The sequence below is a fragment of the Oxyura jamaicensis genome, chromosome 14, assembly GCF_011077185.1.
Source record: "Oxyura jamaicensis isolate SHBP4307 breed ruddy duck chromosome 14, BPBGC_Ojam_1.0, whole genome shotgun sequence".
NCBI classification, from domain to species: Eukaryota; Metazoa; Chordata; class Aves; order Anseriformes; family Anatidae; genus Oxyura; species Oxyura jamaicensis.
In genome coordinates this window covers 7,018,446-7,162,624 of record NC_048906.1, presented here as the reverse complement: position 1 = coordinate 7,162,624, position 144,179 = coordinate 7,018,446, and the positions used below count along the sequence as shown (strand labels likewise).

Below are 144,179 nucleotides of genomic sequence, written 5' to 3'. Positions count from 1 at the left end.
TCTTACTCCAGGGAAGCAAATGACAGTTCTGCTGTGCCATAACTGTTAGTTAAGTCTTTTCTTACTGAGCCATCACCGGGGCTCGCTGGTCAAATTCGGGTAGTGAAGCACTTGCTATGTGTGTTCCTCGAGCTGTTAACACCTAATGCAAATCAGGACTTGAAAAGCAAATGAAATGCAGTTCTGCTGTTGTGCATGTTTTTCATTTTTATGTCCTAACCCTTATAAGAACAGCAAAGTTGGGTCACATTTTCTTTCTGTGCCGTTGGTACTGCCACTGTGGTGGCCCAGCAGTGCCTGGCACTCTCGTCTTCGCTGCCCTCACCATGTTAGCGGAGGAGGTGAATGTAAAGAAATTTCAGAAGCCTTCTTGGTAAAATGTCAGCTGCTGATCTTGCTTTTCCCTCAAAATGCAGCGTTTGGGTTATTTAACATACTTGGAAATATTTTTTGTCAGAACAAAAATGGGCAAAAAAGTCTAAATGTTTCCTTTAGCTATTTCAGAATGCTGCTCTTCTTTCCTTCTGGGTGAACAAGTGATTAGAGGTGTAAGGAGTTAGCTGGAAAAGAAATGTCTCCACCGAAACGTGTGAGAGCTGTGGAACAGCTGAGCAGATACAGATTTCTGTAACTGAAGACCAAACATCTGTCTCTCTATCTTGGCTTTGCTCTGACTAGGCAGGGAGCGATGTTTAGATGGAGGTGTTATGGGGGGAGGATGTCTGTCACCATTCAGGTGGCACCCCCTATAGGTGTAGTTAGTTCTCAGGGTGACTGAAGTTTCTGAGCGCACTGAGTATGAACAACCTCGATCTCAGCTGGGTCATGCCAAAAATATTTAGAGATTTATTTATTTATTTTTATGAGAACTGTGTGGTAAAAAAAAAAAAAAAAAAAAAAAATCCCACCAGACTCTGAGCCTGATTACATTGATAAGTAAATGGCTACTCTCCGGGTCCTGTGCTTTTTGTGCTTTTCTTACTTTCTAACAATTAAATTTTCCAGATTCAAGTCAGATTTCATGCTGTATGTTTTCTGGGAGATGAGGAAGTGTAAACATGTCCCACTTACAAAACCTTCCTAAAATCCTCAGTGTTAGTGAGATGCATATTTGAACTTCAGACTATGACCCGCAACTCCTTTTTGCTGGATTTCTTAACTTTTACTGACATTTAGTTCCTTTTTTTTTTTTTTTTTTTTTTTTTGGGAAAATAAGCAGAGACAGGGCCCTTCCTGCTTTCTTGCAAATACTTGCATGCGTGATTGATGTTGCCTGTCCTAGAAGGCCCATGGCCTCTTCAGCATAAGGATGCTTGGAAATTTGCTCTTGGAGCTCCCATTTGGAGATAAGTTACACGATACCCACCCACAAATCAGTAGAAATTTCTTATAACATTTCCGATGTGGAGATTTCATTATTCTTGTGAAATGTAACGTGATACTTCATGTTATGCAAACCAATGTATTAGCACACTGTAAATAATTGAAGAAACCATAAACTACGGCTGACAACCTAAATGAAGCAAGAACTACTTGTGTGTGTGTGCGATTGTTTCCTTGCTGAATTTTGCAAATTAGCAAGTAATTTGTAATGGGTATCCTGAACATTATGTGAATTAGTGAGGGCTCATTGTAATTAGATTTTTAAAAACCAATTAGCAAGTGAGAATGATCTCATCATTTACTTAGAAGTACTCGGAAAAACAGAGAGCATAATTTTATTTGTACTGTATTTTAAAATATTTTAATGCTTTAATTTCCTCCTAATGAAGGGAGTTGCACCAGGGCAAAGAGAAGAGGAATGGTGAAATCCAAGGCTGTATTCTTTCCAGGTAGCAATGCAGCCCCCTTCTATTCTCAAAGGTTTCTGGATCAGATCTGGCATGATTTATGTCGTATTTTACTGGGCAGGGAATGAATTTTGCTTTCTGCAGATGCAGTCTAGTGCCTTCACCATAAGATCATTCCTCTTCTGTATGTCTCTGCACACATCACACTAGAATGTTTTTCATTTCCAATTTAGTAGAAACTGAACTTTTTTTGTTGTTTCTTTCTCATTTAGTAGAAACTAAATTGTAATACACATGAAATTTCATGGACTTTTCAACCCCGTGCAAGGACATCTCTAGCTTTGTTCTATTTTTTTTTCTGTGAGGAGCATTATGATAAGAGCAAAGCCTTGTTTTCCTTTGCTATCGCCTCATAATGTCAAAGGGAAAAGAGATTTGGCTGCTGCATATTCATTAACTGCTATAGGAGATTGGATGAAGTACTTGGCAGAGATTCATGTAACAGCTGAGATGTTGAGTTCTTGGCTAGTACAAGAATAATATGGACGTTACACCCCTTTGCACAGCAGGCCTGCAGTCATCAGCACTGCAAATAAGTATTTTCTGCCACTTCAAAATAGAGGGGTCAGTCATTTCCTTGTGTCATATTGCTGTGTGCCAGAACGCGAGGTGATAATTGGAAATTCTGGGTGCCGAAGGACTGGTGATCTTGTATGTGAAAGATGTGACCTGTGCTTGAGGTACACCATGGTGGAGATTTTCAAGCTGCAATGCCTCTGTTTGCATGGGAAGACCAAGACCAGCGGATGTTTCCCGTTACTCATGCACAAGCTCCTCTGCAGGTGCAAGTCTGTGCTGTGCTGCAGTGCAAAGTCTTTTTTTTATTTTCTGTCAGATCTTATTTCCAGAGATCCATAAGAGGAAGTCCTATGGATTTTATGTGCATTATTCAGTTGCAGAAGGATTCTCCTTTGTGCATGGTATTCTCTCCCTCTTTGAGTTCCCATTGTTTTCACGTTTTGCAGTTTTCTTGTGGTTGCAGGGTCTTTGTGCGTCCTCCTGCCTGCATTGCTGTTACCTGGCTCTTCTCTTGCATTTTCAGCCATCACGGATCATTCAGTGGAAGAGCTCAGATCAGAGAGGTTTTGTAATTTGCAAGCATTTTAGCATGATGAGGGGCCTCAGCTTAGAAAAACCCAATTAATAACCAAAGTGAGCATTGCTTGGAGTGGACATCAGCAGGAGTGGAAAGACCCTGGCTGCTTGCAGGCAGCACCTGGAGCTGCCCCAGATCAAGCTCAGCCCCCGCCTGGGAGCTCTGTGGTGTTGATACACAGCTGCTGAGAGCAAGGCTTCAGCAGTGTGAGTTGGGCAGTGTAACTAGCCTGCTACTTCTGGGAGAAAAATCCAGAAACAAGAGCTGGAAAGCTGTGGTGGGTCTGTTCTGCCCCAGTCAGAGCACCTGTAAGAATGGGCATTAATTAGCAACATAGAAAATCACCGGAGGCTGCATGAAATTGTAAAATAGAGCAGGTGCCTATAAAAAATCCTCATGCCAGGCTAGAGCAAATCTGAACCACAACTGCTGTAGCACATTTAACGCCTAAGTACAAGATGACTGACTGGCATCATTTCTTTGCTTGAGATTCCTTCAGTAATGAGACTTCAGCATCTGAACATCTGAACATCCTCTACTCTCTGAATGTGGTGGGGTGGGTTTTTCATTTTTGTTTGTTTGTTTACAGCTTACCTTATTTTTTCTGGGTAGTACAAACAATACTACTTTTTTTTCAAGTATTCTTTGAAACACTTACCGGGAGTTCTAAGTGGTTTGGGGAGGTAGAAAAGAAGTTCACTGAGTACATCAATAATAGTAACATCTATAACCTTCCTCAGGTTTGGGAGGGAAGAAAAGGGGGCTTAAAAACAGCTAATTGTATGACATATGTAGTATCTAGCTGAAAATCCCAATAATTTCCTACTCTGCTATATGCTTGTGAATATAGGTATGATCTAGTTCACCAGCCCTGGACCACTTCTTGTTCTGTAAGAACATTGGTAAGATCTGGTTTAAATAAGAAGAGGAAATAAAAAGAATAAATTAAACATAAAATAGGCAAAAAAAACTTCAGATATTTATGTTAATATAATATTTATGTTCTCCCTCAATTTTCTTAAATAGAAGTTTTTTCCAACTTGAATAGGAAGCTTAAACTGAGTGACAAGTGTTTAAAGCGCTCCTGTCTGAAACACGAGCTTTTAAAATCTGATCAATGCATGAAAATTTTGAAGACAGCAAGAAGTGTTTGAGTCCTGACTCTGAGCTCCAAATTCCTCCTGCGCTTGTCCTGATTCCTAGCAGACAAAAGAGCACAACCCAGGAACTTCAGCAGGATGTGTGTCCCCTGGTGCAAGCAAACCAAGAGATTCCCTATCATATTAATTTGCATGGTTTGCAAATGTTTCTAAAGTAGCCTGTTGATTACAACTCCTATTACTGAATAACTGGTTTGTTGCAGGGCCCTTAAGCAACCAATGGAAGGTATTATTTTCAGTAATACATTTCTGATGTAGAAGGAAAAAAACTATTGACAGAATACGGGCACAGCCGAAGTATTAACTGGGGATATAAGGGTAGGAATTTGTGGCTGAGAACAAGGCTTCCCTATGCCTACTGTTCTTTTTTAAAAAGAGATTTTTGCTTCTCATGTCACATTGGTAATAGTGGCAGCCCCTTCTTTCTTCTCAGCAGGAGTAGCTATCAAAGATGAAAGTACCTTTGTAGGCTGGCATGAACTGATTTCCTTAGTCTGGTGCATGATAATATTTTAATTAGGCAATTCATTGTGGTGGTAACTAGCCCTTCAATTAACCATTAAAAAAAAAAATAAAAATCTCACTTTCTCTAATTACTTTAATTTCGTAGGGAAATAATAAATCTCAACAGACAGGAATTCATTCACCTGAATTTTTCATGTTAAAAATCTGTAGAAAATCCAGAAAGCATCACGCAGTGGTTGAAATATTAATGACCGTTCTGCTTCTTATGCAAGTAATTTGTGATTAGGAAAATGGGTGCTGCACAAACTGATGTGCAGGATGCCTAGATGATTTTGCTCTCTAGCAGACTGAAATATGAAATATTTCTTATAATTGAAAATAATGTGATGTGTATTCCTCAGAACACCATCAAGTAACTTGCCAGTTTAGACCTTAAATACCCAAATTAATCCCTGATCAGTAGAATGGAATGTTATATGAAAGTATTCAAAGTTTACCTGAAGATCCCTTCAAGATGTTTCTATTAGCATTTTGTAGATGTTATGTAGGATTTAATAAACCACTAAGAGATGCCACAGGTTTTACTACATGACACATATGTATTCAAGTGCTTGGAGCATCTATAGATGTTGCTGAGGACTCTTAAGTATTGGTAAATGAAACTCCTTAGACTCTATAGCAACTATTTCATCAAAAATCCATTAAACACATGTAAATGTTTTATACGTTGCTTAAGTGACTCTCTTAATATTTACCTGTCAGGGTAAATACTTCCATTGTTTCAGCTTTCAGGTGTGCGTAGCAGCCTAATTACCGTTACAAAACCAAGGAGATGAAATTAAAACCAGGTATTCTTAGCCCAACGGCCATTGAACCTTTCCGTGTTGAAGAAACCACCCATTAATGAGAAAAATCTCATCAAGCAGATTTATAAGCAATTGGCTGTGGTTCAGCCGTGCCTTAAAAAAGACAAATCTCTGGAGATGTTCAGATAATTGTTATTTCATGGTTGTCCAAAGAGGCAGGGTCTTTCTCATATTGGCCGTAACTAGAATCAAATTTCATGGATTTTATCCCAGTTCATATTTTAAATAATATGTAAAGATTGAAAGCACATATTATAATAGTAATGTTGTTTTATAAAGTTTTAGCACTTTTGAAACAAAATATTTCCAGTGGTAGCAAATCTATTTTATCAGCATTCTGCAGGTAAATAAAAATGCAGACTTTATGTTCCAATTGAAAAGAAAACAGATTTTTGAAATGGCAGCTTTTCCTGTGGAAAGAAAATCCGTCTTTGTAAACAGATGTACATATGTCTTAATATAGTTTCAATACCACAAAGATTTTCACTGCAATTGACACTAATTGGAGGGGACAGGTGGCGATGGCGGTGGCAGTGGGGAGGAAATCTCTCCACTATTGTGCACGATTGATAACAGGATACACAAAATAGAGGTGGTTGAAAAATGCATAAATATCAGTTATGTAAAAAATTGATTAGCTAATGTAAAAACAAAACCAAAACTACCACAGGGAAAGAAAACAAAACAAAATAAACAAAAAAACTGCAATATTATTAACAGGGATTTTTTCTTCTGTCTTCATGAAGAATCCCTAGAAGTGTAAAGCTAAAATAACACCTAATGGCCTCAGTGACTGTTACCAAACCCCTTCCAACTAAGGAAATTTAACGCAAGAAATGGAGAGGTATTTGTGGTGGAGATTTATCACCATGTTGGTTATGGATATATGTGTTTGTGCTTTCCTAGAAAAGGCTGAATCTCTGTCCGTCTCAGAATATGAATCTTTAGGTGGAATAAATTCAGAATTTGTGGTTATAATAAGTGCAGCTGGTCAGCAATTCTTTTTTAAAATTCTCAGTAGGTTTCCAAGAGCACAAAGTTGTGTGCTCAGTGAGGAAGAAAGCAGGAAGTCCTTTCCCCTGCAAGGTAAGAGCCTGCCAAGTCCAAACTACTGCAGCATACATTAACACGAGAGGGAGTCTGAGATATCTCTGTGCCACGTGCACGGTGGCAAGCTCTATACTGCCTCTGAGGAAATGAGGATTTTTCCCAATAAGAAATAGACTGAGAGAAAATAGTGAGAATAAACTTAGGGTGACTGGAACAATTCCATCTATTTTGAGGATCCCCTGACTTAGCCAAAGGAGGAAGTGAATTACTGAATTCTCAGGCTTGTGAACCAACGGACTGACTCAACTGGAATAAAGTAGACACTGATAAAAAGCCCTGTTAATTAACTCTCCAAAGTTAATGTCTATTACCAGAATTCAAACGAAATATTATTGTTTGCATTTAATAATCATAGAACAAGGTGCAATTGAAAATTATCCCAAGGCTGAGATTTTTTTCATGTTATAAATACTTGGCTCTAGAGAGCTTAAAAACAAATCAGGTAAGAGAAGTATGTAAAGTCATACAAGGAATTGAAACAGAAGTAGTGGCCCAGAAAGCACAAAGAGCCAATGGTTGTCTGATGCCCCATAAGAACAGCTGCTTTCTGAACACAAACTCAGCTGTCATTCCCACAGCCACTGCCTTTCCTCCAGGAACTTGCTCCAAGTGAATCAGCTCATGGATTAATATTTTGCACAATGTTTGACAAACTGGTGCCAGACTGTATGAGCTCGAGCAACTCTGAGAAAGGCATTTTGCAAAGGAGCAATGTAGGACCTTAGAGCTTTGATGTTATCCGTGGAAGAACTTCAGACCCTTTCAGCTCTGAAACAGAAGTGGCATCTCTGTTTGAAATGTTGTAGAGGAAAGCACAGAGAAAGGAAGAAAACATTTTCCAGCAGTAGGCCCTCAGCGTTCCAGGTTTCTCTGTTTCAGTGATGCTGCTGACATTGGCCTCGGTGTAGCTGGGGCTTCCAGCAAGAACAGCCACTTGCTGGTGGCAATCTGGAGTGGTTTGGGTTTGCTAGGGCCAGCTTCAGTTGTGATACAGGGAGATGGTGCAACTGCGTGGATCTGAAAGACCCTTTGAGCCTACTTCTGGTCCCTGTCAGCTCTTTTGGGATGAGTGGTGGCTGAACTCCACAGGGAAAGCAGTCTGCAGGAGCTGTGCCTTGAAGGGCTGCCCTGCAGCTAACCCATGGTCAGAGCCCCTGATTTCTGTGACTTTTGTTGTGCAGCTGGATCGGGAGAGGGGCTCAGCTGGAGGTAAGGCGGATGCAGCACAGCACTGCACCAAGCTCCAGTTATTTATCACCACTGGATCTAACCTGCAGCACTGAAATAACATTATCCCTGACTTGTACAGCGATTGTGCTCTTATAAAACTGCTTTTTACATACAGCAAATGAGAAGTTGAGAGGAAAAAGAGAATTGTGCTCTCAGCTTTCCAAAGCTGAACTGACAGGTCGATGTTCCTCCAGGGGTACAGCTCCCTGCAGCAGCTTCCTCTTGCATATGGAAGAGCCGATGATCTATCAGTGACTCACTGAACGCTTTTCACTTTATCAAACGATCAAAAAAAAAGGGGGGGGGGAACACAATTTCAATGGCCTTATAAATGTGATAGGAGCCTGTGATTAAAAATAAGGAGCTTAGTATGTGAAGGGTAAGAGCACAGCAGCAGGAGCAGCAGGTTAGGTGTTATTGCTGTTATTGAAATGGAGCACAGGGGTGACCACACTTTACAAGAGCTTTATTGCTTCACTGTAGTAAAAATGAATCACATTTTTCTCTCTCAGCTCCTCATTTTTTCCCCTCAAAAAAGTGATTGGGAAAAAAAAAAAAAAGATAATACAAAGCTCCAACATGAAAAGAAGTTTGGCTTTACACGTCAGTGCTGTGTACAGATGGATGATTCACCAGACTCCATTTCTGTGTTTTTAAGCTCGCTTTCTGTTTGAACTATAAACATGTCAGACTTTGTAGAGATTCCAGGTATGGGACCTAGGCTAATACTTGCTTTTATCAGCTAAAGGGTTATGCGATAGCATAGAAGGGGCTGCTGCAGAAAGTGCTCCCCTTTGCTGGTTTGATGGGAAAATAAAGAGAAATCTGTTAAGTTCCTGTTCCTGTGTTCTGAGAGATTATTTCCATAAAGGTTTGCACTGGGCACTTAACTGGCATCTAGAAATACTTTTCAATATTTGGGGATGTCATTTGCAGTATTGGAGAGGATGAACTATCTGCTTTCCCAACTCTGAATCGTTTTTGTGTGTGCCCAGTCTCTGTTAAGTGCCTTTCAACTTTTGTTGCAGTTATGGTCCCATCCGGGGCAGCAGAAGGCCCCGGCCAGACACCACTCAGCAGGCTCGAGGCTTTACAGCAAGTGGGGCAGGGCAGAAAGGCCATCTTCATGAAGCCGTATCGCAGAAGTACTTGCAGAATTAAGTACATAGGACAGGGCTCCCGCCTGCCTGCTGCAAAGAATTGACATTAGGGTCCTGTTGTGTGTGTCTGCATCTCGTTGTTCCCAACTGCAACAAAATGGTGCTAGAGCGCAGCCTGCCAAGGCAAAGCTGTGCTGTCTGCAACAGGAGCGCTCTGCACACCTTGCTGCATGTCCTGAAGCATTCTGCAGTACAAATATTAATTCAGCTTTGTAACAGCTTTGTGAGGCAGGTGAATGCTATTAACAGATGTTTCAGCTCAGGCATAGGAGTCAGAGTGCAGACAGGGATCTGGCAGGAGCATGGCCCTGTGTCTGGGACCGGCTTTATGCTCGGGAGAGCCAGTCTTCAATCACTGCGTGGCCTTTCGTGCTAGCAGACTGGGCCCTACATCACAGCTGGGGCCTCCGGTATCACCACAGCAGGGAAGCTATCTATGGCTATATACCTGGAGACTGGAAGAGTGCAATGGCCTCTCTGCCAAGGAATTACTTTGGATTTCCCCCTGAAATGCGACTAGACTCTGGTTGTCATATGCATAATAGCTTCTCTTGTTCCCACTTAACACAAAGCTTTTACTGGTGTCAAAAGCATGACCTTGCACTGTGGCAGCACCATGGTTGGTGCATGGGCTCGCTCCCTGCAGAGCTCGCAGCAGCGGCGTGCAGCCTGCCCTCTGCTCTGGCGTGAGCCTTGGGCTCGTTCACACGTTGGCAAAGCACTCGCAGCCTGTCAGCCCTTCGTATTCTCCCTTCAGTGCTCTTTGTTTGCTAGCAGGAGGAGAAAACGCTCCTGGCTTGTAGCTGAAATCCTTTGCTGCTGTGTGACCTTGTACAGAGCATCACCTCCAAAGGGCGAATGTGCTGCCCGGCTGCCCAGCTCTAAGCTCCGACCTTACCCCTGATGGCTGTGCCGGGCATTATTTGGACTCATCTAATTCTGAAGATTAAATATTGCAGGATCTCTTTGCAAAAGGGTGGGAGGGAGGAGGAGGAGGCAGACAAAATGCCCAGTGCCCTACTTAGTGAAAGCCTAAAACCTGGCCCAGTGCGCTGCTTTGTCAGACACTGTACACTGCAAAACTGATTAAGTCAGAATGTAACACGCTGGGGCCAGAAATTGCCCAGTGCAGTGTTAGCTTTGTGTAAACACTCTCCAACTGACTCAATTTTAGCAGCTCCGAAAAGTTGCCAGAAGCATTTTAATGCTTTCCCCTTCTGCCAAAGCTGCGATGGCAACTGCAGCTCCATGGCTGTCTCGCTGGGACTCATTAGCATGGCGCCGCCGTCACTTCTGCTCACGGTGCTCAGCCGCAAGGGACGGTGTCACACGTGCAACTAATGGCAACCTTCACGCGGGAACAAAACCATGGAGCAAAACTGTGGAGGAGAGGAAGGATCATGCTTAATGATATGCAAATCAATGTAGCATCTTACAAGGATGTGATCTGAGTTTTGAGGCAGCTGCTAAAAATGTTGTTTTAACCCCTCTTGGGAGCGTAAATATATCTAGCAGACGCAGCCTAGATAGAGGGTGATTACATTTTCGAAGAACTTTTATCTTACTAGGTAGAACACTTTGAAAGCTGCTGTGCCTTTCATCCTTGGACCGAGTTTGTTGGGGAGATGGCCGTGTAGAGGTAATTGTAACAATGGTAGCATGGCAGAACCCTGCCAGCTCATGCAAAAACTTGCACTTAGGAATGCCCTGCAGGTTTGTCAGGATGTGAGAAAGTTTTGCTATAAATAATGGAACATGAAGTATACTTCTCAATGCACAAAGGGTGCGCTTTCTCCTTGCTTTATTATTGTTTCATCGCAGGCATCCCAGTGCTGCCTGGCCTCCGTCATTGTGCCATCAGACTTCGTAGCCTCTTCACTGAATCAAGTGCTTACGTGCTACCTTCAGAAACTCAGCCGTGCCTGCTTCTTTTCCCATTTGTAAGAGCAAATGGTAGGTCCTTTGCCTTCCTGGAAGCAATTCCACGTGTTGTTAAGCTTGTGTAGCTCAGGTGGCTTTTTATTGTTGATGTGATTTTTTTTTTCATAATACTGGGGTGCCAAGGGATTATGCTGCAAATTGAAGTAAATTTACCATGCTACATTTTTTTTTTTCTTGTTTATACATCTAAGGATCACTTCTTAGTTATTAGTGCCTTATTCTGTAGCTGTGCCTAGGAACACTTCTTATTCCTAGATATATAGCTACAAATTTGGCTTTAAATGAACTTGGTGAAAATGAATTAATTTCTCTGAGATATCAAGGTTTATTAAAAATTAAAAAGGTCTCATCTAACTCTGCTCCAGTTCCTCTGTGCAGGCTTTCCATAACTGCCTTTAAATGTTTATTCCTAGGTCTTTAACATCCTCCTTAGTTACTCAAGGATCGGAAGGCATTTAATTTTCCTCGCTGCCCTTTTCATATATGCAATAGAAATATGTATTGAACAATTTTGCCTTTTCTGCATCATTATTGAAAACTTTGCCAGCTGTATAGCTGCAGTGTCGCTGAGGTTCTGCTCTGTTAAAACTCTTTGTCCTTAGCCAGGCCTGTGATAGCCTTTTTTTTTTTTTTTTTTTTTTTGTCTTTAGCTTTTCTAATAAATATTTCATCTTTCCTAACTTTGTTTACAGTAATTTCTATTGATTTCCTCTTTTCAGTCATTTTATATTGGCTTTTTGTTCCTAATTGCCTCCTTCACTTCACACCAAACGAGAATGTGCTTTTAGCCAAACTTGTTCTTTTTCTTAATTGTGGAATTGTGGCTTTTGGCTGTCTCATAATTTTTTCCCAAAGAGCTCCCAGTTCTCACCCTACTTTTTCTTTCCAGACAGTTTTTGTGCATTTTATGTTCTTCAGTTTTGGGGCAACAGTCTTTTTGAAGTCTCAGGCATAGTTTTTTCCTCTCCTTTCTGTTCTGTCCTCATTTTTAAAATATCCTTTCCATCATGTTTTGCATATTATGATGTTAGAGTGCAAGATCTGGATCAGCAGCAGCTTTAGTGACATGTTTGAACAGTACCTGGAAAGTTGTGTCCTGCATCGTTGGGGTCCTGAGCCTTTGCAGAGACTGTTCTGTTCCATAGAGACTGCCATCCTCTCAATTAATGCAGTGATGTTGATTGTGATTTCTTCTCAGTTTATTGCTTCCATTTCAGTCCTGAAGAAGTATGTATGCTCTTCAGAACAGATCTGTTGTTTTTTTTTTTTCCTTTTTTTTTTTTTTGTCTAACCCACACTTATTAATTGACATACTAAAGGCTATTCTTTCTTCCACAGACCTTGCTTACATCCTTAGATTCTTGCAGCTACACTGTTGGAAAACAGGATTGGGTTACGATCCTGTTTAGGAGATGGCTACGCCAAGCAAGGTCTCCTGACAGTAGGCATATACTTCTGTAATCATGATTTGTACGTGGAAGGAACTGTCACACAGAGAGCTCCTGAACTTCTTGTTTGGGGTGCTGAGTTACAAGACCTGTTGCTGAGAGGTGCTAGGAGAACTGGCATAGAAGCAGCATATGCTCCTAGATCTGCATCCAAAGCCGCTGCTGCACCAATAGCTATGAAGCAATTTGTTCCTGCTGCGGCAGCGATTGTAGGTAGTGGTTGGCTGCTAAGGCTGCCAGAACGATCTTGTTCCTATCGCATGGGTGTCCAGTGAGCTACACAACAAGCTGTAAAGCTAAAAATTGACTGTTTTGCAAGAATGTGGCAGTTGGAATTTGCGTTCCTAATCAATCCCTGACTGAGTCACTTTGCCTTACCACAGCTCTGAATCACTGCTGCTTAATTGATAGAAACGCAGTTTTACGCAGCAGATTCCAGGCCTTGTGCAGGGGCCCAGCGAGTGGTCCCGAACTCCACGTGCCAGCCTGGAAGGTTCCTCAGGTCAAACTGATCTATGGAGAGACAACCCCACTTCATCAGTGCTGTACTTGGCCACACGCCATGAAGGATGCTTTAGTGATTCAGCGTGGTCTGATCAAACACCATGGTCATAATTTCCTGCAACAGCCTCCCAGAAGCATCTCTCTTGAGCATCTTCTCTGGGATTTGAGAGGTCACCATGACAGAGGACATCTGGTAGGCTTTAGATGTGAGCAAAGCCATCGTGCTGTGTTGTGGGAAGTGTAAACCTGCCCACAGGGGATCCTGAGGCATGGTCTGTATCTGCGAGGCTCACAGCAGCCAGCTCAGCCCTACATAGCATTTGCAATGTGTTTTTGTAATGCCTAGGAGATCTCACCCCTCCACAGAAAATTTCTTGGAGCCCCAGAATCGCTGAGTGTCCCTAACCAAGGTCTGCTGGAAAGGCAGGAGCTGGCGCTCCTGGTCTGTGCTGATATCGTCTTCTCCTTGCCATTTCTGCAGTCTCTCTCTCTGCATTCTTCCTTCTCTGAAAACACGTGTCCCTAGATAGCTAAAGACATCCTACTAAGAGCGCTCAGCAAGCGTGGAGCAGATTGACTGCGAGCCCTTCTGATGCTGAATTCAGCTGACAATCAGCTCCTAACGCCAGCAGCTAGTCCTTTTTTTTTTTTTTTTTTTTTTTTTTTCTTCTTCTTCTTCTTCCTTCAATCTGATGTCGACAAGGTCAAGTCTAGAAACTTCTAACAAATGTTACTTTCTCATTAACAGGCAGCCTGTTGGGTGGTAACTCCTGTTTTGTGTATACCAGTTGCTGTTTTAATCAGCTCTCTTTGTAAGCTTTGTGTCTGAATAGCTAGTAATGCTGGAGTGGTGAATGGCATTACAGCCCTCAGGGCTCTCTGCACGTTTTTTAGTCCTCTGTATCTTTTTAAAGCAATTAGGATTTGAATCCCACTTCCAAGTAATCCTGACTGCTCTCTGAGGAGGAAGGGCTGAGGTGGCAGAGCAGGGGAAATCAGGGGATGGATGGACGGAGAGAACCATGAGCAGGTTGCAGCTGGTCCACAGGGGTGTGATGTGGAAGGGAAACTTCTTCAGCAGGGAGGAGTCCTGGTTCCTGGTCCCGTTCCTGCAGTTTTCCCATCCTGCACCTTCAGCATCCTCTGCTGGCTGAGGGCCACTCAGGTGTGCTGGGATGCCAACTCGGTCATGTCGTAAAGCCGCGTATCCCGCACGGCAAGGGCAATGAACTCCCCGGGTGCTGGCTTTGGATAATAGGCTGAAGTGGTAGGAGCCCTGTTTTACCCTGACTTCAGTGTTGGCTCTTTCCTAATTATCGCTGTGATCTCAAACCTAGCGCTGCGAGCATGGAGCCAAATACGCACTCAGAGCAATGATGCGAGTGATATCGAATATAGAAGATACATAAATACGGTGATTTAAACTTGCAGCATTAACATGTATGTGGAGACTCACAGTTTGACTCAAATGCCTTTAAATTGTTGGGAATCTCTCCACTGCTATCAGTAGCCTTTGGTTTAGCTTCCTAATGATTTGTCTTCGGTACTGGCAGTCACTGAGCGCGTCTGCCTGTGACCAGGTCAGGGCTGTCGAGTCCTGGTGGATGCTGTGGCTGCACTGATGGCACCGAAAGTTAATTCCTGCTAGTGATGCAGTAAGGTACCTGACATTGTTCCTTGAGTCTTGCTAAGTGGCAGCATTAGGGCTCTTTAAGGACGGATGAGCGTGGGATGATTTTCCCCTGCTTGGAAAGGCGATCTCCAGAGGAGTGCTCTTGTCCAGCATGCTTTGGGATTGATAGCTGGCATCACGTGCAATGAAATGGTCTCTCGTTAACACTAATCATGCATAGCTTTCTTTTCATATTAGATAATGAACGCAGTTAAGTCCTGGAAAGCCTGCCCTCTCTCTTTCTGCTGACAGCATTGGATTACCGTGATTTATATTCTTCATATAGGAAGTAATATGATTATTCAGTTAATCTATTATTCATTTCACTCATGATCTATTCTTTTCGCATTTGTATTCTGTGAGTCAATTTCTTTCTCTGCTGTTTTAATAGAGTAGCATTCTAAATTGTGAGAACACCGCATTAAACATGTATAAGATTTAATCTAATTTAAAATGCCTTCTTCTAGCAGGATATGCCTAATAAGCATAAAAACAATAATGTTCAAAATGCTACGGCATATTAACGGGATGCATTGTGAAGGATGCATTTTTCAAATACAGCTAAGCACTGATTAATGAATGTGTTTATAAAAAACAAAAACAAAACCCCACCCTTCTCCTGAAGCTGTGATTGACATGGAAGAAGATCTTTTGACAGAACAGCCTTGCATACAAGCTGCCTTGAAGTTTACAAATACTATTTCTTGCTGTATACTGTGATAGCTCCAGAGTAACACATAAAATCAGTGATATCTCACAGTATTAATGTTACACAGGCACTGAAGTGTTTGTGAATAATTAATCTGCACTTGATTTAGTGCTGGATGTGTGTGTGACCCACTGGTTCAAATGGATTTTAGGTTTCCTCTCTGCATTTTCTGCAGAGAACGTGAGCCTGCTCCAGCGGCACAGCCAGGTGCTGCTACACCTGTACTTCAGGTCACCAGGACAATAATTATTTTTGCCAATTATTTGCTTGACAGAAAAATGGAGCTTTGGCTTGACTGAAAGCTTGTCTGAGTGCAGTTCAGCCCTCTCCCTGCCCCCTGAGAAGTGTGTAATTTTGATGGATTTTTATGGGAAATGCTTTTGTTGCCTGCTTTGAAATGCTGATTCCCTTCAGAAAATTTGGTCAATGCGCTCCTGCAAAAATTCAAAACCTGCCCCATGCAAAAAGAGTATTTTGCCATCAACTGAATAGACAGTCTAGTTAAAACTAAACTGTTTAGCTGTTTTCTGTTTCACTGACTGCTTTCCTGAGCCTTCTGATGGGACAGTTTTGACTGTGCAAGCAGCCGCACTCTGAGGACATGGAAAACAAGAAAGCCCCCAGCAAGTTACGCAGAGACATCTCCCAGTAAGTTACATACAGGCTTTGGGTCTGGTAGGGCTGTGCCTGCCCCGTGCAGCCCCCAGGAGCCTGCTTTTCCTTGCCGCACAGAGCAAACCAGAGGGCAGGAGACAGCAGAACCTGCTCCCGTGCCACCAAGCTGGGCTGTGGCCAGGAGGAGCCCCCGCCGTGCGCGTTGGGAAGCACGCTCAGCTCTGTCAGTTTGGACAAAAAGCCAGTGGAAGCTGATTTTGTAAAACCCAGTGGGAGAACTCACGTAATTAAGCACGTCCCTATGTCTCTGCAGTCCCCGAGTCTGCTTTTTAAACCTCCTGTTCATTACCATTGTATCAGTTTAATTACAGATTTTCAGCAGAGGCTGACATGCAACAGGAGGGCTAATTGTGTGCTCACTTTCCGGGATTGCTCACTCCCAGCAGGTAACTCTGGGTGCATATGGTGGAATTAGCCGCGTGCTCCTGCTGCTGACCTGCTCCGCGTGCCTGCTCTCAGTGACCGTGAGCCTCTGCCCTCCTACACATCGGGAAGGGTGAGTCTGAAGTGATGCAAAAAGAGACGTGGATGGTCAGATGAAGATCACTGAGACAGCTTGCTAGAAGCTGTGCCTCAAATGATGTAGAAAAATGACTAATGCTGCAAGTTCCAGAATACAAACTTGTGATATCAGGAGAGTTTAGAGAAAAGCATACTTTCTGACAGCAGGTCAGAAGGATGTTGGTTCTGATTGTGGTTTGGATTCGGCAGTGTTTCTCCTTGAGCATGTTTTGGTTCTTGATAAGGTCAGAGCTTTGCTAAATATTTCTATTTAGTATTTGTATTTTGCTAGTTGCTAGGTACTCCACTTGCAGTCCAGGATACGTTGTGCTGCTGGTGTTTGAACATAAGAGAAACACGAGAGTGCTTTGTGTTTGAGGAATGTAAGAGGAGCATACTTAACTCGACATCTCTCTGCCCTGGAACTCGCATGAAGTAAATAGTTACAGGAGAACAACTTCTCAGAATGTTACAAAACCAATATTTGAGAACGAGTGTGCATGTATGGCATTTTGTTTAAACTGAGGAGGTCAAAGCCCACTTTGATGTTCTCCGTCCGAGGAGGAGCTTACAGAGACTGTATTTCAGGTATTCAGGAGACCCAGGCTGAGATGCTGGGACTTCAGCCACACTTCTGGGTGCTGGGAATTGGTAAGCTACGGCCATTCTTGCAGTCAGATACCAAGTGCTGTGGGTCCTCCTGCCGCCAGTCCCCTAACTCCCCACTCCCAGTGCATTAGGAAGAAAGCCGTGGGGTAGATGATTCAGCTTTCTGTGGCGGCGGTGGGTGGCATCTGCACCTCTGCAGCACTATAAAGCATGGCAAGCGGCAGCTCTCTTACCTGCTCCATGTCAGAATGTGCCCCAGAACCTACCCAGAATCTTCCAGCAGTGAAAAATCCTCTTACTTGGTCACATTGCTCGGTTTTACAAATTGCTGGCCTGTAGGTGACTCCCATCAGACAATTAAAGGGCTTTGATGGGTAAAGCTTTTCCTGGTTAGGATCCTGAATGCCTCAGCAGTGACATATCTCAAGCTGACAGTCGGCGTCATGGGCTGTTTGGGCAGCTTAGGCCCTGGGCACACACAGCTGCAGCATGTTTTTTTTTCTTGTCTACCTCTCTTCACATCCATCCATCTTAATAGAATCGTTATTTCTAGCCCTCACTGTTTTGTTTCTGCTTTCGGCAAATAATGGAAGAAAAAGGTCTGTGACAATTTTGAAGGCTTTACACATATAAATATTTTTTTTAAAAAAAGTTTATTGATGGCTGCTACTTTTTCTGTGGGAAAAATCCTTGAAATGATGTTTGGTGGCTTGGTGAAACAAATTATTACTATGGAAACAGTTGCTGAAATGTTACAGAAAAGTTTCTCTAGTTTTCCTTTTTTGTTGTTGTTTCTATGCTGTCATGAAATCATGTGGCCTTATTGCCGAGATGCTGGGATACACCTGTCAGTGCTATTCGTTATGCAGCTTAAAAAAAAGAGAGGAACCAGCATGTCAAAATCTCCAGATTTGGGATCTGAGCACAGCAGCAGAAATAAACACCCAGTTACTGAAGGAAATTAAGAAACTAGGAAGAAAAATTGTCAACACTTCCACTGGAAGTTGAAGTTCCCACATCAACTGGAGGAACCTTACTTTAAATGCTGGTGATTTTTTATAGACCCAGTAAGAAATAATAGTTTAAATATACCAATTCCACAGTTACAAGCTGCTATTTAGGTACAAAACCCCTACCTTTACAATAGAAATTTCCTTTTTTGACCAGCATGCCCAAATCTGTCTCATGGTGGTAGGCTGGGAGAAGGAAGAGCTGAGCTCTGCCTGCCCTGAGGTGGTTTGGCACAAAGGCATCGTATTTGTCCTGGAATAAACGGCCCTAAATGATCAGAAGTGTTGATGTCTGCCTGGCTGTGCATAAGAGGCATTAGGAAAGCAAGCTCTGGGCCTCAGAACATGGAAATCCTGGTTTAGGTATCACAGTGGATGCTAAAGGATGCAGAAGTGTGGAAATTCAAAGGGAAAGTTAATGGGAGTTCATTGAAACCTTTTTTTATGGGGGAAGAAAGTTTTGTTTGATTTCTAGGGTGTGAACGATCAGGACACTGGGGATTTATGACACAGGTGGGCACAAGCTTTAGGCGTCAGCCCAGGTTTGAATACCAATATAGAGTGTCCCTGGGGAGAGAAGCACACTGGGGTCTGCTCCCTGGGGCTCTCCTGAAACTGGGGGTGAAATGGTGCATGTTTACAAGTCATGTGTGAGATTCCTGCTCAAGCCTTGGCCTCAATGGCCTGATTCTGATGCGCTGACAAGCCATCGAGGTGTTTTGTCCTTTAACTCATTGTGAAACTCCACCCAGATTCACTGTACAGACAAGGTAGAGAGCTTGAGCTCAAGGAATGACTTCCGCTGTCTTTTTTCAAAAACCTGCCTTTGGCATGCTTTTAAACATTAATCCTTAAAGGCGATGGGCTTCATTTGAAACCACCAGAAGTAATATTTGTTTTGGAATAACCCCTCGCAAACCTGGGGATGTTGCTGTCCGGTTTGTCCCAGCATTGGGGATCTTAGCCCTTCTGCAGCAGCGCAGTGCTTGGGGTGGTTTTGTGTAGTCGTGGCTGGCTGAGGCTGTCTGGCTACTGCTAATTTCAGAACTGGATTGAAGAGTCTTCTGCATGGAAAATGAAAAGCTACTTGTGGATCAGCCTGTGGGAGGAAAAGTGGGTTCGCATTTGCAAAAACCCACTCAGCTCCAAAGCACTGACACCAGAGATGTTTTTGTCAAATCCTGGTCCTTATCCCGCACACACCACTGGAAGAGAGGAACTGCTCCACTGAAGTGAGTGGGGCTATCTGTGTAAAAAGAGGTGAGACTGGATTTATGCTTCTGTGTGACCCCTCTGAGCAGGGAGCAGATCCTGAGCAAGACAAAAGACTTGGGTTTGAGTGCATTTCCAACTTCTGTATTTTTTTTTTTTTTAAAAAAAAAAAACTATCCTTCTCCTCACTCCTGCCCCTTTAAATACAAAATAAAATATTGCATGGAGTGCTTTCATAAATAATTTACTTTCTGCCTGACACTAGTCAAGGAGGCATAAAGCTTCCTGTGTGTACATGCTGCTTCTGGAGCTCAGCAGTAACCAGATCTGAATTTAAAACAAAAATCTGAAGATTTTTGTTTTTCTATGAGGATGGAAGAAGCTCGGGGGCTCTGAAAGAGCCGGTTCAGGCCCCACCACATCAAACCCTCTGTGTGGGGTTTGGAAAGGCGCCGGTCATTCATCCTGACCCCTCCAGGTTGACCAGGGGTGACATGGGCAGGACTGCCCTTGTGGTTAAGGAACTGGGTGGAACTCGGGGGATTTTGGCTCAAGCCTCGGCCCTGCTCGAGGTGACGTCAGCCGGGCACAATGCAGCCCTGTGCTGAGGCTTCCAGCCTGCCTCGGAACAAGGTGGGAAGCAGAATGAGTGCATTGATGTGTTGTGTCCAGGCAGAGATACTCGCTGCCCAGCGGGGTTAGCTGACACAATAGGTGTGTCTTGTTTTCCCAAATGACCTTGCGAAATTGCCAATTTGCCATCCCGCAGGTCCACAGAGAGAGGAATTATTGAGCAAGCTGTGGGGTTTGGAGCTGTTTTTTCCAAATGTCCTTTGTGACCTTGGGCAAACCACTTAGGCAGAAATTTAGCGAAGTATTAAAGCATTTCAGTCCTATTCTGGGGCTTATCTCTGGTTCATCTCAGTGGGATTTAGGTTTCCACTTTCTATTTAAGTACCTAAATCTCATTGTGATCCATACAAATCTTAAAGTTTCTCTTTGAAAAAAGCGGTTCACTAAATGTCTTGTCTCACAGGGATGCTCTGACGAGAAACTGAAGATTGTGAAAGAATTAAAGATTTGATGATGGTGCCGCGTAGGTGTGATGGAACAATCACGCGTTCCCTAAAGTGAAAATCCCGAGCACGTGCTTGGCATGAGCATTGCACAAGCATTTCCAAGCTGGCAGGAGCACCCAGTCTCCATCTTGCACAAAGTTCATTCTGTGATTTACTGCAAACCTCTGGAAAATAATTCTTTCACAACAAAAATACAACAAAAATAAAATAAAATTCTGCCTGTGGCCGGGCATCTGTAACATGCTTAGCAAGCAGCGTGAGCTCTTCATAATTCATCAAAAAGGCCACACAGATAATGAGAAGAGGCTTCCTTCTGTAGCTGAGCATTTCTTTCCAGTGCTGCTGCAGAATGAAAATCGGAGGTGGCTGGCGAGGGAAGGACCGGCTTCAGTGCTGGGGCTGGCGTGTCCTGGCAGCGCTGTGCCCGTGGCTGGGGGCACCGCTAATTGCCCGTCCCAGGGGGCTCCCACCCAAAGCCGAAACCACTGACCTCTCCTGCCTGTCTCTGGCACAGAATTTGGGCTGACATGGCCAAGATGTGGTTAAATGAACTTCAGAAAGCTGCCAGAGCTGCCTTGGTCGTGTGTTTTCTTTCTAGGTGACATTGCGAGTGGGATGGAGCTGAGCCATCCCAACGTGTCCATGGGAAATGACTCTTTGGCTTGGCACCGTTTCCAGCAGGAATCAGGGAGGATTTCAGAGATGTTCCCCATGATGTGCTAGAGCTTAGCTTAAAAAAACCCTCAGAGATGAAAGGACAGCCTGCTCCGGAGCCCAACAAAACGTGACAGGGCGAGCAGCTGCTGTGGCAGCGAGCTGGAGGGGGTTCATGTAAGGGAAGTTGCAAGTGCTGGAAGGTCATAAGAGCAGAATGGGACATGTAGAGGGATTTCAGCCATGTCTCTATGTGTGTGCTGTCAGCTCTGCTCCCTTTTAGGGCTGTGTAATTCCTTTGGACTTTGGGGGAACCTGCGGGATGTCCAGAAGGGGAGAGTTGCTGCCCGGTATGGGCTTGTTCTCCATGCAGGCACCTCCTCTGCTTGCTGTTTGGGTTTTGTTCCTTCTTTGCAATGTGAACTGTAGAGACTTTGAAGAAGAGGAGAGTTAGGTGAGCGTACTCTGCTGAAAAACTGTTGGGTTACAACCTAGTCCTAGTGCAGCCCTTCCCAGCTTGCTGCAGCTGGCTGAAGCTGTAACGTTTGAAGATGGGATTTTCCATCACACTGCACGAACCTGTGGGGACTGCCAGGCTCTGTGCTGCCAAAGTTCACTGAGCTGCAATCTCTTCTCGGAGGTCTGTGATCTGCTGTGTGTATTACAGCAAATCTGCAGGTGCAGTGTGACTGTTCATATCAATGATTCCATGGTTTCCTTCTCCCTTTCCTCATTTCTAGTTTCACAATTCAGTCAGAAATTGGTAAGGCTAGGACGTGATGCCCCTTCCCTCTGGCTGTGGGATACAAAGTCAAGGAGAGGGCACTGAAGGAGAAAACACTGCAGTGAAGAGTGGGCCAGACTGGAGGTTACTCTGCTTGCTCTACCTTCACTGCATCATCTCTGCATTTTTCAATTGCAAATTAAAGAATGAGAGAAGCAACGTTAGGTAAAAATGAATGAAGGGTTTGCTAACAGGAACAAGCAGAGCTCTGCTCTCCTCTCCCTGGGCAGTTTGGGATATGCCCTATGGTCTCAATAACGTGCTGAGCGAGGCATGCTGCTGGCTAGGGGCTGATGAATGGTGCGCGGTGCCTAGGAATGGGGCTGCCTGAGTGGGGTGAGCAACCCAGCTAACTCCATATGCAGTGGAGATGTAGGAGTTATTGTGGCAATAACCTGTTGAGTCACTGTTTTTTATTGTACAATTATTTGTGTTCAGATCTGATGGCTAAATAATGTGCAATACTGAAATACTGCAGAAAAGGAAATGAATGCAGAGAGCGTTGCTCCACACGGCAGAATGTCCCTGCTGAATAAAATCTATAGCTATTTCCCTCAAGCTCTAGTTAATAAGGTTCTAAAAATGCTGGGTGAAGTCCTTGGGGGCTGGTGCCCGAGTGCAGTTCAGAAGAGTAGCCTGAAGTTCAGACACTTCTCTAAAGCTTCTCTCATCCCTTTGAATGTCACGAGTCTTCAAGAATGGGCTGAAACCCCTGCCGGGACGCTCTTCTCGACAGTATTTCAACTCCCTAGGTTCCCACTGGAGGATGGAACTGCAAAGGCACACAAAACTTGTGTCATTTCATGCTTAACACCAGAGGTTAGTGGTGTACTGGGGACCTGCAGAGATTTGGGGTGGCAGGAGCACCGTGGTGACTGGTTTCAGAGAATGGGAATGTTTGTCTGGTGCAACGTGTGGAGTGGAGGAAGCCTCTGGAGAACAACTGGAGGAGCACTTTGCAACCTGTCCATATTTACTCTATGGCCATCTGACTTGTGAAATACCCTATTTAGCGTAACGCAGGCCAACACAGAACAGCCTGCTGCTGTCGTCCTAACACACAGGCAAAACATGCTTCTGTGTTTGAGCTGCTGGGATTTCTCTTCTAGCCTAGTTGGGTCCTTTTATCCACAGAGCTGCAGGGCTCAGCCCTTTTACATGGGCTGGCAAACGGGCAGGTCCCTCTTCTTGGGGAGCATCTGTAGCCAGCTCCCACCCCACCGCTTGGAGGTGGTGCGCATATCCCTGCGTGATGGGACCTAGCCTGCCAGGTCCACAAGGCAGAAACCCTAGGAGAGATGACAGTTTTCCATAACAGACAAGATTTCAGTATGAAATGTCTATTCTTAAGAGAAATAACATTTTATTTTATTTTATTTTAGATACAGTGAGCCATGCAGAGCAGAGCCTAGCAACTCTGGATTTCTGGAACACATCCCTCACTACTAGAGCTGGCAACCTGTCCAGGACACTCTTACAGAACATATAGATATACTTAATTTTTTTTTCAAACTGGATGTTAAGTGTGCTAGTGGAAATCTGGCATAAAAGGGAGTCTATGGCATCAGCAGTACGGTGATGATGCAGTTCATCACAGTATTTTGCCACAGGGCTGGGACTGCTGCTGCTTGTTGGTGTGTGTGCCTCTGAGGACAATGATGCTCCTTTCTGTGGCCCGGCCCTGGTCCATCAGTTTGCTTTGCAAGGTGCAGCTTTATCTTCTTTGCCACCTCTGCCTTACTTCGCTGACCACCAGCCTCCCCTCTTTTGAGTCCTTTGGCATCAGTGTCAGCTTTGAAAAAAACTAATTTTGTCTGAACCACACAAAACTATTTAGAAATTGTGTGGCTACAGTGCTGTGTCAGATCTGTGAATGTAGTCTGGTTTGGGCTTTGAAGGGAAGTACACATGAGGAGAGAGGAGGAAGTGTATGAAAATCCCCCACTTGGCCTTAAAACAATGATGACTAAGGGCTGTCTACACAGGAGTTTCCTCTGTGAAATTATGAGGTAATTCTCTGAATTAGGTAATTCCTGAAGTGAAGTGCTTTACTCAGCTCCCATTTCCGTCTGCAGTGTCTGGATCTATCACAAACCTCCTACAGGTTTCTGAGGCAGTAACATCGCTGCGTTACCAGCGGCCAAGACGGAGGGGCCCAAGGTGACTGCTTTAATGGAGACCTTGCACGGAACGTGTAGAAAGCTCAAAATGCAGATTCGGTGTGTGCTGTTACCATACATCTGCAGAGCTTCGTGATCTAAGAGTGTCTGTGCTACTTCGCCTGGCAGACCCCCAGTGCTGCCAAATGCCTGAAAAGATGCAGCTAAGGCAACCTTTATTTGTAACAGAGCTGCTATAAAAGTCTCAACAAAGACCAAAACCAGTAAAGGTGGATTAAAGGTGGGTGAAATTCTGGCAGCAATGCAGCCCTGGGTTACTTTCTTCATAAAAGCCATCTCGATAAGCAGGAATCCAGCAGGGCAGCTTCCAGAAGCAGAGCGAGGATTGTTCCTACAAGACCCTGTGTGCCAGTGCTCGTTTAGGCTGTGGCAGTTGGGGTGGCATTAACTGCTGTACTAAGGTGTTAGATAAAGGAGAACGATGGATAATAACTATGAACACTTTTAGCTTTTAGAGCATTTTGCAGGTTTGCAGGCCAACAGGATTTGTTTAAGCTTTTGAGATGCAAGGACTGTTTTCCTCCCACCCTTCGTGGTGCCCCTGGCTCCTGCGGCACGCTGAAGCTCGTCCCCCTTGAACATGTGGAGGAAGCTGAGGAGCGGTCTCAGTGCAGCTCGCTGGATCCTTGATGCGCTCTTGAAGGCTTTTGGATTGCAGTGTCATTTCCTCTCAGAGCCAACGTGATTCCCTTTGTGCCGTCATAAAACCACTTAATCTTTCCTCTGTTTCAGGAGAAATGAAGCCGTTTAAAAGAATACATAGCCACATATATTCCAGAATTTCTAGGCTAAAAATTGCAGCACATTTAAGATGTGACTGTGGCACTGTAGGCTCTCACACTTCCGAACAGTGCAATGTCACGCTCCAGAACTTCATGGCTTGTAAGATTCAGTGCTGGGCTTCTAACACACACAATGCATTTATTTATTTTAAAAGTTGTAATGCTGCACATCACTGGAAAAAGGAAATACTTATTTACCCTCCGGGTCGAGCATGATTGGTAGCTGTGTCAAATCTGAATTAGAAATATTTCAAATAGTGGCATTCACCAACAAATAAAAGGCATATTAGATTATTTGAGAATGTTTTTATGGCTCCATGTGAGTAATTCAACAGATGGTACTAAGGCACTTTGTTACAGTGTGAAAGGAATATCAAAAATGCTCTTACTTAAAATGTGAAAGTCAGCTCTCAAAAATTTCTACAATGGTTTTCCAGAAGAGTGTGGCATGTGCAGAACAGGTATAGAAGTAAACGTGAATCCTTAATGGCATAGCCTGCCTAAAACCTCGAGTAAAATCAGGTAGTGATCGTGTCCACATGCACACTGGTGAAAACATTTGCATTCCGTGGGTCTCTGTCCCTCTTGGACCTAGATGGGTGTTTGTAGATACAGGCTATGCTCGTGGAGCCTGCGAGTTAGGGAAACAGATCCAGCTGCTGTGAAATCATGCTACCTTTGAGGCATAAATTAGGTGGAAATTTTCCAGATTTGTATTAGAAATTGAGATACTCGAGAGCCTTGGAACTAAACAGGCCCCATCTGTTTTAAAAATTGTACAGCATGAAGAATGCGCCCCAGTATGCATCAAAGTTTGGGATGTTGTATGAGAAATAGCAACTTCCAGGGTAACAGATCTCCAAACAATGATTTTGTATATCTCTTCTTGAAGCAGTCTGTTAAATATGCTCATTGCATAACCTACGGCTTTTAGTGCTGATAACGAACTACTTTAAAGTCTGATTTTCTGACAAAGTGTTTCATCTCATCTCACGACTGGGCCCTATGACCTGGTAGGTCCTGCTCGCCTTGGAGGGAGCTCAGTGGCCTGTCCAACCCATGGCCCATGTGCTGCGCTGTGTCTCTTTGAAACAAAGATGCTCTGACTGCTTGTACTTCTCAACTTCGCTTGTGTTTGGTGCTGCTGAATGGGATGTGTGGCGATGTCTGAACGCTCTGTGGCCTTTGCATCAAATAACTGTTCTTGTTTTCTTTCAAATTTCTCTGCTGAATGTCGGGCACTGCGCTGCGTTACTGTAGGAAACAGCAGAGCACAGCCCCACACCTGGGGTCTGCAAGGGGCTCTGTGTGCTCGTGATACCTAGGAGATGTTCCACTGCCTGCGTTACTGAGCGAGGGTGCTGCTTTAGGGAAAGGGCAAGAAAACAGAAAGCTTGGCTCAAAGCTCGTGTGAACACTTGATAGCAAGTAAATCAGGGTGTGAAAGGACAGCACATGAGCTAACGCCCTGAATGCCTTCGCATGAAGCAGCTCGCTTTAGGCGGGAGCGCGATGAGGCCCCGGACAGCTGCCCTTCTGCAGGCCCAGCTGAGCCACCAGCAGATGCTGTTGATCCAAGTGAGTCTCAGTGCTTCTCTGCCAGAGGCTGCTGCCGTCTGTTACAGGGGTTTGCACGAGCACGTACACCTTTAGCTCAGGCAGCAGCAGTGAGGTTAGTGCAAACTGACCAAGTGGGCTGGGGATTTGGTGGATGGGAATTAGGAACCGCTCCTGTGGGTTGCTCGACAGGGCCAGAGCAGGGGCAGGGACAAGCACTGGGGAGTGCACGGCTGGAGAGGGCAGAGGGCAGCCCTGAGGCTGAGGACACCTAGCGTGGAAGAGCACCACCTGAAAGGTGAGTGCAGAGGGGGTAATGAGCCATGAATTCACACCCATCTCTGTGTGGTAGCTGCCTCTCATTAGGAGGATGGTGAGCTTGCTGTGTGTCACTGTCAGGGAATGGTACACACCTTTTCTGAAAGCTCACTGTGATGTTGTACACAGGTCTTCATTACCCTTGTCCTTCTCCTTGGCTCTCAGGAGTAAGTTCTACACAAGCCCAAATGTTACTGAGAAAATTCCCAAAGTATGGAATTGCTTCCTACTTTTTTATGTTTTTTGCTTCACTTTGAAATTTCCCTGAAGGAAGCTTATGCCTCCTTCTGGACAGAAAGTCCCTTTGTACCATCCTGATTTTGCTGCTGTCTTTTTCTTTTTTAATTGAAAAGTTTGTTTTGGAATTGTTTCTCCTTCCCTGGCAGTTGTTCCCCTGCAATTGTTGGTTTTCATGTGATTTGCCTGCCTGCATTCTGTCTGCATGGTGAACACCAGCAGAGCGCTGGTTGCTGATAACCATACATGCCAATTACCATTCACCTGTCACTTGCCTTGTGCCACTGCAACCCTCCCAAACCCATCGACAATTCATCGCCAAAGCTCAAAATGTGACGTGTATAAGTGGGTGAAGGGTTGCTGTTTTGGTGCAGCTGCTCAGCATCCTTGTGTTTGACATCCTGCTGAGTTTGGACACCTGGAGGGTGCTTTAAGTTCGCCTGTCTCTGATCTGCGCCTGCTGCTGGAATGGGCACGGGGGGTTTTGCACAGCTCCATCTGACCCGGATGAAGCTCTCTGGGACAGGGCTGGCTCCATTGCTGGTTATTTGCTTGTTTGCTTGTCCTGTAACAATGTGGGAAGCTCCTGAACAGAGAAGTGCTCTTTAAATCACAGGACTATCAGTGGCCACAAACATCTGCTGATACAAGACGTGTAATCTCTCCTCTCAGACCTTGACATTGCTGTCTAATCTCTGCTATTTCTGACTACATTTTTTTTTTTCCAGGAGTTATGTAAAATCCGCCACGGGAAGGAATTGCTGTGCGTTTCTCATTTGAATGGCAGGGGATATTGAACAAACGCATGTATGCATACGTCAGACCACAGGTTGAGCTAGTGGAAAGGTTACTGCAAGCTCTGGGAAGGCCAAATGGACCCATCCGTTAGTGCATAGGATGGAGCTGCTGAGCTTTCAGGTGGTATGATAATGAAAAGTAGATGTGCTTGGAGTCTGGGCAGCCCAGGTGCTGACACCCACGAGCACCCTGTGTGTGCCTCAAGGACTATACACACAGAGCCGTAATTGCTCTCTATTACCGTGCTCGTTGTTTTGGAACAGAGAACTTTTCTGTACTGGATCAAAGAGCTGCCTTTGATTAATCAGTCTGGAAATGAAAGAATTTCAAGTTCTCATTCCCCCCCCCCCCCCTTTTTTTTTTAAGGGGCCATATTTCAAAAGCCTTTTGATCTTTGGTGCTAGGTATTTAGTACAAGGCAGGTACAATTTTACAAAAACAACCACAGCAGTCTTGTTGTAAAGGTTGACGTATTTAAAGCCCTGATCAGAAAACTCTGAAAACACATGTTCAGCAGGTCCTTCGATTTCAGCAGGTCTGTGCACACTTAGGGGGTTGCTCTTGTTCTCATTCTTTAGCAGGATCATCAGTTTGAAAAAGTAAAATCAGGCCACTAGTCTGTGGAAAACAAAAAAGGTAACATCTACTGTAAAGGTCAGAAAATATTTACGTGGCATCTTACACTAACAGAATGCAGGCAGCACAAATCTTTACAAATAGGCATCCTGCTGGTACTGATTGAAATGTAGGAGGCAGTTATTCTCTCTCAATTGTAAGTGCCATTTGATCCCCAGGGAGGCATTTAATGGATGATATTTCCCTACTGAGAGTCCTGTCTTTTCTTTCTGTACCTCGTCAGTAATAGGTGAGGGTCCTCCTGTTCATCAAAAATGTATGTGCTGCTTACCTGATTTCTCACAGACTGCCTTATGAAAAAGGATGTCACTCCTACAGAACTAAATGGAATTCTTTACCTTTAATTACACTCTGCCTTCCTGTCTGCAAGAAGGTTTTCCCCACTACTTATCACCAAGCCCAAAGAAAGGAAAGAACAGAACAGAGAGAAGAGAATAAAAGCAGAATAAAATAATAGCTATTTGCAAAGCCACTTGCCTCTGAAAGTTTCCCCTCCCGATCCAAGCTGTGTGGCCTGGATCAGTCTCAAGGATACTTCAGAAAGCAACTTCTATCTGTGATGAGACATGGATGGGAAATGGATGCCTCACTCCTTCTGTGGGGGTGGACCTGTGATATGAAACACTTGTGTTACTGAGTATGAATAATTTTATCCACAAGTGAAATCTTGCAGTTGTTTGACAGGGTTCAGCAACACTATTCTACTGCTGTTAAGGAGAGAAAAGAAAGAACTCAAAATATCACAGGTAGAACTACCTGGAATAATTTAGACTTGAAACTCAAGCCGGAACAAAAACTCAAGTCTTTCCCTGGCAGCTCAGGGGCTGACACTCACTTTCTAATACTGTTTTAGCCATCAGCTCTCCTATTTTCCCTTTCATTTTCCACTCAGATTTACTCTGTTATAACCTTGATCAACTCCACAAATGCATAAATTATTTAGTAACAAAAAAGCCTTACTTTAAATACGATAAGACACTTCACCGTGCAGATACAGAGCCTCCCAGGAGCTGCCCGGGTACTGCTGGGGAGCAGAGAAGCACAGCCCTGCCTTTATGACCACAGCAGCACTGCACGTGGCACCCTCCCTGGGCAGTGGGGAACCCTCTGTGCCCTCCAGCCTCAACCTCCTCAGGCTTTGGGGAACCTGCTGCACCCTCCATCCTAAAACAGAACCCTCCTTGTCTGCCATGACCTGTGCAAACGCGCTGGATTCATCACAAGTGTGATTGCAAGTGAGTTCCTTGCATGTGGAAGAAATTCAGTATTGCCTAGGAAAATTCAAAATTGCCTAGGAAATGCTTTTTGCGTTGAACACCAGCTCCCCAGACCTGGGTGCTCACCCCATTTGGGGGGGTCACTGAGGCTCAGCTGCTGGCCTTTCCTTCTGGCCTTTCTACCAGCCCCAGGAGCCTGCTTCTACATCTGCACGGGAGTGCTGGGGCGCTGTGCTGAAGAAGAATCAAACATGCCCGGTTTCAGTATTAGCTTGTTCTTATTAAGCTGAGTGTTTTGTTAGGTAGCTTGGGGTGGTGAGAGAAATGCATTAAACTAGAAGTTAATTAGTAAGGGAAGACCGTGATTTATCAAGATTGAATGAAAGTAAGTATATTGCTATTTAATTAGGCAATGTGTTTGGATTTTTGGATTTATTTTCCTTTTGATTTAATACAAAATATTACAGTAAATAATTTGTATATAATGAAAGAAGAATAGATTAAGGATAGGAAGCTAAAAAGACAATCAAAAAGCTCTATAACTTCATTTTGCTGTTAAACACGTGCTATTGATCCAATAAGAGAGATTTTGTTGCTGTTGTCAGTTCTCATTTTGTACCTAAACTGTAGCTGAAAAGGGACTTTAACTGACAGAGTCCTCATTTGTGTTACCAGGAAGGCCTGAGCTCATGGAGCTGTTGAACCAGAACATGCCTGTTTGCTGCTGCTTCTGCTTCCTGGTTCTGAGACCTTCCCCAGCAAGCAAGAGGGGCTCCAGGTGCTTTCAGGAGCTGTTTGTGTCAGCTCTGTGCACACAGGGCTTCTGTGTTCCACTGTGGGCAGCTTTCTTCTTCATTTTCCTTAATTTAAGGTAAGTCCTTATGGACTGACACTTCAGTTGCTCTCCTTTATGGAAAACTGTATTGTTTTCCATCAGGGATGGGCCTAGCCCCACCGATGTCTGCTCATGCAGCTGGCGGGGGACTCGGACACTGACGTTGGGTCCCGCAGAGTGGGGTGTTGTCCTGCCAAGTGCATTGAGTAAGCTACAGAAAGCCCTGGCCCAGGAGTGTTACCGCCTGCATAGCTTGCTCAATCCATCCATCCACCTGCTTCCAGCCAGAGCCACGGAGCTCACCCCGTGTGGGGCAAGAGTATGTCTGCATAGGGGCCAACACCGAGTTATTTTGCATAGCTGCTCAGGGTGGCACACAAACCTGCGGTATTTGTATTGAGAACAACTCGAGCTGTTTTATCGAACCTGGTTGTGCATTCAGCTTACATGCACCAGTGAGGAGCTCATAAAAATCGCTGGGAGCCTCCGGCAGCAGCTCCCGCTGCCCTGGCAGAGCAGGATTGCTGTGCGTGGGGAGCCCCCTGCTGCGCAGTGCGCCCTCAGGCTGCACAAGAAGCAGGGCTGGAAAGGTGGGCTCTGTGGATCCACAGCTTTTTAATCACGGATGGCTACAGCTGCCTTGCTTGGCACTGTACAGCAAGCTCTGTATCTCTGTACAGCTCCCTTTTGCCTCCTGTAAACGGTGGTAATGTCACTTCCTTGCCTCCCAGGACCGCTGCGAGTAAATGCATTTGGCTGGGGTAGCCCTGGGACCACAGAAGCTTTTTGCTGGTGGTCCAGCATAATTTGCTCATGGAGTTGTCAGTTGTGCAGCTATGGCATTTTCTACCCCCAAAAACTATATATTGCAACTGCTCTGCTTGTGCACGCTGCCGTAGGAATTGCACACGCTGGCAATGAGCATACTCAGAAATAAGTTTCTGGAGCTTCTGTGTTCCCCGTGTTGGTGTCTTCAATGTAAAAATCCCCGTTTGTAGTGCTTAGTGAGCTGTCAGAGTTGAGGTCTGCAGGATTGAACAGTTTTGTGACAGCTGCAGGATAGCACTTCAGTTTCCACGGAAACTGGCACTGGCTCTCCAAAATCAAGGTGAAGTGTTGGCTGATTATCTAATAATAATGCTGAGCATTTAAATATGATTTTTTTCACCCTCCTCTTGCTGAAACAATTGCTGTTCCTACAGCATCCAGCAAATGCTATAGAGGTCTTGTGAATTCAAAATGTTGCCATGGCTTGGGCTGCATAATCTGCCTTCCAGAAAGACAGATTTCAGCCTTGACCTGGTTGGCCACTGAACCTTATGCTCTGCTGTTAAGATGAAGGGCTAATTTGGCCCCAGATCTACTGCACTAGTGTTTATAAGACAAATTAGAGAAGTACAGCATTTTTTTTTATTATTATTATTATTATTTTTTTTACTTTTATCAAGCATATTCATACTATGCCTTTCTGGGACATTTTTGTCCTCAGATGCATTTCCTTGAAAATAGTTCTCAGTTGCATAAACTTCTTATCTGCTTCCACTCTTGCTTATCACCTGAATTTAATTGCTCCTTGGCTTTGTACTCACTGGACTCTCATTTTGTATCAGTGAGTTTCATCGTTTTGCTGAACATTCCTTCTTCCAGGTCATTGATTTCTAAGGTTAACAAAATGAATCCTCCTGCTGATCCTCGTTACGTTCCACTAATCTCCTTGCTATATCCTGAACCGCTCAATTACCTTTTGTCTTCAGTTTCAGAGGCATTTATTGAACCCACAGATCAGTCTTTTGTGCAGGAAACAGTTTAACTTTAGATTCAGGAACATGTTCATGAGAATATTTCTTATACCTCAATTTGTTAAGGTTGTTTAAATTTTCTTGGCTAATTTGCTTCTTGACATGTACTTTTAAGTGCACTTTTTCCACTGCTTCTTTTTTTGCAAGAGGTGTCTTTCTTTCTAACCTCTATTCTTTTCTGTCTGCTCTTCAGTAATACCTTCTTCAGTGTCGACTTTCTGCCTTGCAGCCCTTTATCTTTTCTGCTCTTCTGAATAGTTTGACTCCTTTGCCATCCTTTGGTCATTTTAGGAAGCCTGTGTTCTTCTGAAGGGCATTTGCTCTATTTTCCTCAATAAGAAATAGAGTATTTTCTTAGGCCTGTATTTTACCTGCCACATCACTAACTCATGTCCATTGTTTTTTGACTGGGGTGGGATGATGGGAGGTCTGGCACAATCAGCCATAACTGAGACGTAGTGGGGAGAGCACAGAGAAAAAAACCAACAAAGTGATGCATGTAGCCTAACACCACATGAGACCCTTTGAATAAGTTAGGTATAAATGGTAAATTGGGCAGAGCGTGTACCTTTGGATATCCTCATCCTCCATCCAAAGTTACCTCAATTTCAGGTACCTACAACTGGCAGTCTTTGCTGTCTCATAGTTAGTGCCTTTCTGGGAGTGAAATATGGAGAAGGAAGGACTTTTTATAGATTCTTTAGGGTGCCAAGGGGTTGTTTTCCAGGTGTATTATCCCTAGGAAGGGTCACACATCTGTTACAAACTTAATTAAAAAAACAAACAAACCCCAAACTAGTGCAGAGAGTCACTGTGCAGTCTGTCTAGGGTCACTGTCACTCCGAGCTGTGTTTTTCATATTGGAAATCTGGTATTTCCAGTGTCCAATGACTGTGAAGCCATTTACAGAAGACACTGATGTCCCGGAACAAGTCACGTACCTTTGGCAGTGGCTCAGGGGGCTGGTATCTCAGGAATAAGCAATAAAACTGAAGCTCCTGAGAACAATAGCTTCTTTGCTAGCCTAAGGAGAGGCACATTCTTAACAGAGACTGAATATGACTGAAGATAAGAGCTTGACACTGGGGCACTGAGAAGGAACACAAAGGACACCACTCTAATCAACAAGTTCACTTATAAATACATCTTTTATAAAACCAAAGCCAAAACGAGCTCTGCCCTGGAAAGAACTTTTTTTGACAAAACCTTGGATTTACTGGATCACTTATTTTAGATAATCTTAATCCATTTTGCATGTATTAATTAGCAAAGCCCTTCAGAGGTTATATAATTCTATTCACAGACGAACTGAGACTCTGGCCTTCTCTAAGGAAATGTAGAAGTTGGATGTGTGAAATAAGAACCCTGAAATCTAATGGTAAATCCTCTCCCATTCAGTGCACCCGAGAAATTATGACATATGTGAAAAACTCCAAGCCCACAATACCCAGAGGCTTTAACTAAGAGGTGGGGAAAATGTCATGTTTAAGAAAAGAAATGGCCCCAAATGCAGTTCTGCGTGAAAGCCTCCAGGGTACTGTGAAATACTTCATGGCAGGAGGCAAAAGCTGGCTGAGGAGGAAGCTGATCATGGAAGATAGTCTTTATCAGAAGAAGTTTATACAGCCTTGAACGTTGATTACAAATTGACTTTGTTTTGCTGAGCAGCTTTGAGCTACTGGTTACTGCATTTTTGAAAGTGGAGCTTTGGTGACTAGCTGGATAGTAATGTAAGAAAGAAAGAAGAATGAATGTTCTGAAAAGAAAAAAAAAAAGCTACTTAGATTGGAGTGGAGCACTACTGAATGGAAGTGCTGGAGATGGGGAGGCTTTCACAGGAGGTGCTGCCATCCCCCAGGAGCCCTGTGAGCAGCTAGCTCTCCATGAGCGTGTCAGCAGCCACTGCAGTCCCACAGCATCTCGTTAACTTAGAAAAGGACTCCTTTAAGATGGAGGAAATAACACAACATAATTAGATAGCCTGCTTCATTGGAAGCACCTAGGCTAAACCCTTTCCCAACCTGGACAAGTCAGTTCCCTTTTAGAACAAATGTATATTCAGCAGCCTTTTGGATAACTTGCATTTCCAGTAATATTTTTATGGCATAAGAAAGAGAGGTATGTATGTTTTAAGCATTCTCCTTTGAAATAGACAGCAAAAGGAACAGAGAAATTATAAGAGGTAGTGAGTTTAGCAAATCTGCACATAAAATATTTTTTCGTAAGAATAAAATGCTTTTACAGCTGTAAATGTATACACCCGTATAATTTTAAAATACAAAGCTATTTTTACTGTGTTTCAGGCTCTTTCTTTTTTGGATCACACAATTAAACACTCAAGTGCTGGACTTAGCAAAGTGGTTAACCTCATCACATTGGCAAAAATAAATCATTCATGCAGCACTGGGCTTGTAACTCACCGTAAGTGAGAAAGTTAAACTTGGAGTTAGTGCAACCAAAGTGCAATTGTGTTCTTCACACTGTGTACATTTTGACTGGCTTGTAAAAGGAAAGTAGAAGTTCATGACTCTCCCTGGCAGTTTCTTGAGATGACTGAAGAAAACATGATCTGCAACATATTTGGCCACAGCCTGGCTCCGAATGAGAAGACAGGTTTTTATCAGACAGTGGAGAAAAGTCAAAGTCAGCTACCTGGAAAAGGAACATTGAAGAGAGCACTTTTAATTCCAGTCTTACCTGCTCAACTAAGACAAGCAAGAATAGTTTGGGCCAGAAATAGTACCTGGTCCTCAACCAGTTTCATTTGGCAACCAACTTTAAATAGATTTCTGACATACCAGCTGGACACATGGCTCGCAGCAGTCCCCCTAGAGGTGTATCATGCATACTGTCGCATAATGTAAAATGTATTAAGTATTTTCCAAAGGGCCAGGAATGCTATCTTTATTTTAAGAGCTCATGTTTATTATAAATATGATAATGTAACAAGCTATACCAGGGAGATGGAAGGGCACTGGGGAGATGAAGGTCACACACTAATGTTGGGTCCCCATTTAGTGCCACTTTAAGGTAATGTACCCAGCCTTTCTTATTATCCCCTCTCTGCTTTCTTCCATGTAACCGCTCGATAGATCCTCTGGAAGGCATACTTCAGTGCAGTCAGGTGCCGGGGATCATTAACTACCCATAACAGCCCTGGTAGCTTGAATTATGTTTTTATTTCTCCCCAAGACAGAAGCATGCCTGTTGCTTAAAATATTGGCCACGTCAGACAGATACCAGAGAAATGCTCCCTCCCTGCTCTGTTTGCTTGGGGATGAAAGAAGGGGCATGGCTGAGAGGTATCTAATTACTATCTCAGCTCAAAGTAGGAGTAACTGAGTACCTCCACGAGGTCTTTCTGTTGTGTGTTACTTCGAAAGGTCATGTACAGCACCAGTCCTACCATCACTGAAACCAGAGCGACGCAGAGCAGGACAAAGAAAGCTGGCTGGATCCCTGGGAAAGAGCACAAGGGGACATTCCTGGAGTGATACAATACACTGAGAAGAGGTAACAGTGAGAAGAAAAAGATGTTTTAGAAGAACTTTTCACGTTCTTAGAACAAAGGCCACGGGTGCATCAGGGAACAGATTTTTCAGCCTAGCTCACTTCAGGTCTTTCTGAAGTCACAGAATTAGGAATACAGGATTGTAAGGGTCATTCTTTTTATTCTTCCCTGCTTTCTTTTTGTTTAAACAGCTTAAAAAAACAAACAAACACCTGAGCTAGATATGTTAACCCTAACCATCAAGGATGTCTGAACCTCTGCGATACCCCAAGTGGAAGGAACCTTGATCAGCATCATTTTCACAGCAGCTAGCAGCCTCCAGCAAAGAGGATTTTTGCCTCCTAGCCCTGAGTGCACACCAGTGCCTTCTGGCATTAGCTGCCCTGTATGTACAGAAACGCTGGCCCATGGTAGGATGGTTTAACTGTTACATTATCACAGTCCAGCTGCCACCTTTTCAGGTCCTCTTTATTTGGCTACCTAACCACTTTCTCAGCTGACTCAGAGACCCCAGAAACATAAAATGAAATGGAGATATAGAAAAATCTACCCTTAACAACAACAAAATACTAAAAGAAGAATTGAGACTGCTTAATTAAAGCAGTGGTACAGACGCATGTTTTCCCAGTTGTCCTAACTACAAGAGAAAGAGACTATTTAAACTGAAAAATATGTAATTTAAGTAACTCAGTCTTCCCAGGGAACTCGTTAGCTTCAAGATGCTCTTGAGACTTAGGGTTCAGCAGGATACAAGAAGCTCAGAGCTTCACATTATAGGGTTTCCTTTCTCTTCGTGTTTCCAATGCTTTTGGGGACCCATACTAGTTTCCAGAAACCTCATCTGCAGGCCAGTTAATCTCTGATGTGTTAGAGACTGTCAGATTCCCAGCAAATTGGGAATCTTTGCTGCTCAGACTGGCTGCAGCTCACCTGTTGGCCACACTTTTATTTCATGGTAGGTCTGCAGCATCGTCACGCCATTCTCCACTCGGACGCTGAGGCAGTACTGCCCAGCATCGCTGAAGGTATGGCTGAGATTGTAGCAGGAGCCATCAATCACCACCAGATGGCATTTTTCACCTTCCAGTGGAATGCACTCAGACTTTATAAGCCAGCATAATGACAGCGGTGGGCTGAAATGACATAAAAATAAATTAAAAGCTGCAAAATTTCCAGTTAGGAGCCGATGAATCACTTGGATAAAATAGATTAACTTCATTATTTTCAAAGTTGTTACACTAACTACAAATAGAGAAGTAATTAACAACATAATTGCTTGGTTCATAGCATTTGTCAATTGAAAAGGTCTTTGTGATACTTCTGCAAATAACAAGCCTTTCAGCTGAGAGCTAGATACCTGTGAGGGTCAGAGGCAGGCCACTGTGTAGAAAAAACCACAGTCCTGCTCTAATAGAGACAAAAGCAATCTTCCTCCTACCCCTTCCAAGGGAGTATAGGTTGGTTTTCTTTGTTCTTTTCACAGTGGGGATCACTGTTTGTGCTACTGAAGTACACCCAAGACTTCTGCTTTAACAAAACAAAACCAAGAAGTGTAAGCTGAGTACAACAGACTAACAGTTAGGAAAGTTCAATAAATTACAAGGACCACGTTATTCCCTTACAATAACAAAAAGCTTTTTAGTTGCTATCAAATGATCTAGGTGCAATCCACTTTATGGCTGTATGTCTTCTCATTGTGTCTAGCTGATGCCATTTATTTACATTTTCAGATCCTTGCTCCAACTGCTTCTGCCTGGACTCTCCTTACACACTATGGACTTTGATTCTGACAACAGAGCTTTTCTTTATCCCATGAGCATTTTGTTCCTTATCTGCTCAGGATATTCTCTGCTAAAGAAAGCAGCATATTTCTATGTTTAGCTCATTTTCTAGCTTTGTTTCTGATCACGTCTCTCAAACCTTTGTTACTGGTTTTCAGTCACCAACCCCTATCACAGCAGTCCCACCTCAGTGCTAGAGGTTAGGTCTGGCAAGCACTGCCCATCCTAGAGCCAAGCCCACTTTTAGGGATCTCAGGTTTGCCTGTAATGGTTTTTAGTTGTTCATATTTACTTGTATGCCATCTCCAGTTTCCAGTCCCATCAGCGTGCAGTTCACTTTCTGAATGCAAACTGTGCTGCTTTGTGTATCAATACTATTTATTTCTTTGACAAATGACTGCACTGGGTGCTGCTCCCTCTGTCCTACATCCCTCCTAACAGCCCTGCACTTTTTTGGTTTGTTTTTGAAGATCTCCACCATTAGGGCAAAAAGCTCCCTAAAGCAGAACAAATAAGGGTCACCCTTCCACTCTTCTGGAGAAGAAGTGACTTCTGCAATCATGGTTTTTCTTTTTTTTTTTCTTTTTTTTTCTTTTTTTTTTTTTTTCCGCAAAGGAGCTTTCCTGAGTGCTTCAATGGTATTTGAAATGCTTCTGCTATATGTTACACTCCCTCACATTTTAAATATTGCAGCTTGAGAGAGCTCTTGCTAGAATTAGGGTGCTCATGGCTCTCCTGCCTTCCTACAGAAGTAAATGATTAGTTCCACAAGTTCGCCTTTTCCCACTGCATCACATTCACACTGACATTTCTCTTTTCCTTATACAGGATAAGTTTTGTTGTTAGTTGTTTGTTTGTTTTAAAAAAACTTCCCTCACTGCTTCGAGCCTCTCTGTCTCATTCATCTTGTGGCAACCTTTACTTTGCCAAACTTATTCCCCAGACCCATCACTCCCACATGCCTGAAACTGCTACTATTCAACAGGACTCTGAATACAGTTTAATTTAGCGATGGGGAAATTGGTCAAGGAATAAATTCAAAAGGGACTTTTAAAATGTCATTTTTTTTCCCACTATCTTTTTCTGTCTCATTCTCTTTTAACATCCTGTTTACAACGATGTAAAGATCCTCATTTACCTATGAGGATTTGCTGAGGAGGTGTACATTTTAACATTCTACTTCTCTGTAAAGCTATGGGCTCTGTCAGGCTCTTAGAGTTCACAGTGCTTTAAGTCAAGGAAAAGCAATATTCAACAGTATTTTTTTCAAAGGAAACTTTTTTTTTAAATAGTTCTGTGGGGTGCAACTGACTTTTAAGGAAACAGTAGAGGAAAAAAACACTTAGATAATGTGTTCTGCGGAAATAAGTGTTTGTTACTTACGTGCCATTGATATGAAGAGATAAACTCAAGTTTTCCATTACATGAGTCTCTCTGGAGCCCAGTACATTAATGCTTTTAACAGCATCTGAGAGGAAGAAAGAAAGCATATCACACTTGATATGTAAACTTGAAATTCACTGGATTTCCATGGATGGTTTGATTTCATAGGCTATGCAGATTTTAGCTGCATCATGCACACAAATAATAATACCTCCATCGCACCCAAAAAAAGAAACCTGTCAGTAGAGTTGCTGTAAGTTTTCTGAATGTTTTGTGATATTTTTATTCTTTTAGGATATAATCAGATACTTCATTAATCCTTTAATTTTTTTTTAATATGAGTTCATTTACTCCTGAAGCTGATCAAATTAATGAAACTTTCCTAATGCCCATTTTAGCTAATTTATTTTTCAGGGATAGTCAGCATAAATTAAACTAATCTTCCATAAATTACTATAAACAAATTATTTTAAGTTCTAGCTGCATGCAAGACATTAACAGAAGACAGTGAAACTTTTGACAAATTAAAAAGAAACAGATTTTATATTTTTTTGTGAACTAGAACAGCACAAAGTCTATTTTGCAATGAAAAGTCTTCACACTGAAAAACAACGCTCAAGTTGTATCACATTACAAACCTACCAGCTAGATTGTATCATTACATATACAGTAAAGCCCATTTTGAATAAAATGTTTTATTGTTACCTAACAGCTCCAGAGCAGTGGTAAAATCACCAGTTTTCTGCATGGTTTCTTTTTCATGTATGATGCTTCCAATTTGCTCCCATTCAGCTATGACTTTCAGATGTACTGTGCGATTCCCCATGGTGGAGTAGTTGCAGTAGACAAAGGGTTCCTTAGTAATCTGATAAACTCTGCGTACAGTGTGAAAAGATATAGAATCAAAATGTTTTTTTATCAAGTACTTGCACATTTCTGATTTAAAGTTTAAATGTGCTAACGGTTAAATTATTTTCTTTAATAGCCAATGCTACATTCAGCTGTGATTCTCATTCTCCTTTACGAGGATTAACACCTGTGGCATTGCGTTGGTGTAAAACCAATAAAACTACAATAAGTATCAGACCCAGAGTGTATTTATACACTCCTAATGAATGAAATTAAGGATAGTGCTACACGAATTCACAAAATGGAATACAAATAGCCAGTGAAAGATGAAAGCTACCTTTATAAGAGGTGGACTACAAGCTAACTGAAACACTAAAATGAAAAGATAAAGATTTTTAAAAATAAGAAAGAAAGTAAAAAATGTAGTATTAAAAAACTAAATCTTACATTTTTATTTGCATACACTTGTTTACATTGGATGTACATTTGTACTCAAAAGAAGGAAAACAACTCAACACTCTTCTTCTTCCCTACTGCAGGGTGGCTTAAGGGTGCACCAATGGGTAAAGGCACGTGCTTTGTCCTATGATTTAATCAGGATTTCTCTCTAGATGAGCAGCTGAATCAGAAGCATCTTGAATAGTCATTAAAGCAAACAAAGTAACCACACCTACCCATCTCCAAAATCCCAGTTGTAGACAAATGATGCTGACTTGAAGTAGTCACTTGGATCATGAAGACAGAAAGAAATCCGGGTCACAACACCCGTGGAGGGGCTAGAACCATGTCTGATAAATCTACTGTCTTCTATCTGTGCAATGGTAAGATTCCCTGTGATAAATTCTGTAGAAAAATAAGGTAGAGAAAGAATGACAGCGTATATAATTTTCATAGTACGTGGTACTTCAGTGTTAAAATGGTATTTGAAATACATCACATAGGTTTTTCTGTGCCCCAGTCCAGACAAGTAAGTGTATTTTGAATGTGTTAGTCAGTCTGGCTACATGTGCTAGCAATGCTGGGAGATTAACTGACTGTATCAAGGTTATACAAAGGGTCAATGTGAAGCTTCTAACAGGACTGACAGGAAGAATCCTGGACTGATTGAGATCAATAACAATGTTTACTATTGATTTTAAAAGAACTGGGATTAACGTCAAGTGTTTAGAAAAAGGGATTCAGAATCAAACTGTTTTGTGTATGCACTTCCTTCATGTTCATTTTGTGTACACGTACCCTTCATTGATTTTGTTTGTTCTTAAAGTTTTTGTTACTTCCCCAGGAATTAAATTTTTATTACTATGAACAACAGATGCGCTACACATTGTGAATATAGAAAGGATAAAATTTAGATTTTCATGTCTGCCAGATACCCTATGCCTATGTTTGTTTCCAAGGACTAGCAAAAGTTGATAAAAAACAAAACCAAACCCTTTCTAACCTATGAATAAAGAGGTATCATGATGATATACTTAATCAGATCATTATAAAATTAATGGGATATTAATTACCAGTAACAGACTCTTACCCTGTTAAAAATTATTTCAAACTGGTTAACTGTTCTCCAGTTGATGTGCAAATAAGAATAGGGCTGATAATGCAGAACTCACTGAAGTTGTAATTTATATTAGTTATTGGCAACCTCCTTGGGCATTTGTGGGTGCTTTTGTTCGGGGAAGGCAGAAAGGTATAATGGGATCTTACCTTCTATAGTTACAGAAAGCTTCTATCCCTTTTGCTTAAGGCATGAGAATGTAAGTGTAAAGAGGGAAAGGAATAAGTAAATGTTCAGCAAGACAGCAATTCTGAAGCAAGAAAAGATGCCATGTATCCTATTTAAAAGGCTTATCCATTAATCCATTAAGGCTGGTGTTTCTCAAAGGAAAATCTCAGCAACTATTCCCCAAAACTTCAGCTGTGCCCTATGGTTAGCTCTTTTGTCCTCACACGTCCTTATCTTCAGCTGGCAACTGGGTTTATTTTGGAGGGTCTCAGTAGAGCAGTAGGACATGTGGTTGAAGGGACAAGGTTGCTAGTCCCTGAATCAAGGGGTGGTAGGAAGCATTCAGATGATATTTCACATCAATCCCTGCATCAGAGATTAGGCTAACCATGCTGCACCATTGGTCGATTTGTCAAAATCACACAAAAAAGAAATCAACGTTTTATGGTTATGAATATTCACAATATGCTGAAGTTGGGCACTGCGATATTTGGAAGTGCAGCCATGGCTTCACATCCACTTTCAATATGATTGAGTCGGAACTTTGAGAGAAAATCTAGGAAGTTTTGTTTTGGAAGTCTGGACATCACTGAACAGTGCTGATGTGTGAACTGCAGCTACTGAAGCATCTGGTTTCCTTACATATTAGAAGCACGAAAATACAGGCAGGATCGCACTTGCTGCCTGGATGTAGGTAGACAACAGCAAGGCCCAGTCGGTAAACAGCCTGTTCAAAACCACCTTTCAGTAAAGGGCTACACAAATCAAACCCTGTTGGAAGAAGCCACATTTATGTCTGGCTTTGCTTTTTTTGATGCTAGCAAAGGCAGCAGCAATGCTGATGTGTACTGAATCCCTGAAGATGTGGATGTTGTAAAGCTCTTTTACCTGTGACCTGAAGCACAGTGACATTCCTAGCAACTGGCCGACATAACCAACAGTTTCTATGAGTGACCCAGACAGACACAGGAAAAGTCCCAGGAAATTCACCAGTCACATTAATCACAGAGTTCAACTGCCGCTCGGATTTCTCTATCAGAATCAGAGGAGCATAAATCCAGTTAAAGTGATACAAGCTTGATGCAAGGCTGTTGTTCTTAATCCTTAGAGTAGCGTGAACAGTGGCTTGAGCTCCTGTTGTGATGGGACCATTGTTGGTTATTTCCAGATCATACTCCTCTGTGGAAATGAGGAGGGAAAAACAAAACAAAACTTGTTGTAAATAAATAAATAACATGCAATACACATTTTAATTAGCCAGCTGTAGGTACGTGACTTACAACGGCATTATTCTAAGACTTTACCATCTTTTTTTTTTTTTTTCCCCATTCAACAACCTGGAACAGAAACAGTTGCATGTATATATGCGTTCAAATGTTAAACAAACTTTTAGAATGGGTCCTGAAAGTGTCAGTAGCAGAAAGGAACCTCGGATTAGATCACCAAAACTTTGATGAGGTTTTTTATGGGCAGAGCTGAGCTCTGGCTGAAGGTGCAGTAATGATCGTAACAACGCAGTCACTGAACTTCCAGTTATTGAAAGAAGGCCAGGCTCAGCTCTAATCTTGGTTGTTCCAATTAATTTCTAATTAAACACAACTCACCCTGTTACAAGCACAAATGCAAGTGAAGGTGAAAGAAGAACTTTTCAATAATATCCCTTTCACGTCTTTTTGATTTCTGCAGTGTTAGTGAGGAACAGAGTAAGGAAGTCAAAGGTGAGGACACAGGAGTCCTCTGCAGCTATGGAAAACAAAAGTTACCAGCTAGCCTTAAGAAATCTCTCACTCAGCAAAACTTTGAAAAACATGAACTTTCAAACCCAGATAAGATTTCATCCCACAGTTTCCTTCTGCCTGCTGTATTGACCCACAGGTCTCCCCCCACCTTACTCCTAACTAATGGAAAAACCTCGGGACCAGTTGCTTCTCTATGATCCACCACTGATTTCCCCATCTAGGAAAGGGCCAAAAATCCCAATGTAAACAAAACTTGAGTATTGAAAGCTCTAAGTGCTAAAAAATAATTTTTCTCACTTCTCAGTTTCCCAGACTGGAAGCAGCAAGGCACAGGACCTGTGATACTGGCCCACCCCGCTGCTCTGGATTGCTCCCCCTCACCTTCCCTGCTGTTACACAAGCTACTGCAGCTCTTACAGCTACTGCAGCGGGCAGAGGCAGATGAACTTTGGCACTGTGGAAAGGATACATTCAGTTTTCACACCTATCCCCTGGTTTCAGCACTGAGAAAGCATTTTTGTACTTCTGTGGGTTAAAAAGTAGCAGTGCAACAAGATTAAATGATCTGCATGTGTTAAAGCAAAATAGAACGCTGCAAGCTGTGAGTTAGGGCTGAGCTGGGGACAGGATGCGGTGGTTTGCCCGTTCCCACCCTGTGCCCCTTCTCTGCCTGCTGCTATTGTGGCAAGCAAGGGGGCAATGCTGGGCAGAGCAGTGCAGCTTTGGGGCTGGGGTTCCTATCCCTCACCTTCAGCAGCTACCAGATTGCTCACAGGGGACTGAATCTTCGAGCTTCATTAGTTGCACTTATTCACCCATTGCCTGTAATGCATTTTTGTTTGTTTTTTCTTCTTTTTAGGCAGGGGGGAGCACTGAGGTCAGCTAACTTTTGCATGGCCTTTCCTGCACCAGTCAGATTGGGGTGGTATGAAAAGAAACCTAAAGCATCCCATTAGCATCCTCATTTCATTCCACAGATCGCAGGTGCTGGACAAATCTGGAAAAGAACTGTGGAAAGTAATTTTAACATTCGTGTCCAAACGGGAAGTTCCTCATAATACAAGGAACAGCCCTGAGTTCAGGGTTTTTTGAGTTCGTAGAGAAACACGTGCGATTTGATGAAATCCAGTGCTGAGACATTTCAGGTCTTTTGAAGGTTCAGGCTACCTTCCACTTCATTTCAGCAATACTTGGGAAAAAAAGTCAGCTGCCTCATGCTTATCTGGCACTTCTCCTTGGAGGTTGCTATCACGGTGCTTCACCGGCCAGGGCCACCCTGAAGCCCAGTGACTGCAGCAGCCGGAGATTAAGCAGCTAACCCAAGGTCACTCAGCGAGCCACCGGCGGAGCGAGGCATCACCTCGTCCTCTGCTGGGCTTCCTTCTACCTTCCCCCCTCTGGCAGGAGGCTGCTGGGCTGCCAGCGTGAGAAGCAGAAATAATTTCAGAGCTTTTAGCTCGGGCAGCGGACCCCTCAGCCCCCCTCAGCCCGGGCTGCCCCAGCCTCTCCACAGGCACCAGGGTGGCAGCGCCTGAGGCGGCGCCAACCCCGGCCGGTCGCTGCCGCCGTCCGCACAGCCTCACGCCCCCAGATCCCTCCCGGCTCCTCTCGGTGGCGGCCCCTTACCTGCCGCCGGGACGGCACGGCCCAGCACCACCACCCCCAGCACCAGCAGGATGGGGCCGCTCAGCCGCAGCATGCTCGGGGCGGAGGTGGCCGGGGGCTCGCCGCGCTGTGGGGCCGAGGCTGCCGGCGGTACTGCGGCACCTCCGCCTGTCTGTCCGTCCTTCTGTCCGCTCCCCCCGCAGCCTCCCCCGGGGGCAGTTCCTGCGGCGGGGCGGGATGTTAACGAGCAGGGGTGGGAGGCATCAAACGCCCCCCGTCTGAGAAGGAGGTGGGCTGGGAGGGGGGAAGAGCGTGTGTTTAGCTTAGGGGCTGAGAGTGGATTAATTAATAATTAACGGTAAATCGCTCCTCGGAGCCGCAGGAGAGAGCCAGGAGAGCCTCCGAAGCTCTGACACCTGGCTCAAATTTTTTAATGTGACTCTTCCCCCCCTGGGCTGCTTCACCGCCAGAGCCCCCTCAGGCCCCCGGGGGGGCAGCTCCTCGCCCTGACGGCCGAGGGGCAGCGACATCCCCCCCCTCAGGCTGGGGGGTCGGGCCCGGAGGCCCGGCCTCCCCACGGGGCCTCCCCGCTCCGCCCCAGGCCGGGGGAAGCTGCGAGGGAGGCGGGCAGCGGGAGGAGGCGGCCGGAACTGGGCCCCGAGCTTCCGCTGCGCCCGTGCTCTGCCGCCGGCCTCCGGCAGCAACAAAGAAGGCGGCCGGGGACGGGGTGAGGAGCGCCGGGGGTGGCAGGGCCGCGGCGGGGCCCCGGGGCCGGCGGGGGGTTGGAGGGGAGCGGCGGGAGGCGAGCCCCGGAGCGGCGCGGCCGGTGGGGCGGGCCCCGAGCACCGCGGGGAGGAGGAGGAGAAGGAAGGGGCCGGATCCCCGGCAGCACCGCGCTCGGAGGCCTCGTGAGGGTTTGGGGCCGGGGGAATGCGGCCTTGCGGGCATCCCTCTTCGTAGGGTGCCCGCGGTGGGGATGGGGCGGCCGGCCCTGAGGCGGGGAAGGTGAAGGGGGGGCTCCAGGGGGCGGTGGAGGGGATGGGGGCGCCCTGAGGTGCTGCGGAGGGGGTTCGGCTGCCGTGGGGTGGGTAGGGGAGCTGCCAGGGGATGCTGAAGTGGGCAGCGGGGTGTCCGGTCTCTCAAGTGAAATTTGCTTTCAGGTTCCCTCACCAGCGAGAAAGGCAGCTGGAGATGGCGGGGCGACTTTTGGCGCCTCTGGAAGCGAGTCCTGCTGAGGTGCGTCCCAACGGTGGCTGCGGGTTTGGGATGTGGCCGGGTCAGGAGGTGAGGTGACAGGTGTGCTGGGAGCACCCAGGGGTCTGCTGCTGCTCTCGGGAACAGCAAAATGCATTGGTGTTTCAGCAGATACTAAGAACCAAGTAACCTTGGCTCCTCAAAAGTACCTTCCTGTGATCTCAAGTGCTGTAAATGGTATGCATTGCGTTTATGAACCTGAAGAGATGTCTGCTGGGGCTTTTGGAAAAAGATGCGTCCACTTTGATGCATCAAAAGAAGGGGTTTAGGTAACACAATAGCTGCTATTAAACAGCCATATAAACTAACAAATATATGTATTTGTAGGTGTGTTGATCTTGATTTTATGTGCTGGAAGCTGCTCCCCCCTCCTCCAAGATGGCATTTGTTTCAGCACAAGGGCCTACAGTGGTGGACCAAACCACTTTGATGAAAAAATACCTTCAGTTTGTGGCTGCTCTCACAGATGTCAATACACGTAAGATACTTTTTTGTATTGTAAGTTACAGTTCTTTGGTAGTTTGTTTTATAAGCATCACGGCATTGTTTACACAGCTGATAAAAGTGTGCTGAATTCCGTTTAAGTTTTGTTAAAACTTTGATTTTTGAAGAAGCAAAATGATGAGCAATATTTGCTTGAGCCAATGAGCGAGTGAGTTGTGTGTATGGACAGGTGTATGAGAAGGGTGTTTGTGAGAATTGTGTGCTTTATAATTTGGTGGTGATAGCTAAACTGATAAGATCTGACTGCTTCTTTCATCAACAAACCTGGTATTTTATTTCATTATTTACCTTGTGCTTAACTTTTTTGTCTGAATTTCCATTTTCAGCGGATGAAACCAAATTGAAAATGATGCAAGAAGTCAGCGAAAATTTTGAGGTAATTAAGAACAAAAAACCCTTCCAGAATGTCACTGCTTCTTGTCAGTATGTCACTTTGATTTCTGATGTTATATGGTTACAAGATCATGTATCTTGAGGCTTAAGATTTGTATTATACGTTGCGTGTGTTACAGTTGTATTTAGCAACTATCCAGCTTATTGGAGAGCTACAACATTTGAATTTAGAGAGCTTTTATTCTATAATCTTTATTCAATAACCATTTAAATAAAGGTGACTTTTTTTTTCCCTGTTCTGTTGTATGATCAGAAATCTTTGTATTTGAAATCTTCTTTCTTTTATTTTGAACATATATTTTATCCTTCCGAAGCAGAAGGTCCTCCGTGACTCCTCTGAATAATTCCATAGTATAGAAGGGGGGTTTATCAGATGCAGAGTCCAACATCTGGAGGGGAGGTGATGCTAGTGACGTCTTTTACTTGGTGATAGACCATCAAGTTCAGATGAGAAACAGAAAAGCATCCAGAAACAAGTTAAACCAACCATGTGTTAGTAAAATTATACTTCCATTGAATACTTAGTTACTACTTGCCTGAAGTTATAAAGAACTTGTTTTGTAGAACAAATAAATGCAAGATCTTAGAATAATTGTAATTCTCCTTGTATCTAGGCTTTTAGTTACGTTGCTGCTTAAAAAAAAAGTTATTTCTATAATATACCCTGTCCTTACCTGCTTTATTTGACGTGATCTTGCTCCGTCTGCGATAAGAACACAGAAGTACCCATTCCAGTGCTGTGTAATGTCTTCAGATCTTTTAAAGTGAGCTTTATGCAAGGTTAAACCATGCCCGTGCTGGATGTGCCAAGCTGCGCAAATTTCAGTTGTTTATGAGTTATCAATGGAATTTCCTGTCCAGTGAATTGTTTTGTTCAGGTTAATGTAGTGGAATACAATTAAAGCTAGTGTGACTGTATTATTAAAGCTAAAAATAAAATTAAAAGGCTTAATCCTTAGTGTTTATAAGTGAATAAGTAGATGTCTGTGACAGTTTTACTTCTGTATGTACACAGGTTGAGCAGAGCTTAACACTGACTGAAGTGACTAAAAATATCCTTGTGGATTTTTTGTGTGTGTTTGTTTCATAGTTGGCAGGTTGGTGTAATTAGATGCCTGAGTAAAATAATAGTTTTCAACAGCTTAGTTCAGTGATGTGTTTAGAATCTGAAAGCTTAGTTGATTCTCCCTGCTCTTGTATTTGTTAAGGAAGAACTTGTTCAATACTTGTTTTGATAATGTTCAAAATAGAGTAGCTTTCTTCTCTTGGAACTTGCTTGATTTTGTAGTGGGATCCTATTTAAAAAGATGGTGAATTGACTTCTGCTGAAGTACGGTTCATGGAATCAAAGAATGGTTTGGGTTGGAAGGGACCTTAATGACCATCTGGTTCCAACCTGCTGCCATGGGCAGGGACACCTCCCACCAGGTCAGGTTGCCCAAAGCCCATCCAGCCTGGCCTTGAACACCTCCAGGGGTGGAGCATCCACAGCTTCTCTGGGTAGCCTGTGCAGTGCCTCGCCACTTTCTGAGTGAAGAATTTTTTCTTCATGTCTAATCTAAATCTACCCTTTTTTTAGTTTAAAGCCATTCCCCCTTGTCCCGTCACTACGCTCCCTGACAGAGCCCCTCACCAGCTTTCCTGCAGGCTGACTTTAGGTGTTGGAGTCACTCTGAGGTCTCCCCAGAGCCTTCTGTTCTCCAGGCTGAACAGCTTTTCTGTTTATTGGAAAATACTTAACAGTGCAAGAGGAACCACTAACATTGGTTTTGTTTTTTTTCTCTCCTCCCCATTTTTTAAATTTGAAGGGTATGGACGTTATTGTTGCACGTTACATTAGATGGTTTCCTTTAATCTTCTATGTCCATAGTCTCCATGTCAACTCTTCTGTATTGTCTTGTTCAGCTTCCAATAGCTATAAGTTTAAGCAGGTTTTATTTTTCACTCCTTAGCTCTATGCTGAATGTCACAGCGTTCAAGTCCTATTGGCTGTGTTATGAATTGGGATGTCTCTCTAGCTGGGGTAGAACTGAATGTGAATTGATGGGTAGGGAGGACTTCCTGAAGTGAGATTTTAAACTGAAGTGCTTCACTGTAGTGTTAACTGCTTGGCACTGGCAACCATCGGGCTAGTTGTTAGGGTGTTGCTCTGGGATAACAGGATATTGCTCTTCTGAACCAGTTTCTGGATGGAAACATCTGATAATTTTGAACCTTGTTTGTCAGAAATTATTTGTTTGAGGGGAACTTCTCCACTTCTTCTCAGAGCTTCTGGATCCCAAATGGGGAAAGAAGAGTGTAATCACTGTCTTTCCAGGCTGTTCTGGAGGAAAAAAACCTTTCAGAATCAGCCTCCCTTGCTGCTGCTGTTGTTTTGTGCCAGCAGTAGAACTTGATTAGAATAGTGGGACTTCTAAGCTTCTTGTGTGGTTTAGAGCAGAAATTCAGAGGTATCAAGAATGCTGCTAATTTTCTTCTTTCTGATGTTCAGCGAAGGTATTGGGAAGATGTTTTCAGAAATACAAGCTGGTTTTGTGAGTTTATGCTTTTCCTTGAATGGTTTGTGAGCCACTCACTGGCTTGTGGCAAGACTTGCATTATTTCTTGTTCCTCCAAAGTAGGAACGTTCTTATGGCATAAAGCTGGGGAGGGTAGGAGGGAGCTGTCAGAACTGGGGAGACTGTAGGGGAAATGGAGGAGGAAAAGATGCAGCCAGACTTTCTTGGGAAGACCTTTGAGGTGAAGAGAAGATAAGGGCTGATCTGCTATTGACAATATACTGTCTTGCGTTTAAAATGTTTTTGTGCCATTCTTAGGATATCTTTCTACTTTCTTGAAAACACTTGAGTTGAAAAAAAAAAACAAGAATTTCTTTGCACAGCACCTGGTGTAATACAATTTACATTTGTGCGTTTTGAAATCTTACAGTAAGCAGCGAATAATAATGGAAACCTATAAAAGCAGAAGGTCTTGTATAGCGTTTACATTATACAAAAAATGATTGAATAAAACCCTGAAATAACTGTACAGATTTTGAAAAGAAAGCTGTGTTCTTATCTGTACCTTTATTAAACATACCAGTATGCTTCTGTATCTTAGATACTTCAGAGTTGCCTTACAGCACATATGTAAACTGCAGATGAGTTTGCAAATAAACCTCAAGATGTCCAAGTTAGATTTCAGGCAGCATTGCAGATGAAGGAAGCTTGTTCATCCAGTATTTCTTCTGACTTTCCAGCAAGTAAACAGTAGCGTAAGATCATTTTCACAACGGAAAGTGATGCTTAGTTTGGATGGTGTGTGTGTGTACACGTTGTCAGAAATGAGTAAAATCTCAGTTTAATAGTGTCTGAGAAGTCTTGGGAATCCTAGGGTAATGCAATGTGAGTGTGTGTGAGTCCTTGTTGTATAAGCATGGTTGTTGGTTTTATTTCATTTACAGTAGCTGCACATTATGCAATTTTTATTGTTCTATTGAGATGCCTTAAAATAGAGAAACTCAGAGTACGGTGTTGGGATTGGAGAAGAGATTAATTTGTGTTTGCTTCTGTTTGCTTCAGTAATAGTGCTAACTGTAGTGGGTCAGCAGAGGCTTAAACCCTAAATCTGTTAAAAAGTCACAGATAATGTTTACTAGTGGCTTTGAATGTAACTTGATACAGTCTGTGAATACGTAGTATTCCCATTTTGTCATCTTCCTGTTTTTATTTTGGTTTTGATTAGAATGTGACGTCATCCCCTCAATATTCTACATTCCTGGAACACATCATCCCCAGGTTTCTCACCTTCCTGCAAGATGGAGAAGTTCAATTTCTGCAGGAGAAGCCAGCACAGGTAAACTGTGCAGAGCATCTGTTAGCTTTTTGCAATGTGTGCACTAGACTACTTGTTCAGTGAAGTGCTTGATTAATATAATGAACTGATCTCTGTATACACTTTATTCTTGAAAACACATCTGTCATTAGGAGTGAAATTGAAAAAGTCCAATTTCTGAATAATTTATAAATTACTTATAAACTTTGTAAACAGGCTTCTAAGAGCAATGAGATAAAACAGATGCGATAGAATTGGCTTTCTCACTGAAAAACTGTTGTTACAAATTACTGACTTCACTGCGGAATGAAAGGCAATAGTTGAATCTGTCATTAAATACTTATAACTGAGTACCTTAAAGTCTGGCAGCTTGCATTTTCAGTGGTAAATTTGTTAAATTTGACTTACGTATGTTGATAATAGGAAGCATTATGGGTTTGTATATAAGTGTATGTCTGTGTGAAGTAAAATGTCTTTTTTTTCTTTTTAAGCACACTGAAGTATTAAAGTTGAAAGGATGTGACAACAGATTGTCATTTTTTATGGTCTTTTATCTTTATTTTTTACAGCAACTCCGAAAGTTAGTCCTTGAAATAATTCACAGAATACCAACAAATGAACACCTTCGTCTTCACACCAAAAATATACTGTCTGTGATGTTTAGATTTCTAGAGGTATTTATTCTTACTTGTGTGTGTATACATATATTCTTTTAAAACCGTTCCAGTTTTCTAGAAAGTTGTTCCTCTTTCTTCATCTCCAAAAATTGTGGGTTTTTCAATAGGTGTGTTGGCTGTGCTTCTGCAGCAAGAGTGGAAAAGCATTCTAGATAGGCTTCACCAGTGTGATGTCTTACTAGCTACAGGATTTCTTCATGCTCCTTTTTTTTCTTTTTTTCGTATTTCAGTTTTATTCTTACCTGTCTCTTATTGATGCAGGGGACTGTTCTTTATCACTTCAGACAGTATTTCATTCAGAAGCACTTTTCTTGCTTAGTTTATATAAATCGAAGTACCTTTTTCTAGAGATTTTGTTCAGCTTCTTGCTTGAAATTGAAAACATTGTCATTTGCAGCCCACAGCAAATAATGTGGAGGTGTCTCTGTGCATAAACAGCCCCATTCACGTTTTTCTGTCTGTGGGGCGTGTAGTCAGCTCTGACAGTATAGAGTGCTTGAAACTTTTTTTTTTGTGGGGTAGGGATCAGTTTAATTTACTTATATCCATACCTAGAGGGTGCAAGGTAAAGCTATATCAGATGAAAGGTATCTTGCTCATGTAAATTCATATCAACGGAGCACTTACAAGTTGTGTAGCTAACTAAAAGTTTCATTTTTTTTTTTTCAGACAGAGAATGAAGAAAATGTATTGATTTGCCTAAGAATAATTATTGAATTGCACAAACAGTTCAGACCAGCAATCACTCAAGAAGTAAGTTGTAAATCTTATGTGATACAGAGCTTACTCTCATGTTCTTTTCAGAATGGTGTGTAGGTTTATTTATTTCTGCTGTCATTTTATATTGGCTGACCTCTTGTAATCATATTAGGAAAAGGAAATTACTTTAAAGTAATTCTTAGAAGACGATTGCACAGTTCTAGCACCCCTGAGAAAAAAGCAAACTGTTAAAGCCTAGTTCTTCTTGCTTCAGGTGTTTATGGGCAATATGGTTAGACTTAGGAGGACCTCCAAAAAGAATAAAATACCCTCAGAAGTGAAGAGAATTGGTGCCCTTTTAGTTTGTGAAAGATGGTGAGAGGAAAAGCCTGGAAAAGGAAAACTGCCTTTTTTCTCCTTTTCCGTCCATACTTGTGTTGCTCCTGTGACTTGTAGAGAGTATTGGAAAGTTTGCATTTTTCTTCTGCTTCTTTCTGTTCTTCATTTTCTCCTAGGAAGACTTAGTTGTTTTATAGCAGTTATTGGAACAATGTTGAAGTGATAGTTAAATCAGTTTCTTTCCAAGTGCATTTCAAATTAATAATGGTGGAACAGAATAAAGACCTGGAGAACACTTTCAGATTCCCTTTTGCTGTTGTGAAAAGTGCACTCCAGTAGTGGCTAAAGACTTTCTGTATTTGTACCGCTAATACAGAGATTCAAAAATGTGAATCTGTGTCTGTATGGTAAACCAAATGTTTCCTTCCTAGATCCATCATTTTTTGGACTTTGTGAAGCAGATTTACAAGGAACTTCCGAAAGTAGTGGTGAGCTTATTTCCTAAATTGCCCTTGCTATAGTCATTAAACCAATTTTAATCTTAATTTTACCTCTGAAAAATATGAACATCATAACTTTTGGGTCTAGTGATACGGTTAGTGTAGTCTTAAGAAAAATGTTTAACAGAAATACTTCATAAAATGGAGAAATTTAGACTTTCAATTGAAAAATCTTCTGTTTGTTGCACGGTATTAATAGAGTGTGAAAACGAAGGTACGTTTATGTAAGAAAATACTCATCTGTTGGCTGCATGTATAGCCCCTTAAAGAAACCCAAATACTAATTCTAATGAGTTGAATGGCCTTTTGGCTATAACTAGCATTATTGTATTTTCTTCTGCTCTTTGTTTGCTTGTAGAATCGGTATTTTGAGAATCCTCAGGTGATTCCAGAGAACACCGTGCCGCCTCCTGAAATGGTTGGCATGATTACAACAATTGTGGTGAAAGTGAACCCAGAGAGAGAAGACAGTGAAACAAGAACGGTGAGTATTCTAACTGTATTTTAACTATGAGATTGTATGTATCACAATACCCCAAGTTGTGAGGGCAGATAAATGCAATAGGCTTGATTTTAGTTTATTTCTCTTATCAAGGTTTATTTGCAGAAGCTAATTGAAGCTCTTCAGGTATTTGCTATGCAACCATAATTAAAGGAATTTTTATTTAATGTATATACCAACTGGCTTTGTGCTTCTTAAACGTTATCTCTAAATATAACTATTTATATTTAGTGTTACTAAAATGAGCAATTCCTTAAAAATGTTTAAAACACTTTTTTGAATTAATAATTAAGTTGTTCATAAAACGTGTATTCTCTTTGCAGCATTCTATAATACCCAGAGGATCTTTATCTCTAAAGGTCTTGGCTGAGCTACCTATTATTGTTGTTCTTATGTATCAGGTTAGTATAGTACAGTATTTTGCATACAAATACTTTTTACTACTGAATTGTTCATCTAACATTTGCTGGCTAGCATATTACTAAAAATAGCTATCTTATTTTCAAGATTAAAATATGGTGTAATAATAATCCATTGAGACTTCTTCATTTTCTCTTATTAGCTCTCAGATATGTTGAATGCAATTGTGAGTTGTAAATTTCTCTAATACTTTTTTTTTAAAGCTCTACAAACTGAACATTCACAATGTGGTAGCTGAATTTGTGCCCTTGATTATGAACACTATTATAATACAAGTTTCAGCTCAAGCCAGGTAAGCATTTTAGTATTATTTTGATGATATATGGAGTAAACTTCTTAACATGCCATTCAAGATTGCCCAAAATATTTTTGTCTCAAACCTGTTATTTTTTGCTTCTAGCCTTAGCTGCTTTTGAGATCAAATGCACTATGATTATTTGATGTAAAATTGTCCTACAATAACACTTCTGTAGTTGAAATAATTGGCAAATTTGAGTATTTCCATCATATGTCACTGAAAATATACGTAGTAGTGCAGTAGATCCCAATTTCTTAATTGATAGTGAATTTTTTAATAGAGTTTCTGACAAAAGTCTGTATTACCACAGATAGTATGCAATGGTGATCATGTTAGCTAGAACTTTGCAATTGCTTATCTTTAGGAAGCCACTGCTGATACAGTTCTGTGCTTCCAAGCTTTGTGATGTTGCAGGTATCTGGTCACTGTTCTACCTACTTCATAGAGCGGTATTTCTAAGGAGCAGCAAGGGGTGCTGAGAAGTGCAGCAGGAGCAATACCAATGTCTTTCCTTATCTTCCCAGATGATCTGAATAAGTGGTTGAAACTTGAGAGACAAATAAGTCTGTGGGAGGGAATGTTGCTTGGAGAAAAAATGGCCCCAGCTAGGGGAAGGGAGCCAACTGTTTGATGCCAATGCGTTAGCTTGGTTTTCTGTAAGAAGTTGAAAGTTGTATGGTTGCCTCAGGGCTGTGCATTTCTACTTAGAGCATAAAATGTTGGGAATTTAAATGGCAGAGTTGGGCTCACCCATGCTGAATTTATTTCCTTATGAAGCAGAAACCTCTGTTTAAGATGATGTAATTTGATACTTCTGTGAATTTTCTGGATGAAGGTATTAAAGAGGAGGAAAAGAATAGTTAACTACCATTCAATTTTATTTCAGGCAACATAAACTTTATAACAAGGAATTGTATGCTGATTTTATCGCTGCTCAAATTAAAACATTGTCTTTTTTGGCTTACATCATAAGAATTTACCAGGTACGCTGTATTTTTGTTATTACTCTTACTGCAACATATCTCTAGTTACTGTATGGTGGGAAGTCTACTAGAATGGCTGCAGTGCATCAGGGGTGGGAGAGAAGAGCAAATGAGTAGCAAGTAGGATCACAAGGCTTTACTTGGCTGTCCTTTCAGAAGTATTCCAAGTGAATGCAAAGTAAAAATGTTGTGGTACCCCCCTCAAACACTTATGGAGTGGCTGCTGCATTTACTGCATTTTTTTTTTATCAGTAATCCTCCTAAAGAGAAATCAATGAATTTTAATTGAATACTGTTGTGCAAATGGAAAGCAAAACTTTAAAGTAGAATGTCATAATAATTGTATTCTCATGATTTTTTTAATAGGAATTAGTGGCTAAATACTCTCAGCAAATGGTAAAAGGAATGTTGCAGTTACTCTCCAATTGTCCAGCAGAAACAGCCCACCTCCGGAAGGAGCTTCTGATTGCTGCTAAGCACATTTTAACAACAGACTTAAGGAGCCGTACGTACTACTCTTTTTTATAAAGTATTTATAAACTGGAAGGATTTCAATTATTTCTGTGTATTAAAGAGGTACACTGCTTACTATTTGTTTTGGACTGTTTTGCCTTTTTGCTTTTTTTCTTTCTTTCATCCTTTCTGCCAAGCAACTTTTTGATCCATCTCTTTCCTTCACAATATTACTTGTCAGCTATAACTGAAATTAATCTCATGTCATGAGTGCTGTGGTGGTGATCTTGTAAAATAATGAATTGTCTTTGTATCTGAAGTCTTTCTTTATTCCCATTGCTTATTTGTGCTTTCCACTCTTAAGTCTTCCAGATCTCTTTTCCTGCGGCCCAAACAATGCTGATGCTCTCTTTTTCTCTTCCCCTATATTTTTGCAGAACGTAACATTCTCGTAAAAGCATAGACAGCCTACCATGTTATCTCTTTCATTTAAGTGGACCTCAATGATTTGTAGGCCATTTCAAGTTTCATTTAGAAAATGCTGAATTTTTATCGAGAATATCATTTGGAAATCTGACGAATAAAGGTTGCTGGGTGTCCCTCTTTCTCGAGTTTTTGCTTATTTGTTAATAAATTTTATCTTGTTGCGTTATTTGAAGGTGGGAGCAATCAACCCTTCCTTGCGTTGCCTTTAGGGTAGACTTTCCTAATTAACATTTTGAGTCCTGTATCTAGAAAGAAAAAGAAAAGGCTTCTTTGATCTTGCTTTTTCATTTGAACTTGTTACTGTTATCTCACCTTTGTTCCTTGTATCCCAATTTGCATATATTCTTTCTCATATTTGGGATAGACCTTATGTGGTGGATGCCCCACAAAACAGTGTTGTCCAAACTCATCCTTGGCAATAACTTCTTAGTTATGTTAAAAAAAAAAATCTGTAAAGTTGAAATTAATGAAAGCATTTTTTTCTTTTTCCACCTGTAACTGTTTTTGTTGTATTAGTGCTGTTGCTTTGATTGCATACTGTAAAGTTAACTCAAGGAGCCAGTAGAGTTACCAGAGGTTAATTGAAAGTTTGCTTGCAAATGAAGCTTTCTCTTGTAAGCTCCAGGGATAAATTTTATAGTGAAACTTTCTGACTTTGGTTTAAATATCTAGATAAGTGGATTAATGCTTAACTAATGTATCTTGACTTTTCTGCCAATCATTATGTATAGCCTTCATTTTTTTTTTTTTTTTTTTTTTTTTTTAATACTATAGAATTTATTCCATGCATGGACAAGCTCTTTGATGAATCTATACTAATTGGCTCTGGATATACTGCCCGAGAGACACTGAGGTATGACAGAAAGTTTGGAATATCTCCCTGAGTGCCTGCCAGGGCTGGTTTCTTTCAGGATTAACTGATACTTAGTACTATGTCTATATAGAGTTTGAAATATTTACATAACTCATTTTTATGGAATCACAGAATGGTTTAGGTTGGAAGGGACGTTAAAGACCACCTAGTGCCATGGGCAGGGCCAACTCCCACTAGATCAAGTTGCCCAAAGCCCCATCCAACCTGACCTTGAATACTTCCAGGGATGGCATCCACAGCCTCACCACCCTCATAAAGATTTTTTTTCCCAATACCAAGTCTGAATCTCTCCTCTTTTAGTTTAAAGCCATTACCCCTTGGCTTGTCACTCAAATCCCTGAATTATTCTACGTTCTGCACGGTTGTTTTCACAGCATGAGCATAGGGCAAAATGAGATGAAAGGGAAAATGAAAATTACTTGAACTGCAGAAAGCAACCAAAACAATGGTCACAGTAAATCCGTTTCAGCATCTTCCCAGTATGTGATGAAACTGCTAAGGTTGTGTCCAGTATAAAATCTGAATGAGACTTAAATTGTTTTGTCAATAAGTACCTTAAAACTTGTTCACATAACAATTGGAGGGGAAAAAAAAAAGAAAAACAAGAAGGCATACTTTCTATGTCTTAAATGGTCTACTAGTGTTTAGGTGCTTTTGCTAACCAAATTCAAGTATGGGTACCAGAAGACTTATTTCCTTTTGCTTCAGAACCAACTGTACCTTACTGAAGATGTACTAGGTTTAGGAGTGTTCTCTCTATTAGATGTTTAAACCTAGTATTTGAAAATAAATTATTTTCAGAGTTTATAATTTTTCATAACTACTTCTGAAATCAGGAGTCATCAAGGATTATTTGTGAAAGAGCTTGCCAGCTCTGCTTCATATGTGGTTTAAAGCCTCCTAATTTGTTCTGATCTGTATGTAGATGAAAATATGTGCTGAGGATGTTCAACATTGGTTGAATAAAGATGAGAGAAGTAATTCTAATGTTAGTGTTGTGAAATGGATTAATGCATCTTTGGTAGAATTATGCAATAATTTTCTTGTGTATTTAGAAAAGCTGTGAGAACTGTGTTTGCATGTAAAATAGAAAGGTTTAGTTTAGAATCTTGAAAATAGCTTCAGGCAGTAATTATTGGTTAAGTACAATTAGCAACAATTATCATTGTCCTCAAAGTGTTTTCTTCATTTCTTGTTTTTACTGATAGACCGCTTGCGTACAGTACACTGGCAGACCTGGTGCATCATGTCCGACAACATTTACCACTCAATGATCTCTCCCTTGCTGTCCAGTTATTTGCCAAGAACATTGATGATGAGTCCTTGCCTAGCAGTATTCAGACAATGTCTTGCAAGCTTCTGCTAAATTTGGTAGACTGTATCCGGTCTAAAAGTGAACAGGAAAATGGAAATGGTAGAGACATTCTTATGAGAATGCTGGAGGTATTGATTTGTTTTGTATTTTTGATAATAAGTTGAATATACTATTTTATATTGTCAATTGCACATTGGCATAGATCAATACAATCTCTAAGATGTGAAAACCCCATGTTTTCAAGACATGCTGATGGTTTTAAGGATTCTCTTTATATGGAGGAGTTTTTTTTTTTTAAAAAAAAATCATAGAATCATCAGACGTGCCCTAAAAACTCTCAACCATGGTTTAGTACAGGTGAAGCTCCACCTGCTTGATGTAGCCAAGTTGTTAACTGAAAAATGTTACCTAGTGTTTCTCCTGTCACAACCTAAAGTTGCACTCAGTTGTGAAGTTAAATGCTTCTAGTGTAAATGCTTGTTTAATAATCTTATTTTGGGATGTGAGAGCATGTTTTGAAATATAAATCAAATTGGTCTTAACATTTTAAGATGACTGACAAATCATATGGCTGTTTTTTTGGAAAGGGAGATCTAGACATTCTGGGTTTAGTGCGTCCCCTCCATCTTTGACACATCTGTGTCACAGACTGTCATCATTCTGAATGCACTAAGGAGGTCATTTTAGTCAGCTCTAGATTATTTGATATTATCCTTGAAATACTAAACATTTCCCCAGCACAGCTTATTTATTTTATTTAAAAGGTACAGAAAACTTTAAACTGAAACCTTTGCAACATGAGCCTTGTTTAGTACCAGACAAGAGGCAAAAATGTTGGGGACCACTGTTCTACTGGATTGATGGTTGCATTTTAAATCTGACGTGCTACATGCACTGTCGGTTTATATTTTAGTTTTAGGCATCTTATTAACTGACAGATTCTAGCTTTTTATGCTTAGTAGTCAATAGACTGAAATAGTAAGTCTTACTTTTAAAAACAAATTCAAGTTGCTTTTCATTTTAAATTAAGTATAACTGTAGAGAGATCATCAGTTTTCAGCAAATATTTTTTATCATTTGAACTTGTTTAAAGAAAACATTCTTTTTTGATATAAATTTTGATGTTGAATATAAATTTTACTGGTTTATATTGACATGAAGTACTAGTACTATTACATTAGAACAATCTGTGAAGAAGAAACTTACCTTCTTTTTTTCTTCCCCCTCTCCTGTCTGCTCTTCCATTGGCCTTTCCTCCTTGTGCCCCTAGGTTTTTGTTCTGAAATTTCACACTATAGCACGATACCAGCTTTCTGTAATTTTTAAAAAATGCAAGCCACAGTCTGAACTGGGGGCTGCTGAAGCCGCACTGCCTGGAGTACCAACAGCAGCAAACGCAGCACCTGTTCCTGTTCCGTCTCCTGCCCCGGCCACTCCAGTGGCCCCTGCACCAGTGCCTGTGTTTGAAAAACAAGGGGAGAAAGAAAAAGAAGACAAACAGACATTTCAGGTCACAGACTGCCGGAGCTTAGTAAAAACCTTGGTCTGTGGTGTCAAGACAATCACGTGGGGCATAACATCATGCAAAGCTCCTGGTGGTAAAGCTTCATACTATTTAATTACACTTATCTTTTGTAATTCCATGATTAAAAGTCTAGCATTAAAGCACATTGTATTTTTAATAAGTAACTACTGTTGTATTTTGTCTTCTTTCAGAAGCACAATTCATTCCCAATAAGCAATTGCAACCTAAGGAGACTCAAATTTATATAAAGCTAGTAAAATATGCAATGCAAGCTTTAGATATTTATCAGGTATGTAACCTGATTACGTGGCACTTTCATTTTATACAATTTCTCTGTGTTACATCTTTTAACAGGGATTTCTTTGTTAGGTAAAATACAAATTTTGTGTGTAGTATATTTCATGAAGTCTTTAATTTCTGGACTACATTTAGTGGCAAATTTACGAATTTCAAAGTACTTATCACTTGCAAGAAAATTATTTTTTTAGTAGTTATCATTGTTTGTCTTCATGCTGGCAGGTTAGTCTGTAAAAATCTGTCTTTTATGTGGCGGATTAAATCTATTGGTGTTCAAATAAATTTTTTTAGTTTAGTTATCAGTTGAAGTATTCACTTTGCATATGTCCATCTTCTGACATTATACAAAGCACTGCTGAAATGTAAATGTATATGATTTAGAATTTAGTAACTTTACAAATACACTGATAACCCCTTGCTGTTGTCTTTTTCCACGTCTGACTCCATGATTTTAAAGTCTGTGCTGAACACACTCCATTTTACTGGTCTTATTATCAATGCTGGCTTTTGTGATTTTTAATTGTATCAGGCATGCATGTGAATGTTGCATAATGTCTGTTTTAATTGTAAGGTACTTTAAAAATGGTGGGGAAAAAGTTGCTCCAATTCTGTAACCAATACATGTATTTTCTAAATTGCCATAGGTTCAAATAGCAGGAAATGGACAGACGTATGTTCGAGTAGCCAACTGTCAGACAGTCAGAATGAAAGAGGAAAAGGAAGTTCTGGAGCATTTTGCTGGTGTCTTCACAATGATGAACCCTTTAACTTTTAAAGAAATCTTTCAAACTACTGTTCCGTATATGGTGGAGAGAATCTCAAAAAACTATGCTCTTCAGGTATTTTGTTTTTGTTTTCCCACCCATTGATAATAACCAGCCTGTAGAAAATAGCTCATTCCTTAAAGTACATAAGGCTGAAGATGAATTATTAATGCTGAAATTAGCATGCTGGATTTGATTTGAAACAGTGTATAAAAATGCTTTGTAAAGATGGATTTTCAAAAATTTCTGGAGTAACTGATGCAATACAAATATGAGCACTTCATATAAGCAGGGAAGATATAAGTGGACTCTTATTCATGAAAGGTATTGAACATTTTGAAATTCCAGTTCTGTTTGAAAGGTTGTTGTGTTCATGTTCTGTTCTGCTATTTTACAGAGCACACTTCCAATTGTATACATCTAAAATATAAACTTTAACTTGGATATTTAAATTATATACACGGTTATTTTCCATTGAGAATAACCTGATTTGCTTGCACAGCAGTGAAGATAAGGGAAAAAGTTGGTCTTTTTTGTTTGTTTTAAATTGGTAGTGTTTTAATTTCCTGTGTTCTTTTCATTACAGCGACATTAATTCTTTTGTGGTTCCTTTTTATAGATTGTTGCCAATTCCTTCTTGGCAAACCCTACTACCTCTGCACTTTTTGCAACAATTTTGGTAGAGTATCTTCTGGATCGACTGCCAGAAATGGGCTCTAATGTGGAACTCTCCAATCTGTATCTCAAGCTGTTCAAGTTAGTCTTTGGCTCAGTTTCACTATTTGCAGCTGAAAATGAACAAATGCTTAAGGTAAAAGTCATTTGGAGTAAAAAAATATATATATATTGACTCTTTAATGCACTCTTCAGATGTTTGAAGGCACTTTGTTTTGTTCTCTCTTTCATGTGATAGTCTTTTCATGTTTGAACCACTGTTAGCACCATTATTCAAACACCAAATAAAATCCATTGCCTTACTTATAAGAGTTTATGTGAACGTTTGAAACTAAAGCGATATGCTAATTCTGAGTCTAAAGAACTGAAACATGCTTGTGGTCATAAGTCTTCATAACTCAACAGACATGAACAACAATATATACACCTATCCTATTAACTTAAGGCTTTTGATTCAATTGCTATCTCTTTTTTGTGTGTTGGTGAATCGTGTTCATTTATGTCATGTTCAGTGATGACTCGTACCTTGAGTTAAAAATATTTTTTTGTGGTGTTGAAAAGTTTGCATTGAGGAATTCTGTTTTTCTATTAACATGTTTGTTTATTCTAAAAATCTATTTTGTATGTTGGAAAGAGATCATCTCTTTCATTGAGCTTAGAAACGCTGTTCTGAGCTTGAAGCAAGAGAGTGCTTGTTCATAAAAGTAACAGCTGCTTATATACAGAAAAACTGCACAGTAGTAGTAGAACACTGCTCCTTCTCACAATGTAACCCTCCATTTCTTTTCTCCCTACCTTTAAATAAACACAATGTCAGATACAGATAACTACATAATAATGGTTTCTGTTCTTAATGATTTGCTGTAGCAGGATTAGTTCAGTAGTTGTTTTCTGTGTAGAACAGAGTAGATATAACTATTTTCCCTATTTATTTGAATGATTAAAGTAATGTGAAGTGATATTCATAACTAATATGATGCAATATTCATATAAGCTTGGTTAAATTCTTTTCTGTCATCAAAATTGAGGTCATTTGGATTTTATAAGCTGGAGATCCAATTTAAAGAATGTGATTTACTACCTTCACAGTTTCGTGCTTGTTACGTTTTTGTTTCATCAGGATTGATGATACGGGCCTTGGGTAGACAATTTAATTGGATGATGAAGGCTGTTTGCAGCATCTGCATAGCAATGTAGAATACTTCTAGATCTCAATAAAATCCAGTCACTGGATTTGTCACTGTTTCTACCTAATCTGGGAGAATTCTTGTGTTTAGCAGCTAATTTTAATGATTACTGGCTGCAAATTGTTAATGTCCACTGCTCTAAAAGGTCACTGAGTCTTAATTTTTTGGTTCTGTAACTGTTTTTTCCTTGAAAAGTTAGTTTTTAAAGGAAATTGTTAACATTCACAGATTTAAGGATTAATGATGAAGTTAGATCTGGAGTAAACTAATATTGTGAAATGTCTTCTGTTGTCATTCTGACAATTCTGCTACCATCTTTAGGTTCTCTGGAGCAAATCTGTTTTGTTACATCAGATTTGTAGAAGTTTTTTTTATTTTAATACAATTAGTGCTTAGAGTAGCAAACAGACTTGATTGGCTAATGTGAAAGCATTAACTAAATTAATGTTTTTAATTAACTAAAGAATACTATTGTTTCTTGGTGCTGCTCAAATAACAGATTTACTTTTTAACAATTCCTCGAGTGGTTATAAAATTAGGGTGGTATCACATTACTTGGAATAACTGAAGGTTTTTGACTTGAAAATCTTGTCTCATGCTAAACTCCTGCACTGCCATGATGATAAAATTGATGATTTATTAATCTTAAAGCTTTATTTTTTTTTTTATAGCCACATTTACACAAGATTGTGAACAGCTCTATGGAACTTGCACAGACTGCCAAAGAGCCCTATAACTATTTCCTGCTGCTCAGAGCACTGTTCAGATCTATTGGAGGAGGCAGTCATGATCTGTTATATCAAGAATTCTTGCCGCTGTTACCAAACTTACTGCAAGGTAGAGCAATACCTTTATTTCCCTGCCCAGTTTCTGATCTTTTTATGTGAATACTAGTAATAAAGTTATATTATGTAATTAAAAAGCAAACAAACATCAAAAACACAAAGCCCGAACTCCCATAAGTAGCTGCTGACTTTGAGCTTAGCACTTGATTAAACATCTTGGATTTACTCTCATCTGCTTCAGGCTCCATAGTTCTGGCTGCTTCACAACTGCTGCTGCTTGTTTTCTGCTTTCTCTTTTGGGACTATTGGGTGTTTGTTTATTTCATGTTTTGCAATGGATAATTATGTTAGCATGAAGAATGAGATGTAAGGATAGTAGCAGAAGCGAGGTTGCCAAGCCATCACCAATATTAAGGGAAGAATGTTACAGAGAAGCTCTGGCTCTCCTGGAGTTGAGGATGTGTGCACACCTGCCAGTGAATGATAAATATAAATGCGAGTAGTGTCAGTTTCCAAAAAGAAATGGAAATATGAATCAGTGATTAAATTAGCATATATGCTTACAAGGGCTATCGTCCAGAGATGTTAGAGATGACCAAGGAAACATGCAGAACTACTTAAACCTAAGGGCAACCTAAATCAGAGCAATTTCAGGAGTGTGAAATCCTTGCATTTACTTTGTATATGTCTATCTCCTGTCTTCTGAAGTTAACACAAAGCACTGTTGAAATGTAAAAGTACATGATTTAGAATTAAGAAACTTGCAGGGGCGATTTTTATTGTAGTTAGCAAATATGTATGTTATGTATAACTCATTGTGTAAAATGCATGGCAGTGTAGAGCTGCTAGCTACCTTTGTGGAGTATATGAAATCTTCCTGCTGTGTTCGTGTAGTGGATTGGGGAATGTGTTTAGTGTGCATGGGACGGTGAATGACCCATACACATTTCATGTTCATTTTCAAGAGTCCAGATGTTTTTTTAAACCATTTTCTCCACGTAGATTTTTTAAATTGATACAAAATTAAGGTTTGGGTCAACAATCTTTTTTTTTAATTATTATTTTTTATTTTCATATACTGTATTCAAAAGCTACTTTATTTTAACATTTATTTAATATTAAATTTCAGTGTATGCATAGATATTCTTTTAGTATATGCATGTACCTAGAAAAACATTCAAGGCATAAAATCCATAGGTGGAAGTTGTAATTATGAATATATTTTATAAATACATTCGTTAGAGATATGAACTTGACAGAATTTTAAATGCCAGATTATTCTAAGTATAGGAAATAGCAATTTTTGAACAATGAACTGTGGACTGTCATTTTCTTTTGAATGTGTAATTTATCAATGATTTTCAGGACTTAATATGTTGCAAAGTGGTCTTCATAAACAACACATGAAGGACTTGTTTGTAGAGCTCTGCCTCACAGTGCCAGTTCGTCTGAGCTCATTGCTCCCTTATCTGCCAATGCTGATGGATCCATTGGTGTCGGCTCTCAATGGATCTCAGACCCTGGTTAGCCAGGGCTTAAGAACTCTTGAATTGTGCGTGGATAATTTGCAGCCAGACTTTCTGTATGATCATATTCAACCAGTTCGAGCTGAGCTTATGCAGGTAAATGTGTTGTTTCCTGTTAAACCACAAGAGGTCGTTGATTCACTAAAAATTAGAATTTTATGTGAAACTTTGTTTATAAAAACTTGAAAAAACTGTTGTGAGAACCATGCCTGCCTGATTTGTGTGCAAAACACCATTTGGTGTTATGCTGCTAACCTGAAGATTCTGAAAAATTTAAAACCGAATTAATCTTTTCTTCTATATCCCCTGTTAAGAGGTTAAAATTAAGAATTAGGACTCAGTAGGAAGAGTGTTGCTGTGTTTAAGATGAATTAGTAGAGAAAATGTTTTAAAATTGCTAATTTCTTGAAAACAGAACAGTCAAAACGAATTGCTTTTAGCATATCATGATTGACAACTATCTACAATCTTACATAACCAGTGAAGATGGCATGGCTGAAATATGGAACAATTTTTTAGATGTGGCTATTTCCTCTGATAGTGCTAGCATATAGTCTGCATTGCCTTGTTTTATTTTTAGATGTTGAAACTAGCTCTTTTGAGGTTATTTAAATTGGCCGATGGTGGTGTTTTTTTAGTTTTCTGTTTTTAATTAAATTCATAATGTTGTCCATCTGATATTAACAATAAATACAAAATTATATTTCAGTGTTGCAAAGATTTTGTATCTGATTATATTAGTCTGAGCTGTAACTGTGCTTAGGACAATCTGTTTGCAGTTTAACTGTTGTGAACCTACTGTTTTTATTCCATCTAGATAAGTGTTTTTTTGTTTTGTTTTGTTTTGTTTTTCCTCTGGAGGTTTTGGAGTATCCAATACCTAGATAAAAGAATAAATGTTTTGCTTCATTTTTATTTATTATTTTTATACATTATAAGCTGAAAAATTGTGAAGTGAGGCTGTTCTGACCCTGTCATATTTAAAAATACTTGCAGGCTTTGTGGCGTACACTGCGCAATCCTGCAGACAGCATTTCTCATGTGGCTTATCGTGTGCTTGGTAAATTTGGTGGAAGTAACAGGAAAATGTTAAAGGAATCACAGAAACTACAGTATGTGGTCACAGAAATTCAAGGACCCAGCATTACAATAGAATTTTCAGACTGTAAAGCATCTATTCAGCTCCCTATGGAAAAGGTAAGGACTTTTTTGAGAAGTAAGGACATCTTCTGTGCTAAGAAATTACCTTGTTCAGTTTTCCTTTGTTACAGACTTTTTGAAAGTTTGTTTGCTTGTAAAGAAAAAAAAACAAAACTTGATGAAATGCGTGCTGTCTGCCATCAATTCCAGATATGAATTAATAAATATTCAATGCTATAGAAATTACATGCTTAAAAGTAGGCTTTAGGATCTCACCCATACCTGTATATGTTTTGATATCCCTCCAGTTAGACAAAGAGATTTCTAATTCATTTATTCCATAATGAAGAAAGAGAGTCTAAACCCACTTCTGTGTGTTTGTTTTTTTGTTTGTTGGTTTAGGTTTTTTGTTTGTTCTGTTTTTTGAGTTGCCAGACTGCAGGTAAAAAAGTGAAAAGTTGTTTCAGGAGTTGCTAATCATCATTCCACTGATGTCAGGCATTCTTTGTATTTCTTAATTTGGGCAGTCCAAATTGTATGTGCTTTTTAAGTGATTTTTAATATATATTAAAAATACTGTTCCCTTGATTAATCACTTTATTATAAATATTAAGAAATAGTGTTTATTACAATCTTTTTTATTTCTCTCTTGGCTGTAGGCAATTGAAACTGCTCTGGACTGCTTGAAGAGTGCTAACACAGAGCCGTATTATCGGAGGCAAGCCTGGGAAGTAATCAAGTGTTTCTTAGTAGCTATGATGAGCTTGGATGATAATAAGCATGCATTATATCAACTTCTGGCACATCCCAAGTATGACAATTCTTTAAACGTAAATGTGTATGTAAAACTTAGTGTCTTTAGAGTAACTTAACTTAGAGAGAATGGATAGTCTAAACAATATATTCTGCATGTTGTTTTTACCTTTTGGTTTATCCTGCTTCCATTTAAATTTATGCAGGACTTTTCAAATCTTCCTCTTGGTTTTGTCTGCATGTTATTTAATGCAAACAACATCTGTAAATGTTCCAAATTTTTATTTTCTTCCCCTACTCCCAGTCCAATGCAAAATTTTTAGATATGACAAGACAGCTTCTTAAAAATTTAATTGTAGTTTAATATATTTAAATAATTGGAGTGTTCTGATCCTTAATAGTGTTTCAAAGATAAGATTGTGTTGTTTTGTGTGTTACCAAAGTGAATGAGATACAAAATTTAGTTTCAATTTAGTGACCAAACTGTAGCATAGTCACATACACACAGCTGATGTTCACAGATGGATTGGTTTTGATATATGACTTTGTTTGTCTCAGGGCAATTAAGGATTTTTTATTTTGTACATATTTTAAAATTTGAGTCTTTGATACTTAATAAGTTCATTGCTTTTAGACATCTGACCCATTTTTACCTACCAAGTGTGTGCTGACTTAGAGTTGCAGTATAGTAAGTGTTGCTAAAGAGCGTAGTTGCTATTATAATTGGGACTTGTTAAACTTGACATAAATATAGGTTTGCAATGAATAGGTTGTGTTGGGGCAGTGATTTGATAAGTAATGTTTCAGTCCTGAAAGATTAAAATCAAATGTCATTTTAAAAAAGGGAAAATGTCAAAATATTGAAAATGACATTCTGTAATTGAGTTGTAGTGTGAAGCCCGTATACCTATTATTTGGAATATATGTGGCTTCTTCTGAACCACTGGCTTTAAATGTTCATGATGAAATTGAGCTATCCATCATGTTTGAGGCCAGTGGTTGACAAAATTAATACCAACTGAGTGAACCGGTCTTGCTCTATCAAAATGAGGAGAAAATGGGAGGTGGAAAAGGAGTTTGCTATCAAGAGCAAACTGTAAATCAAGTACTTGATGATGTTCATGGTTGAGCTGCCAATACTGCAGTTTAGGATTATAATGAACTTAATTTTGTCTTTCAGCTTTACTGAGAAGTCCATACCCAGTGTAATTATTTCGCATCGGTACAAAGCTCAAGATACTCCAGCTCGTAAAACGTTTGAGCAGGCTTTGACAGGGGCATTCATGTCAGCAGTCATCAAAGATCTGAGACCGAGTGCTCTGCCTTTTGTAGCCAGCTTGATCCGCCATTATACAATGGTGGCAGTAGCTCAGCAGTGTGGTAAGTGAAGTGGCCTAAAGATCTTGTGGTCATGAGAGGGGTGGAGAAGTTTTTTACTTAACACTACTGACTATTATAACAAGTATGTCATGATATTCTTGGTAGATGTGTTGGGTTTTGTTCCGTGGCTGAATTATTTTTTAATTATCTATAAATAATTGAGCAGTGAAAATTGTTAAGCAAGTTTTCAAAAACATCACCTAATAATACTCTTAAAATGCTGAAACAAATAAAATAAATAGTGTTTGGAACAGTGTGTATCTCCAGAGCATTTGGGTAACTTGATAGATGCAGTTATTTTTGCAGGTGGTTTTTAATTGGGTTGTTTTTGCTTGCAGTTTTGAGGGACTATTAGAGAACTTAGTAAATGCAAAGCACTGCAGCGTCTTCTTACCTATGAAGTAAACTTCTTGTTTGGAGTTGAACTGTATGACAAGTATTAATGTAATCTGAATTTCTTAAGATTCTTCATTTTAATTTAATCTTCTTAGCAGGCCTCTGCAGTGTGTAGTGTAGGGCATAGAAGAAAATATTGAAGTAGATGTAATCTTTTTTTCTTCTAAGAGTGAAGAACGCCTTACAATCCATTTATATGCAAATTGACACATTGCTTACTGGTTTTGCAATCCTCTAGTCAGAAAAGTAGTAAAATTTAATTGAAAGACTATTCATATTTCAATATCCATTGTTTTATCTTTTTCTTCCTCCTCTCCCTATACAAATTACAGGTCCTTTTCTGCTGCAGTGCTATCAGGTTGGAAGCCAGCCTAGCACAGCCATGTTTCACAGTGAAGAAAATGGGTCGAAAGGCATGGATCCCTTGGTGCTTATTGATGCCATAGCAATCTGCATGGCTTATGAGGAGAAAGAGCTCTGCAAAATAGGAGAGGTGGCTCTAGCAGTGATATTTGATGTTGCAAGCATCATCTTGGGGTCAAAGGAAAGGGTAATATTATGCATTATTTTCTTATTTAGAAAAAAATATATAATTAAATGATTTAGTTTCAGGCAGCTGAATTTTGTTTCTAAAATTTCAGAGGATACCATTGAGCTGAAAAAACAAACTGATAGAATTATTTGTTTCCAGGCTTGTCAGCTTCCCTTGTTTTCCTACATTGTGGAACGTTTGTGTGCTTGCTGTTATGAACAAGCTTGGTATGCTAAACTAGGAGGCGTTGTGTCGATTAAATTTCTTATGGAACGGCTTCCACTGATTTGGGTCCTCCAGAACCAGCAGACTTTCCTGAAGGCACTTCTCTTTGTTATGATGGATCTAACTGGAGAGGTAAAGAATGAATGTATTATATCAAGTACTGTGGGGGAAACTAACTTTTTTTTTTTTCTTAATTCACACAAATTGAGCTTTTTCTGATCTTAATATATTTTGAAGTTAAGTAAAATAATTTCTGTAATAATTGCATTTGCTCATTTCAGAGTAGAAATGTATGAGTCTCATTTAGATCAGTGAAAGATCTCTAGATGCACTGTAACTTGGGCTGCATTTAGTTTGAAGGTGTCCATCTTATTAAAAAGCTGTATGTAGTTACAGATGCCTAGAGAATTGGCTGCTCGATCTTTTCTCAGTTGTGAATCATATGGTGACACCACTGCTAAGGTGTTCCAGCTCTTAGATTTCACTCATTGCAACTCACAGCTTTGGAAAGATTGGTGGGAACATTAGTTGAACATGTGCCATTTCCAGAGGGTTCATCACAGACAAGTGCAAAGTTTGTTCTTGAGTAGTGTGTAGATTTGTTATTTTTGTTCCATACTTTAAAAAATATAAAAAAATAAAAATAATCCATGATACTTTAGGTTTCCAATGGAGCGGTTGCTATGGCAAAGACCACACTAGAACAGCTCTTGATTAGATGTGCAACTCCTTTAAAAGATGAAGAAAAAACGGAAGAAATCCTAGCAGCACAGGAAAAGTCTTTCCATCATGTGACTCATGATCTTGTTCGAGAAGTAACCTCTCCAAACTCTACTGTGAGAAAACAGGCAATGCATTCGTTGCAAGTACTTGCACAGGTCACTGGAAAAAGCGTCACTGTGATTATGGAGCCACACAAAGAGGTAAGCAGAAATAATTATTGGAAATCCAAGCAAGTCTAAAATTGTTTACCAGTTTGACTTTGCAAAATGTGTTTCTGAGTGCATTTTCTCACATTAGCGAATTAAGTTCTTCGTGGCTTGATAGCATATGTTTGTAATTTGCTGTGTTTCATTGTTTAAAATACTCTGTGGCTGGAGTACTGCATCATTACTTAGCCAGCATTGATAGTGATTTACTTCCTGAAATTATGGACTGTGCATCCTACTACCATTCAGATGGCAGGCCAGATAGATACTTTATTTTGAACCTGTGTTTTCTGTTTTATATCTAAATACGAGGCATATCCAGAAAGACTACGCAGATCAAAGCTGGTTGAAATTGCTTTTGGCTAGCTGATAGCATTTGTTCTCTTGAAAAGCTAGTATAAACATACATAAGCCCTGAAGGCCACCACGGCATATAAAATTATAGATGTCATTATTGCAATTTGGGAACACAGAGAGAAGCCCCCCAGCTGATACCTTATATCGTTAAAGGTGTTTATGGAGGAGAGTGAAAAGTTGCTGTAATGGGGGAAGAAAACTTACCTGAATGTCTCTATTTTCCTGATGTTTTAGGAGCTTAAAATATTCTTGTTTCCAGACTTGAATGTTTTAAACACTTAAGTCTATTAATTTCTTTTTTTAAATGTTTATAAAGTTATGTGAAGTTATAAACTAACATAGATATGTTCACAGAGGATATGTAATATTTGGAGATACTGAATTTTTTCCCTAATCGACTGAATTCAGTTAGTTCAGAGAAACATTTTTCTTCTTGCTTAGTGATTTCTAAAGAGCTGGAGCCCCAGCAGCAAATGAATAGAAACATGTGGTCATACCTAATGTTGTCTTAGTGGCTAGGTCTATGGGATCATTTGAATATGCTGTTAATTTGGTAATCTAAATTGCATTGTGTAGGTCCTCCAAGACATGGTTCCTCCTAAAAAGCATTTACTTAGGCATCAGCCTGCAAATGCCCAGATTGGACTGATGGAGGGGAATACGTTTTGCACAACCCTGCAACCTCGGTTGTTTACAATGGATTTAAATGTCGTGGAACACAAGGTTTTCTACACAGAGGTATTTGCTTTTTACGTTCTCATATTTGAATATAGCTATTTAAGTAATGATGGTGTTAGAACTCTCATTGCTGCAAATACGTCTTTCCTTATGCATTTTAAACTTTCCCTGAAAATGAAGAGTTTGCTTTTTGAAATGTGGACCAATGAAGTTGTCTGCCTTTATGACTAAGCTCTCAGCTAAGTAGAACGACTAGCTCTGAGCTAAGTAGAATGTTCTAACGTGTTAAATAAATCTTGATGTTACATTCCTAGTCCTAATAGCCCTAACTTTAATATTTAAATCTTATTTTATGCACGGCATATATATGATACCAATGGTTGTACCGCCAAAATGCATGTATTTTCTGTTAAAATATTTGAGTCCCTAACTGCTTGGATAAAATCAGATTTTAAAGCAAAACCCTAGTATGTGGATTTAATCTGGAGAAACTGTCTAGTCCCTTGGTTTCCTAGCAGTACTGTCCAAACATAAGTTAAGGGCTTTGATACCAACAGCAATTGCAGTTAGCAAGGCAAGTATAGGATACAGTTATCCACGCGAAGGACCTTTGTTTTTTTCCTTAAGGCAAAGGCAAAGTGACAAAAAATGTCTATAAGGGTGAGAGTGATGTATTGATTTTTGTGAAGATCTCAACTGTAATAATGTTCTTGGATATAGACATAGCTTGGGCATTGTTAACTTGCATCGTTTTCTTTCCAACTTGTTCAGTGTTTTCTAACAGAAACATACATGTGTTTTTAAAATACTGTCCTGCAGAAAGGGCTCTGTAGGAAAGAATTGTCCCTCAGGGCAGTGACCTCTGACTATAGGAATTACTGAAGATATTTTCAGCATATTTTTTTTTCCTCTTAATCTCCATCTGATCTCTTACCCCTGTACTCAGTATTTTCAGTATTTCACTGCCATTCAAGAGGCAAACTTTAATGTAGACATTCTTTTACAGCCTTTACCATATGTACAGCATGTTTGCAAATAGACCTGCTAGGTATTGGCAAATTGTAAAAATACTAAGTTTTGCCTGACTTTTCTTTAGTGGCAGTATTAGTGGGTTCTCTTGCCTCTGGCTAACGGTCAGTTTTCATGGAAACTTACACGCTAATTTCAAGTAGTATTTTTGCCTGTTGGTGAAGTTTGGGGATTGTAAATTGAATAAACCTGTGTCTTTAAGGAAACAAGGCTCAAAGGGTGACCGATAATACTGTTTCAACCATCATTCATAATGCTGTGCTAAAATGATTTCCTTTGTTTATTTTTTCCCTAGCTCTTGAATTTGTGTGAGGCTGAAGATGCTGCCTTAATGAAGCTACCTTGTTACAAAAGTCTTCCATCACTTGTACCTCTTCGCATTGCTGCGTTAAGTAAGTGAAAGTTCATAAACAAAATTAGATGTAGATAGGTGTCCTTGTGAGCAAAGGGCAATCTTCTTCCCAACATCAGCAGAAAACTTAAGAGCTTGAAGACTGATGACTGCTCTCTAGAGGTCACAGTTTAATGGAGAATAATGGGAAGTATCGCTGCTTTCTTAATGAGTAAGATTTAGTTTCTGAAATTAACCCAAAACATTTTTAGACTAATTATGTTATATAGGATTAGGAAAACTTTAAAACTCTGTTAATAGACTGTCCATTCTTTTCCTGTTTTACGATGCCTGTTGCTTTTGGCAAAGCATTCTGGGCTTTAGCAGTCTGTAATTTAAGATGAAGTAAAAGAAGCTTGAAAAGAATAAATGTAGAATTATTTTTTTTCCTCTCTTCCTGAAATTGAGTTAGCAAAGAGAAATTTACTTTGATATTTGCAGATGCTCTAGCTGCCTGCAATTACTTACCTCAGTCAAGAGAGAAAATTATTGCTGCACTTTTCAAGGCACTTAATTCAACAAATAATGAACTGCAGGAGGCAGGAGAAGCATGCATGAGAAAGGTTAGTGCATTAAAACAATGTTGCTTTCGAGTCTCATGGTCTCTCTGCTTTACTTCTTGATTGCAGATCTTCTTGGGAAAGTTGGGAAGATGTGTCAGCCTTTCTTAGCAGTTTCACAAATGTGTCTGGCTTTATTGTAAAAGCTTTTCTTGTGTTTCCTCTTTGTTCCTAAAAGAATTGGTAGAGACATGTGGTTGGTTTTGGAAATGGAAGCAATATGGCAGAGTTAAGCTCTGCATCACAGTATTGCAGTTACCTTAAGGGACAGCACTGTCTGTGTACTATTTAGGGCCAGAATTAGTAACGGTGATATGCTGCACCTGTTCTGTGGATGCTAGGCTATAATGTGAGAAAAGCTGGAAAGACCGGGAAAAGGATATCCTCTCATTATGACATGTGGCCTGGTAGATAGACCTAATTCTACTTCAGCAAAATTTTTTTAAGATTTAATACCTTTCCTTCAAATATAGAAAACGGTAATAAAAAGGCTTACAGCCTCTTCATAATGAGGTGTAAACTGGATGGTATGTCACAGGGAATGTCAGTATAGTAATACTGGTGGTTTACATTTTCTTATGCTGTTGACTACTTAGAGATCAGATCTCATCTTTTCATGTCACTTTGGCCTCAAAAGGGTAAGTACTGACTAGTTAGGACTTCATGACAGTACAGTTCAGTTGAGAGGTAAGAGGTGTAGCAACTAAGGGTTGTTCTGACCTGTGTGTTTGGTATGAGACTTTTCTAATCATTTTAACCACCTTTTCCTGTGATAAATCAATGCCCACAGGATGTTTAATTATAACAGGAAATATTCTGTCTGGCTGCTTGCTGACAGGTTTTTCTCTTACCTTTTATGTTTCTCACTTATGCATGTGGATTTTAACAGACATTTGCTCCGTTGCTTTCAGCCAGATTCACAGCCATTTGTTAATAAAGTAGTGCCCAGGGAGTTTGTCTATAACTGTAAATTTCATTTATAACTATGGCAATTTTTCAATCCTTGCCTGTAATTAAGGCCTCCTGTTTGATTGTTTCATGGAATATCCTGCTGTACATCAAGAATACTAAAGTGCTTCCCAAATCCATCTTTTTCATTGCATATATTTCTAGTAATAAATATCTTTTGAACTGTTGCATTCTGAACGTACAAAATTAAAGAAAAAAATGCAATCAGCAGAAATTATTTCAAGTAAGTTGCTTGCACAGAAGTCGCTAAGCTCTGTGCTGTATTTTGAACCTATACTCTCTTGCAGTTCTTGGAAGGAGCTACAATAGAAGTTGATCAAATTCATACACACATGAGGCCATTGCTTATGATGCTGGGAGACTATCGAAGCCTGACACTAAATGTTGTGAATCGTCTGACATCTGTCACTAGACTTTTTCCAAACTCTTTTAATGATAAATTCTGTGATCAAATGATGGTAAGCCCACTCAAGTATTGAGTTTTTTTTTTTTTTTTTCCCGATCTGTCGGAGGAAGTTGTCTTTTAACTCATATTAACTCATATTTTTTTTTTTAAAGCCAAAGAACAATTTGGTAGTGACTTAATCTATAACTTTCAAGTAAAATGCTTTTGTTTCACAATTAATAGGAAAAATGAGTATCTTCAAACATTTACTTGGTTAAAGTTTGTGTTAATTTCTAGAGAACTGCTAAACCAAAAAAGTTAAGAGGCGTTCTCGTCTTGTGAAGTTATACCTCATTATGTTAAGGTCTGCTTGCTGATACTTCTTTCTAAGTAAGGTGTCAGCAGCATAATATAGTAAGTAGTCCCTTGAACATGTTTTACTTCCTATCAGGCGAAGTCCATTTTAGTGGAATGAATTTCCCTTCTTACTTCATTACAATTTTTAAAGTGTGTGTGGAAAGTCTCTATTCTTTGGCCAGGGCTATTTAAATATTTATAGGTACACGTATGTTGCAAATAATTGAACAGGTATAAGCCTATAATCATTGCCTAACTGACTTCCAATTTTTGTGCCTTTTATTGTATGTACTCTTACAACCCTTGCTTTCTTGAATATGGAGAGAACTTGAGGCAACCTTTAGAAGTCAACACACTTGACTTTCAGATTCTTGAGTTTCAGATTCTAGTTTGAATTGCTAGTGGTAAAACTACATTGAGAGCTGAAGGTTTTTTTAATCGTTAAATGTCATATTTGCTTGTTCTATATAAAAATTGAATTGGTACCAACTTCAGCATTTGCTGTTCTGTAGAGTGCTTTAGATTTAAATTAGAAAAGCAAGTTCCTAGGTATATTCTAATAAAAAACTTTAGCAGTGCCCTGTTGCACTCTCCTAGCAGGAGAGTGCCATGGTCTTGATGTGAGAAAGATGCCTGTGCATTTCACACCCCAAACTCAGTCTTCTAATTGCATGTAGATTAATAACAGCTTTTTTAGGTGATATTCCTACCTTTTCAGTTTGGAAGGAGTTGAAAGTATTTGAAGTTGTAAACTGTATGGTTTCAAATAGTGAATTAACTTTTCAATCTGAGGGAACAAAAATAACTAATCATTTTCCCTTTGTTTCCCTCAAACAATCATTTCTGCCTCTCTTTCTTTTCTTGAAGTATATGCTGTCACTTGCTAAAATGGAATGGTATAATTAGAATAATAATAATTGTCTTTTTTGATAGCAACACCTGCGTAAATGGATGGAAGTTGTAGTTATTACACACAAAGGTGGACAGAGGAGTGATGGAAACGTAAGTTAATGAATGCTTTTATGTGGGAAGACAAAGAAGAAATAAATAATACTAATGTTTAGGAATTGCAGAACTCACTCACTTGTACATGCTGCCATAACTGATTGCAAACCGATGTTTTGTTACAAGCTAATGAACTTACGTATATTGAATAGTTGTTACAAATTTTAGTAAGCAGAGCTTTCTACCTGCTGGGAACAGTTAACTGTGGAGCCTATTCTGTACTGCTTGGTGTGGGAACAGCTCACTGACTTTTTTCAGCACTTTCTGCTTAGAATTTTTTTCACTGCAGTAGGTGATGAGCTCAGCAGCATTATCCCTGTCTTTTCCCTAATGTTTGATGTTCATAGCAGTCTTCTGAAAATTTTGTGGAATAATAATATCCCAGTTAATTTGACTTATAATTTGTGAAAAACAAATTCAGTGTTTACCAGTTGAGATCACATCAAAATCTCTCTTCCACCCAAGTCAGCAGTCTCAATGTTGAACTGTGAGACAGATAATTTTCCTGTAAATGGGAAACTGCATTAAGCCGTTGTCAGCTTAATGACAACACAGCGTGTTCTTCAGCAATACTGCACTTAAAGGAATTCCTGCTTCAGAGTGGTTTCATGTAGGTTACCAGAAGCCCTTTAATTATACCAAGACTTTATTAATAATTTAATATGAATGTTGAGTTGTATTATTGCAATTACTGAAAAACTGGGGGGAGTTATATTAATATCTTTGTTTCTCAAATTAGAATGAAAATAGATTGGCTTTTTATTTCCCTCAAAACACTGAACTGGCTTAGTGTTTTTTCATTACTCTTTCCTGTGATTGCAAAGAGAGCTTTTAAATCTGAATTCAGTCTTTATATGTGACCTAAAGGTCCTCTAATGGAGTAGAATTCGTTTCTTAAATTTAGAAACTGCATGTTTTTCAGTTAATCACTAATGTTTTACTTGGGTCAGAGTAGTTCTAAGGCCTTCATATTCTTCTTTTAGGATAGATTTTTACACAAACATGGTGATTACAGGTGTCTTGCAGATCTTCATGTAGCAATAATCTTTCAAACCACAATGTGGCACCTGTAAAACAGTTTTTACTTGTCACTAAATAACATTTAATGGTTAATTCTTTTGCATTTAATGTTTTCTGTTCATGTTTTCTGTGTAGTTGTGTGTATAGTCTTCTAAGCATGTGTTTATTTTTATTTTTCATTAAGTGTTGGCATAAAATGTGTGTTGAGAGGGAGGTGCACATCAGAAACTTGAGGAACACCTACCCTCAAGTCTTAAGGGAGACGTTCGTGAAAATGCTTTCAGTTAGAACTGTCTGACTGCAGAGCTGACTGAAATACTACTTTTTTCCCAGTTGTTGCTCTAAAGCTTCCTTAAAAGTAGAAACTGTAGGAAGCTGAAGGCAGTCACAGACAGTGTGACCTTCATACCAATGATCTGGCAGTCTGTGTTCAAATGTCCGTATGTATAGAGTACTGCTGCTGTAATTGTATCTTCTAAATGTGGAAAACTCGGATAGTAAAATCAGTGATTAGATAGTTGTAGCTGGCCTGTCACTTGCCATATTGAGGCCATACTGAGATTCCAAAATCTGTGATACTCACATAAAAGCTCCTGAAGTGGGTTACATCATTTGCATCGAGTGATTAGAGCTAGGAGATGGTGCACACAGAGGAGAATGGAGATCAGGAAACCTTTTTTTTGGTAGCTGAAATTACACAACACTATTACAATAATTTCTTTGACCTAAAGAATTTTCATCTCTCTTCCAGCAGCATGTAATGAAGGTGCCATTTGGTGGCAGTGCTGGTGTTGTTACAGACTTCTTCAGCATGCTGCATGTAGTGGCTAGCCAGCAAGGCCTCTTAATGAAATAAATGTCTAAGAAACAAGTCTGCATATGTAAATGACATTTCTAGATAAAAACAAAACAAAAAACCTCTAGCCATCTCAGTTAGAATGGCATAATAATTAACAACTGTTGTGAAGATTCAGTGTTGTTGCCAGAACAACGAAGTTCTTCATTCACCTAAATGATACTGTGACAGTCCTACTGTGTTCCTGAATTGTACCTTGCCTGTTCACATAAGCGAACAAATTAGGACATAACATCTTAAGTAGAGATGAGGATCTAATTTATTAGCCTATGATTGAAAAATTTCATTTAAATTTCTTCTTCCATTCTTCCCCACCTCCTCAAGGAGAAACCTTTTTTTAGGTCATGTTCAGTAATGGAAGAAATGAATTTTGAGTAGGTAGTTGCCTCAGACTCTCCCTCTCATGAACAGTGACACCACGGTGGAAATTCTGCGTTACAGCTTATTAGTAGGAGTGTAGCTTGGTAGTTCAAATATTGACAGTTGTTTCATGATCGATGCTGGATAAATTTGTCTTTGAAGATGCTAAAAGATTGTTTCCCCTAACTTAATCATCTCTAATATCTTTTTATTTGTTAAACATACTTGGGAAGCTATGTATAAACAATATACAAGTAGAAAAAAGGATGCTTTTCATCCTAATTCTTAGGAGGGCAGTTCAGAGTGTCTGAGAGGTTCATTGTCTCCATGTTTTCAGTTTGAGGTGAGAAAATAACCCTACTGAGGTCAGTTTCTGATGGCAGCCTGAAGAATAGCATATGCTGGTTTGTTTGTTTATTTGATATTTTTGTGGGCTCTTTCTTTTCATGCAGTGACTTCTGTTTTGGTTCAGCCTGCACAGAAGGGGTAGAGGTGAGAAACTCAGTGGAGGCACCAGGAAGTTCTTTGTTGTGTTTTGTTTTTGATGCTTTATTTTTGATTTACTTTTATTCTTAACTGTGATGTTAGTTTTATCGTTGTATTTTGGGCAGAGTGCATTGTGCCCTTGAGTGCAGTGCTGTGAATTGTCTTACGTTTGTCTGTGGCAGTCATTTCGATACGGCTGCAGTTCAGGATGTAAAATGTGTTTTATTAGGAAGAGCAGGATTTTCAGCTTCTATGAAGGCATACGTCTTCTATATGTGTTTATGCTTCAGTCCATGGGAGTAGTCTTGGGGGTTCGGTCTAGGCAGAACACATTAAAGTGTGGGGGCCTAATACTTTGTAAATTCAATTGAGGAAATGCAATGCATGTGGTACCTATTTTGTTGCATATTGCTCACTAGAAATGAGTTTTAGAGGGATGAAGGTGGATTTTTTTTCCTCTTGCCTTTCCTTACTGAAGAAAATACACTATCTCATTAACTGAAATGTAGGTCACATTTAAATTGCACAATGAAACAAAAGCCTAATATTATTTTGGACTTAAGAGAATTTATTATCTAGGGGGAGAATACGTAGTGGAAGAAGAGAGCTGACTCTGCTCCAGAGTGGCCAGCTGTTTGCAAGATGTATTGAGCCGTGCTGGGAGAAAGCTGTCTGTCTTGTTCTTCACGTCTAGTCTGGGGTTGTGGGTTGTACGTGAGAAATTGCTTAGAAAGGAAGGTCTGGCTTTTTGATGCATGAGCTACTTGGTGTAGTGCAGCAATGAGTGGTCTGCAACTCCCCCATCACCATTACCATGACACAAAGTTTAGTTCTTGTCTGTAAAATACCACTTTTCTGACAAAGAAAATAAAATGAAACCATGATATTGCAAGTGGGAAGGGCAAAGTTCCATAAGATAATTTTATTCCATACATTGTGGTAAGTAGATATTGTGTATGTGTTAACCCTTGCTGGCTCTGCTGATGTAGAGAGGAAAAAATGGTAGGATGTATGATACTATGGTAATCTATTTAGCTGGTAATATTAATTTAATCATGTTTCTTTTTACCTGTAGGAAATGAAGATTTGTTCAGCAATTATAAATCTATTTCATCTTATCCCAGCTGCCCCTCAGACATTGGTTAAACCTCTGCTGGAAGTTGTGATGAAAACAGAACGAGCAATGTTGATTGAGGTAAAAGTGGAAGTCAATGTTGCTGATATTTTTGCTGTGTATTATTTGTAAATATGCCATGCATTTTCCACATATTGGTGTGAGAGTGTGTGATATAAATATGTTTGAAAAAAAATGCTCTCTAGTCCTCTTAGGAGGTGTTAATGTTTGTCTTACTCTTTTAAAAGGAAGTTTTGATATTGTCAGTAAATCCTAATCGTGTAAGTTCCGAATGTTTTGTACCTGCATAAAAGCCAAAACAAGTACCTTTTTTTTAAAAAAAAAAAAAAAAAGTCTCCCTGGGTGCTAGTAAATGAGTAGACAAATAATAAGTGTCTGCATTCTGCATTTTTAATTTAAGCATTTTGAATCTTGCAGGCTGGCAGTCCATTCAGGGAACCTCTCATAAAATTTTTGACACGTCATCCGTCCCAGACTGTGGAGCTGTTCATGATGGAAGCCACTTTAAATGATCCACAGTGGAGCAGAATGTTTATGGTAAGTGGTAAGGGCAGAGGAGAGGGGGAAAAAAAACTCATCTTCAAACACTTTTGGTTCATTATGTTTGTGATATTTTACTTTTTTTTTTTTTTTTGCCTGTGTGACCTTACAGTCCTTACAGTTTATATATGTGAATAAATAAAGTGTAACCTCTATAACTTCAGTGATGAATATAAAAACGACAGGATGATGTATCCTCTTGATATTTTTGCTTTTAAAGGTCATTATAAAAATTATTTATTCTTTTTCAGAGCTTCTTAAAACACAGAGATGCCAAGCCTCTACGAGATGTACTGGCAGCTAATCCAAATCGATTTATCACTCTTCTGTTGCCTGTTGGTACCCAAGCAGCTGTTAGACCTGGTTCTCCAAGCACTACCACGTTGCGTCTTGATCTTCAGTTTCAGGCTATAAAGGTATTCATTTATTCTTGTTGGTCTTCATTGGATAGTTAAAATCTCTTTAGCGAAAGGCCTCTTCCGTACAGTCTTTCAAATGAACTAGAGATTTCTTTAATCAAGTATGATAGGAGAGAGAAACATGGCAAGGAAAACTTTATTTAAAAAAAAAAAAACAAAAAAAAAAAACACACAAAACAAAACAGTCCTTTAAAAATTGATCTAAACTGCTTTTTGTTTGACTTTGGATTGTTTTAGAACCCTTAATTGACCTGAAAAAAAGTGTTTTTTATATCATTGTTTCCACTGACAGATGTGTTGCATGCTGACTGTGCATTTGTCTTGTTTTGGTTTTGACAGATCATAAGTATTATTGTTAAGAATGATGAATGTTGGTTAGCAAATCAGCATTCCTTGGTGAATCAGCTGAAACGTGTATGGGTGAGTGAAGCTTTTCAGGAGAGACATCGTAAGGAGAACATGGCTGCAACAAATTGGAAAGAACCTAAGCTATTAGCGTATTGCTTGTTGAATTACTGCAAGTACGTAAGAACATTTATTTTCTATAGCTTGTATGTATTTATTTAATAAAATATGAAAATATTATGAATATAAACAGGGATACTAAAATTAGTTAGTTAATGAAGAGGAAGTTTAATCTATTTCATAATACTGCTTTTAGCTCTAAAACCAGACCTTGGGTACTACCTGTTCTTGGCTCTCTGCTCCTTTAAAACTGTTATTTGTTTCTTCAAGTCATCAAAATAGTAGTTTGGTAGGTTTTTTGTTTGTTTGTTTGTTTGTTTTTTTGTCTTTCCTAAAGCAGCTTTTTCTTTTCTGTTTTTACAGAAGGAATTATGGTGATATAGAGCTGCTCTTCCAGTTGCTTCGGGCTTTTACAGGTCGTTTTCTCTGCAATATGACTTTCTTAAAGGAGTACATGGAAGAAGAGATTCCTAAAAACTACAGTATTCCCCAAAAACGGGCTTTGTTCTTCCGGTTTGTGGACTTCAATGACCCAAATTTTGGAGATGAGCTCAAAGCCAAGGTAACTAAAGCAATTAAATCAAAGTAGTCTGGTATTTAGATTTAATTTTCTTCTTGGCAACTAGGGCAACAAAACTCACTCACTTAAATGTCAACGAGTTTGATAATTGGCAGAGCCATTTGCTTGAAAATATCATACCTGAAGAAGAGTGATAATAAACAGGGACAGCAATTTATCTTGCTTTCAGTGCTGACTATTTTAGTTTATGCTTTCTAAGAATCCTTGCCCTTGAAAGAGGGAAAGGAGGAAAAAATGTGTGCATCTGTTTATTAAGGTATTATTTATAGCTTCCATTTGTAACAAAATGTCTCTAACATTCTGGTTTGCATATGAATACTTGAATGGTGACTGCTGCTAGAAGAGTCCAGTATTTGAGTGTAACTGTTTTGTGCTGATGTTCTGTAGGTGCTGCAACACATCCTGAATCCTGCTTTCTTGTACAGCTTTGAAAAGGGAGAAGGTGAACAGCTGTTGGGGCCCCCAAACCCAGAAGGAGATAATCCGGAAAGCATCACTAGTGTTTTTATCACAAAGGTAATGGTGTTTACATTAGCATTTGAAAATTAAAAAAAGAAGTTATTTCTCTCATTTGGCTTTTCAATCCCAATTTGACTGTTGTGCTATATGTAAGTATTGCAGTAAGTTAAATCACATCATAACTTCAAACTGTTGCAAGGTCTTCCAACTATCAATAGGATTGGACTGCAATTTTCTTTTTTTATGATATCTTTAGAATTTAAATGTCTTTTTTTAGAAGTGGGCCTTAAGTGGCTGTAATCTCAAGTCTTTTCATAAGCAAAATTTGCTGTGATTGACCATCAGTATCTTTGTAATTTACTTTGGTTTCATTGAACCAGTACAAATCAAAGTGACTGTTAAGAAGTTCTCATCTTAGGAAGCTGTTTTCTGTTTCTTAAACTCAATTTAAAAAGTGTTTAATTATTTCTTAAGTATTTAATTATTTTCTTAAACAAAAAGCAAACATTCAAGAAGCAAAAAATAGGACTTGTCTTTTATAGTTAACGTATTTTCTCACACTTTTGTTTCTTTTTTCATTGTTCCTGGAACTAGGTACTTGATCCAGAAAAACAGGCTGATATGCTGGATTCTCTCAGGATATATCTCTTGCAGTTTGCCACGCTTCTGGTTGAGCATGCTCCACATCACATTCATGACAATAATAAAAACCGGAACAGCAAACTACGACGCCTGATGACGTTTGCTTGGCCATGTCTCCTGTCCAAAGCATGTGTGGACCCAGCATGCAAATACAGTGGACATTTGCTTTTGGCACACATCATTGCAAAATTTGCTATACATAAGAAGATAGTTCTGCAGGTATGAACTCAGTGCTAGTATTCATACCCTTAAGGTATGTTGATAAGTTCTGTAGTGTGCTTACTTTTTTAATAAAATGCAGAGTTGGGGTTGGGGGTTGCCAACTACAGTTGTCACAATAGTTTTGGATACTTAGTGTACACAAAGCAATTAATTTTCTCCTCTATTAGCAAGTATAGATGCTAAATATTAATACAAATTTATTTGGAGATGGCAAAGTATAGAAAGAAATTTGAATATAAGTGGAAAAAGAGTGGCTAAAGAGCATAATGAAAAATCCTCTTGGTTGAATTAACAAAATCAGTAATGTTTCTTCATCTGGATGAGAGAAATTTCAGCTGAGACTGTATGTGGGGATCTAAGGATAACTTCAAGTTGGACACTGGAGAGGGAGGAAAAAAAAGGGAATGCAAAGGATATAGAAGTACATGCTTCATGAAGTACCACTATATATTGAACTATGGGCTTCTAGAAAAAAAAACATTGTTTAGAAAATGTATGTTGTAGATTTTATACATTACATATTTTTTAAAAATATATATAATTAATCAGAAACCTTGACTTTTAGGTTTTTCATAGTCTCCTGAAAGCTCATGCAATGGAAGCCCGAGCTATTGTCAGGCAAGCAATGGCTATTCTGACTCCGGCTGTGCCTGCCCGCATGGAGGATGGACACCAGATGCTGACTCACTGGACAAGAAAAATCATTGTGGAAGAGGGTCACACAGTTCCCCAACTAGTACATATTTTGCACTTGATAGTACAACACTTCAAGGTACTTGTACCAGTTGTTCTGGTAGTTACTGTATCGTAGATACTAAGGAAATAAACTACAACTTGATTACAAGATAAAGTAATCCGAATTAATGTGTTAATTTCAGAAGTCACCGGCTGTCTACGTAGGTATTTATTTAAAACTGAAAACAACTATTAACATTATATAGCAAATTCAAAAGGGTTTTCACTTTTCATTCTGTTCTTTGTGCTTTCCCTTTTTGCTAAACCATCTCTCGTATCTCTGCTATTTGTAAAAGCTTTCTAGGTATGACATTATAAGCTGCCAAACACGCTCCCCATGGAGTACAAGTATTTGAAATGTTAATTTAGTTTAAGCAAAACATATACCTGACCTTAGGTCAGTAGTGAAGCTTCTAGTGTATTGTTCCAATACAGAACAGCTGATAGATGTGTGTTGTTTTTTTTTGTTTGTTTGTTTTGTCTGTGTGGCTTCTGGGTGAGGCAAATAATGTGTGTATCGTTTCTTGAAAATTGGAGTGCTTAGTTTAGTTTAGAAAGATCCTATTTTACTTGTTTAAATTTGGATGCAAGACTGTTTAGTAGTGGAAGAATAGGCTTTATTGTTATTCTGGTTGCTAAAAGTAGAATACTGTATTGTTCCAGTATCATTTCCCTAAGCTTATGTTTTCTCTGCTAATTATAATTATGACTTTGAGTCTACCATTCTGTTAAATTTCTATTTGTTTATAGTGATTGAAGTTAGGACTCAAAATGTAACTTAAAAGTTACGTTTTAGGAATTGATGGCTCAGTACTTTTGAAAAAAAAAAAATGAGCATGTTCAAATGCAAATTTTAGTTATCTAAAAGGACTGGCAAAACACTGGAATCACTTGTCCTTGGGGGTGGGAGGGGGAGGGGAACGGACACATGGAAATCATAGATCTTCAGAAGAACACCTTCATTTGGGTACCTGAAATCAGTAGGCAATGCTGAAAATTGTAGCCAAAATTTTATTTTCAAAGCACTGGTTACTTTTCCTGATAGTGAGATCTGAATGTAGTATGGATTTAGGGAAACTTTGGGATTAAAGATTGTTTTACCATTCTATTTTAACTTTATCTTAACATTGTCTTTGACTGATTATTGGCTAATATGTGTGTGAAACCATCCTTTCAGGTTTATTATCCAGTGAGACATCACTTGGTTCAACATATGGTTAGTGCCATGCAGAGACTGGGCTTCACTCCCAGCGTTACGATAGAGCAAAGAAAATTAGCTGTGGATCTTGCTGAAGTAGTTATTAAATGGGAGTTGCAACGAATTAAAGACCAGCAGGTAGGAATTCTAAATGAACTGGTAAAGATTGAACTGTTACACTGCTAAATGCTTTTTTAACATGCATATTGCTGATATTTCAGCCAGATTCAGATATGGATCCAAGTGCAGGAGGAGAAGGAGCAAGTTCTACCTCATCTGCTGTTAAAAGAGGATTGTCTGTTGATTCTGGACAAGAAGTGAAACGATTCAGGACAGCTACTGGAGCAATAAGCGCTGTAAGAAAAAAATCAGGTTTTGTTCAGAGACTCAGAAGTTGTAACCTGTACTGCCTAAGCAATTTAGTTGTCCCAGCTAATGTGAACGTCCCTGAATGAAAGGCTATACTTTTAGAAAATCTTTTAATTATATTCTGCTTGTTGTTCGCCTTCTTACGATACTGTTTTTGGTTTTTGTGTTTTTTATCCATACAGGTATTTGGACGTAGCCAGTCCTTGCCAGGAGCTGATGCGCTTCTTTCCAAGCCAATTGATAAGCAGCATACAGATACAGTTGTGAATTTCTTGATTAGAATTGCTTGCCAGGTAGTGTGTTTTATTCTGATATGCAAATACTGACGTAGCATGAGTAGCTAAAACCACAAAAACCTCTTTTCATAAGGGTACTTGTATGCTCGGATTATTCCAGTGCTTCTATACTTGCTTTCTGTTCCTGAAAGGTTAGAAATTTTAAAACAAAACTGCGCAAAATAAAATATTTTGAGGAAAGAAATTTAATTTGATAACCAGCATTTGCATATTTTTCATTTCACAAATTGCGTATATATTCATGTGAGAGGTATGCTTTAGCTTCTTTTGTGGTATTGTATATTTACAGCTTGATGTCAGTTACATACAGTTGGAAAATCAAATTTAAATGTGAACAATTGCAAGCCAGGTCTTGCAATTGAAAGAGTCTCCATTTAACTGTGCTCCTGATCAATTCTAGCATTTTGTTTGTTCTTTACTTTCTCTTTTCAAGCAAGTGCTATATTGGAAGTGACATGCTTGAAATAAACTTGAGTAGTAGAATTTGGCTGGAGCCAGCCGATGACTTCAAAAAGTTCACAGAAGTATTTCTTCTTAATTTATTTATGTACTTGCCTGATGCTACCAAGTATGCTTGTTCTGTTGACTAGTTTTAATGGCAAGATTATTTTACCCAAGATGTGAGTATATTTGAGGAGTATAATAGGGAAGGACTACGTCAATTATGTATCTAAGGATAACAATTTTGACTGTATTTTCATGTAGCATGTAAAACTTTTTTGTCAAATGTTGTTAAGTGTTATCTTTTCTAAAAGGGGAAGAACTATCTGGGTATAGCTCAAAGCTAAAAAACTGTATGGCATGGGATTTTATGAACCACAGTCCATTGCACAGAAAAGATGTGCTCTTAAGGTGCAAAGGATGATTTAGTAAAAAGCTTTGTATTTTTGTGGATACCTGGATACCCTCCAAATAGAGAAGATTAACCAATATTGAGCATGTTCACAGTTGTAGTAATAATCCATCAGATTAAACTTTTTTTTAATGTGTATACTTTTGATGGGTGATTTCAGGTAATCAGGAAGCAGTTTACACTGAGTTCTGATGTTTGCTCTTAGTTGTGAGCTTTATATAGAGTAAAATACTTTGTGACACCACTGCTAAAACTACTTGAGCTCATCCATTTCAGAAGTAAGAAATTCCATGCTTGCTTGGAATGCATAATAAATTAATGAGTTGGTTGCAGAAAGTTGCTATTGTGTTAACTCTGATTAATTGCTAGGTAAATGACAACTCAAACACTGCTGGATCTCCTGGGGAATTGCTGTCTCGTCGCTGTGTCAACCTTCTGAAAACGGCTTTACGACCAGACATGTGGCCAAAATCAGAACTGAAACTGCAATGGTTTGATAAGCTTCTAATGACAGTGGTAGGTAATATTCTAGTTCTGTAGGGCTTTAGGATTGACTAGCACGTATGCTGATTGAATACTTTTGAAACCAGATGTTTAGGGTATACACTGAAATATTTTTTGATGATTACGTATTCTGAGCACTCGTTTCTTATGATTTCAACTTTGAATTGTAAATTTATTTTTATAGCATAGTGTCATTGTGAATTGGAAATAAATCTTTATCTGTTTAATTGCTAATTTCATTCATCATTGTTTCTTGGATGATTTGGAGCTAAATTGCCATATATCTTTCTGCTGGTAATTTGTGACTTTGTATTATGGAGTAGGATAAAGTCAGTGATTGAGAATAGGCATCTGAATGTGAACATTTGGTGTTTGGGGGTTGAATGTCTGTAGTCATTTTATTATTTAATGTTAAATTCTAGTGTCCTGGATTGCTGTTGATAAAGCTAATTAAAAAAGCAGGTTCTGAAAACCTGTTTGTGTTTGTCAAGAGGGCATTTGTTATGTCCAGGGCCTATCTGTCTATGGTTGTGTGACTGAGCAATTTTTTTTGTGGCTTCTGAACCTTCAAGAATCTGAATTTGTATGTCAGAAGCTGGAATTCTTACTGTGGTCTTTGCTGAAGCCCAGGCAATAAAGAAGAGCAGGAGGCTGCATCCCTTCCAAAGAGGAATGAGGAAGCAGTGTGGAGGTACAGATCAGTTACCAGAAAGATCAAGGCCAAGAGAAGGCAGGGCCTTGACTTGGGATGGGAAGACTGAAGTCAAAGCTAGGGAGGGATGAATATATATATATATTGAATATATATGAATATATAGGGAGGGATGAACATGATAGAGATGCGGTTGTAGCCATGAGTGTGTCAGAGAAATCTGTTTTTGCTTTTTTTTGTGTGCACATGCACTGATTTCTTAGACTGCGTTTCAATGGGTTTCATGAAATGTGGCATCAGAACTGTAAAGGAATTATTTGACAAGGAGGATGTTGACAAGGAGGTAAAACATAATCCCCTGTGTCTCTAACCAGCGAGGTTTCAAACAGTTTTCAAAGCTGAGGACCACAAAAAACATTATAAGGAACATATTTGTATATGCTTAAGTAACGTTTTTATAGTTAAAGATTTTACAATGCCTTGTATTTTAGAGTTCCAGATTGGATGACGTATCCGAAAAGACTGACATGAAGCATTGCTAATCTGTTTAATATTTGTATGTTTCCCGCCCCGCTCATTGCCTCTTTGTATGTGTTCTCTTTAGGAGCAACCTAATCAAGCCAACTTTGCCAACATTTGCACTGGCTTAGAGGTCTTAAGTTTCCTGCTAACTGTACTGCAGCCCCCTGCTGTCCTTAGTAGCTTCAAGCCCCTGCAACGAGGTGTAGCAGCTTGTATGACTTGTGGAAACACCAAGGTTTTGAGAGCAGTCCACAGTTTGCTTTCTCGCTTAATGGGTATTTTCCCTACAGAACCAAGTATGTAGTATTTTCTTCCTCCTTTTATCCTTTATTGTAGCATAACTCAAATGATTCAGGGTGGAGTGGAGACACTCTGCAATATGCTAATATTGTTTTACAATTTCTGCATTTAACGGTCCAATTTAGTTTGCACTTTCAACCTCTTCTTTTTTTTAAAAAAGCTGAAAAAGTAGTCGTGGAATACGTCGTCATCCATTGACATAAAAACTTAATAACCTGTGACTGTCATAACTTTGGTTCAAGAAACGCATGCCATAAATCTAATGCATTTTTGTGATCACAATTCTTCAGCTTCAGAAGTAAAATTTTTGGTAGTTAAGTGTGGCTGTTTTGCTAAAACAATGAAGGGAGATAGAGTATATAAAAAATGAGGTAGTATGCTTTATCCTAAAACAAACTAATTTTTATAGGCTTTTTAAAGAAAAACCTCAGTGATCTAAGACTTCTCATCCAAATGAATTACTTAGAAGTAGCGGAATGCTGTTGTAGAAGAGGTATTGGTTGTATAATGAAGATGTTATGTAACTGAGGGATCTGTTTGTGCTGTCTTGGTATAGCAAGATGAGGTTCTGGTGATGGTATAGGATAGGTGACTGTATGTTTACAGTGTAACTGTTTCTTGCCTGTTCTGTGGCTAAGTTTACCAAAAATAAACATAAACTCTGTAAACTTTGCAGGTACTTCAAGTGTAGCTTCGAAGTATGAAGAGCTGGAGTGCCTTTATGCTGCGGTTGGCAAGGTTATTTATGAAGGACTTACTAATTACGAGAAAGCCACTAATGCTAACCCTTCTCAGCTCTTTGGTAAGTTAAGTTTCCCATATCTCTAGCAGAAGTATGTAGGCTGATTTGTTAATTAGTATGATTTTCTGTCATTGTCTCTTACTTTCCATAAGGAAATTGAGATCCAATAATCAGGACAAAGCTGTGGGAAGCAGTTAGATGTGGCACAAGAGATGAGCTTGGAATGTTTGTCAGCTATGCAGAAAAGGGCTGGGGTGTTAATAGCATTTCAAGTAATATGTGTAAGCATGCTTACATGTTACTACCTTTTACTTTCTTTTTCAGTTGGTCTTAAAGTGTTATTTATCAGCTAATCTGAATAGCGTTCAAAGATATATTTTTTGTAGATCTTGAATTTTCACTAAATAAGGAGTTCCAAATATACTATTTTTTCTTGAGCGAGCAGTCTGAATTTTTATTCTATACCATCCTGAAGGCCAAAATGGTTGTCTTTCCTTGTTACTTACATAACTCGTAGAAAGCTCAGCCACACAGGACAATGACAGAGATATATTGGAATAATTTGGTCTGGCATAGAACTGTTTGTGTTGGTAATACAGACCTGAAATTGCACAATTCTGGAAAACTTTCTGGATTGAATTGGCAAATGTCCTTCACTATTCTGCTCTGTGATATGTGTAGGTAGTTGTAATTTCGCTTTGGGAATTGCCTATTTGTCAGGTGTTAAGATGTGCGCACACTTGTGTAAATGTTGTTGTAGGCTTTTGTTGGGTTTATTATGGTAAGGAAAGGAGGAGCTGTAGATTTTACTTTTTTTTTTTTTTTTTTTTTAAAGGGTAGATACTGCTTAAACTGATTGGTTTGCCAGAATGTGAATTATCTTGTATTATGATAGGAATTGTTAACAGCTATGTAATTTGTAGGAGCTGTGGTCCTGTAGGCATCATGCATTCCTAAAGTGTGCTGAAAGTAGCTGTTCTTATAGCAAAAACCTTTTCAACCTAGTCGTTATAACTTGGGTAGTCCCATACTTTTTTCATGACAGGATGAAATAGAGCTAGAACATTTCCCATGTTCTCCTATAAGAAAGAGCACATCTACGCTGAAAACCTCTGTATTATTAATATTACATTCAATTAAATTTTTGTTTTTATCAACAGGTACTTTAATGATTCTGAAATCTGCGTGCAGTAACAACCCCAGCTATATTGACAGGTTGATTTCAGTTTTTATGCGGTCTCTGCAGAAGATGGTCAGGGAACACTTGAACCCACAGGCTACAGCAGGAACAGCGGAAGCAAACACAGGTATTTCGTTATATAGTCTAATGATGTTAATGATTAAAAGATGTGTAAAGTATTAAAATCTCTTAATCCTAAAGGGGTTCAAATGATTTTGCAGAGTCTTGTGCATATTGAAAATAACTTCGATATTGGTTAGAAATATTGCTGAAGTACTGAAGGATAAAAATGCACTTTGAGTTCCTACTACCAATGTAATACATAATTTTTAGTGAATGGTTAGTGAATATTTATTGAGCTACAGAGTGTGTGTATATATATATATATTTATATAAATATTGAAAAATTTCAGGAGTTTATAGTATTCAGGGGAGAGGAGTTGACAAGCAGTGGAGCTAGTGCTTGTGAAATTAACTTGCTGGAACTGATGCCTTTGTTTTTATCTTAAAAGAGTTTCTTTTCCAGCCTGTACAATTCTGTCTATCATCAAATGAATTAGGTCATGAGTCATTGAAAAATTGAGATGTTCTTACACACCTACTAAAGAACACGATAATTTATGAATGAATAAGCTACTGAAGAAAATAGTTTGAAAGAAATGATGCTGTTATGTTTCCAGACCATACTTGTTAGGTAGACTAGAACATTGCAAATTTTACTAACAATGGGAAACAATTAGAAAATTATTAAACTTGACAGGTAGGCGAGTCAGGAAAGTAACAGAACTGATTAGGTATGTTGCATCATGTGTTTCGCAAGCTTAGTTGCAATTTTTCAGTATTGGAACTCTGTAATACCTTTTTACCAAAACTACTTTACTGAGATACAACCTCAGTCTTGTCTTTTGTATTCTGACTTGTTTGTTTGTTTGTTTGTTTGTTTGTTTGTTTTGGAAGGACTCTGTTTAGGAATCGAAAGTAGTGATTCTGAAAATGTTATTTCAATATACAGGACTGTATTTCCGGGTAACAGATTTTGTTGTTGCTACTTTTAAACTTCCAGCAGCTTATCTTGAAAACTCCTTTGCTATGCATTTTGTACATGCATACACGATTTTCATCCTTTTTTGTATCCATAGCAGGTACCAGTGAACTCGTAATGCTAAGCCTGGATCTTGTGAAAACGCGCCTGGCTGTGATGAGCATGGAAATGAGGAAAAATTTTATACAAGCTATTCTGACATCTCTCATTGAAAAGTCTACTGATGCGAAAATTCTTCGTGCAGTGGTAAAAATAGTGGAAGAGTGGGTGAAAAACAATTCCCCAATGGCAGCTAATCAGGTAAATTGGGAAGATAAAACATGACTATGCTCAAATACTGAATCAATACAAGCTACTGCTATAATTCATCAGGTATTTACAGTGAGGATTGTAAGGATCTGTTATGTAAGCTTATATGTCCTTTATAAGGCTTTGAATATTTTGCATCCCATGTGACAGTAATGAGTTAAAGATGCTTAGCATTTTTATAGACACATTCATTTTTTGATCTCCAAAGCTATTTTGCCTAGAACTTCTTTTAAAGTGAAGGTTTAAAATAAGTCTTCTGTTAATTTGGATAGACCGTTTCTTCAGGAGGAAGGTGACTCCTGCTGGCTTAAATCGTGTTATTCATGTAATGTTTTGTGACCTCCGCAGTTTACCATATTTTGTATCAAAGTTGGAGTTAAACACTTGACAATCTAGTGCTTTAAATATTAAACCTACACTTTTAAAAATATACATTGGATTTTTGTAGCCATTTAAACACTTAAACCTGTATTTAGCTATTATTCTAAATAGTTTATATTAGAAGGACATCTGCTTGTGTCTTTTCTTTTTAAGAACCGTGACCTTCTACCAAGATATTTCTCAATACTTTAGGAGTGAAAGAGCGATAAAAATGGTAGCTGAGACGTACTTTGAATATTCCAGTTCTCTGCATGTTTTAAGATGAATTGACAAAATTAATCATGTCTTCTTTTAACACAGACACCTACTCTCCGGGAGAAGTCCATTTTACTAGTGAAAATGATGACTTACATTGAAAAGCGTTTTCCAGAAGATCTTGAATTAAATGCCCAGTTCTTAGACCTTGTTAACTATGTCTATAGGTAATTATAGCAATTAATCATTTATTGCAGCTTATTGGTTCATAATTTGTACCATATATGATCTTTATAACATGCCATCAATCTCGTTAGGTTTGAGTTAAGGGACTTGTTTCTAAGATGCAGAATTGATTCATTTCACTTGAACCACAATACATATTTACTAAAGGCAATTTTATAATGGAAAGTGCTTAAAAAGATTTTCTTTTTGGATCTGCTCAAATACTGTCTGTCCCCAGGGACTAGGGCATCCTCATACATGGTTGTAGATTAAATACTGTGGTGAAAGCTAAGATCTGTCTCTCCTTTTACCTCCATAGAGTATGAAGATTATTTTTCTTGGAAATCTACTTTAAAATATTCTTTCAGGAGAATTTCTTTACTAGCTAAACTGGCACATTTCGTAATGGGATAAAATAATTAGAACAGTTACCTTATTTAAAAAAAAAAAAAAAAAGTCAGGTGTTTTATTTCATGCTAATGATTCACATTATTTTCAGCTGATGTCTGCTGCTGTTCAGTTTGCTGGGTGACTGTTCCATGCACTGGTGTGGACATGGTGGTCAGAAGTTTTTATTGATGAATGTTATTGGGCATTTCAAGCAGGGATATGGATGTGGCCAAAATTGATACTGTTTCACAATTAAGACAATCAGGATTTTGTCCTGAAGAGTGTTTTATGATAGCTCTGGGCAGTTTTATTTATTTATTTATTTTTAATATCAAGCAGCAGTATTTTCTTTGCTGTTTCACTCAAAATGGCACACCTGGATGCATTCCACACCATGTAGGCTTCCACAAAACATCAGCTCATTTGATTTTAGTATTTTATATCTGCAAAAAATAGAAGGCTTCTTTTTCTAATACCTGTGTAATTTTATCTTTATTCACTTTAGGGATGAGAATCTTTCTGGTAGTGAACTTACTGCTAAACTTGAGCCAGCATTTCTTTCGGGTCTGCGTTGTGCCCAGCCCCTGATACGAGCTAAATTTTTTGAGGTCTTTGACAACTCTATGAAACGTCGTGTTTACGAGCGTCTGCTTTATGTGACATGTTCTCAGAACTGGGAAGCAATGGGAAATCACTTTTGGATAAAACAGTGCATTGAGGTAGGAAAATTATTTTTATCAGAAATGCCATTATAATTCTAGAAGTATGTTCTGCATTTTTCTTGGCTGGGTTTAAAGGGATTATGTTATGTATGCCTTGTAATACGGATTACCTATATCAAAAGTGTGTTACCTTACATACGTCAGAGACATGAAAAAGCTGGTTCTTGGAAAGCAGCTTTAATCTTTAAAATCTGTTTCCTTTGGGAAAAGCTTAATGGTCATGTTGATACTCCTTAAGAAAACCCATCTCTTACAAGCGATGGTGACTAGGAAGTATAGAAGAGTTGTTATTGTAGATGATTTCAAGAAAACTTTCAAGGACAGAGTGTATGCATTAATAACAAGTCTTTGGTGGGATTACCTTGAAATGCAATTTCATTTTTGGTTAGTTTATATAAAACAAAATGGGATCAAACTTTTTTTTTTTTTTTTTTTTTTTTTAATTTTTATATTAAAACAGGAGTTTAGAGTGATTATGGGGTTAACTTTGACCTCTTCAGTTTTAGAACTCCTTCCAGAGAGATAAGAAACAGCATGGATTTTCTGTGTACATTAAGTGATTAAGGGCACTAAATATCTATATTATAAAGTAAAAAATACAGAGTTTAGGCACAGAGGAGTCCTATTTCTTCTGCCTTTCAAGTCACTTCTGAAAATGCAGTCTCAAAAGTATAGTCATGGGGTTCAAAACACTGACGATGTGATCAAATTAAGATGAAAATGTATTAGATTTACTGAATAAAGGTGACTAATACACCTTAGACACATTATTGCCACTCTTGTTGATAAATATGAAACCATAGGGATGGTTTCTCAGAAATACTTCAGGAAAACGTCTATTTAAAAGTTCTCTTTGCTTTTTTTTTTTTTTTTTTTTTTTTAATGCCATAGCTCCTGTTGGCAGTGTGTGAGAAAAACACTACGATTGGGACCAGCTGTCAGGGTGCTATGCTGCCCTCCATCACCAATGTTATCAACCTTGCCGACAGCCATGACAGGGCGGCATTTGCTATGGTAACCCATGTCAAACAAGAGCCTCGGGAAAGGGAAAACAGTGAATCCAAAGAAGAGGTAACTTGCAGAAAGCACAGTAGAAAAATAACGTTTTTGATGAAAGCATCTCTTCTTGGTTTCTCATTAAATTGGAGAACGTGCCTTGAAGATGATGTGCAGAGCTTGTTCTGTATACCTTGTGTGTAATGTGTTGTATTTTAACTGTGCATGGCTTTTTCAAAACTCGGATTCATTCATTTAGCCCTTTCTTCAGTATACTACACTAGCAATTCTACCTCTGAACACAAAGAACTAATAGAAACAGTGAGACCTAAAATAGTTTGATCAGAAGGATATTTTGTATTTGTATAGGGAAAAAAAGTACTTAGAAAATACCTGCATGCTTTGAATGGTCTTTTCTGTATAGGATGTTGAAATTGACATTGAATTGGCTCCGGGAGATCAAACCAGCACACCTAAAACTAAAGAACTTTCTGAGAAGGACATTGGCAATCAGCTGCACATGTTGACCAACCGGCATGACAAATTTCTCGACTCTCTTCGAGAAGTGAAGGTTGGTACTTGGTTGTTTATTTCCTGACAAATAATTTTAATACTGAAATGTTCAAGCTGACCTGACATAATTTATCTTCTATTTTTTTAGCTTATATTTTTTGTATAGACAACCCTTAGAATCTGATGTAATTTCTTATTTGTGTAGTGTAAAAAATTCTTAAGTGTTTACTTAATTGCTGCTTGTTACTGTATCAGTCTTACAGGTGAAAGAGGAAGAAATTTAACTGTAAGTTCATTTTAACTGTTAAGAAAATTGTGATGGCAGAGACAGCACAAAAAAAAAGTGTATCACATCTTGTATTAAAATAAATAATAAGAAGGTAATTTTAACTGAAAGCTATGTTACCAAAGTCATCAACTTTCTTCCTTTTTCCTTTTTTTTTTTTTTTTAAAAAAAAAAAAAAAAAAAAAAAACAGTTACAGTGATGAGTAAGAGTCTCGGTCAACATGAAAATAGCATTAAATTCATTTTACGGTAGTTTTCAGTGCTAAAGAAAACATTTTTGATATGTTGGTTGGAAAAGGCATTTACATTAACATTACTGCTTAAACAGCTATATAACTGAAGTGTTTTTCAGTAGTATTGTATTTTTCACATGTTACATAGATCTTTCTTTTTGTTTCTAGACTGGAGCATTGCTGAGTGCCTTTGTTCAGTTATGTCATATTTCTACACCATTAGCAGAGAAGACTTGGATCCAGCTGTTTTCACGACTGTGGAAGATCTTGTCTGACAGACAGCAACATGTGAGAATCTCTCTTTTAATGAATTCCTCTGTAAATGACTGGTGTTTCAGGAAAATGTATTTGTGCTAAATGACTTGTTCACTTGCTTTGAGAAGCTTGCAATTTTTTGTGAATGGTTAATGCTCTACATCTCCATCACTACATATTTTGAAAGACATAGGGCCCTTCAGTTTACTAATAACTACACTTATCAAACGTTTGTTCCCAGACATACATTGTATTAACCAGCTTTTGAATCCAAATTCTGTAATAGTTAGCTCTTCATTCAGATTTGTCTGTCCTCATGTTTTCGTTCCAGGCTCTGGCAGGTGAAATAAGCCCTTTCTTGTGCAGTGGTAGCCACCAAGTACAGCGAGATTGCCAGCCAAGTGCACTGAATTGCTTTGTGGAAGCAATGTCACAATGTGTTCCTCCCATTCCCATCAGACCTTGTGTCCTGAAATACTTAGGGAAAACTCACAATCTCTGGTTTCGTTCTACACTGATGCTGGAACATCAAGCCTTTGAAAAAGGACTGAGCCTACAAATCAAACCTAAACAAACAACAGAATTTTATGAGCAGGAAAGCATAACTCCTCCTCAACAGGTAAAGTGTTATATTAATTGAAAATGGTTATAAAATGTGGAGAGAGAAACATGGCAACAGTGTAGTACAATAGCTTTCGAAGCTTGTTAAAGGAGTGTCCATTTTTAATTCAGTGATGAAATTCCTGCCCATGTATGTTCGTGAATAGTCACTTGCAATATTGACTACTTTGCATCTTAACTACTTCTCCTGCCTTTCTTTCACATGGCATTTATATTATTATATTTTTCTCTCTTGATCCCTATTTGCTATCTGCTTTTCAACCTAATTCTCTTCAGCACTGTAAAATTAGATCAAACCATTTCTGCCCTTTATTTTAAATCTAATGTAGAAGCGTCTACCACCTCTGTCTCTCCCAAAGGAGAGTATGCTTTCCCTAACAAATTATGCTTGTTGTATGACCTTAAGGAGTTATTTGCTAGCAAAATTGAGTTCTCTGTAAACAGATACTGTTGTGTTTAGTAGTCTGTCAGATAGTGTTTGTGAGTAGTTGAGGAAGATAAATATTATAGATTATTTCTGTGTTTAAGGGTAAGTTGTTGGTTTGTTAAACAGTTCTGTTCTATGAATTGATCTGATATTTAAGGAAGCCAAACAAGAATCAATACACGTTTATATGTTCATAGGTGTGTGCTTTTTTTTATTTATTTTTTGTCATGTAGTGCTGTGTTGTTCTTCTCAGTACTTGGTCATTTTTAATGGCTTATCATCTAGAATTTTTAAAAGAGGCATGAACAAATCTTTATTTTCATGTCTTTCTCAACTTGTTTCAGTATAGATGATGTGGTTTTGCTAACTGCTATGCTTTGTAGTGATGGATTGCAGAGAACCACTGCTCTTAATGTTCTAGGAAATACTGGATTCCCTTGCTGAGCTCTACTCTTTGTTACAAGAAGAGGATATGTGGGCTGGGCTATGGCAGAAACGCTGTAAATTCCCAGAGACAGCAACAGCTATTGCCTATGAACAACATGGCTTTTTTGAACAGGTATGCTCTTGATATGGGAAATAATCTGAGTATTTTACTATTGGGATGAATATGCTGGTCAGCAAGAAAATGTTCTGAGTAGTACTTTAGAAGACTTCAGTCTTCTAAAGTAGAAAGTGTTACAACAGCTTCTTTTCTGGCTAACATAATACTTTAAGGCCATCTAATACCTAGATAAGATAAGACTTCTTGAGTATGTTTGTCAGCTTTTTATCTCGTTTGTAAAGCTACTAAGTAACGTCTATTTCAGAAATGAGTTAACATACCTCATTGTTATTTTTATTTAAAAATTAGAACATATATATTATTTTTCTTAAAGCAACTGTTGAGTTAATGTGTATATAGCAGATGGAAAAGTAAACCAGTATGAATTTTATTCAGGCACAAGAAACTTATGAAAAAGCAATGGAAAAGGCTAAAAAAGAACATGAACGGAACAATGCTTCTCCTTCTATCTTCCCCGAGTACCAGCTCTGGGAAGATCATTGGATTCGGTAAGACTCTAAAGCTGATGTAGAAGAAGTATTGCTGCCCTGCAATAGAAGTAGAATACCCTGCTGGTTTAAAGCATTAGTTCCCAGAAAAAGCTTAGTTCAGGACTTTTAAGATACAGGGAAAACTTAAGGGAATAAAAAAGCTACTTTTTTTACTCCCTTAACAAACCCTCAGAAGCTATGTCTGAAGACTTGTAAAATTGTAATTTCTTATTGGTGTAAACAGACTGGAGATATTTTTTTTTTCCATTTAAAATGGTTGTTCTGGGAGACAGAAAATGCAGCTTCTCCCTGTTCACAAATTTCTGTATTATAACTGGTAATAAATTAATAAAAAAACAGAAATCCTTCCAACTGGATAAAATATTTGCAGTGCTTGCAAACAAAAAAAATGAACAAACAAATATACTGATACTATTCTAATACAAAGCATTAGTAGTCACTTGTATTGAATTTTGTTAGTGGTAAATAAATTTACGATGGTTTCAATTTTTGTAGTTGCTCAAAAGAATTGAATCAGTGGGAACCTTTGACAGAATATGGCCAGTCAAAAGGCCACATCAATCCTTACCTAGTACTAGAATGTGCGTGGCGGGTTTCAAATTGGACGGCCATGAAGGAGGCTCTGGTGCAGGTGAGTGAGGGCTTTTTATGCTAATGTTTAGTTTCTTTGTTCATTTTACTGATAACTTTTCTAACAAGGCAGTATTCCAGCTCATTTCACAGAAGCAGTAAACTGATCATCAGAAGTTTTCTCTGATACACCAGCACACAGCTGGGTGTTTTGGCAATTGAAGCGTGTCATTTCATCAGATTAACTTGATTCTTTTTTTCTCTCTCTTTACAAAGCTGTACGTTGTAAGAAATGTAGCTGGGGCAGGTAAAAGGTGCATGGTGCTGAGTTATTAAAAATCTACAAATGCATGCCATAGAAGTGTGTGCCAGCAGTGATACATGGAGAAACTTAGGATGGGACCCTTGCAAGTATATGGTATTAGATAAAACTAAACTCAAAGGTTTATGGGGGGTGAGAGGGACATTTTTACATCATGCCTTTATGGGAACAAGTGTTACTTTTATGAAAAGGATAAAATAAGAAAATATTTCAGTCACTGACTCATTGTCTGTTGGCAATATAACTGTTTCCAGGTCTAAAAGGGAATAAAAATAAAATAATAATAAAAAAAACATTGCCTATGTTTTTGTTTGCTTAAGCACCTGAAAGACAAAGCTAAAGTGTTCTTGACTTCGACTGTCCAAATATAAAACTGCTAAACACAATTTACTCTGTTCATCTGCAGTGCACTTGAGGGGAGATTATGAGGTGTGAAAAGTGTGAGAGTCAGGGAATTGCCAACTAAATTTAGTTCACATGTAATACCTTAGTGTTATCTAAGGAATATTTGTAAACCTATTTCAAAATCCTTATTAAGAGATTTCAGAATATACACACCTGGCTCCTGCCTGTCTCTTGCCTTTTTCCTGAACATACTTCAAATCAGTTTTCAGAGATCCAACTGTGGCAACTGTTAATTGAATGTGTGTGCAGCAGGTTGTGTGAACCTGCGCGTTAGGATCAGCACTGTGTTCAGTTAAGTGCTACATGGGTTATGAAAGCTGCTCTTTGCAGTATTGTTTGCCCTATTTTACCTCTCTTGCCTGAACTGTATTTTTCTGTCTTCTGGAGTCATGGAGTTCTTTGTCTGTAGACTTATGGCAAGGGCATTTTTGCAATGCCAGTGCTGTGTTATGCTTCATGTTTTGTTGTGTGGTGTGGTGTGTTTTTTTCTCTCAACTCATGACAATTTGTGGTAGGTTTTGTGCTAGAAGTAATTATAGTAATGATCGTGCAGCTTTGTTAAAATACGCATCTATGACAGAGGGCTACTTGTTTGATTTTTTTTCCACATTCCATATTTTCCTTTTCATATTATGTGGAATCAAAGTATGAGTTGTATTTTTCTTATGTTTCAAAGCTTCCTCAAAAGTTTAATGCATTGATATATATTCTTATAATTTAATGTGAGGCTTACTGAATCCTGGAGTTATTTGTATTGGAAGGGACTTTTGGAGGTCTGTTCAGAGAAGGCACAAGTAGATCAGGTTGTCCTCTCTAGTAGAGTTTTAGCATCTCCAAGGATTGAGATGCCACACTCTCTCTGGGCGTATTTTTCATCTGAAGTAGCAGGGATGTGCCCTGCCTGTTCTATAGTGTTTAGAAACTAGCACCATATTTAGCTTTTGTTACGAATTAAGGAATTTGTGTGTAGCAAGTGAAGTAGTTGTCTTCCTCCTTTGGTAACGGATAAAATACGTGGTTTGTGCGTTCCTGCTCTTGACCTTCCTGTTTCATTACGGAATTCATTATTACGTTCTGCTTGTGATTCATTTGCTAAACAACTTGGATTCGTAAAACATTTAACGTTTCATTTGTCCTTTCCTGGGTTTCACTCATGAGACCGTGTGTTCTGCGCTGTGTGCCTGACGAATGAACGCTCCATGAAGTTCTGCCCGTTACAGGAGAGCATGAAGGCAGGGGCACACTGCATATAGAAAATAACATATCAAAAGATCAAAATCTTCAAGGTCCTTCTTTTTCCAAGTGTAATATATCTATATATTTCCTGTTAATAAAGTTTAAATGGCTAGGTAAACATGCATAGAACTACAGTAGAACAAACTACTGAAAGGTGAGAACACTGCATTAAATCACAAGTAGAAAGGAACTTGCTGATCTTTGTTGCACTGTTGCTATCTACTGTGACGTTCCTGGTATTACTCTGCTAAAGATGTCAGAGTTTGGAATAAGGGAGCAAACTGCATATTTAAAATACAATTTTACTGACAAAGCTCTGGGCAGAGCCTTAGGCAGTGTTTTTTCATGTTGCAGAGACTTAGCCAGGAGAATTAGTCCCTCACTTCATTGGGCTTTATTGTTTCATCGTTACTGTTTGAGTTTTGAACCAATACCCAGCAGTTAAAAATATTGCATGTCAAATTGTCAGTTGGCTGTCTACTTTCATAACATTTGCAAAAGATAAAACATGAAAAATGCTGAGTGTTCTTTAATTCCAGTACCTTGCAGGATTAAGTTTCTGTATACAAAATATCCTAATGGCATGCTTCATTCTGACAACTTATTCTTGTATGATAAATATGTTGAATTGTATGTCTCTCTTCCTTTCTTCAGAATCAGGCTGTTGCATTTTTTTAATGTAGTGTTTGTTCTTCTATAACACTGCCTTTTGTCAGAAGGCAAAGCAGGTGTATGCAGTCTGTATGTTTGGCTAAACTGTGAAAACTGAAAAAGTTGTTTAATTAATTAAAGGTGGTGTTGTCTTCTGTTAGAACCTAAATTAGGGGTGTCCAACCACTGCAACGTTTGAAATTGAATTTTCCCATACTCGTAGTACTGATGGTTCAAATTAAATAGTTGTCTCTAAAGATGTATATTTATCATTTTTCAGTCCATGTGAAGCCAAATCTATAAGCAGCAAGCTGTACTACAGCTACAACAATGATTCAATAGGTCATATTTACATTTTAATTAACTTTTTTTCTCTTTTAAAAAGTGGTATTTTGTGTTTTAAGCATGCAACGTTACTGGGTAATTATAGAAGTGGTGGTATCGGAGAAACTTTGAAAGCCTAAAATAAGAACTATTTCATTCTGTTCTAACTCAAGGCTTAAAATATACTGTACAATATAGATCATGTCAGATAGGTTCTGGTTTTGGAAATTGAGTTGAGTAGAAGTGACAGCCACGAGTAGCAGCTCATAACCTCTAGATGCAGTTATATTAAACGAGATATTTTCAGTAATGAGACATTCACTAATTGACTAAAGAGAAGATGCTGCTGAAGCCATAAATAGAGTTTTTTTGGCTATACTGAGTTCTTATAAAAGAAGTGTCAGGACACATGTTTGCATAAATACTAGGATGTGAAAGAATAATTGCTTCTATGCTGCTACACTGGTTACTCCAATTTATTGGTATTCTTTAATGTGTCTGTTTTTAAAAACTTACTTAGCATACAAGTTTTTTTGATTATATGAAGCTCCATTGTTGTTCCGTGGGTCAGAAGAGTCAGAAAAGATGGCAGATAGTATCAGTTTTCATAAATCTTTGGGAAACATTTTTAATAATCTACCTATTAAAGTTGAGCTGTTAAAATACCATGTGGCCTTTGATAGGACCCAAGACTCATTTCCATTTGCTCACATTGCCATTGTGTTTAATGATCCAGTAGATAATGTAATAAAAAAGAGATTATTTTCACTGTGTAAGTGTAAGGTTGCTACCTGGCAGTTTCTCTCTGCTGGCTCAGGCATAACAGTCAGTTGAGGATAAGCAGAAAAACCAACTGTAATGCTTAAGATACAATATATCAACATGGAGATAATGTAGAGGAATTTCTGTGTTGCATATCAGGGTGAAAAAAGTGTGATGTGAAGATTAAAAATGAGAAACCAAATGCGTTCTGGACTTAAGGCCTGCGGTGTCAGATAGGGAACAGTTAATTAGTTGCATTTATGTTTACTGTAACATAAGAATTTAGTTGTTAAACATTTGAGCTTTGCTGTTTCTAGTTGCCATATTTCTGTTTTTCTGGGATTTAAAAAAAAATGGTTTAAAATTGTATTTTAATGGTTTTATCACTGCCACCTGGCTTTGCACCTGTACTCAGAAATTAGTTTGTCATAAATGGGAAGGTTACTTTTAGATGATTAAAAAAAATCCATTGTTTATTCTCATCAACTTAGTAATATCCTAGAGGAGGCAGTTAGGAAGTATAATGCTGGTGTAACGACAGATAGGGACGGGATCCTTTTAAGTGAGAAGTTGACATTACTTACTGAAGCATTTCAAAGGTGGTAGATCTGCTGAGAAGCATCTTTTTTCCCTTTACAGGGTGAATTGGTTTGCAGTGAGCTTCATGCTCCTGTTGCAAGACGGCTTTCAGCTTGCTCAGCTGTCTCTGAGCTACACTACGATTGTCGGAGTAAAAATACCCTAACAGCAGGCTGTATGAAGGCACTGCTTGTGCTGAATTTGCAATTTATTTGCTAGTCTACCCTTACAAATAATTATTAGAGTGCCTAAGCTCCTCTAATGAGGAATGTTGATATTTTAGTGTGGTATTCTTAAAACAAAAAATAAACCTATTTAAGAAATCTTTTTAAAAAAATACATCAGAAATGTTGCATTTAAATATGAATAATCTTTACTGGGCTTTTTTCCATTACCAGGTGGAGTTGAGTTGTCCAAAAGAGATGGCTTGGAAAGTGAATATGTACAGAGGATACTTAGCAATTTGCCATCCTGAAGAGCAGCAGCTTAACTTCATTGAGCGCCTGGTGGAGATGGCAAGTAGTCTGGCTATTCGGGAGTGGAGAAGGCTTCCTCACGTAGTCTCCCATGTTCATACTCCCCTTCTCCAGGTGAGAATTAAGAGCTGTTTGAATCAGTTATTTTCTGGTACCAGGTCTCAGGACTTCTAATAACCACGAGTACAAAATACTCTGCTGCATAGTACTGATTAGTTTGTCCTAATGGTATTTCTTTGTTAAAAATTGTGGAACGTGCATTTTGACTGGGATTCCTTTTCAAGTCTTTATAGTTCACCTGAATCTGTTCTGCTTGTGGCGTATAGAGATAGCTATTTAAAAAATGACAAATGGCTCAGCCTTCTTTGTGGGCTAATGCGTAATGTGCTGCGGTACTTGGAGTTCTTGAACATTCACTGGGTTTTGAAGTAAGATCCATTTTGAGTAGGTATATTATTACATTGTATTACTTGTGGAAATGTTGAAATAACCTCCAAAGTGTTCTTTTCGGTTAGTTTGAAAATGTGTTAAATGCAGTATGGAATTTTGTCAATTGTAACCCACTCGTGATCTTTTTATTTTATTTTTTAAAATCTAAGCTGAATGTCAATGCCTTATAAAGGAAAAGAATATTTAGAAATGCTGGTATTGCTGAGCAAGTTCTGAACATCCCTGTGGCTTAAGCATTCAGGTCAAAGAACCAGAAGCTGTAAGGGTCTGTTGTTAGTGAAGGACTTTTCAGATGAAGCCCTGGGCAATGTGAACCTTACTGTTGATTTTTTTTTTTTTTTTTTTTTTTTTTGGTCAGTTCCATATTATTTTGCTAAATGGTCTGATTCCCCAAGCCATTATCTACTGATAAGGCTGTAAAATCGTTTTGTCTGCTCCTTTGTTGATGGCAGGATGAAGCCATCTGAAGATCTTCAGATGACTTGGGTTGGTGTGCTCTCTGAGCTCCTTCAAGGGCACTCGGGCTGGAAAGTTAGAACAGCAGGTCGAGCCTGCTGTGTGGTTCTGTGAGCACGTCGATGTTGAATATAATGGTAGAAAGAAAGCTTCTATTGTACATAAAATGCCCAGTTCGGTGCATTCATTATTTCTCTTTCTTTTTTTTTTTTTTTTTTTTTTTTAGTGGGCCTTGGGAATATAGCAGATGCCATGGAGAGCATCAGGGAAAGGAATTGGGAGGGAATATGGTCTCCGAATTATGTGATGTCTTATTGGACAGGGAGAGACCTGCATACAGCTTCTGCTGTAAAGGAGAGTGGATTGTGTTGATTAAACTAATGTGTACCTCAAAGCTTTATGTGTTGGTCTTCAGTGTTATTAGTTGTCTGGCTAGGTCATTTGGCAGTTCTGATCAACATTGACTTAAAATCTTGAAGTAAGGTATGATTTAGCATGGGATTTTTTCATGTTGCTTCACAGTCAGGGAGATCTTGTGCATTGGGCAGAGTGATCGTGGCTCCCCTCAGCTAGTCTGATGCCTACTAAAGGAAATAAAACATTGTTGGTCTGAGTGGGAGGCCATATTCCAGTAATTTGCCATGCCTCCGTGTGGGTGCATGCCTTACAAGTTTGTGCTGATGGAAGAGGTTACTGCTTCCAAGTAATTGGCTCATTTTAATTCCAGTATATTACAGAGCACTTACATGAGTAGGTCAGCTAGAAGATTTGAGACAGTGGTGACCTTCGTCAGGGGCCTTTTATGAACCAAAAAGGAACAGACTTCATGAGCCAGAAGAGGGGGGAGCCCCGTGGCCTTACTTCTTTGGGATTTGAAAGAGATCAGATCAGTGTGCTTTCTGGACAAAAAAAAATTGGACGAAATGAGTGTAAAGTTTTGAGAGGAGCTTAATTCTAAAGTAAGGACAAAATTCTGGCAACGAAGCAGCAAACTGTCCTGTCCAGAATTAAATGAGGGACAGCTAATTAATTTAGGGTTACAACAACTTCCAAAACAAAACAAACAAACAATCCCTCAAAACAACAACAACAACCAAACCAACAACAACAAAAAAGAAAATGCCCAAAGTTGAGTATAATCTAGTAGTTATTGGCTTATTTCTTTACCAAGCTCACTTAAAATAGGGGCATAAGTTTGTAACTTCAGTTTCATACTGTCCTGTAAAATTACTGCAGTATATTGCACGCAATCTTTACCAGCACAAGTGTTTAAATGAAGTCTCGTGTGCATACTTGAATCTTTGACTTAGAAAGGATGAGTAACTTTCCAGTTGGCTATCCCAGCCCATATTTTAGCCTTCAAATTGTTAAATATTACAAAGCAAAGAATTTTCCCAGCATTTATATAAATGTATATTGGTTTTAGGGTATTGTGCATGAGGTATGTCTTTATTTTTGCTTGTGAAAAATCTTTTATTTTTTTTCGTGCAATGCTAGCACTTCAGTTTAAAGAGCAGATACACTTAAATTCTCTGTTTATAGTCTTCATCTTTGGCATAAATGTTTCTCAGGGAAATGATCCACTTAGAAAATTAGGGGAAGACTCGTTTCTTGTCCTGTCAGGAAGAGCTTGTGAGAACTTGCTGAGACTGTTTATTTTTTCAGACTTCCAGAAATATTTTTGTGAAGCAACAGGTACAACTTTGATCACATAGAATATGCAGTTGATCACATAGAATATGCAGTTTACTAATTACAAGAGATGAAATAACATGTAATATAGTGAAAAATGTATGGCTTGTGTCCTTTCACACATTTCACTGTAACAAAAATGGATAACTTCTCCCCTTTTAAATGTATGAAACGTCAACACTTACCCTTTTGTTTTCTCTTGGATTTAATTATGTAAGTAATTCACAACTGTAAGAAGAACTTCTGAGAGTAGATGTTATTGACAAGTATAATCGAATGGAAGTAGGTGCCTAAACGCATCTCTAAGAAATGGGATTTGGCTTTGAGATGCTTTCAGAAGCTTCTTGTAAAGGAATCTAGTGTCTTCCAATCTGGATTGCGCAGCTGTAGCCAGAGCATGGAAGTGGGGCTGGGGGAGAGTTGTGTTCAATTTCACATGCAATATGTGATTGGGAATAAACATGCAAGTAATTTGTTTGAAGGGCTGATTGCATTAGGCATCCTGATAAACAAGCATCTGTCAAAGATTAGCTCTCATTACAGTGGAGGAAGCCTTTCATCTCCAAGGGGGAAACTGTGGGATATCTCTGTGCAGGATGATCTGGGATTTGATACCGGGGAATGCATTTCTTGATGGACCAGTGCTCACAGAGAACTGTGAATGAACCTTACCCACAGAAATGCAGAGGATACTGCTTTCCAAGTTCTATTTAATATAGTGGCTTCCATAATTCCGTATAGGATGAGTAGTTCACCGTGTGACAGGCCTGGTTTGATTCATGAGTACCTAAATCCGCATGATCTAAGGTTACCTCTACTAACTTGTACTTGTGGGTAGAGGTTACACAGCACACTTTTGAATTTTTATAATATATGTTGCTGCATCAGACAGAGAGAGTGAATATGGAAAATTTCTCCATATTGAGAAGAAGCTGTCAAGAAATAGGTAAGATATAAATAATAGTACAAGGTTTCATTTGTTTGAGCTGATATACAACCGGAAGACTTCTTGACTAAATTAATTCATTTTTGATAAGTTTTCACTGATGGTTTTGAGTTTTTCTCCCCTGGATGGGCAATATCTGTAGCATGAAAGGGTTAGTATTGCTAAGTAAAGCATTTAAATGTTTTCAGATATCAATTAAAATAAGCTTTTAAAGTAATCTAATATGTATATATCCCTCATGAAGAAATGATAAATTAGGCAATGACTGACAGAGGTACAAATGTAGCCATGAATTTGCACTGTGGTAATTACTTTTCTTTAATATCAGATAGTATGTGATTAAATACCTGTGAGAAAATTAAATTTATGTGATGAATGGGTGTAGGATGAAGGTTAAGCTATTGTGAGAGCTGATACTGAGATGACTGTAGGAAAATATTACTTTGTTTAATTTATTTTGTTTCGAGAGATTTCGAGAGAATTTGGATGGCTTTTTTTTTTTTTTTTTTAAGTAGTTATCTTATTCGGTTGATTAACAGTGAATACAATTGTTATCTGCCAGGAGGTAGCTTAGAGAATACTACATGGGTTTTATTTTACCACAGGTAATTAAATTCCATTAAAGTTTGCAGGCCTCTTCAAGTTGTTGAAGTTTAACAAAATGTCTGCTGCCTTTAGTAGGTTTGAGGCTACTGCCACCTCCTGTTTGTTCCTTTCATTAATTTGAGGGTTGTAGATGTTTGTGGAAAAAAAAGCATTCTTGACCTAAGTGATTTCTCACAGTTAAGTTTTTTTGGAGATTGTCTTAATAGTTTCAGGAATACACACTGTTGCTGTACATTCAAGCTTCTATTAAGAGGTGAGATCGTGATTAGGGAATTTATGCTAGTAGGTTCTGTTAAAAGTTTTATTTTCTTTTGATCACTGCCATTTTTTCAAAGCATTTGCTTTCTAAATTAAAGAAAGAATGAGGGCATTTTGATCTTACTAGCCTAGCATTAAGGAAAGACATATCATTGCTTCCCCAAGTGAAACCTTGGAAGCAAACTCATAGCGTTATGGAAAGAACACATTAACCGTAGGTTGGCAGTGTCTGTTTGCAACCAGGGCATTTCGGTTTTGTCAGAATGAGGTGTTCCTGGAGTGAACTGGAGAGGAGGGGAGCCTGAAGTTAATGCAATGACCATTTGCAAGTGTGTAGGAAGGTACTTTATATCACATTCATATACTTTATAAAATAATTTGGTTGGTTGTTAGATATAGACACCCATTGGTATAAATTCTGTACTGGTGACTCAGTGGCTGGATATAATAGTTCTGTTCAATAACCAAATCGTTGAGTGAAACTTTCATTGTGATTTTATTTTTTATTTTTTTATTTTTTTTTCCCTAATGATTAGAATGATTAATGGTCATTTGTGCAACTAATGAACTAATGACCCCAAATGGCATAGTTTTATCTTTACTTGATTTAAAATTGAACTCATAGAAGGATCTTTTTCTATTGGCTCACTTGCTGTATTGTCCTTTAGGATAATTTATGTTGTGCAATGTTTTCTAGGCAGCACAGCAAATAATTGAACTTCAAGAAGCAGCCCAAATAAATGCAGGATTGCAACCAACTAACCTAGGAAGGAACAACAGCTTACATGATATGAAGACTGTTGTAAAGACTTGGAGGAACAGGTTACCTATTGTGTCAGATGACTTATCCCACTGGAGCAGCATTTTCATGTGGAGACAGCATCATTACCAGGGTAAAACTGCCTGGTCCAGCATGCATTCATCATGTAATTTTCCAGACAACACATTGTTTGAAATAAGTTATTTATATTCTTTTAATTTAAATATGTAATAATTTTCTTGATTTTTAACAAGGTTGTTCTTATCCAGTTTCCATTTAAGTGTTCCATTAAGTCATAATTTCGTATGTATTGTGTAAGATTTTGCTGTATGTATGGTTTCATTTATAATGACAAAAGTTTCATGTTTTCTCTAGCCATTGTAACTGCATACGAGAATAGTTCTCAGCATGATCCTAGTTCCAATAATGCTATGTTGGGAGTTCATGCTTCTGCATCAGCAATTATCCAGTATGGAAAGATAGCTCGAAAACAAGGGCTGGTCAACGTAGCTCTGGATATACTGAGTCGCATTCATACGATTCCAACTGTACCCATCGTGGACTGCTTTCAGAAGATTCGCCAGCAAGTTAAATGTTACCTTCAGTTGGCTGGAGTTATGGGCAAAAATGAATGTATGCAGGTATGGTAGCTTTATCTCTGAAGTTGTTACTGAGGATTATAAGGGCCGTCAGACATACTGATTTAAATAAACTGCCTGTGTACAGGACAGGGCCAGAATTTTGTTGGTCATGTTTTACCATGTCTAGTGTTAAGTAACACTGTTAGTCAAAGGCAGTCATTGTCCTTTTTGAACTGAATACTCTGAGTATTTTAAAAATTAACCAAATAAAAACTGAAGTGGAAGTACATAGTTTGAAATCTAACAAAACAGACAAATGCAAAGGACTTTGAAAATACATGACTTGCAAAAGGACAGCACAATTGCACCACTGACTGACGTACTAAATCGAAGTTTTTGAGTGACTTATTCACGAGTGAAGGGTGCTGGCATATGAAGTGAAAATGAGTTGGAAGGGAATGAGAAAAAACATTTGTAGGCAGAAAACCCCGACATATGATTATAAGGTCAGCAGACTTCAAGGTGGCAATGGTAAACCTCGCCTGAATGTTGTCCATAGTATCTACTAGTTTTGCATAGAACATTGGGAACTTAGAATTGTTGTTAGTCTAGATTTTTTTTAAAACTAAAAATACTGAAAATTCATACTATTTATTATTCATTTATCTTCTATTGAAATTTCTAGAGGATGTTTTGGCTGTTTTTTTTTTTTTTTTTTTTTTTTTTTTAACAGTATTTTCATATTAATAAAAACTTCGGTTTTAGGAAGTTTTTTTCACTAAGACTCGTTTAACAGGGTCTTGAAGTTATCGAATCAACTAATCTGAAGTACTTCACCAAGGAGATGACTGCTGAGTTCTATGCATTGAAGGGAATGTTCTTGGCACAGATAAACAAGTAAGTATATTGGCTGGAAGAGGCATTAACACACGTCTGAGAGAAATGCAGCTGAAGTATTTCAACACAGTATTTGAGCAGGAAAGTTATTCCATATGTTTATTCCAGCCTAAAATTTGGCACAGCTGTATAAGAAAGTAAAAGTATGTGACAGTTCCTTTTCAGTTTGAAGATGCAATGATTGGTAATATTTCTGAGTATTGTAGGAAAAAATTAGTGAAAGCAGATATTACATCAGGTTGTTTTTAGAGATTTGCAGAAGGAAGAGACAGGGAGAAGATTTTTGTCCAAAGCTTTGCATTGTAAGATACTTTTTTCCTGTTTCTGTGACTACTTAGTTAGACGAACTGATGTCTAACTGATGTCTTAATCTAACAAACCGATGTATGTTGACAAAAGGAGGTTACTTTAATTATGTTCTCAAAGTAAGTGCCGCATGTAAAACCAAGGCAAAAATCTTAGTCTACAAGCTTAGAGGCTACCTAAACAGAGAGAGACTACATCTTTGTTACTCTTCATTTCTATTTCATTGCTCATTGTGTGTGTCCTATTAACAGCTGCAACTGATCAAGGGATAGGAAAATGTGTGATGGCATAGTTCAGAGTCTGTAGAAAAATCTGTATTGTGCAATATGGAAATGCAACAAAAACTGCAATTCAAATAATTGAACTGAAAAGATGAATGTGGTATGTGTTGGAGACAGCTTGCATTACAGCAATTAAACAGCCAGGTCTAAGTCTTGCTTTCAAACTACCAGCTTTCTAATATTTTTGCTTTATGCTGACAGGCACCTTAATACTTTGAGGAAGATCTCTAATTTAGTAGACAGGCATTTCAGTAGTCAAATTTTATTGAGTGGTTGCAGAAAAAACAACCTTCAGATTTTAGCAGCTTTTTGTATGCATAGTATTTCATTGCAGTATTGCTCAATGTTAAATATTAGGTGGAATAATTCCTTTACCGCTATATTGTGGACACTTACAAAATGAAATCCATCAGTTTTTAAGTTGTACACTGCAACCACCAATTTAAGTCAGGAAATGATGAATATCTTCTGTGGATGCAAGAGATAATTTTAGATAGGCAGAATGTAATTACTTTGATGGAAAGTGCAATGGGCTTCCTTATGACCATAAACGAGTTTAGTTTCAGCTGAGGTGTAAAGAGAAGAAAGTCTCCCTCTCCCCGACCCCATTTTTTAAATTTTATTTTAGTAAATTTAGGCAGTTAGAGTAAAAGACATATAAAAATGTATCTGTATGAAAGAAATGTATACATTTCTTCAGGATAGATTGGAGTCTGTTTAAAACATGATTCTGATTTACTTACAATTTCTTAATCTTGCAAATAAACAAATATACAGGCATTTTCAAGCACCGCACGGGGTTAAGATGTTAGGAAGGTTACAGTTAGGAGAATGGCCAAGTGTTGAACCTGAGAATTTGTGGCTACTGATCGCCTGCGTGTCAACTAAACTGGAAGGTAAAGGTCACCTCTGGTGTTGCATCTCTTCCATGCTGCCCATTTGCTGAGGAAGGTGATAGAAACCATTTTTAAAATCATCTCAGATGTCAAGAATGATGGATAGTAGAGAGGGAGAAAAGAAAATCTACTGAAAACTCCTGTTTTTACAAAGGGGAAGTAGTGATAAAAAGTCATTTATCAGGCTGCTTCTGTGGTACTGTGCTTCATAACTTCAACCTAAGATGCAGAAAGCATCTGAAAATATAAATATTTGTATAACATAGAAACAAGTACGTATTTTGGCTGACAGTTACTTCTTATCATTTCATCTCAGTAGCTAATCATCTTAATTTATCACTGTAATCCTACATTTTATCACTGTAACCCTACAAGCTAATATTTTTTTTTAAAAAAACTTATCTTTTAAAAAACTTTACAGTTTTAAAAAATGAGACAAACAAGCATTACTTTTTTTACTTTTTTATTGTTTCTTGTAATGCTTATTCTGCAAGAGAGATGTGGAACACTTTAATAAGGAATATTGGAATACTTTAAAAGTTTCTTTGTTACTGTTATGTGTATTTGAGTTTTCTCATCCTTTAGCCTTATACCTGAAATATTCTATAGCTTTGAGGGACTGTATGTATATTGGGATGAATCATGCCAAATCTTGAGCTGGGAGCATGTGAGGAAACCTAGAGAAGACTTCACAGTTATCAAACCAATTAGCCTTCATATTTCTTCACTTTCCATGTTGAAAATAGATTTTATTTTATTTTATTTTATTTTTTAGCAGTGGGGTGAGGATTTCCAGATAACATCAATTGTAAAGTTTTAATGACTTGGGTGGGAGAACACTTAAGATGTTTTCCACCAAAAAATAGCTAATATGATATCTTCCCAATTTTACTTCCCGCCCCCCCCCCCCCCAGTAGAGAAGCATTTTTAGTGTATTTACTTCTGCTCTTCTTGAGCAGAAGCATTTTTTCTTTGTTTTCTCCTGGAATCTTACTCTAGTGCTTGGGTTGCAAGTGCAGTGCACTGGAAGTTTTCTTTTAGATTTTCAGGGAGTATTTGGAAATCTTAAGCATTTGCATAATTGGCTCCATTATGAACCGTTTACTTTCGTAGCTCATGAAATTAAGGAAAGCGAAGAGAAAGCAATCCTAAGACCTTCCTAGAGAACTTAGTGGAAAAATATCATTGGGTGTTAAGAGAGTAATTGAATGCCCTGTCAGAAGTGTGAATCTTACATAATTCAGTGACTTTTTGTTAGTATAAAGCTCATATTTATTCTTGTCACAATGCAGGTCTGAAGAAGCAAACAAAGCTTTTTCTGCAGCTGTGCAGATGCATGATGTCCTAGTGAAAGCATGGGCGATGTGGGGTGACTACCTGGAGAATATCTTTGTGAAAGAACGTCAGCTTCATCTGGGTGTGTCTGCTATTACTTGCTATCTGCATGCATGTCGTCATCAGAATGAGAGCAAATCAAGAAAATACTTAGCAAAGGTAAGATGGATGTTTAAAAAAAGAATTGGAACACCACTTCTTCAGAAAAAGCTGGAATTATGTTCATATGCCCAAGTTTGTGTAATTAGAAGAATTTCATTTACTGATTGAAAGCTTTAATTTAGGCTGAAACTGTGCGTACAGTTTCTGTATTGTCATTGCATGTAAGTCATCATGGCTTTTTCTACTTCATTATTTTTTTTTTTTTTGGTCAGGGATAGGAACTGTGGATTACTACTGCTACAGTGTCAGCTGTAATTAGTTTAATCTTTATTCTCCCAAGCAATTTTCTGCAAAAATACTGTTTCATTTTCTGAAATTTCTTGTACTGCTTTTTTCTTTTTAGTTCATTAACCAAACACAATTACTACATTTGTGCCCGCCTGCTAAGTGTTGTGTCGTTGAGTCCATAAATATAACTTCACTTATTTGTGAGTGCTTAAGATATACAATCAATGCTTAATATAGGTTAATTTAAATATGGATGTAGAAAAAGTATCTGTAGGGTTTGTCAGCCAAAATAAGGAAAAAAAAAAAAAAAAACACACAAAAACCACAAAGGAATATTCAAGTTCTAGCATCAAAACTAACTTATCTGAATAGTGTACTTGTACGTTCTGTAAACATGTGTCAGTTCCCCATCCCCCAACCCATCCTCCCCTTTAAATACATTTGCATTTATTTTTTACATTCTTTTTTCTAATTTCTGTAGGAAAAAACAACATTGACCAGTTATAATGAATTGAAGTTCTTGCATCTGAGTAGGCCTTAACACTTAAAAGGACTTCAGTGTCTTCAGATACTTCATTAAAAAGTATCTGTTTGTTTTTGCACAATCCAATCGACATGTCTTGAACTTATTTAAGCCCTGAGATGGCTCTTGAAACTCTGTTTTAGGTTCTTTGGCTGCTGAGTTTTGACGATGATAAGAACACACTAGCAGATGCAGTGGACAAGTACTGTATTGGTGTCCCACCCATTCAGTGGTTGGCCTGGATTCCACAGCTGTTGACATGCTTGGTTGGCTCAGAGGGCAAACTTCTTCTGAACCTCATTAGTCAGGTAGGTACAGAAAATGAACACGAATTCTTAATTTTCTGTAATCTTCATTTTCAAGATGAGATGTATAAGAACTTCTAAAAACAAGAAACCTTTAAAAATAGTGTTGTTTGCAACTGTTGATTATTTAATAAATGTGAATTACTCTTCTTTAAACACAGAATATTTTTAAGTTCAAAGGGTGTTACTTAATGAGACTAAACTTTATGAAATTGTATGCCACATGTGGCTAACAAATTTTTTCTTTCCCTCTGCATTCTGTGTTATACTTTTGTGAACACTATAGTACACATTTAGGAATGTATAGTTAAATGGTCTTAACACGGGTAGGGCTGAAGAATTGTTAGCTCTAGTGACTAAAGGGCAGACATTTTAGTGCTTTGTTTTTTTATTAGACTTGATTGAAAAGTCAAGGCTCTGTCACCGTCAAATCTCTGCAGGGGCTCTGTAAACTATCATTGAAAATTTAGTATGTCAAGTGATTAGAAAAATAAGGATAAGATTTAGGGAGTCAGGTGAGGAATCTGACTTCCTGGATTTGTACCTCTGAAATGACAAATGAGCTTTGATCTTACTTCAGGATTTTAAGATTTCACTGCCTACTGCCATCTGTTCTGAAGCAGAATCAGAAGAACAGAACATGTACCTGTATCTCAGCATAAAATTGATTTACATACAGCACGTCTTTAGACTCAGGGATAATATGTGACATCTTTCCATTGATGCATTTTTAGATGCTGTTTTGGTATTGCTTAGTGTGAACAGGGTTCAAACATCCTGTTCTCAGATACATTAACTGTTCATGGTCTAGCTTAAGCTGTGTTTCAGTGTTCATAGAACCTGGAAGTATTTTTGATGTTTGCTTGTTCAGGTTAAGGTAGAACAGTTGTGAAGTCCTATTAACATACTGCTGTACATAGGAAGCTTGTGCAATTGCCTTGTGCATTGAGGCCTGTGTACATGACTGTAGTGTGCATGTGTATGCGTTTTTCCCTCCATCTCTGTAAAATTAACGTGAAACTTTGAAGAAGTCATACACCCAAGTAGCTTAAGAAAGCAAAGTTCTGAAGACAAGATTTCTGACTCACGTCTTGGCATTTTCTTGTAACACTAGTGCTTAGCTGTGTTCTGACAGCAGGCAGATAAAACTTATTTCAAGGGGTTATAGGGACTTTTTTTTTTTTAAGATCTTTAGAACCATAGAATCCTAGAATGTCCGGAGTTGGAAAAGAATCACAAGGACCATCATGTCTAACTCTAGGCTCTACACAGGGACCATCCAAAAATCAGACCCTATGTCTGAGAGCATTGTCCAAATGCTTCTTGAACGCTGGCAGGCTGTGTGCCATGACCTGGGTGCCCTCTCATTGAAAAACCTTTCCCTAACACCCAGCCTGACCCTCCCTAGTCCCAGCTCCATGCCATTCCCTTGGTTCCTGTAATGGTCCCCAGAGAGCAGAGCTCAGCATCTGTCCCTCCATTCCCCTTCAGCTTCCTCTTCTCCGGGCTGAACAAACCAAGTGATGTCAAGTGTTTCTCATGCATCTTCAGACCCTTTCACTATCCTTGTATCCCTCCTTTGATCACTGTCTAATAGTTTGATGCCCTTATACTCTGGTGCCCAAAACCATTTCTTGAGGTGAGGCTGCACCAGAGAAAAGGGGGACAGTCCCTTCACTTGAGCAGCTAGAGATGCTGTGCCTGAAGCACCCCAGGGTATGGCTGCCCCTTTTGGCTGCCAGGACACAATGCTGGCTCATTTTTAACTTGGTGTCAACCGGAACCCCCGGATCCTTGAGGCTGCTCTCCAGCCTTCCATCTGGCAGTCTACGCATACAGCTGGGGTTGCACTGTCTCAGGTGCAGAATCTGTCACTTGCTCTTATGCGGTTGCTGATTGCCCAGCCTTCTAGTCCGTCAAGATCCCTCTGCATATCCTGTATATTTCAGAAATGAGTGGCTACTCAGAAGTCCTACTGTAGGTGCATCTTAGGTTCAAAAATACCACAGGTGTTTGTGTTTATCTTGCTTTCAAACTTTGGGTTCATAGAAGGAATATAAAATAAAAAAAAATATTTCCGTGTTACTAATTAAAAACTGTAAGTTTGCTGAACTGCTAGATCCTGAACTTTACAATTCTTGTAAATAAAGTATTCTTGAATGACAGCATGAAGCATATGTATGTCAGGTTAGTAATCTGTCATAAATAACACTTTACTGAACAGTTAAATGCCATTGCGAAACTTCTACCAGTTGTCGTACCCATTTGGATGGAAGAAGAATCCATGATTTAATGAGATTGTGGCTGGAGAAGCCTCTAATCATGTCCTAAGATGCTCTGTATTGCGGGTAGTACTTAGATGTGTAATTTCTTTCCTTTAATAGATGCGGAGATTTATTAATTTTAAAGGGGATGCTGAATGTTAGTATCTCTTTAGCCTTCCCCCCCATGGAAGCTAAAATCTTTTTTTGGTGAAATTGGTATCCCCTTACATTAAGTGCTGCAATTAGGTGCAGTAAAGTTACTCTCTAATGGGCCTTCTTATCATTTGCTGTGGGGCTCGCTGGGAATTGTGGCCTAATTTAAAGACTAATCGGTGTCATTATGTCTGTTTTTCTTCCATTGTGTACATGAGTAAGATCTCTGAGCTGGCCCAGGTACTCTGGCATTATGCTATTTTCAGATTTATTAGGCAATACGATTTGGAAGTGCTAATTAGGTAATGCTGTAACAGTATGTGGAGGTAGTCACCATTTCATCCCCTTTGGTTTTCTGTTACTGAAATGATCTTTAATTTTCTAGTTTTCCATAAGCTGTTATTTAAAACAAGAAGCTGATTATTACTGAATTTCACTCGTTTACAAAGGTAATCTGTGTCTGTTGGTCTGATTTGTAGTTAATTTTCCTTAACTGAGAATCATGTATATGTACATCTCCAAATAGGTGGGAAGAGTCTATCCCCAGGCTGTCTACTTCCCGATAAGGACCCTCTATTTGACCTTGAAGATAGAACAACGAGAGCGCTACAAAAGCGGTGAGCTTGATGCTGATAAAATTGTTTGGTTTATTTCTAACTTAGTCATTATTCTGCGTTTCATCTAAATTTACTGGGTTTTCCCAGATTTTCTAGGAAACATAGCAACTTCAAAAGACCAAGGAAAAAAATTCTTGGCAAACTACTTCATTTACATTTGTTTCTGTAAAGTGAAGCCTATAGATGACTTGAGGTGTCTTGAAGTTTCTTGAATAACATACTCACCAAGAAGAGTTTAATCTACATTATTATTTCAATTAACTGTTCGTAGTCACACATCCTTTAATTGATTTTTATCATTAAAAACAGTTGGACAAATAGAAAATTCTTGGATTTCAAATACCAAAGAACTCTTTGGGTACTCCTTTGGAGGAGGAGGAGGAGGCACTTGCATACTATAATACTTCACTATGTTCATATCAAGCAACAGAGGTTTCTGTTCCAAAATCTTGATATTACCACATGCACATCTAGTGACAGCTGATAAAATATTTTCCTCTTGGTTCTGCCACAAGCTGCTGTTCTGTTGGTGGGTTAAGTGAGGTTTCTGTTCGGTGAAAGTTGATGTTGTTCAAAGTAGTAGGTCATCATCAGATAAAGCAAAACTCAGTGCTTAATCAGTGTGCAATGGAGTTGTAACACGAGATCAGTTTTACTAGAAGTTAGCACTCTACAGCAATATCCATGGTGTTGGCATCAGCTATGTTTATTCCTGCAGTTGTGTGAGAGATTGCACCAAAAAAAAAAGGAAGGGGGCCAAAATGAAGATTATTTAAATAATTTGATTCTATCTGAAATGATGTCAGTTACTTCAAGAGCTTGTGTTGGTAGAGAAAACCTAGGGCTGTGCGATTTTGAAGAGTATTTCTATTGTTGTAACTTTGAGAAGCCTGTACTAGTGAACAGCACTTGGAGTAGTGTTTTCTTTCTAAAAAAACACATTTTCTAATATTCACTAGGTAATACATGATTAATACTTAAAGTAAATCTAAAGTAAGTTCTTGAAACTATTTATTTAATGCAGGCATGTATAAAGCTTATCAAGTTTTAAATTTCTGTTTTGATTTTTCTCTTCTGCTTTACAGATTCTGGCCAACAACAGCCAAGTTCAGTTGGAAATCAGTCCCACTCTGCCTCAGACCCTGGCCCAATCAGAGCCACTGCACCAATGTGGCGATGCAGTCGAATTATGCATATGCAGCGAGAATTACACCCAACACTTTTGTCTTCTCTGGAAGGCATTGTAGATCAGATGGTCTGGTTCAGAGAGAATTGGCATGAAGAGGTATTTGCCTTTTATATAGCTTCATATGTATGTATCATCTAAGGAAAACTTAGTTGCAAAATATTTCTCTAGAATGATTTCTGCATAGTAAAACATAACTTTTCTTTGGTTAGTAAACTGATGTATTCCTAGAAGTGACTGTTCTGATAGGACTTATAAGGAACTAGTTGTATCTGGAAGCAATACAAAAATTTCCCCAAATTATCAGTTTGATGAATGCTTTTAACTTTAGAATTTAAGCTGTTGCTTGTACTAACTGAAAATTTATATTCTTATTCTAAGTTTCACGGATACCAGTTTTCTTCTTGATCCAGTGATCTGTGACAGGTGGTGATTATTGTCCAAGTCTGAATGAGAGAGCAGGTGGACGTGCTACTCCACTTCTGTTAATTGCCTCTCAAAGTGCTGTAGGCTGTTCTGTTCTGTCTACCTAGCAGAGACTTAATAGTGTTTCCTCATACTGCATTATTTTCTAACATACCACAAAATACGAATCAAAACTTTTCTGCTAAAGCAAGGAATGCTTTGTGGTGCAGTGGTTTGACTGATCAGTTTGCTCACTTGCAGTGCTAGTACGAATCAGTGCTGTCATTCAGATTGACCCTCTGATACATTTTGAGAATACAGTTTTAAATAAATACTTCTCAGAGAATAGCTTCATTATATAAAACCATAGTAAGTGAATAAATACTTGGTGTCAAATCAGAAGGCCTGATCTTCCTGACTTTGTCTTTATTTTTTTTAATCCTTAGGTCCTTAGACAACTGCAGCAGGGATTGGCAAAGTGCTATTCTGTTGCCTTTGAGAAAAGTGGAGCTGTTTCAGATGCCAAAATCACTCCTCATACACTAAACTTTGTCAAGAAGTTAGTGAGCACTTTTGGAGTAGGTCTTGAGAATGTGTCAAATGTGTCCACCATGTTTTCCAGTGCAGCCTCGGAGTCACTTGCTAGGAGAGCACAGGCAACAGCTCAAGATCCTGTGTTCCAGAAGCTAAAAGGGCAATTTACAACAGGTAATGGTTTTTATTTTTATTTTTTTATAATTTTAATCTCCAGGGAATTTTCCCTCACAAAGTTCAGCTGTGAAAGCATTCTGCTTTTTTAAAAAAATACTATTATTATTACAGTATTTTCCTGAGAGAGAATATAGAAAATAGCACCTTTCTGTCATTCAACATAATGTGGGATAGTTCGTCAATCTGTGGAGCAATAAAGATGATTCAAATTAAGCCAGACAACAACATAGGGAATGAGGTTATTGTTACATATTATATTACCTAGAACCGTGGTAAAGTATGTATTTAAAGATGAACTAGATTGCAAAAATATTACAATTAGAAGTAATCTGAGTAGTACTACCTGCTTCAGATGAGGACAGTGATGTCTATTTTATGGTGAATGCCAGAATTTAATAAAATTCACTCCAGAACTCCAAATTCACAATATTTTGTGAAGTCTTTCAAAACAGCTGACTTACTCAAAACAGTGTTTTGAATAGATTATGAAAAAAAAAATACAAAAATTCACATAATTGGTAGGTAAACTGAATCAATAAATTTAATTAGCTGTAATTAAAAAGGCATTTTGGAGAATAGCTTTTTTGCTTCATTTGGTTTCTGTTTATCAGTGGTGTTATATGTTTGATCTTGATTTAAAATTCTAAGAAAAGCATGTGCACAGTAGAGCGTGGTTTTGATATATTTATTGAAAAGTGTTAAGGCCGTGCAGCTATATATGACAGAACTTGACAGTGATTGGCATCAGTGTTGTGATTTGGGGTTTTGCATAAATTCCTGTCTAAAATACATTAGTTTATCCTTAAAGATAATGGTAGAATTTAGATAAAAATTAATATACTTTTTTTCTGAACAGAATTCAAAGTCATTAGCTATTCATAACTGAGCGGATAGAGTTGTTTCTATAAAGACCTGTTTTCATATTTTTCGGAATCCACTTTTATTTATATTATTCTAAATCTGACTTAGATGATTTTGGCACGAGTTAAAACTCCATGATCTTAGCTTTTATAGTTATTTAAAAATCACGCCCTTTCTGCATTAAATCATTTCCTTTGCAAATGTGAATCTTGCACTGACAAGTTATTCTTTTTAGAATTCTAAGTTACATTAAGCTGCCTAAACGAAAAATTATTTGAGGTCCATGTAGCTATTGAGCATTTACAGAGTTTGACAAGTAGACTTGCAGTATTTTTTCAAACATTTTACCGATAATGTTGTAAACGTAAGTGAACTGATGGGAATCTTGTGAAAGTAACTCGGTTGTAGATATGACCTACATATCTTGTTCGCATGATGCATTACATGATGTCCTTTTTGAGGCACAACAGTTGCATGACAGCAGATAATGAAAGTCCTGAACCATATGATTAAATTTTTAATGGATGAAGGCTACTGGGAAGGGAAATGGAAGTAGGAACATTTTGTGTGTTGTTGACTGAAGCTTACAGGGAAACAAAATACATTAAATGCAAGTTTGGACTTGTTTTTCATTGTTAATAATTACTTCTATGTCTCTACATTGCAATAATAGTCTAGTCACGTTTTCATTGCTATACATGTTGCTGGTATTCTCAGTTTTTGTTCAGCTTAGAGTTATTTTTGGTCTGTTCCAGTTTCTCTTAATTTATTTCCTTCAAGATATGAGTGTTAGGAAGATCTGGGGTTTCAGAAGTTCAAAACGTAAACTGGATATGCCAGTAGGCTCAAGTCTGCAAAATCTAAAGTACTATTTCAGAACATTTCTGGAGAAACCCTTAAAATGTTGTAATTCAGTTACATTTTGAGTTAAAAAATTAAATTTAATGTGTAGGATTTCCAGTTTTTATATGTGGTTATATGTTGGTTTTGCTTGTCTTTATCATATATAAATAGCATTTAAGGTTTCCAGGTGTGCTACCTAAACACAGCTTTTTTGAAGAATTGTATTGAACAACCTTTAAAGCAATGAAGAACGTAGGCCTGAACATAAGAATCACATAACATCATCAAATGCAAAGTGTTTCTTAGAAAGCTTCAGTAAAACAATAAGTAATTTCTTATGGTGTTATTTTGAAGATTTCACATTTTTCAAGTATAATTAAACATAGATTTATACAGGATTAAAATATTAATTTTGCTTAATGCTGGGTTTGATTTTATTTTAATCTATTAAATTAATTTGTTCCAATCACAAGTGAAGTGTGGGAGATGAAACAGATGAAACTAAACTGATCAATATACTTACGCATTTTTATAATTAATTCATTATTAGGAAAATGAAAATAAGTTTTTGATTAGTTTTGCAATAACAGCAAAAAGTGCATAACTAAATGAACAGGACTAATTACACTACTGAACTAAAGGCTGTTCTAACATTGAGAAGCCATTAGGAAATCATGCCTGCCGTGTCTGTTTTTCACACTAGGACTCTTCCATGTTTGTGCTTCTGACTCGTAACACCAGTTGTGTTTAGATGATGGACAAATAATTACGGTGGTTGCCCTCTATTTTAGAAATATCCAAGCTGAGAAGCTATCTAGGAGTAAATTGCTTTCTTTGGTTATTTCAAAATAACAGCTTTGAAAATATAGCTAACAGCTATGTTTTATAGACACTTTCAACTATGTGTAGTTGCATAACCTCTTCCACTACCATCTGAGTTGCATCTTGACTCCTGTTGGGAGTCGTTAGGGACTCTCACCATTTCCTAGACTTGGAAGATTTCGTCTGCATCCAGCTGGACCACTGGAGTTCTCATAGGCCATCGTTTTCCATACAAACATATGTGGTAAAGCCAAATTTTACTTTGGATATTTTTTCCTTGAACTTGAAATACTTAGTCCTTTGAGCATCTGTTCTTTGTTCCTTCCGTCCTTTTCAGCTAAACCTTTGACATCAAAGAACAGATAGATGCTGAAAAATGCTCTCTTAAGAGAGTACACTCAGCAGTGAAAGGAGGGGAGAAATTGCATCAAATGTTCTTCTGAGGGCAGATGATAGTTTTGAGTTTGGATCTCTGTTTCTTTCTGCACTTTTCTCTCCATTCAAGCTGAACACAAAGGGAAAATTCCAAAATACACCCTTAAAGGGCAAGATAACTTTCTTGACAGTTTTGGCACCCAGCATAATGAATTCTCTGCCATGAATGGAAGTTCTCTAATCAGAAGGAAGCTTCTTGAAGTCTTGTTTTATCTCTGAAGTGTGGGGAGATGGAAGGGGTAAGGGCACTGTTTATTATTTTTCATCTTTTTAAAGTTTTTTGTTGTTGTTGTTCCCTCTCCTTTGTCCCCTTCTCAAGAGAAAGCCTAGTATCACTCAGGTAGCTGTTTATTTCTGTTCTCATTTGTAGGCAACAGAAAATTCAGAACAAAAGATTGGAGTTAGCATCAAATTTGATTTGGTCTTGTCTATGTAGTCTTGGTTTGATGGAGCTGATTGATAAATCAGAAGTTGTGCTTCCTATTTCTTAACTGTCATGGAGATTTTTCACATATTTTAGTGCTCTCCAAAAGTTCTTACTAGCTTAAAAAGAACCTTTTGGAAAGCACAAAGCAATTTCATATCTGAATAATAGCTTCAAGAGCAAGACAGCTCTTCTCTTGCGAATGGTTGGATCTTCTTCAGTCCAAGAGATTTGAACTCTTCTCTGAAATTAAACTTCCATTTCAGTTCTAAGTGGCATTTTACATGACGGGTGCCCTGCCTCTTTAGTTGAAGATCCTTGTGTTCTGAACTTCAGCAGAATCAGATGATGTCTATAGCAGAAAAATCTTTCAAATCTTGCAAATGAGCTATTACTGGTTCTAAAAGCATTAATTACCAGTTACTTTTAACTGATAAGAATTATTTCATGCCAATGTAGCAGAAGGGCTTTTAAAATAAATAGAAAATTAAAATAAAAAATACAAAAAATATTAAATGTTATTATTTATTTATTTATTTATTTATTTTAATTTTTTTAAATGGTTGTTGTGATGCTGTGTTTTGTAGGTTGAGTTCTGGGGGTACAGAAAGGTTTGTTATCCTGATTTTACTAACTACAGTGTATTCCTTTTTGTTGCTTCATGAGCAATGATGGTACAACATTCATTTAAATAGCATTAAGCTTCTACAAAAAAAAAGATGTAGCTTTATTTTGTGTTAAGAACTGTTGGGTTTCTTTTAGGTCTGTCTCATAGGCAGGAAGATTGTGTCCCCTGTTTGTCCTCTCATTGAAAGAGGCAAGAACTTGCCAGTTGTGCTTGGTTGGATGGATTCAGGTGGCAATTTTTTTTTGAGGCGTTCAAGACTTTGAATGAACACGTTTGTTTGAAACACGTGTATCACACTGTAAAATCTTTAGTATTGTCGAGGACAGAGAGCAAGCTTCTTCAGTTGAAGTGCAGTATGTAAGTTATCACAGCCTTCTGTGAACATCTCCATTACAGATGTGGAGGTGAACTTCCTATTCTCTGTATGAAAAGATGAAACAAGTAGTAAGGTATTTTAAACCAGCGTGTATTAGCTTGAGAAGGTATTCTCCATTAATAGGTACTGAGAAAGTGGATTTGTTAGAAACAAAATGCTTATCTGGATTAAGATGCTTGCAAAGCAGAGGAATTTTGTACACAAATAATGTCTGGTGTCGTATTTTCCTTTATTCCAGCTGATGTGGATTATTACTTTTCTCTAAGATGTACTATCTCTGGGAGCAAAAAGACTAAACTTTTGTTTTTTCCCTCCATCTGCTACTGGGTAACAAAATAACAAAAATCCTAAAATGAGCACTTGAAAAACAGAGCTACTCCCATGGTGAACTGAATGCCTTTTTAATTAATACTTACTTATTTTATTTTATTTAAATAAATGTACAATGTTGATGCATATTTTTTACTACTTTGACTGACATTAGCACAAAAACTAGTTGCAATTTGGGGATTCTTTGCTGCACTTCAGGGAGTCAGGAGATAAGTGGTTCAATTTTTTCACTTCCGTGGAATGATTTACTTGCACTGCTCACTAGAGGGTAGGCTTGGGATTATAATAAGTTTGTTTTACAGCGATATTGCAAAGGATGCACTGCCCAGACTAGGTAGAATCACTAAGGAGGTGCATCTTTCATTGTAGACTTCTTTCTTATAGAAGTGGAAAGGTTTTTGTATTGGTTTTTGCTCTGTTTTGGGCTGATTGACTTAAGACTTCCACTGAAAGCTTTTAGCATATCAATATTGTGGGTACGTGATAAAGTATCTTGGGTTTTGTGTTCTTTAATATTTTGCTTAAGTAACAGAACAGCACATTAGAAGGAATAAACCCTTACTTAGAGAATAATTTAAAGTTGTGCACAAAGAGGAGGTGGTAGATTCTGATTGGTTTAGGCTGTATATAATTTTAGCACTTTACTATAGAAAAAGCTTTTTCTATAGAAATGAAATATTCATCAGAGCCTTTCTTTCAAAGGTAGCACAGCTGTGTTCAGCGTGTTTGGTTTGCACCGTTGAATTGTATGAAGTGCTCTCCCCCAGCACCTAGTTGTTGTATTATTGCTGTTGGGTGATCCTATACCTTTAATTTGTGTTTGGGGTTCCTAGATAGCCATGTCTCTGTGACAGACTTGCTTAGTAGTATGTCTTTCTTTTCATGTGCTAGCTGCTGTCTTTATTAGTTACCTTTCAGTTTTTGTATAATGTTTAAGACCAGTGTGGTGATTTAAAACCTGTTTTCTTTGTAATAGGTGTGTGAGCGGTATGTGGGACTCCTCAAACAGTATTTTCCATGTGTCTGAAAGAATCTCCTTTAAAGTGTGAATGTCACGCAGTTGATAGTTAAATACAGTATATGGAATTTAAAGTGCTAAGGATATACGTATATTTTTTCTTTTAGACTTTGACTTCAGTGTGCCAGGGTCAATGAAACTTCATAATCTTATCTCGAAACTGAAGAAGTGGATTAAAATTCTAGAGGCAAAAACTAAACAGCTTCCAAAGTTCTTCCTCATAGAGGAAAAGTGCCGTTTTCTAAGTAATTTTTCAGCTCAAACAGCAGAGGTAGAGATACCTGGAGAATTCCTTATGCCAAAGCCAACGCATTACTATATCAAGATAGCAAGGTAAATTAAAACTGGGGAGAAGGGGTAGTTGTAATTCTGCAGTGGAGAAGAAAATGAAAATGTTCTCTATCTATCTGTCCTGGTAGATATTGTGTGTATTTCATGTATTTATATATATAATATTATAATAAATATATATGTAACATATATATTATGTATGTATAAATATAATTTTATATAAATAATATGTATATGACACATATAGAGTCACACTTCTGGGTATAGCAACTTTAATTTTTTCTTTATCCTCCTTTGGTAATTTTGTGTGCTGCTGTACTGAACATGACGATTACATTTGGGTTTATGTTGATATAAGTTGTGAGTATTTCTTCTGTTGTAGTCCACAGAAGAACTGGTCTTCAAAATAGTGGTCAAGATTTAATCTAATGATTAATTTTGCTCAAGAACTGGTGTCTTAAAGGAAATACATATATATATATATATATATTTTACAACCAAATATAAACCTTGGGTTAACTGGATAACAAAATTGTACATTGTAATATGGTTGTGCTGTCTTATTTCTTTGTATTGTGGTGTTTTTTTTTTTTCTTGTTTTTTTTTCTGCTGTTGTTATCGGGTTGTGTTTTTTTTTTTTTAAAAAAAAAAAAACATTATTTGATATTAAAGGAGTTAAATTTGGGGGCTTTAATGTCCCTTTCTTCTTGGACAGGTTTATGCCCAGAGTGGAGATAGTTCAGAAACACAATACTGCAGCCAGAAGACTCTATATCCGAGGCCACAATGGAAAAATTTATCCGTATCTGGTAATGAATGATGCTTGCCTGACAGAGTCTCGTAGAGAAGAGCGGGTATTACAGCTCCTTCGCCTTTTAAACCCTTGCTTAGAGAAAAGGAAGGAAACCACAAAAAGACATTTGTTTTTTACAGGTACTGAAATGAGAGATTTTTGTCTTTTTTAAATAATGTTGTACTCAAAGATTGTAATTGCTAAAGGTTTTTGACAGCTACTAGTCACTGATATTGAAGGTTTTGGATATTTAAAAGGTAAATTCACAGGTATATAAGGCAGAGGCATGCTCACTGTGGAGGAAATGGGTATGTGTACTTCAGAGCAAGCATTTACAGATGGTTTGGGCTGGACAGAACAAACATTTTTCTCCCCACTTTGTGATACGTGACTATTGAATTTCTTTTACCTCTTCCATGTAATACAGAAGAAAATTGTAAGTTTTTTTTTTTTGTTTGTTTGTTTGTTTTAGTGCTTTGAATTTGATACATAGTTTTTGGGTTCTCCCATTGAGAACATGTTTTTATAACGTTTGAATTAACTTCATCTATACATGGTGATGTTTATTTTAAGGAAATAAACCGAAATATATTGGCTGGTTGGTTGTTGCCAAATGAAATCAATTCATATTCTAGATACTGGATGCAGGCCTTCTGTTGAGTGTACTTCTGTGATTCTGTACAAGGCTACTCAGTTTGGAGGGTGCACTTTGCCAACAGCACCTCCTGGCAATGCTTGAACATAACAAAATCAATAAACCTAATATTAGGTAGGCCTTAAGGAGAGTTGAGGGATGTTCCAATATGATCTATGTGTATAAATTGCCAAAACACTCATGTTATAAAAGGTCACGTATTTAACTATTTCAAAGCAGAAATGGTGAATAAATGCTGAACGCACAATCTTAATTCTTTCTTTTTCCTATTACATCTTGGCTTTTTCATGTGTTGATTATAAATAATTCATTCATGGAACGAAAAGCAGAGTCTTCCCTTAGCAACATACTTGATCTACTTGTGATTCAAATACTAATGTGAATGCCTTAAAACAGTTAAACTTTTATGTTTTCCAGATATTAAAGCTGTTGGCAAGTTCCAGCTTATAGCTGTGTAATAACTTCATATAAATGTATAAACAGCTTTCATTTCAGAAGGTCATTGAATCACTTACTAACTTTATATAAACAAGTTCTGTACATTGCATTACTCAGTTCTAATAATCCTTAGCTGGTAAGCAGAAAATACATTATGGATAGTGGAAACTTTAATCGAAGATACTAAGACATGCTGCTACTTTGCCATCGACCTTTTTTTTATGGAAAAAAAAAAAAAACGGATCTAATATTTATAAGCTGTAGTTTTACCAGTCTTTCTTTTTATGCTCATTGTATCTACTGACATGCACTTGCTGTCAAGAACTTAGGTGGCCAGATGATGCAAGTTGCGCTGACAGAGCTAGAAACGCATAATTGCGATCCAACCTTAAAAAGACTAAAATATACAGGCCGAAGAATTTATATCAAAAGGTAAATAAAGCATCTCTGTATAGGTGAAGATGCTTTTACATCATTCCAAGGCCAAATTAAGAGAAATGCAGTAGATACAGTCTTGAAAGATATGATTTTTAAAAAGGCCACTGACACCGAAATATATAATCTATATTACATGATTATAGAAGTAACATGTTTTTCTTCAAAGAGCTGTTTTTAAACTATGTTCTCTTTGGAAATAATTCTGTACTTTGTGGTTTGATGCTACTTAAAAGAACCTGAAGAACATTCATTTCTGTGCTGCCAGAGGTTAATGGAAGTAGACCAGAAGAAATAGCTCATTAACACCCCTTCTTTCTCTGGAATGCATTTTCTCTTTAAGATAGAAGAAATTGCATCAAACAACTTAAAGATATTTAAACAACTTTCTCCTCTATTCCTGAGGTTAATTATTACAACTTCTGAGGGAAATGATGAGAGAACAGGTTTGTTGGTATCTGGAGGTCACTGTCAAACAGTACAACTGTAGTGTCACTGGAAAAGCTAGCAATGGAAGAGGCCTTGTCTTTCTGGGCCTAGGTGCACATCTTCCATGCACATAAGACTCATAAGAATGGTCTGTGAAGCACCATGAAAGTGCAAATAGGGTTTTTGCAGGCTTACTGCTCCTGAAGTAAAAGCTTAGTGGCTTAAATTACTTTGGTATTGAATGTTTTTCTTTGTTTTCCGTCAGTTATTTTCAAGCATTGTCAGTTATGCATCTATTCCTTAGCACTATTTAGATTTTTCCTTCAGTTTTTATGAATTGCTTTGAACGCTGTACTGAGGTTAATAGTTTGGCTCCTCAGACTAATTTTTATTGCAATGATGCTAGTGCATGCAATCACAACCCCCCTGTTTGCATTTGAGCAAACTATTGCCCTCTTCAGTGCAGCTAGAGAGAAATAGGAAGAATGAGTGCTCATTTTTTTCTCTCCTAATGTAGTTGAGATGTTTCTATTTAGTTAAAAAAAAAAAAAAGTCATACTTGCTTTCTTTTTAACTGAGCTTGTGAATTAGTTATGAATGTAGTAATAAATTTTTTTCTCTTGATACACTTCAGTTGATTATCGCAGCAGTGTTTTAAGGGCTGATAGTCGCACGCTAATTCTCTCCTGAGCACTTGGGTTGTGAATTAACTGTTTTGTTTTGTGTTCCTCTCTCTGTTTCCTCCTCCCCCCATCCTTCCTCATCCTTCTCAAACCACTCCTAGTCCCCCGGGTTGTAGCGGTTTCTCCACAGATGCGTTTGGTTGAAGACAATCCTTCATCTCTGTCCCTGGTGGAGATCTATAAGCAGCGCTGTGCCAAGAAGGGCATTGAGCACGACAACCCCATATCTCGGTACTACGACAGGCTGGCAACGGTCCAAGCACGGGGGACTCAAGCTAGCCATCAGGTATGGGAGTATTTAATGAGTTTCACTCAAGATTTTTTCTTGAGAGCTCTGCTACACAGTGTCCAACTCCGCCCTGTTAAATATGAGACAAATATATTACCCAGAGGTGGTGGTTTGAATCTGTTTTTGTTTTATTTCATGTATTTTTGGGAGCTCTTATAGCTCATTAGTATTTTAGATTATCTTTGAAAGCTTCAAAAAAAAGCTGTATTTGTTCCAGTTCAGGTTGTTTTGGATAACTGCAGCTGCAAACAGATGAGGGATTGATTGCTTTCAGACCCTTTTGTGTAGTGCTTTGAAAATAATTGATAACATGGGAAACAGCATTGCTATTTTATGTAAGCAGTTACAGTATGGTGTGTGATGCAGGTTTCCCCTTATTCTTGTACTGTTTGTCCTGGATTCATTTCACCCAAGCCAAAGAGTTGACTAAACTCACCCTAATAAATGGCAGTACTTGGAAAATAAAAATTTCCAGCTCTCTGTAATCTCCATCAAACATCAAATTCTTATAAATAAGCGTATTTTATGGTTATCTTAAGGTAAATGCATATATTTTATAAAATTTCAATCCCATATTAAATACGACTATTAGAAGATATGCAGTATATCACAGACATTGTTTAGAGCATCTTTTCAGGCTTTCTTTGTTACAAAATAAAATGAAGTGTTACGTAACATCTGTTTCTATTTTGAGGATTTTTCCATCAGGTTACAAAACTCTTTAACGGCCATATAATTGAAGTCAGTTTGACCATCATTCTTTCTGGTGCAATAGAACGCATCCTAACTATTTCTTTTTCTAATTAATTAGGAGAGGCTGTGCTACAGTAATGTAATATTTTGGTAAACTGTATATGTATACATCAAGCAAAAAACTATCACAAAAAGTATTCACTTACAAAAACAAATCTCAACTTTTATCTTTTTGTATTTTTGAGGTAATTCTGCTGTAATAATACATGAAATGTATTTTACTCAGTGTGTTTCCCTATTTTGTATAATAAAAATTCTTTACCTTTTTATGTAAACAACTCTGTGTACTAATAAAGCACACAGGTTTTAAGTTGTAGCCTTTGTAGGTCCCATGTGTAATTTCAAATCTTGTCATTATGCTTTTTTGTTTGATGAACACCTTCCAAAAAAAAGCTATCAAATCGTTGTCATATTTGGGTGCATAACTTAAGACAGCTGCCTCCTTGTGCTGCCTACAGACTACCTTCACCTGATAATGATTAATAAACTGAGGCTATTAGTAATGTTTTAATCTTTTGTGGTTGTGGTGGCAGACCAGCTATGGAAAGAATCTGTATCACTGCTGTTGGTCTGTGTTTCCCTCAGTAATGTGTTAGTCTGAGCAGCAACCATTTTGACTTTATCTTACATAAGGACTTTATCCAAAACCCTTGGAAATTCATAGAAATAAAATAGGATCCAGAACAACCTTTTTCAGTTGGGAGTTGAGTAATGTTTACATCCTTCGATAAGGAAATGGGATCTTTCAGTGAGAGGATAATAAATGCTTTAAAGTGAAAAATGTGATTTAGGCTGCTCATCACCTTCGGTACAGTGTTCAGCATATTGATGACTGAAGTTGGAAATAAGTATTACGATAAACACATATATATTAAGACTTGAAATAGAGGATTTTGTTTTATTGCTGACAGATGCACAGATGCATATCCAGTTTGAACTGAAAAAAAAAATAAAAAAGTGGATTGTGTTCCAGTAGTTTGCCATAAGGAAGTGCAGCACTGTGGGTTGAATGTCTCTTTAGTTCCCTTCTGACTTTCTTGAAAGATTTGAATAGGAGATACTTCAATCAGTACGTAACTTTTCAGTCTCAGATTTTTTCACGAGACTGACGGCAGTTCCATTGCTCTTTCGGTTTATAAAAAAAAAAAAATAAAAAAAAATCAGTCTTTTAAGATGAAGACTAGTTTGTAGCCATGCAGAAGTTGAACTTAATATTATGTGAATTTTGACAAGGAAGTTGGGAAGTGGTCTTGGATTAGAAGTGTCCAAGTTAAGAATGTTTTTCTAGAATGGAATACTGCACTTGAGAGAATTTAGTTGTTTGGCATAATTTTTGCTATGAAGTATATTAAAATCTCTTTCAATGAGTATTTTTCATATTTAGGTTCTCAGAGATATACTTAAAGAAGTACAGAGTAACATGGTGCCACGCAGTATGCTTAAGGAGTGGGCTTTACATACATTCCCCAATGCTACAGATTACTGGACATTTCGGAAGATGTTCACTATTCAGTTAGCCCTAATTGGCTTCGCAGAATTCATCTTTCATTTAAATAGACTCAACCCTGAAATGCTGCAGATTGCCCAGGTATGCTGTGTTTTGTCCTTGATGCATGCTGTCTTCTTTGATCAAATGGAAATTTGGACTCTACGTTTGAAATGAGTCAAAATGGTAATTTGACATATATAATTAACAGTGTATTTCAGTAGGTTTTTCATTTGATTATGTGATTCCACATCACATAGGTAGTAATTTAAACTGCAGACCATTTTGCCAACTCTACCCCCTCTGGTTATAATTTAGAACAGAGTCTGTAAAATTGTTAGTAGATACTGGAACTGTTACTGTAAATGGTCAGTAAGTCTCTCTTGAGTCTTTCTTCAAATATACTGCTTTGGATATATCTGTACCAAACAGATTAAAAAATAAAAAATAAAAATCTAGAGCTTCATCTTCTAAAAGGGGAATACCCTTTTTCAAAACATGTTTTCTTTTTTACATTGATACCATGTCAAAGTACAACTCCTATTAATAGTGATTTTTTTTTCTAAACCAACATTTAAATGAGGCTTGCCACCTTACTAGAGCAAAGGTGGTATATTTTAAAGTCTTAATGCCACTTTAATGCATGGAGGGTTATGCTGTGTATAGCAATTAAGATTCTTTAATCCCCAGTGTGCAGACATGGTGTTCAAATTCCTCCCCAGAATGAGTAATGCATGGAGAATGCTTACCCAGAGTTGAGACACTCAGGGAATGAAGATCTGTCTCTTTGCACAACTCCTTAAAGAACATTGCCACAGAAGAATCTATTCCCTAAGTTTGATGCAATAGTCTATATTTATTCAGGCTTTTTGGACTCTCACTTTTAGAATAAATACTTTGTGTATGCCTTTAACTTTTCTTGCTCAATCACTGTTTGAATGTGAAAAGCTGTTACATTAAGCTAGGTTTCAAATTCAGCATTTTTTCTTTATGTAGCTTCAATATTTTTTTTTTAAATAGAAAAGGCTAAATGAAAATACTAAATCACATTGATTCTTAAATAATCAGTTGTAACTGGTTGTATTCTGAGTATTAACAGTATATAAAAATGTATTTTCTTTTAGTTTCATTAATGATAATTTGTTTCTTTATTACTGTTGTGCATTTTGCTTTTAAATCCAGGATACTGGCAAATTAAATGTAGCTTACTTTCGCTTTGACATTAACGATGCTACTGGAGACTTGGATGCCAACCGTCCAGTTCCATTCCGGCTCACACCAAACATTTCTGAATTTCTTACCACCATTGGGGTATCTGGTCCACTGACTGCATCTATGATTGCAGTAGCTCGCTGCTTTGCACAGCCAAATTTTAAGGTTTGTATATGTTTTCAAAAGTTGTTTACATTTACATTTAAAAGTTGTTTAATTTACATTTATAATTTATCAACTGGTAAACTAAACACCATTTTCCTTCTTAAGACAGAAATTGAACAGTCCGTATTTATGTTTTTAAATCTTAACCCAAGCTGGCAAAGGCCAGCTGAAGTCATTGCAATTTGCCTTTTTTAGAAAGAATAGGAGGAAGATAGGTGTAATTGTACTTTTATTTTCCTTTTTGTCAAAACATGTTAATATAGGATAATTGTTTCAATGCTGTAGCCTCATGAATCTCTACACATTCTGGCAGTGGTAAATAGTTAAATGACAAATGCAACGTCATTCAGAATCTTCATAATACACTTCTGTGAATAGAAATGTTTCTTGGCCCTTTGTTAGCAGAGCAGAATGCTAAAGATATATTGTTGCTTTGATGGATTCTAGCTCTTAGCGGGGTGTAGTTTTCTAAAGAAACTGTCTAACTTCCTTTTAAATTCTAATGCTTTCCAAAAATGAAGCATCTTGCACTTAGGCAGCAATTTGCACCAGAAAGACATTGCGCAGAACGTACTGTAGCTATCATATGATCTAGTTACTTTTTAAAAGATGGAAAATATCCTGAAGTGATTTTTTTAATGTATAATACAGAAAGCTTCGATTTTAATAATTCATCACTTTACCTTAAAAAGCCATGTCTATACCTGCAAATGAGTTTGCAGACTTAGTCTGTAATTTGTACATCTGAATGATGTATGCCCAATTAGACTTACCATGTTGAATTTACGAGGTCAGAGCACAGGTGTGCATTTATTCTTCTTGCAGTGACGGGTGCCCAGCTTATTTTGGGTACACAGTGATTATTGTGTTAGCTTCTGGACGTAAGAGGAATACCTTTAACATTTTCAGTATTTACCATTTTTACAGATACCTATAAAATCTATTGCATATGTGTTTGTGTATTATTGGCCTAATAGCTAGATGTGTTATAAAATACCTATTTCTTATTTGCAGACTGAAAAGTTAACTCAGACTGGATACCTCAAAGTTTGCTTTAGAAGCTCAAGTTGACAGATTAATCAGTAAATTGGTGATAGGAAAAAATAGGAAATGATTTCTTGCAGCCATTTTGTTTTTTCAACCAAGGACAGAGTTGGTGTATAGGTGTGTGTGTTAGGAGGAAAAAAAAAAAAAAAGCAAAGCACATGAATACTGAAGTCAGCATTTTTTCCCTTTTTTGTCAGAAAGCAGTGTTTGCTGATGGTATAATCCTTGACCCATTGGAGGCCAGAGGGGGCAAACAGCTTTGCAAAAGACGCTGAATCTTTGCACAAGATTTCTGTGTGTGTTTGGGGGGGAAGTCACATTTAGCAGGGTCATTTAAAAATTGAATAAAACTGACTGTATTGGTGTATGAAGATCTGAATATATGTTGTTGTTTGTGATTTTTCTTTTTTCTGTGGGGAACATTGTATTGTGTTCTCATAATTAGAGCCTTTTATGAAAAAGAAAAACCTTGGGAAGAAATAGTTGGGGGAAAAAAAAAAAAGTTGGAAGCCACAGTCATCTTGAAAAGGCTGAGACTGGAAAATGGAACCAAAAGTGTCAAAATGTTATTGACTAGAATTTAGTTTGAAGTCTGTAAGCCCTAATGGTTCTCTGGATTAAATATAATAGTCTGACTTTTCTCCTTCATATAGGTCGATGGTATCCTAAAAACTGTGCTACGGGATGAAATAATTGCATGGCACAAAAAAACACAAGAGGATACTTCCTCTCCACTCTCAGCAGCTGGGCAACCTGAAAATATGGACAGCCAGCAGCTTGTTTCACTAGTTCAAAAAGCTGTTACTGCTATCATGACTCGACTTCATAATCTTGCTCAGTTTGAAGGAGGAGAAAGCAAAGTCAACACTCTGGTAGCAGCTGCAAATAGCTTGGATAATCTCTGTCGTATGGATCCTGCCTGGCACCCCTGGCTGTAACTTGAAATTTTCGATAGCTTTCTTTGCTGCTGTTTGTGGTGTGAGCCATATATTGTGTTAAGAAAATGTGAAAAAAAAAGTCTTTTCAGACCATGGCTTACCTGTCACACTGCATTCTGTGAGTCTTCATTTTAATGGTGTTTACAGGAATATGACAGTTTTACTGTTTTAAATTTCATGAGGATACGTTTCCTCCTGTTTAAAAAAGGTTATTTAATATGCAACAACAGCTCTCACGAATAGCTAAAAATTAAGAGAGGAAACTTAAAAATGTACAGAAAAAAATCTTATTTTATGATGGGGACTATAAAACTAGCACTGCTAGATTTAGGGTTTGCCTTTTCTAATCTGCAGTATATAAAGTTTATATGCAATAATAATTACTAAAAATAAAAAGAAAAAAGACAGTATTCCCAGTTATTGAATTTTACTTTATGAAATTTTACTTAATCGTTGTTCCTTCATTATACTAAAGTGAAGGCACAAATAAATCTTCCTTTAAGTTTGCTTCAGAACTTTACATGAGCAAAGTTGGTTTGTAAAGAGGATTTTGTACCAAATGTATAGAGGTAACTTTTTGTTAGGCACTGAGAAAAAGATGATCAAATTGTGCTAGCTTTTTATTCAGCACAAGCTATGTACAGTGAAAAGTGTAAGCCATTTAGGGTATTTGGTTTAGTTGTGGACAGTGTTGGGGGGGGAGTTTATAATAAGGATGGGAAAAGTCATCCACTGATACATGTATTTGACTGTAATAGATTTAAGAAAAGTAAAATCTTATAAACTATCTTTTTTTTTTAATGTTTAGAATTATAATAGGTTCTTTAGGATCAATCTGTTCCTTTGTAATTTAAGAAAAGATCAGTTTAATGTTTCATGTGAGTCTTTGTGTTAGCATTTTTATAAAAGTTCAGTGTTGAGAATGTTAAATTTGTACAGAGTGATTTTTTTCAAAATAAATATTTTGTAAAACTCTCTGGCATTCAGTTTCTTTAGGGTATTTTTAATATAATGCTGTGGTATAAATAGTAAACACGCAAAAGCAGGTATTATCTACCAGACCTGAATGTTAAAGGGTCGTGACTGTATTAATGAAACATGTATGATGTACTTTTGTATGCTATTAAATTGTTTTTAGAAGAGCTGCAAATAGGAAATATGTATATAGCAAGAATTTTGTCAGCATAGTCTTTCTTGCTAGCCCGTCAATTAATGTGTTAATGGTCTTTTTTTTTTTTTTTTTTTATATATAAAAGGCTGCCTTTAAACACTCTATTTCATGTTTTCAAGAAATGCAGCTTTTAAATAAGTGTTAGAGGTCAAGATTATAGACGAAGATGAACTCTGTTAGGGGATTTCTTCTGTTCCCACAGAAATGTGGTTATGAGCCATAGCAAGGGATGGGTATCTTTTCATTTTTATTTTTAATTTTGTAATAAGCTGTCAAAAGGTTCTTCAGAGATTTCTGAACAACATGAGAGGCATAATTGAAGTTAATCACCACCATTCAGTTGTGTACTGTCTCTGAGGCAAGGGGAATTTCAAAAAGCCAATCTGATGACTTCTGGGTATGGCAGCTCACAGATGGACATCATCTAACTCACAGGCTACTGAAGACCGAGACTTGCAGTAGGTACGACTGCAGAGTAAGTCACTATTCCTGGGAGGGCAACACATGCTTACCATAGCTCTCTTACAGTGTTGCAGAAGAACCTGTTCCTTATACCTTTGCAGCTGTTAGCAGAACCAGTCAACCGATGCAGACTTGAGTGTGAGCATTGTGCAGCAGGTACAGTACTCTGCCATTCATCTTATGCAAAATTTCTGGCAACACCATAAGCAGCTTTGAACCTGGCACAGAAGTGAAGGTGATGGACAGAAGGTTCTGTATATGTATGTATGTGTAAATACATGCACGCACACATGTAGAGTTGGCAGCCATGATTGTAATACAAACCCAAAATTGTTTAGTTAGACTGATGACTTTAAACCCATCTGAAGGCTAACTTCTCAGTAAGTTATTGCTGTATGTTTGGCTGGACGACTTTGCTTTGTCGTATCAGAGCTCTCATACCAGCATCATTACCTTTTAGTTGGGATGATGTAGTTCGCTGTTCTGGGTGTGAAGACTTTGGCAGTTAGTACAGAATGCTTTGCTGCATATTAGTTATGCATAAATGTTAAAATGTCAAACATAATATATAGGATCATGTCTAGTTTTGCTGGTTTAATTTATGCATCTACACCTATTCTTTTTTTTATTAATAACAAATACATCCAGTACTAGAAGTAAAGATACTCCAACATAAATACTTTTTTTTTTGTCTTTGGGATATAATATAGCAGGAAAAATAAAATGCAATTTTGAAAATGGAAATTAATATCTTAATTTGTAAATGAAAAGAACATCTTTACCCTTAGCTCTCAGAAATGACAAATGCATAATAATTTATGGAAAAATGACAGATTTTTTTAGAGGAAAAAATGGAAAATAAATGAACATTCCATATTCTTTGTAAAATACAGTACAGCACAATGTTAAGGAACAGCAATAAATTTAGCTTATTCGGTGTAGAAGTTGTAATAATCTAATCCTGGGAGTTTTGAATTAAAAAGCTAATTGGAATTACTTTTTCACTTGCCTAAATTGCAGCTGCAGTAATGTATTATACATTGCTGTAAAATTATTCCACTTACAGGATTTCCCATGTGAGTTTCTTTTTCTGTTCTTTCCTAGATGAGGTGGACCAGAGCTTTTCCCAGCTGAATCACTACTGCCTTTCCCATTAGGACCCCTGAGTCTAGAAGTATTGGCAGCAGATACAGTCTGGTAGAAAACGTTTAAAAAGAGGGGAGAAAAAAAAAAAAAAAAGTAGCCAAACTGGTTGGTGAGCCAGAGCTGTGTAGTGACAGGTAAGTCAGGTTGTGCAGTTGAGATGAATGCATTTAGATCAAAAGGACTGAGCCTTTGTTCTTAACACAGCTCTTACCCGAATCAGAGGATTTACTGTGGCCCCAGCTGTGGGATTTGGTTGGGGGGAGAGTTAATTACTTCTCACCAGATACTTTGTGTTCTGGATTATGGTTTTGTTTGCTTGTATGATGAATAAAGCTGTGGCTTCTTTATTCCCACCCTTGGTTTGTGTTCTTACGTACTGAAGAGAGAACGATAGATTGAGTCATGCTGAATGTCACTATTTACAAGTGGAAGCTCAAATACATGAGTAATAAGGACTGTATAAGAATTCGGAAAACAAATGTGTTCTTTTTGGCAAAGACTTGCTTTCATATCAAACTCATGTTGGCAAGAAGATTCTGAACTTTCTCCTTATAAAACATAACACTTCCTGCATGTGTCACAACACACTCTATATGCAGTCATTCACAACTAAGCTTAGTGCTTTTATGACTTGAAGGGAATTGTTGGCTTCCTTTTATTGAAGATTGTAACGTTTGTAGCTGTGAAATATGGCACATGCTGAAACAGAGGAGTTGCAGTATTTTTTCTTAATCATTTGCGTGTCGTAGATATGTCCAGCTCTGTGAGAAGACAACATTGCCTGGAAGGACATCATCGGATAATTCATCTACTTTTCTATTCATGGTAGAAATTACAATTGAAAAGTGAAAATGCAAGTTAAAGGGGACAAACTTTGTAGATTTGTGTGACATCTCTCTTGTTCATTCAAATGTACTCATAAAAGAAAACGTGGGGTGTGATAAAATAGAGCTAACAGGGAAAAGAGAATTATTTTAATGAGGTCCCTGGTGGTGTTAATGTGCAAACATTAATACTTGGATCTTTTGTGAATATATGCTATGAATTTACCTTATTTTGTGAGGAGGCTTATACAGTCTTAACCCAGAGTTTCACCACTGGCTCCAAGGAATAAAATCATGAAAGGTTTTAGTTATACGTGAATATTCTTCACAGTCTGGAGAAAACCTTCTGATGTATCTTGTATGATCAGCAACTGTCCATTAGCAGGTAACTGATTTGACATAGTGAAGTGTATGAAGTTCCTGATTATCTTGAAGAAAATGCCCATTAGCTCCATTTAATTTTTTATGATTGTAGATAGAGGTTCCCTGTGACTCATTAGTTCAGATAAATGCTCAACATGCATCTTTCTGAGCAGATACTTAAAAGTGAAATCCATTAATTGCCAATTCACTTCAGAATTCCCCTTTTAAGGTTTCTTCCATCTGACTCTCAATCTCCCTCTCTCAGCATTATTACTCTACAAAATCAAACACTTGAATTAAGAGATCAAATTTAAAATTGCCTTTGATAGCGTGTGCATGCTATTCTTTAAACTGCTGCTGCATTTTTTTTTTTTTTGTCTTTCTCCCCACCTTTTAGAGTGCTGGACAAATTTACTGGATCTTCGAGGGTAACTAGTGACAAGTCCTTAAAACCAAAGATATGCCATTCATATTTTAAGCCTGTATAAAATGCATAGGGATGTACTTGTATTTCAAAGAGATTATCTTCATTTTTTTAAAAAGGAAAACAAAACTTCCCAGTTTAACAGCCTTCTTTCTTTTGTTTCATGAAACAGATTATACTGAAGTAATGTCTTACAAAAGAAACAGCACAAAACATAATAATATCAAAAAGTCTGGGCTCCATGCAGTCACCTAGTGTAAGAGAAGCTGGGTCAAAGAGTTGGAAGCTTGGCGAGGTCCAAGCACATTTTCTGAGGAAAAAAAAAAAAGGTGAATCAGGCATTTTTTTTTTTTTTTAAATCAGATCATGCTGCAAATATAGGAGAAGTTTTGCATCATCTGCCGAGTAAACATATATTGCTATGAAAGCAAATTAGTGTTTTTCATATTAAATGACATGCAATGAATGCAAGTGAATGTCTTATTTTCTTGTGAATGCGCTGTCCAGAAACTGTTGAATATATGAATTGCCCTGGAGTATTACCGACTAGTTTGCTGAGCGCTTTGCACAAATAGTGTCTTATTCCATGTTTTTAGAACACTGGCAGTAGTTACAACCAGTTGGTTGGTTCTGCTGCAGTTTCAGTAGCCTTTGCTAGGTCCAAATTCAAGCCTGCTAAAGACAGACCAGTTATTCTCCATTTTCCTGAGTACCAAGTTTTGCTGGATGGAATCTTTGCCCCTGTAGGGTGATAGACCTGCTGTTAGAAGGCTCCCTTGGGAGCTAATGGCACCCAGGCAAAGAGGATGATACGCTCTGTAAACAATTCAACTCCTGGGGCAGGGGGCAGGGAGACTTTCCTGTGTGGTGGGGTGAACTGGGTGTTATGGCAGGTCACTGCAGTGACAGGAATGTTAGAAGCTAAGAAGCTGTGGCATGAAATACTGTAGAAAAAATGTGAGTTGGGGATTTGACATGGAGAATAAATAGTTGCTGGGTTTCTCAAATTATACAGGCTTTTTTCAGTCTTTTTTTTTTTTTTCTGTAACATTTGGCTCCATCTTTATGAGATGGTGCTGGTGCCATTTAGCCATTTATTTTTATTGTCTGCTCTAGAAGTAGATTATCAGAATTCATTTGGTTAAATGATTTTTGGTTTGGAGCATAATTTACTTAACATGAGTTGGGTGTTGGAGTCCACCCTCTGAAAGTGGTATGTCATTTTCCTCGCCTGTAATTGGGTTGTCCGTGAATTGTCAGATACAAAGAGAGAGATTAGTTATTACTGGAAGAAGATGACTCAAAGCATTTCAGCAGCAGACAATGAAACCTCTGTTTCATAATGGGAGTAGAATAAAGTTGCTTTTAAGGCTCCAAACCGTTTCAAATAGGACGTATGAAATGTTCTTTTGTAGTGTAGAAACCTATTCAGGGAGAAGAATTCACACTTGCAGGAGCTTTTAATCAGCTCTGTGTGGGTGCATTTCACATTTAAGAGGTTTGAGAGAGCACATCTGAAACAACTGGTGTGTATTGCATGTGATTTATCATTATTCATCGAACATGTCAGGGGTTTTGGCATCCACATGGTGCAGGGACCCTGGAGCCACTCCCCGGCATTACTCAAATGGCAGTGTGTTAAGTGGGATTTCTTTCAAAGGAGGAGCAAGGTAGTAAAATCCAGGCCAACAAACAAACAAAAACTATTATTTTTTAAAAACTCAGAATTTCATGTCTTGACTATGGTCTTCTCATTTGCTGTAAATTAGCATTGCCTTTCCCTGAGAATTTCAAGAAAAGTGCGGATGAAATGGTGCTTCTGTCAGCCATGTTGTGTCCCCTCACTGCTCTCCAACTTCTCTCTGTTGTTACAATCCCGTTTTCCTTCATGAGATCTTCTATTTCAGTTATACCACAGGAAGCCCCGCACATTTAAACAACTTGGCCGTCAGCGCCAGGGGCTGCGGGAGCACCTGGGGGACCAAGGGGCCGGCGAGCGGCCTGCGCGCTCCCAGCCGGGTCTGGCATCGCGGCAATCCAGTCAGGCGGAGGAGGGGCGGCGGCCATGAGGGGACACGAGGCATCGGAGGGGACATAAGGTGGAAGCGGGGAACGTGCTGGTGCTGGAGGCGGAGCTGAGGCCCGCTGCCGGGAGGAGAAGCTCTCTGCCACGCGAGGTAAGCCCTGGGGGGGCTGTAGAAAGAAGCAGGGAGCTGAGGAGGAGGAGGCAGGTGCGGCATCCGGGCGGTGCACGCTGCCCCCGGCCTCCCGCGGGGCGGGAAGGGGCCGGGCACGGCTGAGGTGAGGCCCAGGGAGCCCGGGAGGCAGCGGCGGGGCTGGCGCCCAGCCTGCTGAGAGGGGAAGGAAGGCCCTCTTTCTTCCCTCAGTAAGTGAATCAGTAATTGGGGTTTCATGTTAATCGGCAGTAAATTACATTAAGTGAAATTCCAGGAGCTGTTGCTACCAAGAAGCAGCCGGGCAAATGGTTTTAGCCACGGTGACTTTGTGGTGGCTGGGGCTTTGAGGACATTGTCCTGGGCGCTGCTTAAGAGAGGTCTTGGTGCTGTAAAAAGCACCCCTGGGGCTTTTCACTAGGTCGTGCTTTTTCCTCTGACCCTGCTGAAGCACTACATATAGTTAATATGCTCTTGAATTTTATTTTTTCTTTTGAGTGAACTATAAAACTGGTCCTGACCTTGTATAGTCCTGAAGGATTTTATCACGCTCCTTATAAGAAATGAGGTGTGAACCCTGCTACCAGGGCAAAGTTTCTGTTGGTTCATGACCAGCTAGGGCTGCATTTCCAGGGGAGAAGCAATAACTATTGTGGATGCTTTCTCCACTATCCTGTATTTCGGCAGCGTAGCCTCCTGGATTTATGAGGTCCTTTGGGCAGAGGCTGTTTATTTTCTGTGTTCAACAACGTGAACACCTTCAGCACTTTGTGCAAATACATAACTTGCTGTTTAATCCGTGCCGGTTGGATTTCTCGGAGGAATACTCAAACTGTCCCAGGCAGTCAGCTGTCATAACAAAGTGCCAATAAAAGCCCTTTTCCAATCCACCCGATTCCTGTGCTTCTGGACACGGAATAGACATTTGTTATTTTTAGAAGTGGTATTTGCTTTGACTTTTAGAATCAGTGTGCCCTAGGCGCTAATGACCAGGCCTCTCGCTGCCTGCAGCCTAACTTTTTTTTTTTTTTTTTTAGGAAAAGATATTTATCCAGGCTCTAAGATGCTGTCAGAACTGTACTTTAATCAGTCAACCACTGTTTGCCCTCAGTCCAGCCTCCATGAGCCATTACTGTGCCAGTTATATTAAAGAACCTTTCTCAGCCTGTTATCTGGGAAAGGACAGAGACCTTTGCAGGCTCTTTGTTTCTCTTGATAGTAACACATTAATTATTGTCTCTCTCCAGTCCTTGCTGCTGTTTGTAAGAAAGTGGCATTAAATAATCTATTCTGCTTATTCAGCAAGACTTCTCATCAGTAGCAATTCATAAACCACTTTATAGTGGGTCACTGTTGCTTAACCATCACTTGAAGCAATGCAAGTGGCACAGAACTTTTAATTGAGGTCTGGTGGTGTCACTGAAATTGTGTTTTGTTGTGTAATGGCTGTCTCCATTCCTTTCTGCATTAAGAAAAATAGCAGTTATTTTGTAGAGAAAGATGCCATATCAAAATTCTGTAAACTAAGTGCATGCGTTATTTTAAAGGCTATTTTTCAAAATTTCATGCAATATATTATTGCAATAAATTCTATACTATCTTTTTTTTTTTTTTTTGTTAAAGCTTGAACATGTGAGGGCACCACTGTTCATCTGCAAGATTCTGCAAAGTACTGCGGGTCAGAACTTCAGGGTTCCTGTCAAGCTCTGCCAGTGTTGCACGTTTTCCAGTATGAAGTAAGTGGAAAAAATGGGTTTGAAAATTAGAGGGATGGATGTAAAACAGTTTCTTTTTAGTCCATAGGTAGATAGTGTTGCTTTCGGTTAAACTAGTCTTCATATATTTCTTGTTAAGGTACTACAGTCTGGGCAGCCCATCTGTAATTTTGTTGAAATTAAATGGGTTTTTAGACTTCTAGACGTCCATGGTCCCTTACTGCCTCCTTCCCCTTTCTACTACATACATTTTGCAAGAACTAACAGAGACTAAATGTATAGATGTGCACAGATATATAGGACATGGAAAGATCACAATAATAATAAAAGAATAAAAAAGTAAATGGGTTAGATAAGGATTAAAGGCAGTATATCATAAGAATTACCATGACGACTAGTCCAGTCTTCCATAGCTTTCAGTGTTCAGTTCTTTCAGCAGAACATCTTAAGTTCTATCAAAATGTGTATTGTGATGTTTTTTGTGTCCCGGAAATGGATCTAAAATCATGAGCACCAGGGGGCTGAAATAGTGGGATCCCTTCCTCTGACCATCCGCTGTCTGCCTTCGATATGGTGATCTTGGAAAAAGGTTCTATCCTCCTGAACCTTCTACAGCTTTGCAAGAAAATGAACATCAGTTTGGGATAAAATGATGACTTGTTTGCCTCTGCTTTGGCAATTTCAGTGGGCTGGTAGGTTGTGAACAAGGTAACTGTTGAGAACACCAAAGTGTGTGTGTCCTTCTTTTTGTGACGGATGTGAGGCTGAGGGCTGGTTCAGTACAGATAGGAATTTCTGTGTTCAGCTCACAGAGTAGGCTATTACTCACCCAGAGAAAGCTATCAAGAAGGACCAGTTCACCTTTCATTCTGACCTATTTTTAGGAGTTATGTGATCTATGTGATTCATCAGTTCTGTGACCTGACTGATGTCCTTAAAATGATACTTTGCTTCAGTAGGACTTAGGTACAGCAGTGCTC

General features: G+C 38.5%; 2 protein-coding genes across 5 annotated transcripts; one reads left to right on the top strand and one right to left on the bottom strand.

The window, feature by feature from the left end:
* Positions 1–34,161: 34,161 nt before the first annotated feature.
* Positions 34,162–45,144, bottom strand: TMEM130 (transmembrane protein 130). The gene is made up of 8 exons (XM_035339934.1): positions 44,707–45,144; positions 42,230–42,520; positions 40,293–40,461; positions 39,475–39,644; positions 38,770–38,854; positions 36,536–36,738; positions 35,441–35,553; positions 34,162–34,746 (listed from the first exon to the last, which is right to left on the bottom strand). Exons 1-8 carry the CDS (start codon positions 44,777–44,779, stop codon positions 34,570–34,572), a joined length of 1,281 nt encoding a protein of 426 aa, XP_035195825.1. The 5' UTR covers positions 44,780–45,144; the 3' UTR covers positions 34,162–34,569.
* Positions 45,145–45,288: 144 nt separating this feature from the next.
* On the top strand, positions 45,289–135,327 carry TRRAP (transformation/transcription domain associated protein). 4 transcript variants are annotated; one of them, XM_035339926.1, is made up of 72 exons: positions 45,289–45,412; positions 45,846–45,921; positions 46,267–46,417; positions 46,770–46,819; positions 50,560–50,670; positions 51,219–51,323; positions 51,996–52,079; positions 52,796–52,852; positions 53,223–53,348; positions 53,690–53,767; positions 53,990–54,078; positions 54,971–55,067; positions 55,434–55,572; positions 56,781–56,859; positions 58,089–58,323; positions 59,466–59,793; positions 59,912–60,009; positions 60,662–60,856; positions 61,401–61,592; positions 63,315–63,480; positions 64,794–65,050; positions 65,951–66,151; positions 66,754–66,905; positions 68,028–68,227; positions 68,956–69,173; positions 69,315–69,512; positions 70,043–70,303; positions 71,243–71,404; positions 72,669–72,765; positions 73,206–73,327; positions 74,581–74,751; positions 75,969–76,037; positions 79,838–79,957; positions 80,315–80,434; positions 80,689–80,853; positions 81,196–81,377; positions 81,685–81,883; positions 82,289–82,417; positions 82,955–83,221; positions 83,790–83,996; positions 85,137–85,295; positions 85,379–85,513; positions 85,709–85,819; positions 87,045–87,191; positions 88,436–88,649; positions 89,330–89,455; positions 90,556–90,702; positions 91,715–91,917; positions 92,608–92,729; positions 93,623–93,836; positions 94,731–94,910; positions 95,260–95,406; positions 96,036–96,155; positions 96,454–96,741; positions 97,592–97,729; positions 98,111–98,223; positions 98,722–98,857; positions 103,474–103,665; positions 108,657–108,885; positions 109,095–109,360; positions 110,097–110,197; positions 112,973–113,174; positions 114,072–114,236; positions 117,177–117,267; positions 118,353–118,552; positions 119,305–119,566; positions 125,414–125,639; positions 126,313–126,530; positions 129,132–129,316; positions 131,457–131,660; positions 132,741–132,935; positions 134,636–135,327. In XM_035339926.1, exons 3-72 carry the CDS (start codon positions 46,318–46,320, stop codon positions 134,918–134,920), a joined length of 11,547 nt encoding a protein of 3,848 aa, XP_035195817.1. In that variant the 5' UTR covers positions 45,289–45,412; positions 45,846–45,921; positions 46,267–46,317; the 3' UTR covers positions 134,921–135,327. The 4 variants fall into 4 exon arrangements, with proteins under 4 accessions (XP_035195817.1, XP_035195818.1, XP_035195816.1 ...); XM_035339927.1 differs by having other exon boundaries at positions 66,754–66,932; positions 108,657–108,852; XM_035339925.1 differs by having other exon boundaries at positions 66,754–66,932.
* Positions 135,328–144,179: the final 8,852 nt, after the last annotated feature.

Bases quoted from the DNA above. Each gene is read 5' to 3' on its own strand.
- TRRAP (XM_035339925.1), top strand. From the start codon at position 46,318: ATGGCATTTGTTTCAGCACAAGGGCCTACAGTGGTGGACCAAACCACT. The intron at 61,593-63,314 runs GTAAAAGTCATT...TTTTTTTTATAG, and splicing joins AAAATGAACAAATGCTTAAG to CCACATTTACACAAGATTGT. The intron at 79,958-80,314 runs GTAAAAGTGGAA...TGAATCTTGCAG, and splicing joins AACGAGCAATGTTGATTGAG to GCTGGCAGTCCATTCAGGGA.
- TMEM130 (XM_035339934.1), bottom strand. From the start codon at position 44,779: ATGCTGCGGCTGAGCGGCCCCATCCTGCTGGTGCTGGGGGTGGTGGTG. The intron at 42,521-44,706 runs GTAAGGGGCCGC...TCATTTCCACAG, and splicing joins CCGTGCCGTCCCGGCGGCAG to AGGAGTATGATCTGGAAATA. The intron at 38,855-39,474 runs GTAACAATAAAA...TCTTCCTCTCAG, and splicing joins CACTGCTCTGGAGCTGTTAG to ATGCTGTTAAAAGCATTAAT.